The sequence below is a fragment of the Filicampus tigris genome, chromosome 3 (assembly GCF_054856515.1).
Source record: "Filicampus tigris isolate MCC_2025a chromosome 3, RoL_Ftig_1.0, whole genome shotgun sequence".
In the NCBI taxonomy this organism is placed as follows: Eukaryota; Metazoa; Chordata; class Actinopteri; order Syngnathiformes; family Syngnathidae; genus Filicampus; species Filicampus tigris.
The window spans coordinates 28,038,430-28,167,998 of record NC_141219.1 but is presented as its reverse complement, the minus strand read 5'-3'; the positions used below and the strand labels follow the sequence as shown (position 1 = coordinate 28,167,998).

The window sequence follows — 129,569 nt, the reverse complement described above, 5'->3', positions numbered from 1 at the left end:
AGGAACACTGAGAAAAATCATGAAACCAAAAAACAAACAAACAACAAAACAGACAGACTTTGACAGACTTTCCTCTCACAGTGATCTTGCCCCAGAGGTGTACAAAAAAGGAATTCGTATAGTAAATAAAACAACTTTTATGAATAATTACCGCCAATGAAAAGGTCATATATTTTGGCAGTTACTTGCCAATTCATTCATGTTTACGATACCATGCAGAAAGCAGATGCTCATCTTTTTTCTTGGCACTTTGAATGTGACCCAGGAGCTAATTCAAGCTTGATAATGAATAAATCAGCCAACCATAAATGGCGTTTCTATCCAACAACAATGAGTACAGCCAATGAATCTGCACATGACTTGATGCCCTAAAAGACTCCAACGAGGCAAATGAATTCCCCTTCAAAGTCATCATTCCTTAACAGAAGCCAATTATATAAAATTCCCATGACCAATTAATTACTTGCAAATTGTTGAGTTTAATATTTTACAGAAATTAAGACATTTTCTTCAGTACCATTCCTTTTTCTTGTGTTTGTTCAAAGTTGGTTTCTGAATTGGCCTCAAATGACATGTAAATTAAAGCGGAAGTCAAGTAAAAAAAAAATTACAATTTTAAAGTTCCCCAATGTGCCCCCGCTAGTCTAAAGCCAGAATAGTGATTAATATTGAGTTTGTGGATGTTGTTTTCTGAGTTATCACCTGTTTTCTGGGTTTGGTCATGTAACGTTGGCAAGCTGAGCTGTGATTGGTTGTTACCTGGGCCCTGAGCAACTGTGATGTCATTTTCAGTCGACAGCAAGTGGAAAAATGGGTGCCCCTAAAATGGATAAAAGCGGATGGATTTTGCTGCTTTATTCATATTCCACAAATGGGTCATTAATCAGAATGCCGTGTTTAGACTAGTAGGGCTGCATAGAACATATAATCGTTAAGAACATTTTTGACTTGATATCATCTTTAAGAAGAAAAAAAAAATGGTTTCTTTATAACTGGGCACGGTTCTTAAATTATTTTTCAGGGGTCCATCTGCAAAAAAATACAAAGACAGAAAGGAAAAAGTGGTTTTGACGAACACGTTCAATCATCAGTTAACTTTATGCAGTTTGCACTCACAATATTCCACAACCACTTTTAGGGATGATTGATATACTGAAGTTAGAAGGTTTTTCAGGCTGTCTGAGTGGGGCAGCTAAAGTGAAAAAGCATCTGATCTATGGGACATTATCAGTTTTTGTTCAAGGAATAACCATAGAAGTAATATAGCCTCCTGATTTTAAAGCACCCAACACACGATGCTGCCAATGTCCACTCCGTCAGCCCCAATTTTTAGGGCCTCACTCTATGCTCACCTTGCAAACAAAGTGTTATGAAATAGTAACACTAGAGCCCTGTGTTTTGCATTGGTTATTTTGGATGTGACATCAAATTTTTAAAAATAAAAATGAATAGACAATGAGATGGCAGTGTGTGCGCATTGCTTGTGTATTTTCCTCCTTATGGCACATTTATTGAAAAAAATACAACTTGTTTGCTCTGATTACTTCCCAGATATCAACCATGAAGTGGTGGAATTTCATTTAGTTCCTTGGACAAGTAATTTCAAGCTCTTATCAAATGTCATTTGCAACCATATCATTCATTCAGTGTATTAAACAAGCTACAAGAGGTTTGAAATTGAATGGCTCTCAACGTGGTATCATTTCATAAGAAGAGAATGTTTACTATACAATAGGGATGTTCCGATCAGGTTTTATGACACCGATACCGCTACCGATCATGCATGAGTGAGATTGGCCGATACAGATATGATATCGATTCCGATCACATGGAATTTCTGTATATTTTTCCATTTATTTATGGTGACTGCTATTATGCGTCATTATCTGAGAAAAAACAGCCATATTATTGCCGTAATTTTGACAAAAATCTATGTATATTTTCAAAAGCATGAAGAAATACAAAACCGTTGCTGGCACAGTACAATAACTAGCCAGTCACAAAGTTAACTGAAAAACGTAAATTTACCTGCTTTTAGTAACACTTTTTAACAGATCAAAATAATCAGCAGTCTCAAAAGACTTAATTATGCAAAAATTGTGCAAATACATAGCATGCCACCTAAACGTTGCATGGTTCGGAATATAATCAATGTAGAAAAAATAGTCACATGCGGGCTTCACTCGAGTAAACGATTCAATGAGTTCCTAAATTTAAATAAGACTCAGGAACTTGTGCATTCTCTTGTGCATAGACAAACTTAGACAAACTATCTTGTGCATTTGTCAACGAGAAAAAAGTCACTGTTAATCTTTTTGTCAATTATAAAATGATATAGTGGGTCTGTTGCCCACATGTGACCTACAATGCGTCTCCCTGTGGCAATAATGCCATGCGTGCGGGATGGCGCGAGTGATGCTTTTGGAGCGGTGGGACGTCGTCGCGTATTAAACAAATTTATTGCCATTTCGTCTCACGGCAGCCAATCAGCATCGGACATACTACGTCACACACAGCCAAACAGCGTCCTGTTCACTCGGCGGCTTTTTAAAATGTATTTATTTATTTATTTATTTATTTTACAGTTTTTACTGTGGCTCTGTTTGGCTGTGTGTGACACACCGCACACACCGCAGTGTACGGGGGACCTTTGAGCTCTGGTTCTCTTTGACTGTGTGTGACGTAGTATGCCCGATGCTGATTGGATTGTTTTATACGCGACGAATGGGGCGAATGCACAGATTTTCAGTGCTTCACTCCGCGTCCCACAGCTGCAAACGCATCATTCGCACCCCCGGTACGCAACCGCGCCCGCCCGCGCCAACTACATTGACTGAAACAAGCCGCACAATTTAGTAAAAAAAATTTTTTCAGGTACAATATATTTTTTTCAGATACTAAATTATTTCACACGCCTTCAAATTGTTTTCTCTATGAATAGACTTTTTTTTTTTTTTTTTTTTTTTTTTTACCATTTCCTTGTTACAAGTACAAATTTCCTTGGTATAAGTACAAGTTACTTTTGCACCAAATTTACCTCCATAAGGCTCTAGCAAGCCCGCGATCCTTGTGAGGATAAGTGGTTCGGATAATGGATGGAGGGATGTTTTTAATTTACTCTTGTGCTTAGTTATTTATGTTTTTTCATTTGCCCTTCAGTGTAGTGATTTTCGGTTGCGTTTCCACTTCAGGGCCACCGTATTAGTCCGCTTCCCTATGACCCTGAATATGATCAAGTGTTAGAAAAGGATGGCGGCTGCCGTATTATACCTAATGAGCCTCCAGTTATATAGCTACCACTAGGTGGTACTGTACTGTATTTTGTATACTGTATTTTGACTGTAGTATGTAATACTCTTCTGAGACCACAAGATAGCAGTGTAACTTCCCACATATTTGTCCAAAACACCCACAGTTCCACAGTGCACACGCTTGTGGACACAAGAGCTAGAAAGTGCTGTCCACGTATGTGGCCACTAAGCCTTACAGGGTTATATTATTTTGGAATTTGTGTTTCTTTGTGTGTGTTTTTTTTCGTTTTATTTTATTGAATATTAAGAATGGCATAATTGTGGTTGTCTAAGCAAGACCTGAACTTCATATTATTCAGTTTGTCATTTTATTTGAATACACAATGTGTCGGGACAGGAGGATTGTGCTTAGTGAGAGAAACATTCAGGCCGACGAAACATTCAAGAGTCTGCTAACCCTGAAATGAGGGAAACTGACTTTTCCGTTTCAAGAAGGGAGGTAAATCAAACCGGAGAAAGAGGGGTAACTTGAGCTGGTTTCAGAGAGAGAGGTAACTTAAGCTCTCAGTCAGGTAGCGCAGTATGACTCTCTGAACCTAACCTGGTCAGGACCAGGTGTATCTCAATGAACCTCGAGTTTCTCTCTGTCCCCGCCCTCTTTCAGAGCAACACACTCCTTTTCATTTTCTCATTCCTTCAATTCGCGCAGGCGAATTTTGTCGTAGCGTAGTTCTGCCGTCTTTCATTAAAAAAAAGTCAGTATATGAGTCCATAAGGCAATGTATCACTGAAAAAAAGCGGGTGTGAGTACCAGATTGGCCTGCCAGCAGTCCAGACATAGTATATATGCAATATGAAGCACAAAATACGGCAACGGGCACTCCGGGTTGTCGAGCAACTGAACAAGAACAAGAACAACTACACCGTATTGTAAAATTATTTGAGTCCAACAGACGGCCAGAAGTCGCAGCCAACAAGTTACTTACTTATTTTGCACACTTCTCCTTCTTCACGGCCTTCAAAATAAAAACTATGCCAGCAAATCACTATACACAGCAGGTTTTCTACGGCACATTTCTGGAAGTAGGGAAGACGCCACCTTAATGTGCCAGCGTCATCCTTGAGTCAGTGCTGCGTGCAGCTTGAATATACTCGTGGACCCGAGTTATGAAAAAAGTCGGGGGGCGTCGCTTCAAAAAGACAGCGACAACAATGGATATCATGATTGCTACAACCATAAAGGGACCGAGATGACTAGACTATGCATTTAATTTTATTTCCAAACTAGTTTGCTTTGCAGCAGCAACGAGCTGCGTACTGCATTCTTTCCTCCTGCTAACGGAAGAGGTTTATTTAAAGAAAATTAGATGGCTAACTTACTATTCGAACCCGCTGTGGACACGCTTCAAACGTGCCACTTACTCACGTACTTACCCAGCTGCGTGTACAAACTTCCATTGCGAGCCCTGGGGTTGGTTTTGTCGTATTGTATAATTATTTGGGTCCAACAGACCACAAGTCTGCAAGCATTCAACAAGTTACTTATTTTCCACAATTGCCCTCCTTCACACTTCCCGGCCTTCAAAATAAAAGCATGCCAGCAAACCACTACACAGCAGTTTTGCTACGGCGTATTTCCGGAAGTAGGAAAGTGCATGATGTGCCAGCGTAGCTTGATTATACTCCCGGACACAAATTGTTTTGAAAGAAGCCTAAGATCCCAGATTCCTACTTCCCACACATTCAACTCATTCAACCTTAAAAAAGCCACACAAATGTCACTATTCATTTCCAGTGGCCCAGTGTTATTGCCCCTTGGTCTCCCCAGTGCGGCCGCCATCTTGGACTGGGGCATTAGCTAAACTGGGGATACTCACCCCAAGAAATTTCTTAAGCAGAAAATTTTGTAAGTAGAGACGCGTTTTCCATGTAAATGCCCTAACCCGTTCCAAGCCCCCCAAAATTCAGACATAAATGTTTTATAAAGCATAAAAATGCATCCAAACATGTAACAAATAGATGTTACAATTAGATTATTGCACAATAAATGAGAGTTGTGCATAATGTAAAAAATAAACAACAGAGTAAAGAATAAACATGATGGTCGTTTACCTTTTAATTGCTGTCCTCACCGCTTTTTGCCCTCTTTGGTTCATGTTCTCAGAAGTGTTTTTTGCCTGGCGTTTTGTATAGAACTGATTTAATAACGTGGCGACTGTCGATACATTACGGCCATTTTCTTTGACCAGATCAACCAAACGCATCCCTTTTTTATACTTTTCTCGTATCTCTTGCTTTGTTTGTATGGACAAAAAAAAAAAAAACGATTTTCTTCTTTTTTTCTCTTCCTCGTTTATAATTTGCATAAAACTATCGGAACACCTCATGGCCCAAGCGAATGACGAGCACGCTGCATCGACATAGCTTCTACCTGTCTGTCTACACACATAGACACATACGGTAGAGGTCCCTCTTAGCCAACGGGATGCCAGGAAGATGCTAGGTAATGGCCAATGGCAGAGCAGCTATGAGTATGTTGCGTTCAGGAAACTGTAGCTGCAAGTAGCAGCCCATACTGTATTTTTACCTTTCGTATCCTGAAATTTCTTTCGTAACAAGAGGCAATATTTTCCTGTTGAGGCGTTTTGTAACTTGAAAATTTCGTATGAAGAGACGTTCGTAAGTAGAGGTACCACTGTACAGTATATTAAAATAAAGGTAAATGTAATTGACATAGATCAAGTTGACTTTTGTGGACATTTTATTCAGGTTGTGGACAGAATTTGTCCATATTTTGATAATAATACAAGCAAGTTTCTTTTGTAAAACACAACAGTTAGTTATGAAAAGTGCCAGTAACCTAAAGGATGCAGTCCACTAGAAAAAAAAAACCAAACAGAACAGGAATTACTGGTCATAGAGGGATGTTGGCAATAATTCATCGGATCTTAGGTGAGGATGTCATGGGCTTGTTGTTCCACGAGCATGGCCATGTTCTTAACGTCTCCGCACCAGAAGTCCAAACGCTCCTTCATACCTTTGATCTGAATTGGGAAGTAACATGCGAGAGTGAGATAAGTCAATTGAGTCAACCAACAGATATGCAATTCATGGATCTGAACAGCAACATAGTCAATAAAAAAAAAAAAAAACTCTGTGGAGCAATGAGAGTCTCACCTGCTGCAAGTCCAACACTCTTGGCTGCACCCAAGTCATCTGCACCTTCTTGTCCACCTCATCAATGTTGCCTTTAATGAGGCCAACGGACAGAGCCTTCATCACCAGAAGTTCCACCTGCACAGAAATCATACACCACATATTTCAGGAGCTACAATGCTTTCACCTACTAGAAACATTTTCACACTGACAAAACAAATTCTTTAAAACGAGACAAGGAAAAAAAAAACACCAATTCTTTCCACATTTGTTTCAAGTGCTCCACTCATCGAGTGTGAAATTACACAACCAAGTAAAATATAAGCTTACTGTCAAAAATGTATCTTAACAACCTGTTCAAATTGATCTTGATATCTTGGAAGCTACCGGGTCAAACATCTGCCATTTTCGAACATTTTCGTGATTGACACGTTGTCACGAACATAGCAAGAAAAAGAATGGGCTTTGCACACACTCTGCAAACATCCATTTATCACTAATAGTAGAATTAACCACTCACTAGCTGGCTGTCATGGTAACGCTAAGCATGCGTGAGATAGCAGCCCTCCAAAACAGGGCAGTTCTAAAAGTAGGATAAATGTGCTGTAATTCATCAGCCTTGGAGGAAAAATATTATACATTTCCTGCAATACAGTATATAGATATGTGGGCAAATTTCATTTTTCTACTATAACTTGTATAGGATTCATGTTAAACGGTTTTACAGACATTCTTGAAGGATATCTATCATATCATTATCCCACAAACCTCATTAACAGGGATTTTGGCACTCTGAGCAATTTCTGTGAAGCTCAGCTGCCGGTGGTTTGCTGGACGTGTGAAAGTCATCTGCAAATACGAACGAGAAAAGATAGATCATGAGGCGGTCAGTGTGCGTCGAGAGGATTTTTTGGTAATGGAGTAGATTGAAGCATTAACCCACTCACTGCCAGACCTAACGTTTGAAAAAATATGAAAAAAAAAAATAAATTCCTGGGATTGAATGTCTGGACTGTGAAAAGACTAAGATTCTGCTCTGGTCCACAGCTGTTTGAAGTTTTTTTTTTTTTTTTTACCTGATTTTGTAGTGTTAATTGTTGAACTGATCTTTTTCACTCCCCCAACTTCAAAGAATGATTACATTGTTTTCAGTGCCATTGTCTTTTGGTTTCATTAATCTTCTAACCTTCAGGCATCACAATTTTTCTTCAGACAGCTTTTGAGTGTCTGTGTGAGCTGTGGCCGAAACGGTTCCTGCGTGCGTGGACTCTTTCTGTTCATTTGTTTTACTGTTCTCCTGGTGTTCAGTAATTAGCTGCATAGCGCATTGGTGACTGTGACTCTCCTTTTGCGCATACAACCACATTGTAGTAAATGTACCATAAAAATCCTTAAGAACGTTCAGTATAAACTGCAGACTTCCAGGAAAACTCAACATATACCTTAGAGAAAAAAAACCTTTGCTTTGGTGTGAAAGTAAATGACAGGGGAGCACTCTAAGGTAGAACCTCAGTTCAGGTAATTAATTCGTTCTCCGTTCTCCTGTTTGTGTTCCAAATCAAAATTTCTCACTAAAATGAATGGAAATTCAGACTCAAACACCCGGCGCAGCTCAAGGGGAGGGGTGGCCGCGACAAGCCCAGCTCCGACAATGAACAATATTTACGTTGTGTAGAGAATGCATATTGAGCGTTCCGTGGGGATGCTGTGACTGTTGAAGCCTAATGTGTGTCAACTGAAAAATGTGTTTGGAAACCAAAGGAGGCGTTCCACTGTATTTCTCTTTGTCAGAGTACCACAATATGTGATTTGGGACTTGAAGAAGTGACAGTTTGCTTCAAATATCTGTTCAAACATGCTTGATTAAGCACTAAGGCCTTGACTGATTTGTGTTGATTCTGATGCACTTTCACACTTATCCAATTGTGCACTTCCGCTGGAACCTGAAAGTAAGTCCATCTCACCTCCATCACACAGAGAAGCTGGATCTTCTGCATCAGTTTGGCTTCATGTGCTGCAAGGTCCGGCTAAAATCAAGACAGGTGAGAGGGAAACATTCAGATTGATACATCAGATTGTTTCTGCCTTTTTACTAAACTTACCGATAATTGAACGTGCGTTTTACAGACAAGGATCAGATGAAGTTGAAAAAGTTTTTTTATTTTTTTTTATTTACTTACTCTATCAAATGAATAAAAAGGAATATACGACTATTACAGCAGCAGAAATAATTTATGGCATGCATGTTAGTGTAAACCGCAAAATGTAAACATTATTGCCTGAATTGTACAGTACATGACTTTTAGCTTTAACGTACCGGTACAAGTAAACCTTAAAATATAATAGCGATCTCCAAATGTAAACATTACACGTATAGTGCACATGCACATGACATGTTTTTTTACTGAGGTATATGTAAACTTAAATGCAATAACAATCTGAAAACGTAAGTATTACACGTATAGTGCAAATTAACATGACATGTTTTTAACCGAGGTATTAGCACAGTATTAGGAGGTCTCGTTCGTAGCTCCACTCAGTATTGTAAGTAGGTAATTCTGTAGGGATCCATATCATTTATAATGTCTATTTTTGCAAGATATTGGTTTCTGGCTTCACAACCTCATTTATCCTTGTAAATCCCCACCAATTGTTTGCATTTTAATATGTTTTTGAATCGACAAATACACAGCCTTTAATGCAGCTCCCAACATGGCGGACGATGACATCGTGATGACGCGGTACACGGGCCCTGTTGACCAATGTCTCTCTTCCCTTCCCCCCAGACCCCTCCACTCAAGTCTGCCTACCTAGCGAGCGGGTACTACATAAAAGCATTTATTTGTCCACATCTATAATATGCATGATCTGTACATATATTAGTATTACTGGTAACTTTATAGTGCAGCAGGACAAATTGATGTGCATATAACTGACTCATGGAGCATGGACATGCAGCTAAGAAGGGGGTGGTTACTTCTTACGTGTTATGGAACGACGCGTCATTCACTCCACCAAAGCCACTCGGTCACCGACATCATCTTTAGACAGGTGACTTTTTATCTAACCCCACAAAAAACAATCGTCGAGGGTCACCAGTCTTACTTTCTCCATCCCCCTGTTTTTCTGACAACTGTCTGAACCGCCACTCCTCAACCGGACTGTTTTCATCTCGTATACTGTATAATTATACTACTGACTGCCTCTGAAACCTAAACCTGGCTGATCACTGCCACCTGCTGTCCGTTTTTTAATGTTTTATACAGCAGACAAGCAGTGAAAGGTTGCGTCAGCTCCTACTGCACATTATATGTAAAAAACGTACTTGCAGGTCCTGGGGAAACAATGATAGGAAAACCTGTGGCCTGCACTTTTAAAACACTTATATACTAGACACTAACCTGCACTTACAGTATATAAGAAGTAAAGCCTAGCTGAGTTTTTTTTTTTTTTTTTTTTGCAGCCTTTGCGATTCTAAAATTGCATTTAACTACATTGCAAAGTCTGTTTGAATTTGATGAATTGTTCAGCCATTACATAAGCATGCCACAATAATACATTTAGGAGATTTGATCATTGTGGTAACTATCACCTCGTTAAGTTCTTAAAAGTTATCGGCTCTCCGATGTCTTTGTACAGGTGTAAATGTCATAAATGAAACAAACCTGCTGGCCCCATGCAGACTTGAAGCCTTGGAATTTTTCTACATTGCCTCCATTGAATGCATACAGTGTGTCAATGAGCCACTGCTTGTCTGTGTTTCTCAAGGACTCCAGTACAGGGTGCATCAACTGCAACGATAAGCAGCATAACCACTATGCACTGATATTGTTAAAACGACACATGGTAAGGATTTTGAGTGCAACCAACCAGTTCGCCAAAGTTGTACACGCCTTCTCCTAAAAGGCCGGCTAGTCCCAATGTGAATGCTCTTTCCTGCTTCTCTGTCTCTGTGAAGTCAACAGCAATTGTTACTTTGTCATCCAGATTCCAGTTTGTAGTCCCTTCATGCTTTAACTAACCTGGAAGGTCTTTAATGTCCACACAACCAAGGTATCTCAGGGCATCCTTGTAATAGGAGGCATGGTTCCCAATGATGCGATAATATTTGCTTGAGAGGTCATAAAACCTGCCATGCACCGATGTAACACCTGGCAAATTATTCAACATTTCCTCAACCTCCTCAATTAGTTTCTGGAAGAGAGAACAAAAACAGAGGCAATGAAATGCAGGCATTTACATTAGGTTTGGGGGATAAGTAGTGTTTGCAGAATCTTAAAGCGAAAGTCAACTCTAAAATTTCTTGACAAAAATATGTTCTATGAGCCTCCACTGGTCAAAACACGGCATTCCAGTTAATATTGCGTATGTAGAATATAAGTTATGCAGCAAAAATCACCCGTTTTTTGCCATCTCTTGGAGCGGCCATTTTGCCACTTTCTGTCGACTGAAAATGACATCACAGTTGCTCAGGGTTTACAATATTCTGTTTTTGGACATAATAGCATTCACAAAGAAATAGGCTTGGCCAAACATGCACTCCTATTGGCTAAGCAGCGCAAAGTATCATGGTCTATGTAGTTCACAATGCTGTGTTCGACTGAAGCGGGCCGACGGAGATGTTGAAAAATATTTGGTGGTATGACAGATTTATGGGACCTTTTATTGGTTAGAACATAGTTTTGTTCATGTGAACAATAATTTGATTTCTGTTTAATTTGGTTGTGTGTATGCTTTCTGTAGAACACTAAATACAAATACAAATAAACATGAGCAGTTGCATGTAAACATCTCTAAACAATGATAGTTAGCTGCGGTCCTAATTATACAAAGTTCAAATAGTACAGTTAACATGAATCTAAATGTATATAAATGACCATTGACCAAACACCTAATATTGAGGCACTTATTTGCTAATGCACACACGCATTGTGAATTCGATCAGTTTGTGGAAGAACTTAAATGTGTAATGTTCCCCTTCATCTGGCGATTAGCGTGGGTCTTAAACATCCATCCATCCATTATAGGTGGCAAAACATTGCATCAAATTAAACTGCACTAATAAACTAACCACCAGACGGTGCTGGAACTGCACAAATGGAAAACAACTTGAGTTTTTAAACAGATTTTCTGCTATTAATATTGTGACATGAAGACGATGATATCCTGCCAATTTTAATATTGCGATATCACCGATATTGTGACATCCCTACTAATGGCCAATCACAGCGCACCTGTTTTTTGAAGCTGAGCCATGATTGATTTGTTATCTGAGCCCTGAGCAACTGGGATGTCATTTCAGTCAGCATTTTCAGTAAGAAGCAAGTGGCAAAATGGCTGCCCCACGAGATGCACAAAAACAGGTGGATTTTACTGCTTAAGTCATTCCACAAAAGCAATATTAATCAGAATACCGTGTTTTTACTAGTGGGGGCACATATTATTGAAAAGAAAATTTGGGCGTTGACTTCCTGTTTAAGCACATTGCCATATTGGCAGACTTGAGGATTTTAAATATTGAAAAATTACAATCCCAAGTTACTGTAAAAAAAAAAAAAAAGGACAAACAATCTAAGCTTCAATAGAATTTAAATGAAGTGTCAATCAATTGAAAACACATTCTAATCGTTTTGCCTTTTTCTATTATGATTAATATGCTTTAAACCAGCAATGTTTAATCACAGTGAACAGATAAGATGCCACACAACATTTGACAATGAAATTGAAAACAGACTTTTTATCTGCATTAATAGGTAGAGGTGGGCATTCCGTCAGACTGAGGGACCAGTCTTTCAGTCCGTACCTGGAGGATGCCCATTTTTCAGAATTTTTTTTTGGGAGGTGGGACGACTGACGAAGGAGAAAAATGATAGACGGACGAATGACGGACGGCTACTCTGGCCGCTAATGGATGACGAATGACAGTCTAGCAAAATGTCGTAAAATGGCCACTGTTGATAAGGCAGTGAACATAATTAAGTCTAGATAGTTAAAGTGCAAAACAAAAGGAGTACATTTGGCACCAGTCAGTGTCTACTGTGACTGCATTCACAGTATGGAAAGGTTAGAAATGGGTTGTGCTAGGGCTGGGTCGATAATTCGATATCGATATGTATCGCGATTGACACGTGATCGATACCAATAGAAAATGCTTTCGATAAAATGTTCGATAGAAAAAAAAAAGAAAGAAAAACAAACCCGATCGCGCTTCCGCCTCCAAACATGAAGAAGAAGCGTTTAAACCAAAGAAGAAGCATTTAAACCAACAAGAAGAAGCTGTTAACTCAACGGAGCATGCTCGCAGGCCCGGCGGCCGCGCACTATGCTCGCGTACAGCGAGCGAGCGCTGTAACTTTGCTCAAATAAATGACCACTCGACTCAGTATAACTCTTACAATTAAATTATATTATGCATGATAACCCTATCAAAAACCCGTGGATGGGGCCACGGTGTACAAGTAGAGGAGTTCTTGTCTTTGACATGCTAGCAGTAGTTAGCCTTATCCGACACCGGCATCGCACTCAAGGTAAAATCAAGCAAGTAAAATATAAATGGACTATGGCAATAATGAGTCCGCTAAAAAGATAAAGTAGTCCTAAGACGGTTGGTCAACGATGATGGATGCACTGCAAGAGAGTATTCGTTCACTTACATTGGATGAACATTGAATGAAGGCTAATATATGTGTCAACAACTGCTTTGGGGTAGACCTAATGCAAATAAACATTTACAATGCACTGATGGAGGACAAACTGCACATTACACTACATAAAGATGTACAAAAAAACTCTTAACTGTTATTTAAAGAAAAGGTTTCAAACAAAATCAATAATTATCAATATTGACTGATATGAAATACTTAGATTGTGAGAGTTTTTCAAACATTTCTTAGCCCTTCTAAGCACATTATCTTTAAAATTGAGTTTATTTAATCTTTATATCGACCAGTTTATGTCACTCTTTCATAGTTACATTGACCTCTTATTAAAGGTTAAGTATTATGTTAAAATAAAATAACTAAATGTTCAATATTCACCTAAAACCTAAAAATTCAATAATCGATATCGACCAATATGAAACATTTATATCGTGATATACTTTTCAGTCATATCGCCCAGCCCTAGGTTGTGCTACTAATGGTGTCATGCAAGGATAGGAAATAAATATATTTGAAGATCCTCCCACCTTTGTTGCTGGAAGATCATTGATTTCAAGTTTGAGACTGCCGATGGACGTCTTGCACAGAATGACAGCTTCCTCGCTGCTTTTCACCTGGACCGGGATAAACACAGCCAGTTTGTCCAAATTGTGTTGTTGACATATCTAGTCGTAGTTAGTTGTGGTTTTATTCATGAACTACCTTTTCCTTGGTCTTCTCAAGAAAAGTGATGGCATCTTTGGGATCTGGAAACAAGTGTTTTATTAATCATTCATCAAATATAAAAGAAAATATTGTTTTCTACATCACCCTGGTCTTACCTGTCATCTGTCTGGCAACATAGAGAATAATCTCCATGAGGGACAAAGGATTGATCCTGCAAAGGGATAAGAACTATTAACTGAAAGATCGAGAGACAGTCACATGAATACATTAACAGGCTGAAGGACAGTTACTCCTTGGCAGTCTCTTAGTCATTTTTATTGATAACCTGTGTTCGAAGTCACTGATGAAGTTTTCATAAAGCTGCAAAACAAGAACAGGACTGTTAAAATGTAAAGTATAGTAGTTTGTGTGTGTCTATATATATATATATATATATATATATATATATATATATATATATATATATATATATATATAGATCATTCTAAAATCATTTCTAAAATCATTTCTTGTTAGGTAATATTTGGGATTTGTTTCTTCATTTTCTCCAGTTTCATATAAACAGCCACTCATAGCTGCTCTGTATACAACACTTTCTTACTAAGGCATAATGCACAAAAATGCAATGCAAAAAATCAACTAGAGAGGTGTAATGGTACACGTGGGTGTATTAATACGTTTAGGTATGGCATGTTCGGTTCGGTCCACTTGCGTTCGGTTCGGTCCACTTATTAGCGTGAGCTTACGCACGAGCGCTATTGACTGTTGCGTGCAGGAGACGAGAGTGGCGGCACAAAAGTGAGAGCCAGGAAAGAGCCAGAGCTCGAAGGTCCCCCCGTACACTGCGGTCTCCTGTTTGGAAACATTCTGTCTGTCCTGTTAAAATTGCCGATGGGGAAAGTTACGTGGTTAAGTCTGAAAGTTGTGTGCCGACATTGAATGTTTCTTAGACGAGGGAGCTAAAACGCCAAACTTAAACAGTGAGATTTATCATATTGTAGCGTCTTCCAGGAACATGCCGTCAGACGTAGTTTAATTATAACGTTTTTATTCATCCAAGTACAACTGCTCGCGCTTTTCTTTCTCCGCTGCTCCACTCGCTTGCCGTACGATGCATTCATGAACCTTGGAAACATCACAACTCAGCAATACACAAATCCGACCACAACACAGATAACCCAATTCGTTACAATATGCTGTTGAACATTCAAAGATTTCAATGCCTAAAAGGTGTATACAATTTCATAAAGACTTTTTTAAATTACTGTATTTTTTTCATTGTAAAAATAGTTTTGATATAGTTAGCAATAATTGTAACTGTTATTGTATGCATTTTTTTCATCACAAAAACTGTATATATGTACTGTAATGACAACTTGGCTTTCACTTGATTACTTAGATGTGTCATAGGCTGTCAGTGTCTTAATAATTTACAAAATTAAGAGATCTTTATTGTTGTTCTGTATTTTTTATTCTGGTGTAATTTCTTCGAATATCACCCGAATGGTTTGCATTTATCTATCTTTTCGTTAATTTTTTTTTTTTTAATCTGTTTTTTGTACCGAAAATATACCGAAACTAAGTTTCCAAAAAAACGAACCCAACTGTGATTTAGCGTACCGTTACACTCCTAATATCAACCCAGATATTAAATGTCATTATGGTTGTTTTGTTTTCATAATACACAACATTGTGAAATGTTATATGAACAATGTATCCTGCTAATAGATCATTCCAAGTGAAACTCACATATTGGAAAACGAAATCATTTGAACAATAATGAGGACAGAAATGTGTATTAATATGAAGTATTCACCTGTATAAGGCCATCTCCGTTTTTGAAACAAGGGTCTTTAACGAAGTCTGTCAATCTCAGCGTCAGCTGATGCCACAACCTATCAAATGAACCAACACAGTCGCATTTAGTCAACACTCTCAGACACAAGTGGAAAAAATGTGTTTCATTCTCCACGCAAACATGGGCACTTATGTTGTAATTTATTATGACAGTGACTTAAAAGTAAGTCAATCGTTTTCTAGTTTTTAATTTCCCACCATGTGTAACTGTACTATTACACTTTGCATTTTACTTTAAGAGACGCCACAATTAATGGTGTATATACGACAGAGAAAGTACTATTATTAACTTAGTCTTTCTTGTACGGAGACCATTTATTGAGTCGTTCTTTTCGGAGGGAAGTCATGACTTTCTGCTAACAGTGTGAGAGACGATTACTCACAAATTGGGCTAAAGCTAGGTCGGCGCATGACTCAGCGTGCAATTCAATTGAATGAGGTTGCTAACACTAGCGAGAGCTAACTTCAGTTGGCAACATTTTTACCTTTTGTTGTGCAAATCCTCCAGTGTGTGCCACTCAGTCGCCATCTCCGGCGTTGAGCTGTTGCTCTGCTGCTGTTTGAGGTACCCGGTAACATCTCTCATGATGGCGACACAATGAAATTAAACTGAATTCGTGCTGATCTACGTGAATACTTTTCGGCTAACGTCAAGTAGCTTGAAGTGTTGTTGATCTTCAGGGCTAGATGCAAGGAATTCTGGGAAATAATATATATTTTTGCGTTAAGACTTACCTATTTGTATTCACATATTATTAGCATGGTTAAAACTATATTTCAATTGGGGAAGTAAATATATAAATGGTTTATAAAATTATTACAGTTACTGTAATACTGCGTATCAATGACGGTTTTCTACGTCACGTAACACGGACCTTCACGGACAGGTTTAGAATTTCACGTCGCTCGCCGAGGTGTCATACCATGGAGATTTAAGGCTCATTTTGTTTTGTTTCATACCTTGTGTGTGTGTGTCATGGCGTATTCGATGAGCTCCAGATTTGTCTTGTGCCGCCGGTGGTTATCAAGAATAAGCAGAACTGTCCCTGCTAGCGGTCAGTGTACACTAGAAACATGATGTTACGCGATGGATGGTTGACACTACAAACTTTACAGTGCAACGTACTAAAGAGTAAATGTCCTGTTTTATAGACCGTGGTCAAAGAAGTTTGTGTCCGTGTCAAGATGAAACACCTTTTTTTGCGTAGGTAACAACACTACACGCTGACATGCTCGAACATTTGAAATACCAAACGTACCAATACTCGTTTTAACATTCTCAAAGTGGAATTTCAGGGTAACAAAGGTTGCCCGTGAGTTCCTGCTGTTGTTTTTAAGAATGCTGTAGCTTCAGAGTCAATATTTTGTTTTCTGAGGGGAAAATAAATGTTGCTTTGATTTGAGAGCTATTTGAGATTACAGATACTGCACACACACAAAGATACATGTACAGTATTATATACCAATTAGCGCTCAAGGACCACCGTGGATGAGACATTGTGATTTCATTGTGATGTTGTAGAAATGATCATTTGAAACTAACATTTGCTAACAATTGTTAGATTATTGATAATTGTTGTGAAAGTTCCTTAACATGATAGATAAATATAATAATTGCTAACATACAATTAAAGTCAATTGAGCGAATTTATTATTTCAGATGTGTGGATCAAACTGGTAGCACTTTGCGTTTATCAGTTCCCAAGCAGTAGATCTCAGTTTCAAAAAGGTTGGTGACCTCTGGTGTACAGTAAGAGACAATTACACCTTTCGTAACCCAAGTTTAAGATACTCAGGTCCCTCTTTTGGAATAAATGTTAAATAAATAAATCAACACGAGTGTGCCGCGGCACAGAGTTTGAAAAACACTTCTTTAATGCACATTACCGGTAGGTTCAGTTAGGTAGGACCTCATTCTTTTCCTTTCCCCAGACAAACAAACCCTCCTTGGTGGAATGCAACAAAGGGACTATTCTCCCGGGGTGGTGGGTCTGCTGCCGAGCAGCAGACATTGGAAGACATCGCTAAGAATATGCTGGAGCTGAAGTACAAAAGAGTGGTGGTGATGGCAGGGGCAGGGATTAGCACTCCCAGTGGCATCCCTGATTTCAGGTAAAAATGTTCCCCAATGGTTTCTTGTCCACATGTTGTTGTTGTTGTTGTTGTTGTTGTTTTGTACGCAATTCAGCATTTATTGTGGGATCCTTGATGAGTGATCGTTTTCTCTGCAGATCCCCCGGTAGCGGTCTCTATGACAACCTGCAGCAGTATAACCTACCTTATGCTGAGGCTATTTTTGAACTTGCCTTTTTTCATCACAACCCTAAACCATTCTTTGCCCTGTCCAAAGAGTTGTATCCAGGAAATTACCAACCTAATCTTACACACTATTTTGTGCGACTGCTTCACAAGAAGGGTCTTCTTCTCAGAATGTACACACAGAATATTGATGGCCTGGAAAGATGTATGTATTCATTTTCTCAGTTTTTGCTGACTTAATCCTTTTGTAACAAAGTGATTATTTTACAACATGTAGCTGCATTCCCCTTCAGTGGCTGGGATTCCCTCTGATATGCTTGTGGAAGCCCACGGTACGTTTGCTACGGCCACATGTACTGTTTGCCGAAGGAAATATGATGGGGAGGACCTACGTGTGAGTTATAAATCTAAATATTTCGATCTCAGTCAATTTCTTAACTTTTCGTGCAAAATAATTCTTAGAGGAAGTCAACCCAAACATATTTTTTCCAGAATATGTTCTATGCAGGCCCGCTAGTCAAAACACGGCATTGTGATTAATATTGCGTTTGTGGAATATGAGAAATCGACCCTTTTTTAGCTTGCTCAGGGGGCAGCCATTTTATCACTTCTGTCGAGTGAAAATGACATCACAACTACTCAGGGCTCAGGATACGACCAATCACGACCTGTTTTTTTAAGATGAGCCGCAATTGGTATCCGAGCCCTGAGTAGTTGTGATGTAATTTTCAGTCGACAGAAATGACAAAATGGCCACCCCCGGAGTGCATTTAAAAGTGGGTGCATTTTGCTGCTTAACATATATATTCCACAAACACAATATTAATCTGAATTCCGTATTTCAACTAGTGGGCCTACATAGAACATATTCTGGAAAAAAATATGTTTGGGTTGACTTCCACTTTAATGCTGTTCCTTTTCACTAGCCAGACTTGATGAGCGGAGTGATTCCCAAATGCCCAACCTGTAAAGGTGTTGTAAAGCCGGACATAATCTTTTTTGGAGAGGAGCTGCCACTTCACTTCTTCAAGTACCTCACAGACTTTCCCCTTGCAGATCTCCTGATCATCATGGGCACATCACTGGAGGTGAGCTCTGTCTTCCAACTTCAAAATTAAATGCTAACTATTTTGATTTGACGTACAGAAACAAATTCTTTTCATTCATTCTTTTTCACATGAACGTGATTCACAAATTGTCATTCATTTGTGATGATGGTTTATACTCTATGCACCAGGACTAAAAAAAACAAAACAAAAAGAACATTATCATTAGGGATTTCACAATATCAGCAATATTGTGATATTGCGATATTAAAATTGCCACGGTATATTGATGTCATGTCACGATATTAAAGCGACACTTGGGTGAGCTTAACATTGTCACTTATATCATAGGTTTGCATGTAAAAACGACATAAGTACTAAAATGCCCACCTCAAAAGGCTCTGTAGTGATTTAAGGTCTTTTTGTGATTAGGTTTACGCCAAATTTCCATGCCCCAAAAAGGGCTTATGTTATGTTTTCGGTCTCAGCAGGCTAACGCACGCGAGGAAGGCATGCTTGGTAATATTGCTCGCTTTGTCAGTTCTGTTGTCTAAAACGGTGACCGATCGCCACCAAAATGCAAATGTACATTACTACTCTTGTCCACTTCAAACTGTGAAAGTATAAAAGTGTTCTGCACAATAGATTTATTGACAAAACGTGATCTCATTATGATCACCTCCACAAAATCAAAAATACCAGGGCGATTGCTCCTCCACTTTCACAGCTGAAGCGGACAAGAGCATGAATGCGCACACGAATCCCGACTGGTTATATTTCGGACATTTAGCGACGCTAAACTCATGTCTCAGGAGGGAGAGAGACGCGGCTTGCAGCAGCAGCAGGCAGATTGGAGCCCCCCGCTTCCTTCCATGGTTAAAGGTAGCATTGGGACAACGGAAGTTTAGCAACAACTAGCTTCAGGTCGTTAAAACAAAAGGTGTTACTGTCCGCCCAGCGTGTGGAGGTGAAGATGAGCCTGTGTCTTCATGTCGCCTCGCAAGCAGTCGCGCACGGTGTCTCTGCTTTTTGCTTGCAGCCCCCTTCTGCCCTAGTGAAGCGGCTTGAGAGAGACAAAAGTCCTCATCGAACAGCGAACGAAAAGTTCCAGTGGGGCTGACTGCACAGCCGAGAGTGTGGCCGCATTGGAATGTGCCATTTCGGCTGTTACCTTCCAAATTGGACGGTGCGTTGTAAGCCGAAAATCTGGGGCACTCCTCATCCAAATAAATGTGCACGTCTCATTTCCGGGGTTTTTTTTTTTTTTTTTTTAAGCTAAGAAGCAGTGTTTGCGGTTCCAGCCTATGTAGGTCTGCTGACTTCCACATTTCCTCATTCTCATATAAATCAGCCACAGAGAGGTTAATCCTTTTGATATGTTGAAGTGGGCATTGGTAGAGATGTCCACATATATTTTGGTGGCAATTGATCGCCGTTTTTGGACGTTATAAGCAATGAAAGTACAATGATTTCCAATGGAGGGTTTGGAATCGGTCCCTCGCGTGACTCCGGCCGAACAAGGATAGAACAGTAGGGGGCGCGGCCATTCTGCTCATTAACAAGGGGCGTTAATCATAGAGTCACTTATTTCCTAATTTCTCCCAAATGTATTGATAAAATCGAAAATGACAACTCTTTTCATTTTCCTGATCAAAAAATATATAAAATGAACTTGTTAGTGAAAACGTGGCCATCCCGGCCCCACTGTCCTTTAATAGCAGCAAATCTGTTTAAAAACCCAAGTTATTTTTCCTTTTTGCAGTACCAGCACTCTCTGGTGGTTAATTTATTAGTGCCCTTTAATTTTATGTCACCTATGTTCAAGTCCTACGCTAATTGCCAATAGGAGCGCATGACTGGCCAAGCCTATTTCTTTCTGAACGCTGTTATCATGCACAAAAACAGAATATTGTCATGTTTTTTAAAAAATATCGTGAGCTTTTTATATATCGCCAACCTCCCCACAATATCGTGATAATTGTCATACCGTGAGGTTCATATCGTGATTTTATTGTATCGTGACATTTGGATATCGTGACATCCCTAATCATTATACTTCCCAGGTCTTAAAATTAGCTCAATTAAAAATCAAATGGGCAAAAAATAGAATTCCAAAAATAATTCCAAGACACTGAACAGTGTCAGTACAGGAAAATGCAACTCAAAAGTGCTGTCCAATAAAAATGTCCAAAACACATAACACATAACATAACATAAAAGGAAGACCCGTTCCCGCCCTCCCTTCCCAACAAACCTAAAGACATATATCCGCCAGTACATCAGCACTCACACATACACACACACCCACACACGCCCGCACACACACAAAGCACACAACCTGATAAACTGTGTTAAAAAAGACATGACAAGGAACAGAGAAACCATATGAGGAAAGTGTGCCAAAGGGGGGCTCATTGACGCTGAGGGGAATGACAGCCCATGGCCACAGGGAGTGCCACCATCACAAAGACCCCCGGCCCACATTAGCCAGGGAGACCCCACACCTGGTGTAGAAGACCCCGGTCACCTGGACCTAAGGAGCCCCTGCGATGACACCGGACCCCCGCGGGAAGGGCAGCCACCTCTCTCAGTGCGGAGGACCCCATGAGGAAACACTGGAGCCAAGAGCTAACAACAACAGAAAACAACAAAACTAAAAGACAAAACAGTAATATAATCTAGGAACTAAAATCAGCCATTAGCCAAGAGTGTGTTGAAGAAAAATGAGTGCCTAATGCCTATTTGAAGATCGATTGTATTTTCACATGTGGCGTATGCATCGTCGGATGAAAATGGTGGATCTTCGCCTAGCCTAGCTTCCATGTCATGGGCAAAGAAACTCGGCGTGAGGGCTGAAAGTAGCCAAAATCTAATGTCACAATTAGGAAAAATTCAGAACGACTTGCTCACAGAAACATTTTCAGAAGTGCGAACAAAAATGGACTGGTGGTGTAATTTCACACTTGATGAGTGGGCAGGCTCCAGAGAACTATTTGTATATGAACAATCAAAGTCAAACTTTCAAGTCAACTTCATGGTTGACATTATTAGGTGCCCACATCCCATCTTTTCCTGCAAAACCAGCCAGAATCATCACTGCCGTGCTTGCAATTTCATATGAGGTGTCAGAGTTGCTGTACTTGATTTAAATTGCATCACAGCCAAACATCTACTCATCTACATCTACTACTGCAGTGTCCAATTTTTGTTTGTTTGTTTTTTTGAGAGAAGAGGCCCTTTCTGGGTAACGTTAAAAGCCAAGGTGTATTATTCAACTGAATCACAGCTAACCCCCACTATATATGAAATGGGCAAAATTATAGAAACATCTCTCAGAATGATCCCTTATGTGATTAATACCTTTTCTGAGAGTACTAATGAAAACTTAGCAATATCAATATTTGGGCCTAGTCTGAATTCTACATATTGTTGTTCATTCTCCTCCCTGAAGGTGGAGCCCTTTGCCAGTCTGGCTGGAGCTGTGCGAGCCTCTGTTCCCCGGCTGCTCATCAACAGGGACTTAGTGGGTCCATTTGCAATGGGGAACAGTCGACACTGTGACGTTGTGCTGCTGGGTGACGTAGTGAATGGTGTCCAAACTTTGGTCCATACCCTCGGTTGGACTCAGGAGCTAGATGCTCTGATGGCAGCTGCTGCTGAGAAAGTGAGTTCCCATCCGTCTGGCAACTGAAAACACTGATCTCCACTAGGAACAAAGGATCGGCCCTACAAAGAGATAAGAACAATGAATTGGAAGCTCAAGAAGCTTGAGAGCATTAATGAAACATTACCTGGAAAATACTGTACACTAATGTTATATGTCTTTTTTTTCTCTGCAGAGTGCAACAAAGACAAATGAAGAATAATGAGAAAAATATCAATTTGAGGATCAACACATCTCTAGAAGATCGCATGGACCACTTGAATTGATTTCACGTAAATGTAGGTGGCAAAAATAAAAGCCCTTTTACGCTGTCTATTAGAATACAATAGAATTGTGAGAGCTGTAAACTGCACAGCAGAGCTCTGGATCTTTTTAATGGTATACTGGAATTGACTGTTGAAGAACTACACATTGTTGCTGGCAGTCAGACAGCATTACAGATGACAAAAATAAATCACTGAAGATACGGTTGTGACTTGTGAGGAACATTTTTAGCTAAGCCACATGCTTGTGGTCAGAAGTACATACAGTCCACTTGTGATAACACAGTAGTAGACGTTTAGGGTATCTCAACGGGTATTGATTGAGCGTCATAGCATCCAGATTTGGAAAAGCTTAGTGTACCGGTAGTGATAGATAGATAGATAGATAGATAGATAGATAGATAGATAGATAGATAGATAGATAGATAGATAGATAGATAGATGACACAACTGAAAATTAATTGTCCTTCATTTGATTAGGCAGTGTATTACAATAATAGTGCAAATATCAGTGGCATCTGATTGCCTGAAAAAAGTTGAAGTTGATTAAGTATCAAAATAATGGCATACAGTACCCTGCGAAACGCCACCAGTTTTAAGGAAGGCACGTATCGCATGCTGAAAACATTCAAACATGGCAGCTGATAATAATAATAATAATAATGCATCAGATTTATATAGCGCTTTTCTGGACAACCGGCTGTTCTTCAAAAAACAACCCCTTCATAGTCTGAAACTATTGGAATGATCGTTTCAATATTTTTGTGTTTATGAACGTTGTTGAGCTGTTTCCACTTCATATGCGCTCCTATAAGGAAAACATTGTCATCGAATCTATGAAGACTACAACAAGTCGTCACCAGATGTGTGTACACATTAGTGTGAGATTATTAGAATGAAAGTCGCAATATTTTTTATCTTATGGACATCGTCAGCCATTGCCTCTTATGCTTCCGAGAGAAAAAATATTAAAGTCGATTAATGTACGAAAACCATGATCAATTGTCACCAAAATGCTACAATTGCTACAATTTTGTAGCACATCAGGCCCTCGTCAAGCCTATTTATGTAATTAACTATCTGGGTTGATGATCTACCCCCAATTCCAAAATCCTATCTGCAATATCCCCTGCTGTATTTTGCATTTCCTCCTCCTAAAACGTGAAAAATGAACTGTGGCAATTTTGTACTTTTGGCAGACAGTCCTGCGTGTGCCTTGTTTGCCAATCATCTTCCACATCTTTTTACATGAGCAATCAAGTTTGTGCACGTTTTTGCATCCACAAACCTTTAGCAGATCAGGATCAAGACTGGAAATTAATACTACAGAAAAATTACAATTATTTATATTCCGAAAGGGGTGGTCGACTGGTTAGTACGTCCGCCTCACAGTTCAGAGGTCGTGGGTTCGATCCCGGTTCCGGCCTCCCTGTGTGGAGTTTGCATGTTCTCCCCGTGCCTGCGTGGGTTTTCTCCGGCTACTCCGGTTTCCTCCCACATTCCAAAAACATGCATGGCTGGCAACCAGTTCAGGGTGTCCAGCACGCCCCGCGACCCTTGTGAGGAGAAGCGGTATCGATAATGGATGGATGGATATATTCTGAAAACAATATTTAGTACCATGATCTTGGTAACTAATAATCTGGAGCATTCTTATCAATTATGTATTTAGAACATTGGATATGTCTGTCTCAAGAAAGGATCAGAAAAAGTAAGAAAATGGTAAACATTTTCACTGAATATTTATTAATACATTTTAAAGTACTGTCACATTCTTGTGTCGTTTCCATCCTGAATACAGTGGACCAAACCAAGCCAGGCTTGAACGCAACAATATGAACAATTTTGAGCTCAAGTCTACTGTGGATATCAACATGGCAGCATTTGCATTTTCATGGCACAAACTACAACTTCTGGTGTGGGTTGTGTGAAAGTTGTAATGGAAATCACCAGAAATGCTCCAAAATTAACATGTTAAATGCTTCACCAATAGCTTTGCCGGTTTTTGTTGTCTTTAAATCAGCTTCAACATTTTACGTATGGCTCAAAAAGCGACATGGATTAAGGGGATTATGCATTTGATGCAGACTGATCATCTCTTACATCTCTGCGGAAATTCTTAGGAGAGGGAATCGCTTGTTTTCGAGCAGACAAGCAGTATCAGCATTGCTGTAACTTTAAGCTTTTATTTTTTGATCGGGGGACTGCTCCTTGGTGGTCGATTCCAAGATTTCCTATTGGAAAGAGGGATCTCAATACACCAAGCTGGATAACATCTGACATGTCAGCTGTGTGAAAAGTGAGAAACAATCTTGCAAACCGCCGCCAAGCAACCATCTTCAGATCTTGATAAAAAAAAAAAACAAGGGTCTGGGTTGTAGTCCTTGTTCCAGTGGTTTCAGTGGAAACTCCACTGGGAAGTACATGCTGTCAGAAATGGGCAGAGACAAGAGGCCCATGATTATAAAGATTTCCCCGCTTCATTATCTGCAGCCTAACTATCAGGACGACTAGTGGGTGGCTATTTACATCATATAGAGTTCAGGATGGGCACAGAAGTGCTAGGTTAGGCCAAAAAGCATTCAGTTGATTATACAATGTAAATGTTGTGAATAGTAACATCGCCAATCTTAACAGTGGCGGTGAAAATGCAATCTGTATGATTCTTTAGTGACACGAAAGTCAGTGATGAACTGATACTAAAAGTAGACGGGCAATATGTGCAGCTTGGTGTTAGCGTCGCTAATCAATGCTATGATGCTTGGCAGTGGGAAGTCAATCCAAACAAGGCATACTGATTAATATTGCATTTGTGGAATAAGAGTTAATCCACCCGTTTTTAGCCATTTTAGTGGGCAGCCATTTTGTCACTTCTGTTGACTGAAAATGACCTCACAGTTGCTCAGGGCTCAGGTAATGACCAATCATGGCTCAGCTTCAGAAAACAGGTGAATCGTGATTGGTCGTTACCTGAGGCCTGAGCAACTGTGATGTCATTTTCAGTCGACAGCAAGTGGCAAAATGGCCGTCTCTTGTGATGGGCAAAAACAGGTGGATTTTGCTGCTTAGCTCTTATTCCATAAGTGCAATACAGTATTAATCAGAATGCCGTGTTTTGACTAGTGGGCTTGCATTGAACATGTTCTTGAAAATAAACTACAGTATGAGTGGGTTGACTTCCGCTTTAAGTATTCCACTTTGGTGCGTGACATGCGTACAATTCCTTTTACATTTGAGGATTCTTATGGGCTTCGAGATTTGATGTGATGCTCGACACTAACAAGGGCCTTTGGATTGAGGATTCCTGCGAGATATGGCAGGAATGGCAGGTCTACCATTTGGACATTTCAGTTTTTCACCCAGCCAGAACCTTGACCAGGGTTGAGCACAAAAAAGATGCAACATTTTCAATGTTTCCACATAAAATGTGGATGCAGTAAGGAATCAATGAACTTTGAAAGTTAGAGCTCAGTACAGGGATGCTTTCAGAACATAAAAGCATTTTATCCAACACCTTAGTTAATTCTGATATAATGTTTAGTTTTAGAAAATAAAATGATATCCTACAGGCAAAAGGTGAAATGTATTAGTAAAACCAGCTCATACCAAATACAGTACAATGTATTTATATATCGAATAATATCCAATATAAGAACTGTGTCAAACATTTTGCCATTGGAGCTAATGCCCAGCTTGATGGACACTGTCATTGGAACATGAATTTGACCATATGTCCATTGTTGTGTTTGTAGTGGTATAACCTGTAACTGCACTGTATCATGCTGAGAGCTGTGTCTAATATTTTCAACTCTGTCCAATGTTGAGGACCCCACTGTGCTAGTTGGGAACACCACTTAGTTCTGAACCAGGGAAAACTACAACCAGGTTTGAGATTTACCTAAATTGAGATCTACCCATTCCTTGTATATTTGAAAAGCTACATTTTGAGTGACCCCTGATGTGCACACCAGGACTGATCACCAGTCAGTGAAAGGAATGATATGCACATGTAGGCACAATTGTTGGTACCCTATGTTAATAACCAAAAATTGTCACTGAAATAACTTGAAACTTATAAAAGTAAATAGAGAACATACAATTCCACAATAAAGGCCTCATCTGACCAGGGAAATAAATGCTAATCCCACATAAAATGTTGTCACCACACCTTCCTGTTTCAAAGCAGTGCTAATATCGTCCACAGCATCACTGTATACCGACATCCTCATTATTATGCCAAGATGCTCACTGCCACAATCTTGAGAGAAAAACAAGTTTTAAAAAGACGTCTTAGTAATTGAGGACAATTTGTACTTGAATTCATCTTTCTTGGCAGACGTCCCTTTTCATAGTTATCCACAGAAGATAAAATGCTTTCAAACGCCATGCCTTTGATTTGTGAATGTCAAAAACTGATTGTGCTTTCATTCACTGCTCGCAGGGAAAAAAAAAAACATTACCAACTGACAATATTGAGGTACAACAGATTGATGCAGTACTGGATGTAGATAGTTTATGACCACTACACTATCAAAATATATTACCGGGGTAGTCAATCTCAACCGCCCACGTCTAGACCAGTTAATGGAATGTTACAATGCAAACAGTCATAGTGTCAATCAGACCAAGCATGTGCAGCAGCACTTTCTGAAGCATTTCTTGAAAAAATTCTTGAACTCTGTGTTGAAGATGGTGTAGATTATGGGATTGAGGGCACTGTTGACGTAGCCCAGCCAGGTCACCGTGCTTGTCAGACCGGGGGGGATCTCACACCTCAAGCACACAGCTCGAGTGGTATGGACCACAAAGAATGGAGTCCAGCAGAAGAGGAAGCAGCCTGCACGAATGGATGAAAGCGGTATTATTAATAATCATTTATCATCGACTCGTCTGATGATCAATTGACAGAAATGCATGATCAGTACATATGTCATTCAGCCTGTGAAGGTAATGGAAGTAAATATAATGCCACATATTTCGTAGCTTGCCAAACTTATACTGACCAACGTCAGTGCAATTCCATTCATTAGTTCCAGTGAGGACATTAACAATACCTGAGTGGAAAAAGACGAAGAAAAATTATAGAAAGAGTTAAGATCTCCAGAGTGACTGGCCACCCATAGTGTGAAACTAAAACTACATCAACTACATTTTTATCTGCCTAATACTGAAAATATCATGATAGTGAGCAAGCCATTCTGCATAGCGATGGAGCTAATTTACATAATAACCACCCCTGACAGTGAGTTTCCCCACCTTGACCAGGTAGGCTGGATGACGATCCAGAGCCACTTGGCTCTGATGCCATCTGAAACTATATCATACATCCTAATGGGTGCGACACACCTAACAACAATTCAAAGCCAAAAGATAACCAGCATTGAGTTTTGTTGGATGCACTGATTAGCATTAGCTAACAACGCCAGCTTCTGACACTCACCGATGTGAAGAAGCCTCTGTTCTCGCAAAGCGCAGGCTTCAACTTTTGTCGCCATACTAACAAAAGCTAGAATTGCCATTGTACAGCAGTACACAGGGTGGGATGACAGCTGGCTAACTTAGAGACAGAGGGCCCTATTTTCATTCCGGCCGCAGGTCTAGCGCAAAGCGCAGTCTAACTGTGCACATGGCCGGAGTTTTCTTCCGTTTGGTATTTTGATAGACTTTGCCTTGCTGAAATAAGTGTAATGGGGCGTTTGCGCCATTGTGGTATGGAATTTAATGTTTTCTAGTACTTGGGGCATCCTCCATTTGCATCAAAATCAAGGCGGTACGGAGTGCACGCCCGAGTCCGCCGTGCTTGAACATAGACGGAAATATGACTTGCTGGAGTTTGTGCATTATATTGGCCCGTAAACCGCATTATGTCCCATTTGAGGCTGTTTCAAGTGCCGGCACACCTAGACAGGCGCAACACGGCCCCAAACATGCAAGACTAGACTTGCGCCGGCACGAAAATGAAGTTACGCCCGTTTTTACGCCAAGCACACGACCGCCAGTCTACCAAAATAGGGTCTAGAGTCCATTTCAGGAAGACGAGAAACAAGGTGTGTAATGTTTACTGTAATTCTTGATACTTGGAATATTATAATGAAAAAATGTCACAGATATGTTATTAAGACACCTGGAAATTGTCTTGAATTGTGACTGTAATGCACCATATGTCTCCCTTAAATGTCAATTACTTTTGCTGAAGAGATTAGATTTGAAAGAATTTTAGAAAGCTCAACACACCATGGGCCCTATTTCCGTACCCCAGTGCGTGTCTAGCACAAAGCACAGACAAAGGGCCCTATTTTCCTTCCCAGCACAAGTCTAGCGTAAAGCGTAGTCAAACTGCGCATGGGTGGAGTTTTCTTTCTTTTTGGTATTTTGCTAGACTTGGCCCAGGTAGAATTGGACGTATTGGGGCATCTGCACGTTTGTGCGACGTTGTGGGTTGGAAGTAGCCTTTTTCAAGCCAATCCCAGCGGCATCCCTCATTTGCAATAAAATCAAAGTGTAGTATGCCCAATAACCCAATGCAAGAAGAGGAACAAAGGGCGAAAGATAAAGGTATGCAGATATGAATGACGTTAACCTAATTGTCATCATGTAATGATAAAGTGACTTGTAGGCTATATGCTATTTATTGGCCTCCTGCTAATATGTTGCTCCCCCCTACCTAGCCTCAAAACTGTTTTAGTACTTGTAGTTGTAGTTTTTGTTGGTGTTTTTTTTGTCGTTGTTGTTTTTAGCAACTTTTAGGATTTCAGGCATCATGTCAAGGTATGGCGGCACGGTGGTCGACTGGTTAGCACGTCCGCCTCACAGTTTAGAGGTTGTGGGTTCGATCCTGGCCCCGGCCTCCCTGTGTGGAGTTTGCATGTTCTCCCCGTGCCTGCGTGGGTTTTCTCCGGATACTCCGGTTTCCTCCCACATTCCAAAAAAACATGCTTGGTAGGTTGATTGGACTCTCTAAATTGCCCCTAGGTGTGTTTGTTTGTGCGTGCCCTGCGATTGGCTGGCAACCAATTCAGGGTGTCCCCCGCCTACTGCCCGAAGACAGCTGGGATAGGCTCCAGCACGCCCTGCGACCCTTGTGAGGATAAGCGGTATTGATAATGGATGGATGGATGTCAAGGTATTCATTTAATCATTAGACAGCCAGTGCTAGGCAAACCGCCTATGACGGACGCCCATTTTCGATAAATGATAGACAGGAAACTTTAAAAAAAATAGTCAGACAAAGTATAGTCGGAAGCCCCTACGGCATCAATGCAAAGCTCAGTTTCTCTGCTTTCAGAATCCGTTGGAATCGCATTGCTAGCACAAACGATTCATGAGTTACGGTGATATATATATATATATATATATATATATATATATATATAATATTTATATATATAATATATATGTAAGTATGTGTGCGTGTGTTTGCGTGCGTGCGTGCGTGCGTACTTGCATATATATATATATATATATATATATATATATATATATATATATATATATATATATATATATATATATATATATATATATATAGGTCGGAACGGGGCGGGGGCCGACAATGTTTATGAATATGGCCGGGGGGTTGCGGCCGGAAGGGTACGCAGGTCAAGGGTGGAGGGTCACGGCCGGACGGGCAAAAATGGGGCCAAGCGCCCAGCTCTGTATAATTATTTAGGTCCAATAGATGGCCATTCAACAAGTTATTTATTTTCCCACTTCCCTTTGTTCACGGCCTTCAAAATAAAAGCATACCAGCAAACCACTACACACACCAGGTTTGCTATGACATATTTCCGGAAGTAGAAGATGCCAGAAGAAGGGCATGAACCCCACCTTGATGTGGCAGCGTCATCCTTGAGTGCTGGCGCAGCTCCCGAACACAAGTTGTTTTGAAACCGTTAAGTTCCAAGTCGGGGGGGCGTCGCTTCAAAAAGACAGCAACAACAATGGATATCGTACCTGCTACAACCATAAAAGGACCGAAATGACTAGACTATGCATTTAATTTTGTTGCCAAACTAGTTTGCTTTTGCAGTAGCAACGAGCTGCGTGCTGCATCCTCTCTCTCCTCTCCGTGTGGGAAACTGTATGTCATCGCAACATGTAACATAATGGGTCGATCAGAGCAACAACAATTCCTGATGGGCATTGCATCTGCATGTGTTGCAGACCTGTCGCCAATAGCACAACGCGGCGGTCACGTGAATCAATGCGGCAGTTGTCGCTCGCGCCGACGCGGGAGTAGAAAGAATCCTAGAAAGAAGCCTTTCACCGAGTAGGCTGAAATGAAATTTGGCCGCCTTGCGACCATGTGAAACGCATGAGGGCCGATTAGTGGGCCGGACTAAAATCCACTTCCGGCCGTGCTTAGTCCAGCCATTTTTTAAAATTTGTCGCCCACCACCCGCCAGCCACAAAAATGGGCATCCGCAGGGTGGAGGGTGTGACCGGTCCGGCCCAAGGACGGACTGCCCAGCTCTACATATATATATATATATATATATATATATATATATATATACACACACACATATATATATATATATATACACACATATATATACACACATATATATACACACATACATATATATATATACACACATATATATATACACATATATATATATATATACATATATATATATATATATATATATATATATACACACATATATATATACACACATATATATATACACATATATATATATGTGTCATCATGTGTCATCTTCCAAACCACTTATCCTATACAGGGTCGCGGGGAGGTGCTGGAGCCTATCCCAGCCGTCAACGGGCGAAGGCAGACTACATCCCGAACTGGTCGCCAGCTAGTCGCAGGGCACACACAGACACCATCACTGAGCGGGAATCGATCCCACGCTGCCCGCACATAACTCAGGCACTTCACATACAAACAAGAAAATAGCCATAATACAACAAATGAAATCAATAAATTAGCATAAAACACTATATACAATAGACACCGGAAGCCGGTTGTGGTTATATAGTATACTATCTTTATTTTTTTATTATTATTTATCCCAAATTTTCCATCCATTTTCTGTAGCGCTTGTCCTCACTCGGGTCATGGCTAACCAGAGCCTACTGTATGCCAGCTGACTCCGGGCAGTAGGCAGAGTACACCCTGGACTGGTTGCCAGATAATTACAGGGCACATACAGACAAACAACCATTCATACTCACATGATTCCAGATTCAATAATTCTAAATCTAATTGGAGAAAATTTAGCTTCCTCTGATCAACACAGAGCAATTTCAGACCAACGTACCCTGGACTACTTGTGACCTATTCTGGTTTAAGTCTATTCTGGCTAAAATAAAGTAACCTCATTGTTATTAATCTTATCAGCATTGTTGATGTGTCAGAGAAAATAGTGAAGAGCAAATACATTGTTTTCAGTTTTGGTTTACGCTCAGGGCCAGCAAGACTTTCTCTCCTGGCCTAAATACCATCAGAATATATATATATATATATTTTTTTACAAGAAATTGCGGTATCTTGAGATATGACTTTAAATAATTCCGTAACCACGTTCATTACTCAAATCATTTGCATCTCAAATCTTTCCCCACTGAAATGAATGGAAATACCATTAATCTGTTCCAGCCTCCAACCCCTAAACTCAGTTTTTTTTAATGAGGTAATCAACACACTATAATTTTGTATTTTATAATATATATATATATATATATATATATATATATATATATATATATATATATATATATATATATATATATATATATATATATATATATATATTGCATAGTATAGGTTAATTTCGATTTGTTCTTGTGCTTGAGGTGGAGCATCAGTGCTCACATGCATAATGTGATAATAAATGGGAGCACTAATCCCTTTTGGGTGCAGTTGATGGGCAGTTCAAAACATTTTAAGTATTTGTATTGTTGGAAATTTCAGCAGGTCACTCACTCACTGGGATGTAAACTTAATTATTAATTCACAAAAAACAACTAGTTTCCAATGCGTGTTCGTTTAATATTTCAAGAAGGCATCCAAGGCCCCCTCATCCCTCCTTCCTAACGGCCCACCCAGTGGAACGTTCCTGGGACTTAAGGTTCATTGTGTTTTTCGTCGCGTCCTTGATGTTGTCAATTGCTATGGTCCCTTATGTTTCTCACGTTTATATTGATATATGGCCTGATATCTCTCTCACCTGATGTATTTAGGCTTGAGTTGCTTGAGTGACACGTTTTCAGAACGTCAAGCTTTCTTCCATGTCTTCTGCATCCAGCACTGCTCTGTGTTACTTTGTATATAAAGACTCTTTGTTTTTTCACTTTTGTGTCCTGTCTGCTTCTGGGTCCAAATTGTATTCCTCACGAGACAACAATATATAGGTGACGCTGTGCTTGCAGTGAAGAAGACAGCGAGTTTTGCCAAAGATGCTTTCTTTGCAAATTTCACAATGATCTTGCAGCGCTAAACATAAAAAAAATTGCTAAACCATGACCACCTTATCGAAAAATTAGATACATGTATTGTTGAACACCTAATACACACATCACATTTTGTAGATATTTTCATTCTTCATCATCATCCATACACTCCCAGCAATTTCAATGATTTACCACATTTTGAACTAAATATAAAAAATGAGTAATGTCCAGAGAATGCATGTGATGATGATGGCATATATTTGACGTTGATTTAAAAATATCTTTACTTTTTTTTTAGCACCACATTTTTTGAGATATTTATTATTATCTTTTATATTTATTTATATATTATTTATTATTATTATTTTAGATAATAATTATGTTATTTTATTACATTTACCGGTAACATATCATATTTTTGTTGTCACGTGAGTTGAAGAGTATTATTATTATTAATATTATTATGAATCCTTCATGTCCCACAGGAAAAAAATCAGAATCTGTGCAAAAAACAATTTAGGAAAGGTTACTTGCATCTCTAATTTAACAAATGTGTAAAAATGTGTTGAACAGTGTTATTATGCTGTGTATGTATTTATGAATAACCCACCGTCATATTAAAGGAGAACATGATTTCAAATACTTTACAGTGAACAAGGGGTAGGACTCGACAAGTTTTTGACTTCTTCCTACACCCCTTAAACATATCATCTTTACTGAATTAAGATAAGCACTGATCCTTTATTTTGATTTTGTTTTTTTGTTTTTCTTCATGTCTTTCATGTTGTGTTTATATGTTCAATCAATCATTGCTGTAGGCTATAAACAAGATTTTAAAAAAAAGAAGAAAAAAAAAGAAGTGAAAATAGAGAAACTCACCGACTACAACAGGCAACACCCGCATGGCTTTCCTCTCCCTGCTGTTGATTTTGGCTCCTTTCTTGCTGTGCTGTTCTTGGCTGTAGGTCACTGTGGGTATGGAGTTTGCTCCATACTGACAGGCATTAGGAATCTCATGCTTTCTGTAGTCATCCATATTGTCAAGCCGTGACTGAGCTAAGCCTCTTTCAATCATCCTAGGTAGAGGCATCGGCAAAGGCCCGGGGATGGCGCCGGCCAGAGGGGGCAGGGCGCCGGTGATGACCGCATGCTGCAGCTTTCTACAGGCTTCAATGCTACTGCGCAGTTTGGCCTTACGAGCCACCTCCCAGCGCCGCAGGCCGCGAAAGACACCAAAGTAAAGCAGGACCATGATGGGGCATGGAATAAAGAAGGAGCAGACGGAGGAATAAATGACATAGTTATTGTCCTCGAGTTTACAGTTGCTGGGGTCACGGTTAGCTACATTGTTGATTCCAAAGATAACAGGTGAGGCCACAGCTAGGGCGAGGAGCCAGGTGCCTAACAGCAGAATGAGTTGACGATGGTCCACATGCTTGCGGTTATAATTTAGAGGAATGGCAACTGCAATGAACCTGCAAAAGAAAAAGAAGTAATTGTAACTGTTCATATTATGGAGTCCAGGGCATTAGGCTGCGATAGGCTCCGGCTCAAACGCAACTTTAATGAGTTTAAGTTCTATAGAAAATGGATGGAAAATCTCATACGAGTATCAAGTGTTTCTAATGGCGACTGGTCTTTTTACTCACTTACTTTCCCGGAATTAAAATACATTCCGCGAACAAGTGTCCATCCTGTCCTCTCTCCCGTTGACCCTGGCAAATTTCAAATATGAATATTTCAAATATTGGCAAACATCAGCAGTAGGCTTCTCTCTCTTGATGGAAATAAATAATTTATTCGTATAATATTGACAATTACGTCGTTGGTAGCATAGTGGTTCATATGTGTAGCTTCCAGTTAGAACAAGAATCAAATAAAATTGATTAATTCTTTGTCCGCGTTCAGACAAAAACCACACCGTGATTGACAATTCATGAGTTCAACGCGTGCCCTGTATTCTGAATTTCCCCTTTACGGCACTACCAAAGACTTCTGTCCATCCATTTTCTGGAGTGGTTTTCCTCATGAGCTGGAACCTATCCCAGCTGCCTGACAGTCAGTGAAATATGGAAATGTAATACCTGAATATTAAAAAAAAAAAAAAAAAAAAAAGTAAAAAGTAAAGTACTGATGAGAAACTTCAACAACTGCAGCAGGTGTCGCCAAAGACTGATTACGGTAGTCTCTTGCTCCCAGCAACTTCAATGATTAACCATATACTTTTAAAAAATGACTAATGTCGAGTGAATGCATGTATCATTGTTTTCCGCTTGAAGAAGAACAGATATATGGATGATGATGATGTCTATGGTATTTTTTCATGAATCTTTGCAAAATTAATCAAGGAAAATAAAAAGATATTAAGGATTATCAAGACTAGATAACCCCTACAAAAGAAATTATGCACATTTAAAAGAGCACAAGAGTGAGACTGTGCTAAAGCTTCAAAATAAGAGATACAGCCCAACGCTACAAAGCATTGATGACTGAGATTTGCCTGAGATGATTCTCTCTTTGGTGCATGCCACCACCTGCTGTAAATATACAATCAATGCAGTTTAGGTCACGTTTCCGTCGCTTGTCAGCAAAATTGGGGTCCGTCAATGACGGAATGTAAGGTCCGTTCGGACTTGACCAGGTTAGTGATCATTACACAGATGGACGAAAATCCTCTTCCGTCTTTGCTTAGTCCGCATTTTTTTAGTTTCACATCTATCGTCTCATAACGATCAACGAAGTGAGTGAGACGAGAATCGGAATGTGAACTTCTTTATTCAACAGCGGACACTGTTATTATGTCCATGCAGAGGACGTGAAAGAGGTTGGATGAGCGGGGACGCTCAGCCCACGGAGCGCCTCTTTGAACAGGTGCTTTAGGTACACACTATACATCAACGAACAGGGAACTGGGAGGACGGATGGCCCGACCAGCGCGGGTTGTAGTCACGGGCGCGGGTCGAAAGTACTGTATTTCTTCTGCGGTGGGCGTAACTTGCGGCTGAAGTAACCAAGGGGTTTGGTGATGCCATTGAGAGACTGTTCTACGACACCTCCGACAGCGAGGTTGCTGGCATCTGTCGAAAGCGTGAGAGGGGCGCCGGGCCACGGAAACGACAATGTGGTGGCGTTTGTTTGAAGGTAGACTTTGAAGCCAGAGCTCGCGCATCAGGTCGACTTGCTTGCGATTCTTAGTTGATGGTTCAGGCGAGCAAATGCTTGCATTTCATTCCAGATTAGGTGAGCAGTCCTGTCACCAAGCGGCTGAGGCGTGAAACTGAGCAGGCGCTGGGCCCGAGCACTCGGCGTAAGGGCGAATTCCCTCAGCAAATATGATTTCAAGTCATGATATTTTAGCTTGTCCGGTTGCTCATCAAGCCATGCCAAAATCTAAGGGAATATTGACTCAGGAATGGATTCCAGCACGTAATTGGCTTTCGTGCGTTCGTCGGTCTCTTTGCGCAGGCGAAACTTTACTTCGGCGCGGCGGAACCAGGAAATCGGTTCCTGTGCGGAGAACGGCGTAAGCTTCACCGCGACGGCGTGAATCATCACTGCCAGAGGTTGATCCGTCCGTGCCTCTTCGGACATATAGGCGTGTCGTAAGACGATCGGGGTCACCAGTTGTAACAATCGACTAAGTGAGCGAGACAAGAGGAATGTGAACTTATTTATTCAACAGTGGACAAAGTTTTTATGTCCATGCAGACGACGTGAAAGAGGTCAAATGGGCGGGGAAGTCCGGCCCGCAGAGCGCCTTTTTGAACAGCCCCTGGTACTGCTAGTCTAATGTCAGCAAAACGGGCATCCGTCAGTGATGAACAGACGGACCGGTCTGTCGCTCAGATGGAATGCCCACCTCTGGTTGGAACTCTCCCACATAAGCAGACTGCTCGGCACCAGAGCTGGGCACTTGACCCTTTTTTGCCGGTCTGTCCTCCATCCTTATTAATAAAAATTATCGTCCTCCGACCCCATCCTTCCTTGCCCTTCCTATAAAAGCAGTTCCATCCTTACGTCCGCCCCCACCGACCAAAAAAAAAAAAAAAAAAGCGTCTGTGCATGACATGCTGCGGGAGAGATGCTAATGGCAGAGGTTTATTCAAAGCTCATTAGGTGGCTAATTTACTATTCAAACCTGCTGTGGACACGCTTCAAACATGCTTCAAACGCGCCACTAGTATTTACCCAACTGCGCGTACTTACCTACATTGGGAGCCCCGGCGGGAACTCTGTACACTGCACACATTCAATCTGCACGAAGGGGAGTGTCGGCCCCTTGATTGCGATGCCGAAACATTTTTTGGTTTGTTTTGCCAGTCATTGTCTTCTACCAAGCAAAGCTCTCGCTCTCCCATGTGACGGCATTGAGGGTTCAAATTTCCTGCGGTCAAATGCCATCGCTCCTTCTTCTTCTTCATCTCCTTCTTCTTCTCGTTCATTTTTTTCTCCCCTCCATGCAGACCGAACGTGTGCAGTGCACAATGTTTCCGCCGGGGCTCCCAATGCAAGTGAAGCATATGCCTCTGTTGCCAATTGATATTTTAATTTTTGTATATTAATTTTGGGATTGCATATATTATTTTGTATTTACTATTTTTCTAACATGCTGCAATATTGTGTTATACAAAAAAATTATTTATATAGCGGATTTCATAACAGCCAGAGCCGTAATGAGTATATATTTATTTTTATCCTGCTTAAAGAGGAAATCAAACATTTTTTAAGAATATGTTCCCAGCAGGTCCACTAGTTGAAACATGCCACTCTGATTAATATTGCGTTTGTGCAATATGAGAAAAAGAGGAAAGTCAACCTAAACATATTTTTTTCCAGAATATGTTCCCAGCAGGCCCACTAGTTAAAAACACGGCATTCTGATTAATTTTGCATTTGTGGAATATAGGTTAAGCAGCAAAATGCATTCGTTTTTAGCCATCTCTGGGAGCAGCCATTTTGTCTTCTGTCGAATGAAAATGACATCACAACTGCTCACAACGACCAATCACGGCTGACCTGTTTTCTGAATCTGAGCCATGATTGGTCGTGCACAGAAGAAGAGACGACGTCACCCCCGAGTCCTGACGCGTTTGTGGAAGTAAATGTGATCCAGCGTGTCGGGGCATTTCTACAGTGAAGCGATTGGGTAGGAGATAGAAATAAATACAGCAATTGGGAGAAATTATGAGGCGAGGCTTTCATAACTCATTTCATGGAGACATCACTGACGATGACGTCATGTCATAACCGTGCATAAAAAATGAAACGATCAGACGATCGCTACAAATGTCCACTTTACTTCATGTTTCAAGTGGAATTAAATTAAAGTAAAATATAAAGTCAATAGTACTCAAAACAACTTTGCAGATTTGATCCTCTGCTGCCAGCACTTTCCCTCTGCCTGCGCCGAGCGCATTTTGGGCTCTGGATGACGTCAATGTCAGATATGCGACCTGGCTATATATAATGTATATCCAATCTAGGACCACATATGAAAAAAAAAATAAAATCGGAATTGAGCCGTTCAGACTGTCATAAAAAAAATCTGATACAGGTCGCATATGGGCAAAAAAATCCGATCTGGGTCACATTTGCCTGCGGTGTGAGTCACAAAGTCGTGTTTAGACTAGTGGGCCTGTATAGATCATATCATTGAAAACACACATGTTTGTATTGACTTCCACTTTAAGTTTTTGTTTCCACCTGTTCTAGTCAGCCCTGTCCCTTGTATTAACCAACTGGCTCCCTCATCCACTCGTGTCTTGTCCACAGATTTTCCTTGTTGTCTCATCAGTTTACTTGTATTTTTTCCCCCCGTTTCATTCGATCTTGGCCGGTTAATTGCTTGTTGGTGCTGCCTTTGTTCCTGTCAGTTTTCACGTACCCTTGTCATACAGTATTATGTTCACAGTTATGGTGGGTCTACTATTTCCAGTGTTGATTTGATACTTAAAATCTTGTTTTTTCGGACTTACATTACTTGTAATTTTGTGTTGTTGTTGTTTTTTTAAATAATTCCACATACCTTGTTTTGCTTTTTGTTCTTCTCAATATATACAGTATACTGTATTAGATTCCTCATGCTCCCCTGCCTTGCCCCCTTGCTTTACTGCACTCGGATCCATGTTCTACCTTAACATGAACATAAAGGTACTCGACTCATAAGTTTATGGTACCATGGTTGCAAAGGAATTGTTCTTTGTGGAAATCGGTACTGGTAATGAATGGCACACATGTTTTATTTAGTTGTAAGCAATGCATAGAGTACAACATAACTCCATACATGAAGGACTCGCCGTGTTTGTTAATAGAGGCAAACCTTTTACACACAGCTCTTGTATTGGATCTCATCATACACTCTAAGTGTACCCAGTGAAGTGCCTGGTGAATGTATTTCAGCCTGACTCTTGAGAGGGGCACACTCTTACCTGTCCACACTGATGGCACAGAGGTTGAAGATGGAAGCAGTGCACAGCATCACATCCATGGTCATCAGGCCATCACATACAAACATAGTCAACGACCAGACTCCACCCTGGAACTACACACACGTAAGCATGAGCGCGCACACACACACTCATTAACTACTAAAAATCTGAACAGCCACAAAAAAATCTATAATCCTCTTTGCTCTTGCATCACTACAGCTCTCACTTAAGGAAACATTGTTCCTGTAAATCAGTTCCTTTCCCTTCCATTCCTCCAAAATAATAACCTTTCCATTGTTTCAACTGGTAAGCGAATGCTTACAGGCAACAAATATTGATTTTAAGTCATTTTGTTGTTTTTTACATCGCATAGTTTTAGTATGAAAAGTGCTCCATAAAGGTTGCTTGACTGATTGATATTAAAACCGTCTGCCAGGTGCTGGTGTGGTGCACAACAATAACAAGATCACAGTTGCAGCCAATTAAAGAGGAGGTCTCACCAGTGGTCTCTGAGTCATATACGTTTGCAGACAGGTGACTTTTAACACTTAATGAGAGCTGTGACTACATTGCCTTTCAACTTCTGAACACATATGAGTCATACTTTAACTACTCGTCGTCAAATAAACGAGCAGACTATCATTTATTGCGGTTGCGTTAATTGGCAGACTCAATTCACGCTACACATGACATTAATCTCAACGTAGCTTCTTCATATGCAGTACAGTATTATAATTTATGAAAAAGTTATGTTTAATTGAGAATCACCGTCGCTGCGTTCATGTGAAACTGTTGCACGTGTGTATCTATAGATACTTTATAGAACTTGTGGGGTGGAGCCAAGTTGAGTTTTACCTCTGCGTAAACGAAGAGAGGCAGAACAAGAACAGCCAGAAGCAGGTCTGCAAACGCCAAACTGACGATGAAATAGTTTGTTGTAGTTTTTAAAGCTTTCTCCGAGTAAACACTTAGGCACACGAGGACGTTGCCGAAGGTGACGACCAGGATCAGTAAGATCCCAAAAACAAGAGCTGGGAAGCTGTGGACCACCGGAACCACCAATTGCGTAAGGTTGCTAAAATCCGAGCAGTTGTCCAACATGATGCTGACCGCATAAGAAGAACGAGCTTCTCCGGTGTAGTTTTCATTTAGGAGTCGTATCCAGTTGGCATAAGGGGAATTCTGCTGTGCTGATGAAACGACCCGGACCGGCACTGACTGAGTCGGAGAGCGCTGCGCGAGTGCGCGTACAAGACGTGCGAAAGTCACGCCTGAACAGAACCAGAACACCGTTAACCATTGGTTTGGACAAGATGCTGCGAATACTGACGACAACGGGAACTCCGCCAGTGTCTCGTGATTTACGAGTATTTGATCTGCTGGGGCAGCGGACACTTATTTGTTGTTCGTGGAGCGGGAAAACATTATTTTAAAGGAATACGCAACAGCCGTATTTATGGTAGCCTTGTAAAAAAAAAAAAAAAAAAAAAAAATATATATATATATATATATATATATATATATATTTTTTTTTTTTTTTTTTTTTTTTTTTTTTTTTAAGTAAAACATTTATAGGCATTTTCAGCGGTGGAAAATAAACAATCCTCTGTGTAATAGAACTACAAATAGTAGTTACAATTTAGAGCTATATATTTATTTTCTTTTATATCCATCCGTGTGTCACTTTGGTGTGACGTATAGGCGGGCGCACGACAGACAGGGCTGTTCGGTATAAGGACCCAAAGGCAGGGAAGTGCGGCAGGTGTGCACACAAAAATGAATTTAATTTAAAGGGCACAAACAAACAAGGTTCTTGCATTGATCAAAATACTTAAAAGGGGAAGTCAACCCAATATTTTACTTTACAATAATATGTTCTACGCAGGCCCACTAGTCCAAACATGGTATTCTGATGAATAGTGAGTTTGTGGAATGAGTTCAGCATAGAGTGACCACATCCAAACTCACCAGATGTGGGACACGGCTTGTGGGGGACTATGTGGGACGCAGCTGACGCTCGCGACGGACACCAAACATGCATATGACACAGCTTGTCAACTGTTCAGTAACATATGATATCATAAACTGTAACAAAGTAACAATTATAGATGTACAAATAGAAACAGAACACAGAGTTGCAGTTGAAATTATCTGCAGTTGCAAAAATACAACACAAACTGCTAGAAAAAAGGTAAATCTCTGAGACATTAATATCAATAGGACAGGGGCGGAGCCAGAACGTGACTAATGGGTGGGCCTGAAAAATCAGGGTGGGCCTGAATATTTCTCTCACTGAGCACAATCCTCCTATCCCGACGCATCGTACATTCAAATAAAATGACAAACTGAATAATATGAAGTTCAGATCCGCCTTAAACAACCACAATTATGCCATTCTTAATATTCAATTAAAAAAAACACACAGAAACACAAATTCAAAAATAATTTCATAATAATTTACAAAAAATTTAAAAGTGTTTTTTTTTTTTTTTTTCATGAATCTCACTGGGTGGGCAGTCTGTCAATCTGGGTGGGCCTTTGCACATGTACCCAGGCTCACCCATAGCTCTGCCCTTGCAATAGGAGCTCACAATAAAGGCTGAAATTAGTCAGTCTCATCATCTTGAAGTAGATGCACTTTAACAATAGTCACACACACAATGAAACCTTGTCAAATCTCAAGTCAACATGTAGAGCATGAAGTGCAGTAACAATTTACTACAGTGACAAAGACAATCCAAACAAAAACAAATTACTACAACTACTGCAATTCAAATTATTTTCAAATAAAACAGCCACAGCATAAAACGAAAATGAAACAACAAGTATGTCAAAAATAGTCAGGAGATCTGTAACTACAATAAATTCAGTTGTAAAAAAACGTGTCCACCATAGCAGCACTATGCACTTCCAGAACCACGGAAAGCACTGATGAAACGAGACCCGTATGGAGTAAGATAGATGTCAAAAAGGCATATGCGTGATTAACGATTCGTATCCGTAATAGTAATAATTTATGAGTACAAGTTAAAATTGTGAGGGTTTGACTTCTTTTCTTGAGATCACGAATCAAAATTGTGAGGGTTTGACTTATTTTCCTGAGAGCACGAATCAAAATTGTGAGGGCTTGAATTTTTTTCTTGTGACTACAAATCAAAATTGTGAGGGTTTGACTTCTTTTCTTGTGAGTACGAATAAAAACTGTGAGTGCCATTGTTTTGTGAATACAACTCTCGCTTCTACGACTACGAATCTTCATTAGATTGCAATCTAATAATGTGTTTCACTGTTAGCATTAGTACTTGGCTAATGTAGCTCTGTTTTCAAGGTGTCTATGTACCCACAATTTATCACGTCGACAAAAGTGTATTGTATGGATACTGTTAATAGCTCTTGCTAATTTGGTTGCTCCGTTTTTATTGATTAATTAAGTATTCTCATAGAACTAAAAAACTCAAGTAGTGTTTAATGCAAAAGAAAAAATGTTGTGCATAATTTCTTGGATAGTGAAGACATATCACAGAGGGCTATTTGTGTTATACTGAAACAGTTATACTGCGAACTAGTTTTAACTAAAATGTAGTGACACAGGTGAGGTTTATCCGCTTTAACATCTTAACTGAGTGTTGTTGTCCTTACATGTTTTTTGGTACAAATATTACATATTCATAAGTACAGTACACCGTGTTTGTAGACACTGAGATAGTGTGTGTTGTGTATATCTTTATGAGTTGGTAGTGTAATATCTTGGGATATTAATAAATATATGCACACACGTCAGCTTCATCGGAGTTGGCTTTAATGCAGGTGACTTAACATTAATACAGGGCTGACTGGGAGTTAACGCTACGTCTCCTCGGTAAGTGGCATATCATATCCACACCAGCCAGCCATATCCAGTCTTTATTGGTACTAGGGATGTGCGCGACTAGTCGTTTAACCATTTAACCGTCTACAATTTATTAAACGTTTAGTATTTTACTAGTCGGTTAAACGCTGTATTAAGAATCACACATCTTGTTCCTCATGCCTCAGCCTCTGTGAACAAGCTGAGCACCAAGAGACAGAATTGAAATCAAGTTTTCTTGCTTATATACTAGTCGTCAAGTCGCAAATTAAATTTGAGACTACTCGGCGGGCAAATTAGTCGAAATTCGCATCCCTAATTGGTAACTAGTTGTAGAACAGTTGAGTCTCTATATAACATCTATTATGCATAATAAGAGCAAATTATGAATCCCCCCTGTAGGCGGCATAATTGAATCATGTCACGTGGTGTTTTGGTTACTGTGGTAACGGGCTGGTGCTTGGGTCACATGTCGTAAGTGGTGAATGGCGGGTAATTTAAATAGGCGTGCTTACCAACTGTACGGTAGAGAGAGTCGGGCTGGGTAGCCGTATTTTTTGTTGACCGCTTCGCCATATACTTCGCTTGGCTTTGCTACGCTACCCCACGCCACGCTTCGCCATACGCTACACTTTTCTACACGCTACGCTACAGTTTCATTATGCCATATTGTGCTACCATCAAACCATCCAGAGTGTATCCGTGAAAGCCACTGACTGTTTCATTAAAACCAATCAAAGCGCATTCAAGACTCAAGTGTTTCAATTGTCAAGCCACCGTAACAGCAGCGCGTCAGACAAGTACCCAACCCACCCACTTTCTCTCAGAAGCGACAAGGCTGCTTGGAGTCACTACACGCCCCATGGAGCAAACTTGTGATTGTGTATTCCTAGAAAAATATCTGAAATGTCACCGTGTGTTTTATATGCATCAAATTATAGTTTGTCAGAACGTTGAATTTACTCAATTTTATGTTGATAAGTGGTTGCATGATACAAAACCATCTGAATCCTATTAACAATGATCTCTTTTTCTTTTGTAGTTTCTTCATTCTGAGCAAATCAGCCCAGCTGCAGCACTTTGTTAACAACCCCGCAGTCCACTGCAGTATCATCAGCATACCTACCTGTTCAGCATACCCCATTACGTTTTCTCCTGAAATTATTTTAATAGATCTACTGTACATGTTATGGATGTAACGATTTACTCCAGCCCAGATTCAAGTGTCAAATAGGGCTGTCACAAATGATTATTTTGCTCATCGACTATTCACCAACAGGAGTTGCGATGAGTTGAGTAATTGAATGATATGTAAATTGTGGCATAATCGCACCAGCAAGCTACTGTTCTTATATGACTATCAGTAGCTTACAGCTAGAACTCTTTAAGGTATCGTACAAAAGAATAAAGACAAGACGATAGTACATTCAACTTGTACTAAACTGCGCAGGTTGTACCAGTATTCCTGACTTGTTTTTAGTGAAGTACCAGTCATTGAAATTGAATTGTGGCCATAAATATTTTATTGCTGAATATTTAGTGCATTTCAAAATGGAACTAAAAAATAATACACAATGCTGAGTTGCACTAATACTATGCAACTACCTATAAATATTAAAGGATCCGCTCGCCATCTTTGTTTTCTTATCCACCCATGCGCAGGAAGAGGAATTGCGGATCGATTAGCTCCCCTTCAGACCTGCCTGTGTTCTGCGTGACGTCATCCTAATTTGCATGTTGTGCAGATTCGTCCTCTCAAAGTGATTCGTATCCTCAGCTGGCAATTCGTGCGTAGTGAAGATTCGTAGTCATAGAAGCGAGAGTTGTATTCACAAAACAACGGCACTCACAGTTTTTATTCGTACTCACAAGAAAAGAAGTCAAACCCTCACAATTTCAATTTGCACTCACAAATTATTACTATTACGGATATGAATCGTTAATCACGCATATGCCTTTTTGACAGCGATCTTCCATAGACCCGCCCCCATAATAGCCTCCACTGTGTGTTGTCTGCTCTCAGCACACAGGCGTTTAATAAAAAAACAAGATTTTAGACGCACGTTTGAAAATTGGTGCCTGCCAATCAGACATGCGGGACAGCGAGTCAATTTGCGGGACGCATCAAAAATCATTCAAATGTGTCAAATTGGAACATATGGTCACCCTAGTTCAGCAGTAAAATTCACCCGTTTTGAGCCATCTCAGGGGGCGGCCATTTTATCACTTGTGTTGACAGGGCTCAGGTAACGGCCAATCACCGCTCACCTGTTTTCTGAAGCTGAGCCACGATCGGTCGTTATCTGAGCCCTGAGCAACTGTGATGTCATTTGCAGTCGACAGCGAGTGGCAAAATGGCCCCCTGAGATGGCTAAAAACAGGTGATTAACTTATTCCACAAACGTAATTATTAATCAGAATGTCTTGTTTCAAGTAGTGGGCCTGCAAGGAACATTTTCTTGAAAAAAATGTTTGTGTTGAAGTCCACTTTAACAGATGTGTTGGCTCGTCGAGGCAGAATTAGCTTTTGATTGCTAACAGTCACAGTTAGCAGAAGATCAACTACAGTACTTACCATCCATACATGAGGATGAGCTGCGCGCTCGAGTAGGAGTTAGTTCCACGCCGCCACCGGTCAGCCAGTGAGGAGCGCCGTGTTTGCTACAGAGGAGGTCTCGTTGCGGTGAGCGCTCTAATTCTGTCCAAACAGAGATACAGCGGCGTCGCCGTGCGAGTGAGCCGGCCTGTGTGCGTCAATTTCGGATAAATACAAACCCCGGAGGTCGACTTGTCGAAATGTCAAAGTTGGACTTTGAAAGATTTAAGGGCACCGGACTTCCAGCAAGGCCGTCCCTTCAGCCAAGTATGGCCATTTAACGCACCTCATTTTCGGATAGGCGGTGCAGGGGTGGACCTCGGAGAAAAAGTCAGTCAAGATAACGCTTTAAATGTAATCTATAACAACCTATGAGCAATTCAGCTAATGAAAAAGCTTCTTGGATGTGTTTGAGTATCTTTGTGACTTATGTGGTGACCAGGAATTGAGGTATAGCAGCTGTTCGATATTCACATGGTATTTCACAAGGTATTTCACACCTTCCCAGGTTTGTCCCGAATAAACAGAACAAGAGGCTGATACAGTATATAAAAATACAATGTTTTTATTCACAAAAGAATAAAACAATAGGCAAAAGTGCAAGGCAGTGTAACAGTATCACTACCCAAGTAAGTATTTAAAAAAAACAAAATGCAGCCAATGGCTGATTCTAAAATTTACAACAAACAGTTATATAAAAAACTTCAGCAAATCTATGCTCAAAGCCAAATGGGTAATAGATGCAGAGCCCTGTATCGACATGTTGTGGGTTTTTTGGATGGAGATTGCACACTTTGGTTAACAAAATCCCATAAGTTACACATTATCTCTAAATTTTATTAGATAAATTTGTTATATATTACATGCTCATTTGAGCCTTTACACAAAAAAGCTGATTTTAACTCTTCTCATCAACAACTTCACTCAGCAAACAAATGGAGCAAACACAATATACAAAGATCATATTTTAAGTTACAAAACTAGCAATTGAATAAAGATTTAATATTAGTTGACAAGCTAATGTTGGGTCAGCATGCAAGTTGTTCCATATTTTCATATTGTTTATACCTGCATTGATTTTAGATCTACAGTAGAGGTCTCTATTGAGTGACCAACGCAGTGTCAATACAGTATCAACACAGTTCGTTAAATGTGTTGATGCACACTTTGAGGCATCATCATCCCATCACTAGCCTCACCCTCAAAGTAGTAATGGGACGAAATGGGCCGAGGCTCCGAAGCTTGTGTCGAGTAATGGGAGGGGCGTTTCCACGAAGCTTGTATCGAGGCCCGAGTCATTTCGGCAAAACTCGGAAACGATGACATGCGGAGCCTCGCCGGCCGGCTGAATCTCGTCTGAATGTCTGTTGTGTGCAAGGGAACTTGTATACTTGTATACACCTCGTCTATGTTGAGGCATTATCGAGCCTTGCATGAGAGCAAGGAGAGCCATGAAACTGGGCCAAGCTTAGGTAAGCAAAATTACACAGTGTATAGACAATGTTAAGATACACTTTAAATACTGCATTACTAACATAATCTATAATTGATTTCTGATTGCAAGAGAGCAAAGATGTAGATGAAGCCTTGGTCAAGATGGTCATTGAGCACTGTCAGCCCTTCACTATTGTGGAGGACGAAGGGTTCTCCCACAAGGAAGGTATGTATGTGTACACATGAAGTATTTCTTCTCATTTCCCCATAGTGGCAATTCCAATAGTTTTATATTGTTCCTTTTTAGGCTTTGAAAGCTATGGTGGACGACAGGTATAAGATGGCCAAAGAAATGGTGTCAAAGGCTTCTGCAGTTAGCCTTACAGCAGATATGTGGACATCCATGAACACAGACTCATATCTAGCTGTGACCTGCCATTTTATTGATAAACAAACATCATTGCACAGTATTGTTTTGGGGGTAGAACATTTCCCCGAGACTGAAAATCTTGCTCGAGCAAAAACTGCACTCATGTCTGACTGGAGCATCACTGACAAAGTTACCTGCTTTGTAACAGATGGTGCAGCAAACATGGGTGCCTGTGTGAGGGAGCGTCATATGCGACACACAATTTGTGCAGCGCACACTTTGAATCATCTGTGCCTTGTGAAAGAATATTTTCTAAAGCTGGTGAAATATTGTCCCAAAAAAGAAACCGTTTAAAGCCAGCCACTGTGGGAAAGCTATTATTTGTAAATAAAAATGAATAACAAATTATCCTTAGCACCTGTTGTATTTTGTTCACATACTAAATTACTAACACAAGCACATTCATTTCTTTGTCTTAAGCAAATAGCCATTGAATATTTACCACTGTTGACCTCTTGGGCTTCTAGACCACTTGATGGCACCATAGAGTAAATGAAGCACCACGAAACTTAGCTACATGTGCAAACCAATTGGCTGCAAAGCTTCATTGCTTCATGAGGCTTCATTTGGCCATCCCTACCTCAAAGGATTACCAGATGCCTGGAGCTAAAATAAAAACCAAGATTGTTGATAGGATGAATAGAAATCAACTTTGCACAGCAGTACATAAAGTAAAAAGAGTGATTACCGTTTAAAAGGTTGGTGCACTTGTAAAGAATGGTTGGCATCCTGCATGTATATATAGCCAGCACAATTGCACACCTGATTACCAGGTGGAGCAAGAGAGGGAGGGTACCACCCATCACGTTTGGAGAGTTCCCCTTGGTCCCAAAACCCCCCACCTACACTTACGACATAAAACGACGTATTTGACAAGTGCACCTCAGCTGCGTGTAGGCTGCTCATTTTCATTCTTCATTCTTCATTGTGCTTCATTCTTTTTGGTCACACATGGAAAGGCTAATCGTTTTGTTATGTTTTCAGAGGTTGAAGTGGGCCTAAGTAGAGATGTTCACATGTATTGGGGCCAATTGATCCCTGTTATTTTGACATTAGCGATCTTATTGACAATGATTTTGAATGACAACATGTAATCGGTCCCTATCGTGTCGTCACACAAGGCATGGGGGGAGGGGAGGGTGTGTGGTCAAATTGTTCATTAATGGTAGGCATTTCTGAACACGTTAGTTTTGTACTGCTTTCTCCAAAACAAATTGATAAAAGTTAAAATGCAAGCTAATATCATTTTCCTGATAAAAAAAAAATACGTAAATTGAGCTTGTTCTTGAAAAAGACCATGTCGGCTCTCTGATCTCTTTAATGAGTTAAAGCAACACTGGGAAACTTTCAGTTTTCCTTAAGGCGACACCATAAGGACAAAGGTTTTGCCTGAAGTCGACCACATTTCCCATGAGCTCCAGCGACGCAGCAGATAGTGTCATGAAATCCTGAGCTCTTGCTCACCTGCAGTTGGACCGAATTGCATTTTTGTTTCCAGTGGCTGTGTGAAGGATGAATGGTTATGATGTAATGAATCTAGAGTAATTCTGTCTATACAATATAATATAAAAAAATGAACGTTTAACTTTGGTTTTGTACCATGGCGCCGCCTCCTCACACACACACACCACCACCACCTTACTCATCAGCAACTAACGCGCTGCGCATTTACTCGTACCTCTATGCACATTGCACATGGGTTTTCTTTGATTTGATCTGATTTACAGCAAGCAACACACTTTGACTTGTTTTGCAATCACTGTAGGTAGCTCAACAAAAAACATAAGAATCCCGTTTTTCTGTAAAACTATTACATAATCAGCAGAAACTATTGTCATGTACACAAAATGACACAATAATTCCACAATGAGTATACAGGGTTTCACCCAGTGCAATATAAGCCTGGTCGCGGCCCCGCCTTAAGGGAAGCGGCTTCAGCCTTCATGACGCCGGAGCAGCACTTCGACACCGGAGTGTGATGACGAACGAGCCGTGCATTTTCCTCTTTAACTGTGATTTTAACTTTGCTGCTGGATATTATAATCATGGGGATGTAATCGACATTGGATTATAGTATAATGTGACGAGTTTGAGCGACTTTTTACTGCACTTTCAAAATCCTGGACGGGATAGCAGGCCCGGCGTGCAGTATTGTCTGGACTGGCGGCCACCGCAGGCGGTGGAGGCAACGGAAGCAAAAGCGGGGCTGCTAAACAGGATAGGTGGTATGTCATGTCATGTCATCTTCCAAACCGCTTATCCTATATAGGGTCGCGGGGAGTTGCTGGAGCCTATCCCAGCCGTCAATGGGCGAAGGCAGACTACACCCCGAACTGGTCGCCAGCCAGTCGCAGGGCACACATAGACACTGTCACTGAGCGGGAATCGATCCCACGCTGCCCGCACACAACTCAGGCGTGTGTACCACTACACTATCAGCGGACAGGATAGGTGGTATGCATAACATAATTATATAATGACCAATAGTTCTACATTTGTTTAGCATTAATTCTTCCTCTTCTGTTCGTGGTTCTTCCAGCTCACTGATGGAGGTGTAAATGTAACAGTAATTCATTCATAAGTGAATTGCCATCTGGAAGGATAATAAATCCTTCATATCTGGGCACCATCTGGTGGAGCAAATAAAAGTCTCTCAGACAGCTTATATGAAAGTGCTATTTCAATTTGATTGAGGCTCACATTCACAAAACAGTTCTTTAAGAGACATAATTAAAAGTTCCCTACAACTTTTCATCAAAGTCAGCATGTCAGAAGCTAGAGTGGATAGAGCAGACATGTCATCAAGGGAAATAAGTAAAAACAAGACAGCGTTTCACTTTCACTGGCATGTGTTATCTCTTGGATCACATTTTGAGGATAAACATAAAACCACAATTGATGAACTATAAATTAAGAGTTGCTCTTAATTTGTGGCTTGTGAAGCAAATAAATTATGATATGCTCAGTCATACTTTATGTATCTGACAGCAGTGGTGGGTCTGCGATTGATTAGCACATGAGCCTCACAGTTCTGAGGTTATGGGTTGGAATCTGGACTGGAGCCCTTCTGAGTGGAATTTGCATGTTCTCACCATGATGCAAACACTGGTGACCAGTCATGGTGTACCCTACCTTTCTCCCAAAGTCACGATGTATCTAACAGATGCTGTTTTGCACTGTAAAAAATTGTTTGTTAAGTATTTTATAATTTGGGGGATTTGGTTGTTATTTGGTGATTTAAAAAATGTATAAGCGCCCTGTCTGAGGGAACACGTTGAATATGAGTCTATTTGCCCAATAATGTTGGGGAAGCCAGCAACCACATAAAAGTCAATGTTTTGTTTAATTTGCGTGGGAATTGGTTGTATCTTCCCACCTTGTGTAAAATTGAGTTTAAAGCTTGGGACAGCACACCAAAAGAACAGCCCTGGAAGAGGTCAACACCAATTACCACAGTGCGTTGAAATGACCCAGACGCCAGAAAATGCAGTAGAAAGAAGTTTTTGTCCTAAATGGTGTGGCATAACTCCTTCAGTCAGCCCTTAAGGCCTAGATAGTCCAATCCGACGTTGGCCAACTGTGACTGACGCTTACCCCCTGTGGCGTCGAGCCGGCTGTTGGCACTTCACGCTGGCAAAACACACCGTAACGTAGTTGCGTAGAAGTACCTTCTGCGCATGCGTGAGATGTAATACCCTTCCATACCATCGGCGGCAGTAGTCACCATTTCTCATGGTTAGAAAAATCCAACCGGAAAGCTATTGGGCAGGGGCGGATTATAAAAACGTGTACCGACATCGATGTGAAAAGAATATGGCCATGAGAGCTCAGGAACATTTCAGAGAACCATTGATGGGTAACACAGTTCCTGGCTGCATCTTCAAATGCAAGTTAAGACTCTATGATATAAAGCTGAAGTCATATAGCAATTACACTCAGAAATGCTTTTCTGGGCCCGAGCTCATCTGAGATGGGCTGATGCAAAGTGCTCATTTTTGCTATGGTCTCATGAGTCCACAAATAAAATTTGTTTTGGGAAATAATTGGAATGGATCATCAGTACAAAGTTCCAAAATAATCATCTCTGATGCTATGGGGGTGTGGTAGCTGTTGAAGGCACCATTCATACTGAAAAGTACATACAGGTCTTGGAGCAACATATGCTGCCATCCAAGGAACATCCTTTTCAGAGACATCCCTGCTTATTTCAGTAAGTCAATGTCAAGCCACATTCACATGTAACATGCATGTGTTACAACAGTGTAACTTAAGAGTAAAAGAGTGTGAGTACTAGATCAGCCTGCCAGCAGTACAGACCTGTCTCCCATTGAAAATGTCTTGCAAATTATGACGGAGAATCCATTCTGTTACTGAAGATGTACATTAAGCAGGAATGGAAAATAAACTCACAATTCCCAAATGCTTGAGTGTTGTTAAAAGAAAAGGTGTTTGTAACACAGTGGGAAACATGCCGCTGTCCCATTTTTTGGGGGCCCCAAGGAGGACCTCGGACACACTGGAGAGACTGCTGACCTGTGAACGCCTTGGTTGAGGAGAAAGAAGTCTGGGCTTCCCTGTTAAGCTGTCGCTCCCGCGACCCGACCCTAGATAAACAGAAGAAAATGGATGTGTCATGGTTTAGGTGTCTGGCTGAGTTGGGGGCGTGTCCTGCAACGCCGCACCTGTTTTGCCTCACCAATCAAGGACTTTAAAAGACAGCGGCGCCGAAGACCAGTTGTCAGGTTGTCCAGCGTCTCGGCCCTCGATCGCAGTTGAGAGTGAAGCTCAGGGAGATGGCTGACGGAAGTGACGACGGATCAGGAAGTGAGTTAGGAGGAGAGTTTGGTGGCGGCAGGGATGAAAAATGGCAGGAGATGAAAGCAGGAAAAGCTAAACTAAAACGCAGGAAATCAGGGAAGGACAGAACTAGCAATATTTCAGATGACACAGATAAAGATCAAGAAAGAGGGAGTGAAGAAGAATACTAAGTTACTGTTAAACTGGAACAAGAACGGGCGTCGTTTGGTAGGTGGAACCCAGTTCTCTTTACCAAGGGAATAAACAAGCAAATAGGAGAGAAGAGTGCAAAAGTACTGAGAAGTGGAGCATTGTTAGTCGTTTGCAAAGGTAGCGCACAGCTTGGTAAAGCAATCGGGGTGAATAAAATGGAAGGGAAATGGGTTCAGGCAGCCTTAGCCAAGAAAAGGGGACTTGTAGGAGGAGTGATCTCCGGCATTCCGCTGGATGTGTCAGAGGAGCAAATTTTAGAGAATGTGGAGGGAGCTAAAGTGAGGTTGAGGTTGAAAACGACCCACAATGGTCAAAGATGTGAGCGTCTATCAGTAGTGCTAACGTTTGAAGAGGAACGAGTCCCAGACAGAGTGTATATTGGGTATGTAAGCTTTAGTGTTAGGCTTTACGTGCCGCCGCCATCGAGGTGTTACAAGTGCCAGAAGTCTGGACACGCAGCAGCAGTGTGCAAAGGGAAGCAAAGGTGTGGGAGATGTGCGGGAGAGTACGAATATGGGCAATGTGGCAAAGAGCACAAAATGAAGTGTTGCAACTGCGGAGGGGAGCACACAGCGGCATACAGGGGGTGTGAAGTCAGCAGAAAGGTGAGTTAAAAAATGTGGCATCACATACGTAGAAGCAGTCAGAAGGGTGGGGGCATAGCCAAGTGAGAATGGCAGGATGACAGACGAGCAGGGAATAGGCAGAGCTGGGCAGTCCATCCCCTCCGGCCCGGCCGGATGCCCATTTTTGGGTCGGGGGGCGTATGGTGACAAATTTTTAAAAATGGCTGGACTAAGCATGGCCGGAAGTGGATTTTAATCAGGCCCACTAATCGGCCCTCATGCGTTTGACGTGGTCGCGAGGCGGCCAAATTTCATCTCAGCCTACTCAGTGAAAGGCTTCTTTCTAGGCTTCTTTCTACTCCCGCGTCGGCGCGAGCGACAACTGCCGCATTGATTCACATGACCGACGCATTGTGCTGTTGGCGACAGGTCTGCAACACATGCCACGCACCTATCAAGAATTGTTACTGAGCTGATCGGTCCATTATGTCACGCGTTGCGATGACATACAGTTTCCCACACGGAGAGGAGAGCGAGGATGCAGCACGCAGCTCGTTGCTGCTGCAAAGCAAACTAGTTTGGCAATAAAATTAAATACATAGGCTAGTCATCTCGGCCCCTTTATGGTTGTAGCAGGTACGATATCCATTGTTGTCGCTGTCTTTTTGAAGCGACGCCCCCCGACTTGGAACTTAATGGTTTCAAAACAACTTGTATCCGGGAGTGTATTAAGCTGCGCGCAGCACTCAAGTATGATGCTGCCACATCAAGGTAGAGTTCATGCACTTCTGCTGGCGTCTTCTACTTCCGGAAATATGCCGTAGCAAACCTGCTGTGTGTAGTGGTTTGCTGGTATGCTGTTATTTTGAAGGCCGTGAACAAAGGGAAGTGTGGAAAATAAATAACTTGTTGAATGCAACTTCTGGGCGTCTGTTGGACCCAATTATACAATACGACAAAACCAACCTTGCAATGGAAGTAATAACACGCAGTTGGGTAAGTAGTAAAGTACTAGTGGCGCATTTTGAAGCGTGTCCACAGCGGGTTCGAATAGTAAATTAGCCAGCTAATGATCCTTAAAAAGCTTTTGCCGTTAGCATCTCTCCCGCGGCGGCGTCAATCACGGACACTTTATTTTTGGGGGGGGGGGGCGCAGGGCGGAACAATGAGGTGGGAAGAAGTGGAGGATCTCTTGAAAGGAGGGTCACCCATCTCCCAGACACTAGTACAGACATCAGGAGCGGGTTGCCAGCCGCCAATCAAAACTAACTAAGAAGAAGACCAGTGCATTTTCTTTTCAATTGGTGTTTTCATGATCCGTGTGGCAGGTAATTTTGTATTAAGTTCTTCCTTGTCTTGTTTTGCAAGCGTTTTTTGTTATTCTGTTTTTCCTGGTGTGCTGCCAGTGATTTGCGTTGAACTTTGGACGGTAGTAACCTTTTGTAATAAATTTGTTTGTCAACTTTTCGCTGTCTGCATTTGTGAGATCCACCCTTTTCCTGGTTCCAACTTAACGGGATGGATGTTTGCGTCATGATCTGTCTTTGCTGATTTGGTTTTGATTAAGAATTTAGTTTCATGTTTTTCCAGTGTGCCTTGTGTCAATGTCTGTTTTGTTAAATTGTGTCCATCTGTGCTCGTATCCCCCAGATTCCTTGTATTACCCAATCAGCCCCCTCCAAATGTTTGTCTTGTCCAGGTGTTCCACGTCTCGTCAATTTGTATTGAGTTCCCTGCTTTCTTTCAGTCCTTGTTGGTTCATTGTCCTTATACTTATCACGTCTCCTTGCTGTTTGTTTGTCTCAGCCCTTGTCAAGAAAAGTCAAAGTCATTGTGTTCGTAGTGTTTGGTTAGTTACTTTGACCCTTGTTATTTTGGACTTCTGTACTTTGTACTCAAAGTACTTTGTTTACCTTTTTGTTTTTTGGAGTACTTCCTGCCTCTCTGCTTCCCTGTGTTTGGGTCCTCCTCTGCCTACACTCTGACAGTTTGAACATTAAATATCTTCTTTTGTATTCAATTTAGTATACCGGTAGGTTGAAAAGGATTTGCAAATAATTGTATTCTGTTTTTTGAGGTTTTGTACACAAAATGCTAATTTGTGGCATTGACATACTAATTTATGACCACAAAGTAGCTGTTGATCCGTACTTTCCAGTTGGGTATTCAAATCGAGAGCACCAGGGGTCTGTTTCATAAAGCAGGTTCAACAAACTCTGAGTCTAATCCTTAAGTCTGAGTAGATCTACTCTGAGGTAGTGAACTCTGACTTTCCGGTTCCAGAACAGCTGATTTGAATCAGTTTACTCAACTCTGAGTTGCACCACAACTATGTAAAGACAGCATCAATAGAGCCCCGGGTCAACGAGTCATCATGGCAACAGGGAAGAGGCGGTGGAGAACATTGCTGCTTGGGTAAATGCGGAAGTTTGCAATAATAATAATATAACAGAGGAAAACTGCTTAAAGCGGAAGTCAACCCAAGCATATTTTTTTCAAGAATATGTTCCCAGCAGGCCCACTAGTTGAAACACAGCATTCTGATTAATTTTGCTTTTGTTTGCGGAATATAAGTTAAGTAGCAAAATGCACTTGTTTTTAGCCATCTCTGGGGGTGGCCATTTTGTCTTCTGTCGACTGAAAATGACATTACAACTGCTCACAATGACCAATCACAGCTGACCTGTTTTCTGAATCTGAGCCGTGATTGGTCGTTATGAGCAGTTGTGATGTCATTTTCAGTCGACAGAAGACAAAATGGCCACCCCCAGAGATGGCTAAAAACAAGTGGATTAACACTTATTCCACAAACGCAATATTTATCAGAATGCCCTGTTTCAAGTGGGCTTGCATAAAACATCCATCCATCCATTATCTGTACCGCTTCTCCTCACAAGGGTCGCGGGGCGTGCTGGAGCCTATCCCAGCTGTCTTTGGGCAGTAGGCGGGGGACACCCTGAACTGGTTGCCAGCCAATCGCAGGGCACACAGAGACAAACATCCGCACTCACAATCACACCTAGGGGCAATTTAGAGTATCCAATCAACTTACCATGCATGTTTTTGGAATGTGGGAGGAAACCGGAGTGCCCGGAGAAAACCCACGCAGGCACGGGGAGAACATGCAAACTCCACACAGGGAGGCCGGAGCCGGGATCGAACCCACGACCTCTGAACTGTGAGGCGGACGTGCTAACCAGTCGACCACCGTGCCGCCTGCATAAAACATATTTTTGAAAAAAATATTTCTTGGTTGACTTCCGCTTTAAATGGAAGCCTATTAATTTATTTGATTTAGGTGCAATCCCGCGGGGGAGAGGTGTACTTAATAGCTGGTTAAAAATAAAAACATTGTTCAAACAGTTAAGACCTCGGCATAATCTCATGGGGGTACACAGAAAAAAATGATGTTTGAATTTACTCAATTATATTTCATCAAGTTGCACAAAATAAAATCATCTGGACTCGAGAGCTTAAAGATCAACTCTTTTTCTTATTGTTTTTACCCTTTCTTTCTTTTAGGACTTATTTACACATAGCCAGGCTTTTTTTTTTACAACCGAATATCCGTCAGGATCGTCTTTATAGCCTCAGATAATTGGACCAGTAGGTCCAAATATTCATCCACGTTGAGAGGAGCCAGATGAGGTGGCTCGGACATCTGGTTAGGATGCCTCCTGGATGCCTCCTTGGTGAGGTGTTATCCCATATCCCACCTACAGGAGGCAAACGATTTGGGCACTGTGATGTCTTTTCAGTCGACAACAAGTGGCAGTACAAGGCAAAATGGCCACCGCCTGGATAAAAACAGCAGATTTTTTCTGATTAATTCATATTCTACAAACACAGTATTGATCAGAGGTGGGCATTTTACTCAATTTTGCTGGTCCTTCATTCGTCATCTGTCAGTGGCCAGGATATAGGGCTGTGCAATTCATCGAAATTCAACTACGCTTTCGATTATTACACTCCACGATTATAAAATTGGCATAATCGTAAAAAAATGATTAATAATAATAATTTTGAGTTGTTTTGAGGTATGCGCACACGAGTTACTCCGCCGCGCTGCCCTCTCCAAGCTAGCTAGCTAGCTAGCCACCCCACAAGTCACACTGCACACGCTCCTACTCAACGTTTTAACAGAGTAACAGACCTAAAATTGGCACAAGACCCACCACAGGAACGACTTGTAAACAAGCAAGGCAAGGCAAATCGCTTATTTGGTTACATTTTGGATTTGTCGTGGAAGACGACGAGCAAAGACGTATAAATTGCAAGTTGTCTCCGCATCCACCGGCAACACAACGAATCTATTCAACCATCGTTTGGTTTACGATGATGTTATGATACACCAAAGCAAGAAAACACAGTTAGATTTGGCGTCATCCGCAACGCAAATATCAGTCGTTGAATCACTGTATGCATCAACCCCCACCTATCAACATCGGAGGGACACAAAAAGATAACTATCTATTGTCCGGACATGTTTAGGGCACAGACTCCGCTTCGCAATCGGCATGAGGGAATTTATTTTAAACAACATATGTTGTGCAAATATACACTAATTTTGCTAGCACAAAATTAGAAACCAGGCTAAACATTATTACTGTGACTTAAATTTCTTCTATAATATGAAGTCAAATTTTTTTGTGTTCATTTTTGTTTTAAATTGCTTCAAATGCAATTTTCAAACATATTATTGGTCATTATATTGTAATACAGTTTATATATGGCCTACTGTCATTTATAGGTATTGTATAGATTACGTACTAGTATGTAACAGTCAACATTTAAATTAGTTTAAACCCAATCAGCATATTCAATTTATAATTTATCAGAAGCAAATTACTTTAACTTTGTTTACTATATGTAAATATTACTTTAAAAACAAAACAAAAAAGGCTCCAGACAAAGGTCTAAATGTATAGATGAATAGCATGTCTGTTATTTTGTCAAAATTGGCATTTTACTCCAAGCAGCTTACTACTTTGGCAATTCATAAGTGCATAGCAAGTTAACTCGTTTGTTTATACAAAGAAACCATACTTTAATTTATGCATTTGCACTTTAGGTTTTAAAAAAAAAAAAAAAAAAATTCATAAATGTTGTTAGGTCCAAAACGAACTTAAATTATTATATAGTTTCAAAGAATTTTGTCTTAATATTTTTTACATGTTTAAACCTGTTCTTGTTTTGCAGCAAAAAATAAATAATCGTTTGAATAATCGTGATTTCCATTATTACCAAAATAACCGTGATTAATATTTTTTTCATAATCGAGCAGCCCTACAGGATACGCATCCGTCAATCGTCAGTCCACCATTTCTTGTGACGAACAGAATTGTAATCGTCAATCCATCAGTTGGTCAGTCAGTTCGTCATTTAAGTCCGTCAGTTATATATAGTCCGTCAAAAGTCTGTTGGTCCATCAGTCGGTCCCCCCCCAAAAAAGTTCATAAAATCCATAAAAATTCTGTCAGATGTCCGTCAGTCAGGGACTAAAGGTCCGTCTGTCCGTCACTGATGGACGCTGTTAGTGACGAGTACATTGAACATGAACATATGACCAAGAGAAAGAGACATATGACACGACAAAACACGACAAGACAATGAACCGACAAGGACTGAAAGGAAACTGGGAACTAAATACAGACATACTGACGAGACAACGAGGAACAACTGGACGAAGCACAAAGGGTTGGAGGGAGCTGATTGGCTAACACTAGGGACTGGAATGAGCACAGGTGGACACAATAAGCTACTGAGACAGACATAGGAACACAGAGAAAAACATGAAACTTAAGTCCAACCTAAACAATACAGACAGACCATGACAAGGGCATTGTATTGCAACGCAACGCAACGCAACGGTGCAACGCTTACCCAGATGTTCAAGTTTTGTTTCCTAATGAATTAGTTCTTTCATTTATCTTAATACCGAAAATATCTGAAATATCTTATCTAGCTGAGCTGCTTCTCCTTTGGAGACAAACGCTATTGGTCTGGACTTGCAAGTCCAACTTTCTTCAGCAAAAAATAAGGAGGAAAAAAAAATCCATAATTGATTTTACGTTTGGACAGTCTCTGCCATTATTTCCGATTCATATGCATTTTTGTTGCCTTAGAACAGGAGTGTCCAAACCCGGATTGTTATCAGGCTTCTTCAGAGCTTGCTGGTGATTTGATCATTTGAATCAGGCATTAAAAGAAAGCATAAGTCCTTTGTAGAGCACCCAACTGCCGCATATCATCGATTTTATTGAAATGCTTCATTCCATTGGAAAAAAAGACTTTTATTACTTGTTTGAAAAATTACATATAGTATAATGGGTGTGTGTTGATTTATGGCTGGTTTGTGACTAATTACTGATGGAAGATGTCTATGTTCGAGTCGAAAATATTGTGTAATTTAATAAAACTAACAAATGACAGCAACTGCCCCTCAGCGGAGAAAACAAAGATTCAATTCATTTACACAAAGGTCACAGATGAATAAAGCCCATATTTATAATCAAATTGTGACAAAAACCTTTTGAAAATGAGTACTTGCTGATGAATGTTGAAAAGTATTGCTTTTGTCACTCTCCCATTTTTTTCTTGCTGCTTTTTCCCAGAGGGGAATTTTTATTACTTTGTTTTTTCCTGTTGTTCATCATTTTGCTAAATATACTCTGAACATACCAATTTTAATGAATGGTAGTACAGTTCAAAGCTAAAAACCTCATGTATGAATTTACTTTGTAATGTATTCTATATGCATTGTTGGTGATAATATCAGTTGCCAAAGATGGAATTTTGCATTTACTTTACTCACAACAGCACTTTGCAGTTGAAGTTTTAAAGCAGAAATTAACCCAAACATATTTTTTTCAAGAATATTTTCCCAGCAGGCCCACTAGTTGAAACACGGCATTCTGATTAATTTTGCGTTTGTGGAATATAAGTGAAGCAGCAAAATGCACTCGTTTTTAGCCATCTCTGGGGGTGGCCATTGTGTCTTCTGTCGACTGAAAATGACATCACAACTGCTCACAACGACCAATCACGACTGACGTGATTTCTGAATCTGTGCCGTGATTGGTCATTGTGAGCAGTTGTGATGTCATTTTCAGTCGACAGAAGACAAAATGGCCACCCAGAGATGGCTAAAAACAAGTGCATTAACACGTATTCCACAAGCATTTTCAACTAGTGGGCTTGCATAGAACATATTCTTGAAAAAAAAATGTGTTTGCGTTGACTTTCCACTTTAAGATACAGTAACAGACCACCTGTAAGGCCAATGTATTCTTCTGTTTGCCTTTGACTAGTATCATCACTAATACAAATACTCAAAGTTTTTGTTTGAAATGACATATGAGATACATCTCAGTTAAGTCAAAAGCATTTTGTGTTCCAAAGGTTTATTCCATTATTCTATCTTTTCTTACATTCTTATTTTGTCATCAGCTCTGATTTGATAAGCTCTTATTTTCAACGTTCCCATCTCCCGGGTTATTTTTGTTCTTTTCATGTGGGTTTTTTTGTATTTTTTATTATTCAATTAATTTATTTTGCATAGACCAAATTCCAAACCTGAAAACATAGTGTGGTTGAGGCTATCATCTCTCAACCAGAGTGATAGCGGATTTACTGTGAGAGTCATGTTCTTTGACTTCTGCAGTAGTTCCACCACCATCCAACCTTTGTTGAATGAAAAGCTGCCGCAAATGGCTGTTATCCTGAATCACTGACCACATTTTGTAATCCTTTATTGTCCCTGTCTTGCTTTTTCCTTCACCTTGTACACTTCAGGTTTCCAATAAAACTTCATCTTATGCTATCTGCACAAGTCTCTGATGAGTGTCACAACTCACAAGTGAGGTTAAAGCCCGGTTCACACAGCAGGATAATTTACCCGATTTTAACCCAGAATCTCCCCTCCCGACAATCGGAGGTCGGCCCAGATTCTCGTTATGGCTCCAAAAATAATTATTTTAGCAGATAATCCTGCCGTGTATGGTGGGCTCAGACTGATCCCGACCGCTCGGAAGTACATCCGACCTCAAATCGGGGATATTCAACATGTTGGATTGTTTCGGAGGCGGCACGGTGGTCGACTGGTTAGCACGTCCGCCTCACAGTTCAGAGGTCGTGGGTTCGATCCCGGCTCCGGCCTCCCTGTGTGGAGTTTGCATGTTCTCCCCGTGCCTGCGTGGGTTTTCTCCGGGCACTCCGGTTTCCTCCCACATTCCAAAAACATGCATGGTAAGTTGATTGGATACTCTAAATTACCCCTAGGTGTGATTGTGAGTGCGGATGTTTGTCTCTGTGTGCCCTGCGATTGGCTGGCAACCAGTTCAGGGTGTCCCCCGCCTACTGCCCAAAGACAGCTGGGATAGGCTCCAGCACGCCCCGCGACCCTTGTGAGGAGAAGCGGTACAGATAATGGATGGATGGATGGATTGTTTCGGCCCGACTTTGCACCGTGTGCTGTGCCCCGAGGACAAACGAGCACACATCAGGTTGACAGTGATGTGCAGCCAATCAGAAAGCGAGCTGACGGGGTGGTGAAGAAATGCGCTGAGAATCCAAAATCTAAACAGTCATGGCGCAACAGAGCCCAAAATTTTTGCTTTTTGAGTCACTTTTTTCCGCTAAAAATAATCCACAATTTAGCGCCACCGTCAAGACAGGATCTAAGACCCCCTGCTGCCTTTTCGTCCGCCATGTTTATTCACAACTGTAGCGAAGATGTCTTCATGTGCACCACATCTCCAGGGCTGGAGACAAGATTCAGCCAGATGCCATCAAGTCTGCTACAGCCTCACTTGAAAACAATTGAATCACCAGGGGACCCCGGCAATTGAATTTTTCAAAGACATGCGAGGAGTCAAGAAGACACAAACTAGTGATAAGGAGCCACTCACCTGGACCCCCTCTCCAGACAACGGATGTGGATTCGAACGGCCTTAAAACAGACTTTTTGGAGCCTCCTCAACAGGGGGACAGCCCGACAAACATTGACAATGCTGGATGAAGACCTACCCCAAGAGGTCGACATGGGAACTGCAGCATTAAACTTCCCATGCTTTTGATCAATCAAAATTACCTTGAAATGAAACATATTTGAATGTATGTTTGTGTATTGCTTACTGTGTGTATCCTGCTAACTTTGCATTGATGAATCTGCTTCTCTATGGTAATAATCATTTTTCCTGGTCTGGTTTATGAGTGTAGATATAGGCTTAAACTCAGATCGTTGACTCCTAAACTTTGGACACAGTCAGAACGAGATGTTTCCAGCTGAAGTATGAAAATTTATGCCAGGTATGAACTGTGAAATGCACAAAGGTTTTAAACAGGACGATTTAATAGACTCAAATCTAACTTTATTGTCATGAATTGAGGCTCACCTGAAACCTGAGCTGGAGGGGGGGCGGACACCTCACCCCCTCCCCTTTTTCTTAAGGAGATAAAAAGGCCTGGCCTTTGTCTCTCTCGCTCTCTCCAAGAAAACTCTCCCTCCAAGAAAACTCCCTCTCCAAGAAAACTCTCTCTCCAAGAAAACTCTCTCTCAGAGAAAACTTTCTCTCCAAGAAAACTCTCTCTCCAGAAAAGTTCTATCTCCAGAAAAACTCTCAACTTGGCTCTCAACTTCACCCCTCTGACCCTTTCAAAAACACAAGATCCTCCTTTCAAAAGAAAATTCTCAAACTCTCTCTTTCACCTCTCAATTTTTTTGATCATTTTTTTGATCTTTTGGCTGCATTTTTGATTGCGATGCCACGCGCCGAAAATCACCCGCGGTCGATCTGCACAAAGCTGAAAATTGGAGTCCTCCAAACCTCCATCGCCACACACGAGGTAGACGCGCCGAACTCCGGCGGGGCAGCAAACGCTGAAGCAACACGCCAGGGTTGCCCCCTTTTGGAGCCCAGTTGAAAACTGTGTTGTGTTATAGCCCGTCCAATGTGGTCCAAATTTAGTCCAAAAATAGTCGTTGAATCTGAATGAGCTGAATCTCTTTTTCAATAGGTTCGATCAGATGCCTGCCTCCACTCAGTCTCTCCTGCTGGGCGTGTCACCCCCTCCCCTCTTTTCTCCACAGTCTCCAGCTCCCAGCTACACCAGATAGCCACCACTCCTTCCTGTCCAGCCTTGGCCTTCACAACATCTCAGGTGAGGAACCAGCTGAAGAAGATGAAGGCGAGGAAGGCAGCGGGTCCAGATGGCATCAGCCCCCAGCTCCTCAAATCCTGCGCAGACCAGCTGTGTGGAATTGTCCAGCACATGTTCAACCTAAGCCTGAAGCTGGGCAGGGTCCCCCAGCTATGGAAAACATCCTGCCCGGTCCCGGTGCCAAAGACCCCCCACCCGAAGGAGCTCAACAGCTTCAGACCAGTGGCGCTGACGTCTCACCTGATGAAGACCCTGGAGAGACTGGTCCTTGTCCACCTGCGCCCCCTGGTGAGCTCCTCAATGGACCCAGTTCGCATACCAGCCTGGCATCAGTGTGGATGATGCCATCATCTACCTCCTCCACACTTCACTCTCCCACCTGGAGAAGGCGGGGAGCACTGTGAGGATCATGTTCTTTGATTTCTCCAGTGCTTTCAACACCATCCAGCCCACCCTACTGGGACACAAGCTGGAGCAGGCGGGGGTGGCGCACCACCTCACCACATGGATCCAGGACTACCTCACAAACCGGCCACAGTATGTGAGGACACAGGACTGTGTGTCTGACGTGCTCCTCTGCAGCACGGGGGCCCCACAGGGAACTGTCTTGGCTCCCTTCCTGTTCACTCTCTACACCTCGGACTTCAACTACAACACCCCTACCTGTCACCTGCAGAAGTTCTCTGACGACTCTGCGATTGTCGGCCTCATCACAGGCGGAGATGATCGGGAGTACAGAGAACTTACTCAGGGTTTTGTGGACTGGTGCCAGCAGAACCGCCTCCTGATCAATGCGGGGAAATCCAAAGAAATGGTGGTGGATTTCGGTAGGCGCCAGCACTCTTCACCTGCACCAGTGAATATCCGGGGAACAGATGTTGAGAGAGTCTCAACTTACAAGTACCTGGGTGTTCATCTGAACAATAAACTGGACTGGTGCGACAACACAGACGCCCTCTATAGGAAGAGTCAGAGCAGACTCTTCCTACTCAGGAGACTGAGGTCTTTTGGGGTTCAGGGGACACTCCTCAGGAACTTTTATGACTCGGTGGTTGCATCGGTCATCTTCCAGGGAGTGGTCACCTGGGCAGGCGGCGTCTCGGCCCGGGACAAGAAGCGGCTGGACAAACTGGTCAAGAGGGCCGGCTCTGTCCTGGGCTGCTCCCTGGACTCTGTGGACTCGGTGGGGGACAGGAGAGTGTTGGCCAAGCTGTCATCAATGCTGGGCAACCCGGACCACCCCCTCCAGGGCACCCTAACAGCACTCCACAGCACCTTCAGTGACAGACTGTTACACCCTCGCTGTGCAAAGGAGAGATTCCGCCGTTCCTTCTTGCCTGCTGCTGTCAGACTCTTTAACAAGAACATTGTGTAGTCTCTACAAACTGGCGGACATTAGTGCAATTGTGCAGTCCTGCACCTGAGCTCATATCGTGCAATACCCAATATTCCCCACTACTGTAATACCGTGCAATACTCAACATTCCCCACTACTGTTAGTCTAGTTTTATTTTTATCCAATGCTGTTCCTTACATTTCACTACAGCACTGCAGCACTGTCACTTAGAGTATTTTTTCCTCTGTACTATGTACAGGCCGAAATGAGTGTTCCTCATATTTTTTATGTAGATGTAGGTTGGTGTGTATACACATGTGTATATACACATGTTACTGCGTATATCTACATAGGTTTGATTCTAAATGTTTGCCGTCAATGTTATACATTAATGGCCACATTATGCCGCCGCCCCTGTGTGATCTATATCTTTGCTACTGTAACAATGAAAATTTCCCCACTGTGGGATCAATAAAGGCATTCTTATCTTCTTATCTTATCTTATCTTGTTTTTAACGGCCTGAAGCTAGTTGCTGCTATTAGCCGTCCCAATCCTACCTTTAGCCGGGGAGGGAAGCGGGGGGCTCCAATCTGCCTGCTGCTGCTGCAAGCCGCCGTCTCTCTCTCCCTCCTGAGACACGTTTAGGGTCGCTAAATGTCCGAAATATAAGCAGTCAGGGTTCGTGTGCACATTCATGCTCTTTGTCCGCTTCAGCTTGTGAAAGTGGAGGAGCAATTGCCACGGTATTTTTGATTTTGTGGAGGTGATCATGATGATATCACGTTTTATGTGAATAAATCCAAACTATTGTGCAGAACACTTTTATACTTTCACAGGTTATAGTGGACAAGAGTAGTTTTAGACAACAGAACTGTCAAAGCGAGCAATATTACCACGCATGCCTTCCTCGCGTAACGTAGACCGCTGGGACCGAAAACATGACATAAACAAATATGTTTGTTTGCCCCAAAAAGGGGCGTGGAAATTTGTTGTAAATCTAACCACAACACTTTGGTACTGATGTCATTTTTACATGCAAACCTATTATATAAGTGCCAATGTTAAGTCCATCCCAGTGTCTCTTTAATTCATATTCCACAAACGCAATATTAATCAAAATGCTGTTTTTAGACAATAGTGGGGTCTCATAGAACATATTTTTGTAAGAACATTTTTGAGTTGACTTTCACTTTAATGATGGACAGGAGAGGCAGACTACAGAACTGGTGGACAGCACTTTGCATTTGTGTGGCACGAATCAGTTGCTCTCTCAGTACGTGTAAAATGACAGGTGGACTAAATCCCAACATTGAGATGGTGAAGAAGTACTTGAGAGTACTGTTGAGCGATAGACTGGCATGGAGTACATGAAAGGAGGGTATGAGCAGAGCTCACAAGGGCCAAATTGTGGAAAATTCACTTTTTAATTGCTAGTTGGACAAAATTCTGGAGTTTCTGACCACATACCACGTGTGACAATAAATAACAGATTTTTTTTTAATCTGCCTATTTCTTGTTCTGAATTTCCAACCCCGGGTCACTGATGGTGTAGTGGTACGCACGCCTGAGTTGTGTGCGGGCAGCGTGGGATCGGTTCCCGCTCAGTGACGGTGTCTGTGTGTGTGTGCCCTGCACCTGACTGGCGACCAGTTCGGGGTGTAGTCTGCCTTTCGCCCATTGTCAGCTGGGATAGGCTCCAGCACCTCCTCGTGACCCTGTACAGGATAAGCGATTTGGAAGATGACACATGACAATTTCCAACCAACTCTAATGTAACAGTGGTATGAAGCAGCTAATTTGCATCATAACCACCTGCACACCAAGTGTCTCTGCCCATGAGTTGGAAGCTAGGCTGGACGTAGATCCACGTTCAAGCATCATCCAAAGTCCAGCCGCCAGACTTCATTGTCTGAAACACTACATTAATGTTAAAATGTAAGCAGAGACTGTGAGTGTAATTTGTGTGTGTGTGGGTGTGGGTGTGTGCGTGCGTGTGTGTGTGTGTGTGTGTGTGTGGAGGGGGATGCAAGTATGCATGTGCGTGCGTACGTGTGTCTAAATTTTGAGAGAGTTCTTATGAAGTCAAGTCAAGAACAAAAGGAAGTCCAAATTTTGTCAAAAATGAGACTTCAAGATATATTATAATCCAGTTTTGTTGCCGCCCTCTGCTGTTTTTTCTGTTGCAGTTTCCTTGGAGCGTTTCAGTGGGCGGAGTCTCCTGCTGCAAACCTGCTAGTATATCAGCAGGGTATTTAGATGCAGGACATAAGTGTATAATTCCCTAGTTACAGTTGTTTGCTTTCGTTTTCTTTTTCACATTGACCTTTTTTCACCTCACAATTTTGTGCACTTTTTGTTAAATAAACACTGTGAAACTTCTTCCACTTGTTTGAGTTTATTTTTTTAAATCCACCACTTGTGTTTAAGGCACCCGTGACAAGATTCTTCAAAATCCTGAAGAAGGTAGACCTTGGCTACTGGCCCGCAGAGAGTGTTAGTCTGATTCTTGACCTGAACTTGCCGACAAGTCCTTTGATGACTGAAATTGGCTCTGTGACTCTCCCAATGATCCACAAATACCGCAGAACCATCCATAATGAACACTCCCTGGGGATGACGCTTTGCTTGACTGTTGTCCACTTACGGTATATTGCTGCTATAGCTGTGGCAAATGCTCCTTAGTCCACCTTTTCTAAAACAGATCCAACATACAAGCCACACGTTCTGTGCAACGCCTGGCTGTAGAGAGGGCCTATCAGAAGTCGTATAGTCGAATAGTTTCATAGTATGGTGCCACTAAATTCACTTGCCGCGTTTCTGTCCAAGTGAACTCACATCTAAATTTGATGGAAAGTACATAATGAGTGGACAGGTTGGAATATCACAAGTGCACCAGGAGTGCTTTTTCAACGGCAGCAGATGCAACTGGTGAGTCCTTGCGATTGTACACAGAAAGACAAACGAAAGGTTACACAGTTTAGGTTACTGGCCGTGTGGACCTAAAACTGCAGGCCTTTAATCTTTTAAACAAGCGTACTAGCAGGATTAACCAGGCTGCCCTCGGAGATAGGGCAACAGTCTATAGGCACCCCCGCACATGCGCACATGCGCGCACACGCTGGTCCGTGGCCTCCGCTATGGTGGCTGCTACCGGTACGGAGTGGAACGGGTGCCGGCTGGGGCTGGGCGGCGTCTCTCGGAGGGCATAAGAAACCGATGCCGGGAGTCTCGGCCTCGCTGTAGCAGGAGCGTCACGCCGGAGTGACGACTAATGCCGATGTCAGACTAAACGAATGCAGTCCGATTTTGGGCTGACAGACGTGTCGCAGACAAACGTAGAGTCTCGTAGCCGATTTTGAGTTGTCTTGACGCATTGTAGCCCGTGTAGTGTGACGTGCTCGGAGATTGCTCGTTTGGCATCTGGGACGCTTCACGACCACCGAAAGTCTGGCAAGTCAGAATTTTTGTTCGTCTCGCAGCATTAGTGTGACATGTCCTACATCCTTCGATTGGTTCTTCGGCATTGACCAATAGGAAGACAGTGCCTTTCGACTTATGACGAGAGACTGGACGTAGCGCGCACATACAAACCATCAAAATGCCGAAAAAAGGGGGGGAAATGCCAGAAAGTTTACATAGCATTTCAACTCATGCTACGTTTGCTAACTGCAAAGCCATTAGCTGGTTAGCAAATGTGGTGTATGTCATTAAACAAATGTGTTACCTTAAGTTTTTTTGGGAGACTATACAGTTCATTCTGCCCTTTCACTACCATCCAGGAACAGGCCCAGAGTCTCTCTTTTTTTTTTTTTTTTTTTTTTGCCTTTTCAAACTAGAGAACAAACATATATGCACATAATGCCTCCATGGACATGACAAAACAGCTGCTTGTCCCGCTTCCCCGACGGACCCGCTCCGGTGGACAGAATCTTGAACGAAGTACGCAACAATTGGGAGGGGTCAAGTCGGTGACAGAGTTAAATTGGTTCTTCTTTTGGTGTCTTGTAGAATGCTCGCCCCTTCTTTTGATCCCTGTCTACCATTGTCAAAGTGTGGCATTTCCTTAAATTAGTGGCAAGTTTTCTACCCCGCCAAAATGGTCTTGTTTGTATTTGGCGCAGGGCATTGTAGGATGCGTGATGCCAGCGTCCAGAGCGTCCACATTGTGTTTTGTACGTTTTTGTACTTTATTACTTTTGACATATTATTGTGATCTGAAATGACGACTGCAAACTTCGGCCGACTTTCACGAGCAAGTCCTCCTTAACCCAACGCCCCACCCTCCCAACTATTGTTTCAACTAATATTTTTGCGTTGACTTCCTCTTTAAGGTCATAAGCATTGCCAAGAAGCCCTCCAACTTTTCAACAGGCATTATAAGTCTTTTGGAAAGCCTTTCCTTTGACTGAACTTGATTATTTGCAGAGAGGCATGTCATGTCTCTTGTGGAGAGTGCATCCCTTGAAATCAAATTGGATGGAGACTCAGGAAGAGGGGCAGTAATTTTCCTTTTCATTTTGACACTGAAGTGAAGTTTTTGGCCTTTGTAGTTAAAACCAGTGGTAGGCGCGTCAGTAGATTTCACCGGTCCATCATTCATCATTCCCAAGCAGCAGGGATCCGTACTTGGCCCTCTATTGCTTAGCATCTACAAAGTACATGCTTCCGCTTGATATTATTCATAAATATAGCATTGGTTTTCACAATTGTGCTGATGATACCCAATAATATATGACTTTAGAAATAACAAATCTGCGAAATTGCTGTAATCTAGAGGCGTGCTTTGCTGAGATTAAACAACGGATGTCTTTAAATTTTTTGCTTCTCAACCCTGATAAAATCGAGATGTTGATTATTGGTCCCCCTCGCCATCGGCAACTGTTTAAGGACACCACTCTGATTAATGATAAATGTACTATTACCCCAAATGACTCCGCAAAAAGTCTCGGTGTATTATTTGACTCAACCTTCTCGTTTCGATTACACATTAAGAATATTACTAGAACTGTGTTTTTTCACCCCCGCAATATCATTAGGATCAAGAAGAATTGGAAGACGTAGCTGGGGAGAGGGAAGTCTGGGCTTCCCTGCTGAAGCTGCTGCCTCTGCGACCCGACCTCGGATAAGCGGTAGATAATGGATGGATGGGTGGATTTATTGGCAAATTCCAAAAGTCTCAAGTTAATTAAATCACCGACACTGCCCCAACTACATGAGGTAAATTAGGTCAGTAAAAAATCCAAATTTGCTGAATGTCTCTAAACACAAGATTTTCATTACATACCAGAAATGAACTTTTCTGATGCATGGTATGTAGCTTTTATAAAAAAAAATCTTTCTAAACCATTTAATTGGTAGCAACAATGTTAGTGAGACCGAATTCACATTCAAAGTCAAAAAAACATTTCCCCACACCAGCCAGTAGTAGAGAGTGAAAGGTAAATGTGCTTTGAAACAAAAAATAAATACAAAAATGGAGAATCTTATTTTGTCACTGGTGAGCGTCATTTTAACATTTCCACAACCATTTACTCCCACTGATTCTGGACCGTCAGTTCCAGTGTAATGGGGTGAGATTTAATAAACGAACAGTCATAATTGAAACAAGAATTTGTGGAAAATATCATAAAACTATAATAGACAAGGAAGAAACATGTGATGTTTTGGATACTACACACAAAAATAGACACAAATGATAGAAACAAGATCAGTGGGTGAACGAAAAACCCTCCAGCCTTTTAATATGCTAACTGGGGAAGTAGGGGCGCCTCCCAGTGATGACAGAAGAGAGTTAAGATGGGAAGGCTGCACTGATCAAGAAAACACCCTGCTCTCAACTTGATTTTTCTCTCACAAAGCACTGTGTAAGAATAAGGTACAATGTGTCTGGCCTTTCAAAACATTGTAAAATGCTGTTGTTGTGACGTTCATCTTCTTCCCTCAAGGGTTGCCACAGCGAGTCGTTTGTAATTTGCTTGCCACCATTTTTACGAATCCCTTCACGACATAACCCACATGTTTATTAATCCTGGTTTGGGACTGGCCGTGGCTAGTTATTGGAGCACCCACTGGCCAGGTGTGGCCGCCACTATTTAGATGTGTGCACTCCATGCAAGGGTCAAGTGTTAAAAGTAAGATGGAAACAAATCAATGGAAACAAAAGAGAACGTATGCAAGCAGGCCTCTGGACAAGATTACTTTTTTTTTTCTAAGCTTGAAAGATTAGTATAGTTTTGTATATAATCAATTCAACCCATCCACCATCTATAACCTGGAACCAGACCTCGCATGAAGAAACCACTGGTGAGCAAATGCATTGAAACCCTGCTGAGAACTATACCTGCCTTTGAATTGAATTTACAAAGGAAAAACATTGGGCACAAACAGCCCCAGTGCTTTCAAAACCTCCATTTTCTTTAATGCGTATGTCCTCCCTGAAGCCTATCCCACCTGACTTTGGGCGAGACACGAGAGGCACGGTACACCCTTCACTAGTCATCGGCCAATCGCACGGCGGTTTCAAAATATTGTTTTTTGAAAAAAAAAAAAAAAAGGATTGTGGCTTGACAACACTTTGCCAGACCCCGACAGCAGTTCGACAGATTTTTGAACCCTCTACACCATGAGGAAACAAAAAGAAATATTTCCCACTGTTAACATTCCTCTTGATGATTTTCCCTAGAGGGCAGCGGGACCACCATTACAAACAGAGTAGTTCAAACAGATGCAAGTATTTCTGTGGGAGGCTGTGAGGCCTCTGCTGGCAGCCGCTTCATGCGATATGTGCCCATAAGATGAAGTCACAAACATCGCAACTGTAGTTGACTCCCACTCGCCAGGCAGCACAGATGGGGCATTATTTGGCGTACCAGCTGGTACCACGGGCTCCTCATCCTCCTCGCGTCTTCAACTGTTGGCGCCCCACAAATCAGGACATGGATCAAAAATGGAAGCACGAACCTACGATTGTCTTGTTAAGATACATCATCACCCTCTGCTTTTGTACATTTGGGTCCGCTCAAAGACGTAAGTAGTGCTCTTATCTCTACTGAGGACTTCATCTGCTGCTACTGACTGCAGGAGGATGTTGATCGGGCTGCTGAGACAGAGAGTCTGTGTTTTCAGCTTTTGCAGTGCTGCCAATCCTCTTTGGCTTGCAGGCATCTGAAAATTAATTAGCCAAACTACAAAAACAGGAAAACGCAGATTTTGCTCTAACAGAGTATCATTGTATCTGACCTGCATCTCACTAAAATTGGTCAAAAGTCTGAGTTTGATTCTATTGAAAACCAGCAGGAATAAACACATCCTTTGAATGTCTTTCACATGAACTAAAAAAGGTCATCTTGCGCATTTGTAATGGTTACGTAGTCTTAGGTTGTAATGTCAACAGTAAAAACATTATTTTGGAGTCTTACACACTTATTAGAATTTAGAATTGTATTATGTTTCCTTTGTTAAAAACACGAGAAATTTTGAATTGTCCCTTTAACAAGAGCTGCTTACATAATCTCAAGTAAATACTACATAGAAAACATTTGTTGTATTTACCCAAGTGCGAAGTGGGAGGGGCCACAGATCATCGCGGCCGTTGCATGATGGCATTTGTGTATTTCTTGCCTCATTCTGTCTTCATGTGCACCGTGTTATAACTTTGTTTTTTCTCCATCTACCTATCAGTAACTATTTTTGTCCGGGTAGTAATTCAGCCATGAGATTTCTGTCCATTTCTGGTTATTTAAAACAGTCTTGAACAATGTTCTCGGGGGACTGAAAATACTGAGGCCTTTGTCACGTTGTTAGCTAGCTAACGTGTTCATGACTTTGCCCTTCGGTTACTGTTGGAAAAGAGCAAATTGTCAAAGTCAATTGCTCAGAATATGTACATAGGAGCACACATATTAATTGGTTTAATGAACTTGAAAAATGCTTTGTACATTTCGCTTGCTTTGATTTGTAACTCATATTTTGTATATGAACTGCAATTTAGCCAATCAATTGTAAATAGAAAGTACATATAACTTAAAAAGAATCATAAAGATATTTGTTGAAAAGTAAGTAGCATCTACACATAAAAGTGTATTTATAAACTAAAATAAGTAAACTCAAACACTAAAAGAAAAACTCAAGTAAGAAATTTGCAAATTTATATTTTACACATGTGAAAATTTGAAGCAGAAGTCAAACTGATTTTTTTTTCTCAAGAATATGTTCTATGCAGGCCCACTTGAAACACGGCATTCTGATTAATATTGCACTTGTGGAATATGAGTTAAGCAGCAAAATCCACCCATTTTTAGCAATTTCAGGGGGCGGCCATTTTGTCCCTTCTGTCGACTGAAAATGACATCAGAGATGCTCAGGGCTCAGATAACAACCAATCAGCTCAGCTTGAGGAAACAGTTGAGCTGTGATTGGTCGTTGCATTAGTTGTCTTACATCTTCTAAATAGATTGAACTCCAAATTTTTTTCAGTGTGATGTCCAAGTCATAATATTGGTCTTGTCCTTTACGTTAGAAAACACTACATATGGATTTTTTAAAATCATTTGAAAATTTGACAACTTTCTTTGTTATTTGAACTACAGCAGGAGTGTCCAAGTCTGGTCTTCAAGAGCCACAATCCAGCCTGTTTTAGGTGTATCCCTATTCCAACACACCTGATTCAAATGATCAGATCATCAGCACGGTTTATCAGCATTATCAGATCCCTGATACTGATCCTAATGATTTGAATCAGGTGTGTTGCCAAAGGGATACATCTAAAACAGGCTGGATAGGGGATCTCGTGGACCAGACTTGAGCATCCCTCAAGTACAGTATGTTACAAAGCGTTGCACTTGACACCAAAGCAGTTTAGGTCCTAGCTTGTTAAAATATTTTTTAGATCCTTCAGCATACAGTGTATTATTATTATTATTATTATTAGTAGTAGTAGTAGTAGTAGTAGTAGTAGCATTGTTTTTATTATTATCCTAAATTCAATACTAGCTATTGGATTTTAAGCTATTTCCAGAATTATTTGGACAATAAATATATTAGGATAATCGTGCGCTTGAAGTGTAGACTAGGCTCCCAGTTTTAATTACGAGCTTTCACCAAAATATGATATTGACTGTTCAGTTTCATTCGGACAAAGTGACACAAACCATACTTTTTGATTCTTTCTAGTCCTCCATGACTAAGTCTGATTTTTCTCCCAGAAGACGGCTTACCAGGTCTTTCTAATATGGTCACCTTTCCTCTCTGGTTTGCGAGTGTTGCTGCCTTCACGTTTGTCTTTTGAAAAGCATGTTGTATTCGGATGAGGTCAGGGCACTGACTATACTACTGGTAATTAAGGATGTACATTTATTTGCTGTCACAATGTCTTGTTAGTGGCCTATGACCTAAGTCCAATAAATGACACATTTCTTTCACTCTCTTTTTTTTCTTTTTTTTTAGATACTATGATTTACTATGGTAGTTGCAACAATATTAATTTAACTACTGTATATGTTGCAGGACTCACTACTCAAAATTGTAACTATCCGAATTAATAATGGTGTCACCAGGCCTTGATAGGTGCAAGCCTTGTTGCTCTTCTGGACAAAATGTGATTTGTCAAACCTCTCTCAGTTTGCACAGTGCCTGCTGGGCCTGTGCCTATCTCCGAGAACAGCACCGCTGACCTCCAGGTGGTAAAAATAAGCTCTGGTAGTGACGTAACACTGACTGTTGTGGTGAACCCTGAAGAAATGTTTTACCTGAAAGGCAAAGCCCTGATGGTGAAGAAAGAACTGGACTATGAGGTGATTAACTTCCAAAACAAATCTACTGAGGGTCACATTTTACAGTAGCGTACAGATGGGATGTTGTTTTTTGTTGTGTTTGTGTGCGCGTGCGTGTGCATGGGTGTGTTTTGTTAATTAGGCTAATTTAGTATTTCTAAATCCAAGCAACACGCATTCAATTGCACACCAGGGGGACATAATAGTAATTTCAAATGCAATATTTATATTATGTTGTCCAAAATGATTTACTGATAAGTGGCCAAATAACATAATATATATGTATAATAATACTTCCGTCATATTACAATGGATACATTTTTGTCAGGCTTTACCCAACAGAGCAGCTCTGGTGGTGTGGGTGCAATGCAGCAGACCAGGATCCAAATCTGTGAGTACAATATGACCTCATACACATCACTGTCACACATGATAAATTAATCATCATTTTGCTCCATATTAGGTCAATGAGTCAGTCGAAGTATTGGTGGAAAATATAAATGACAACCCACCAAACTTTGCTCAGAATAACTACATTCTGGAAGTAAATGAGGTGAGCTGTGCAGCCATTGGAAAGTCTTGACTTCTTATTCATCCCATGTTGGATGTGATTGTGAATTTTGAACTTTTTACTTCCCAGCTGACTCCTGTCAATTCCAGTGTCGGACTGATAGAAGCCACTGATGCTGATTCGGAACCACTATTTTATCGTTTAGAGTCTGCCATGGTAAGGAATGTAATTAGAAGTAATTAGAATTTTTGTGGTCATAACAAGTGGCGACGGTCATGTTGTACAAATCTCTGTGAAGACATACAAACAGCATAAACTGCACTCCAATGATTTCATATAATAGGTAACTGCTTGTGAGAAGTTTGTTAGTTAGTTAGTTTGTTTGTTTATTTGTTTGTTTGTTTAGAACTATCGAGATGTGTTACAGGCAGCACGGTAGTTTGAGTCGTGTTATTGGCTATTGTCAAAGTCTTTCACAGTGTCCTTTTGGTCATGTTCTTTTCTCTTGTCTGTTAAATTAGGATAAATACTTCCGGCTGGAGAACATCAACACTCCAAAATTACTTGTTAAAAGTGTTATAGACTACGACGTTGTTCAGAAAATCTTGCTGGTTTTACACGTACAGGTACAGCGCAGTATCGCAGCAGACTTCTAGATCAAGTCTGCTTTTCTGTGACTTTTGTTGTCCAAAACCTTACAGGACACATTCAATGGTTCCGCCTCCAATGAGCCCTTCTTCACATCGGTGGCCACCATCACAGTGCATGTAAAGGACGTAGATAACCGGCCGCCCTGGTTTCAGCCTTGTCTGAGGACTAACTTAGGGCTTGCCAAGCTGTGTGTGAGCACTGGTTATAGAGGCAAAGTCAATCTAACGGAGAAGGAGGTGAGTCCACACCATGATGATGCCATAGTGCAGAAGCTTCCAAATATAAAATGTGCAAAGGCGCAGTCACACTTTCACCTATCACCTTGTTTTCACATTCATCTGTTATAAATGATTTTGTACTTACTTTCATTTGATGCAGACCAAGATGTCGGATTTTTAATCAGAGGGCAATTACCGGCAAAACAAATGCTAGCAGTAGAATGAGAGTATGATTTGAATCAACAGGAAGGCCCACTGACGCTGGAACCCGGACCAGTTTTTGCAAAAGATGGAGACAAGAATAGAAGTGAACAGATCAGCTACCGGATTTTAAGAGGTGCTCATTTGCTTCATATTTGTGATTCATTGATGTTTTCTTACATATGGCCACCACTGCCTCCTACTGTTTGGACATGATTCTCGACAAGGGTGTCACAGGTTTTACGGACAGAGGGTGCGCAACATTTCACAAGCAGCTAATGAAGAATGATAATACTGTGTAAAAGTTTAAAGTCAACAGATTAAATTTGGAGTGTTTCAGTATTTCAGTCTGTTTTTAATACAGCACACAAACACAGGAAACATGTTTGGAGCATCAACACACACACCCCAAATAAAAAAAAAAGTATGTACACATTGTTACTGTGTATGCAAAACTGTTTGCAAAAAAGGGTCGCTGTCTTGTTACAAAATAAGCCAAGTCCATCATTTTCAATTGACAAAAAAAAAATGACAGAGAAAAATGTACCTTCTAGGAGTTAATAATGTCATCAAAGTCAAATTAACAGCTTCAATCGGCAGTTAATCGGTGGGCGGAAGCATCAAAGAATGCCGTCAGTTTTGCAAATCGATTGATTACTCTGTTGCGACTGCGTGCATAAAGGCTAACCACATGACTTTGGCTCACAGCACAATAACTGTTTGCTCCAAAATACTTTTGAAGTTGCAGACATTACATTTTGGCGCACATGTGTCTAAATGGTTGAAGAAAAATATTACTCCGTGATGTTATAATTCAGCAACAAAAGTAATATTTGGTTTTATCTCTTGGCTCTCTTAACTTCCTGATAACTACTTTCCTAAATAAAGTTTCAAGTAATACAAGTCTTATACGATGCACCTTGCCTGTAATGTTTCATATTTAATATCCATATTGAGCTGCTTCCTAGACAGTCTGCATCACAAATGACTTCATTCTGTGAAATCCTTTAGACTCACGTTCTGACGTTCTGCTGTTAGGCAGGAACTAATTGTTACTACCAGCATCAGTAAAGACTTACTTTCTTGAAAACCGTCTATACTTCACGCTCTTTTACTCTCTTTCCTGCTTTTAATTTTTCTGTTACCTAATCAGGCGAGCAATAGTGTAGTGACAGTGAGGGCACAAACTTTGGACCGGACTAACAGTGCACGCATACTTGCTGGCAGGGGCGGAGCCAGAAGGTGGCTAATGGGTGGGCCTGGAAAAATCAGGGTCAATATTTCTCTCACTTCGCACAATCCTCCTGTCCCGACACATTGTATATTCACATAAAATGACAAATTGAATAGTATGAAGTTCAGATCTTCCTTAGACAACCACAATTATGCCATTCTTAATATTCAATAAAATAAAAAAAAAACACAATGAAACACAAATTCAAAAATAATTTAATAATCTACTAAAAATGTAAAAGTATATATTTTTTCCTGAATCTCATTAGGTGGGCACTCTGTCTATCTGGGTGGGCCTGTGCACACCCAGGCCCACCCATGGCTCCGCCCCTGCTTGCTGGATGGAGAAGTGAAGCCACCAGCAGCCATCTTAACTTGCCATATACTGTATAAATTTGTGAGTAACTGCTGCAAGCAAGGTCGCTGGGAAATCATGGAGTGGCTTCCAGCCAATTAGGGTGACCATATTTCTATTTCCAAAAAAGAGGAAACTCGACCCAGCCTCGAGATACAGAAATTATTCTCAAAATGCCATACTACTAATCATTTTACAGTGGTGCTGCACTATATTCAAACAACGTGCAGTATGAGATATGGATGTTACATATTGCAATATCAATATTATTGTGATATGTACCTAAAGAAATCTTTATGATCAAATAAAACAATATTTTTTTCATGAGGAAAAATATGAATTTATTCTTATCTAATTAAGTTCTACTGTTAGTAATGCCCTTAGATACTGTTCTCCTGTTGCACAGGTGTCAAACCTAAGGCCCGGGGGCCAGATCTGGTCCGCAACATCGCTTTATGTGGCCCGCCAAAAAGCAAAATATGTGCATCGACTTCATGTTCCATACTAAAATACCAAAATTGCAAATTGTCTTCACTTTTACAAACATTGAGATATTGCACTCATTTTTTTTTTTACCAATGCCCCTTTTAAAGAAATGGCATAATATTTGAACAAAAGGTTTTTACTAGCCTCTGATTTCAAAACTACATTGATAAAAAAGTACTTGATTTTCAGTTCCACATAATTAAAATGTGTTAAACTAATACATATAATGTGTTTATTTTTGAGGAAAACATAGGACACTAATTTTAGTCATGTGCAATCGGTGTACATGTTCGACTTAAGTAAATCCATTTTTTTTTCAGTGTAGGTGTACATCAATTTGTTGTGTTTATTTAATATGAGGCGATCATACATTTATTTAGAATGGCTTTCCAAAGGAAACCATAACTTCGATGTGGCCCGCGACAAAAATGAGTTTGACACCCTTGTCCTATTGGATGGCGATGCGCACACAAGGTTGCATCTGATTGGTCAAAATTAGATTAAAGCATATAATTCCACATGAATTTATTGAACATATTTTGCATTCTGCACTGCATGTGCCTTGATCACAATGAGAATATTTTTTCAATATATTGTGCAGCCCTAATTTGAATTATGCCTCCTCTGTATTGGTAGAAAAAAAACAACACAATAATATCTCGCTTTTGAAGTCTTACTTAAATATGACAATGTTCAAAATAATACCCCTCCAGTAGCAAATCCAGCTTTAACAAAATATTTCTCACTATTTCTTCAGTGTAATAATTTAAATAATAAAGCAGTGTGTGTAAATGTTAAAAGCTGAGTTTAATAATTTAGGTTCGTGTCAGGTAACTACTGTACATAATAGCCTAGATATGTTCTCGTGAGTGATGTCACGATGAACACAAGTTAGTTATTTCGGCTAGTATGCTTACTATTCTAGTGATGAATGTGTATTGTATGTATTGTTTGGCTGTTTAATTGCTTAATACAGTGAATTGCATTGTTAACAAATGGATATGCATTGATGATGTTGCTAGGTTATTCTTTGTCTGTGTTGTTGCAGACCACAATAAATAGACGTGTCAAGTGGAATACGGGCCAGTGTTTTCTGACAGGAGCACCCACATTCATACCTTGCCACTCTAAAATAGTCATCCTCTTCGTTTTACTTCACATTATGTACACTTAATACAATCTTGCAGAGTCAACCAGAAAATTGTTTCCAGTTTGGCAGGAGAAACGCAAACGGAAGTGATGTACGAGCTGCCTTGCAAAAGTAGCAGTAATGTACTTTATTTTAATTTTTATTTCGGAACTACGAAGTAAAAAACACAACTGCCAGGGTGGTGATAAACATAGAAGCAAAGAAATATATTACAGTAATATAAAGTGTGACATCATCAGCAGGCGCGAAGGACCCAATTTAATCTGGACATTTAAAAAAATTTCAATGAACATTCTATCAGTCCGGCCCTCGGCTTGTCGCAAAATTTATTTGGCCCTCCGTCCATTTGACTTTGACACCCCTGCTGTATATCATGTTGCTGATGCTTAATGATATTTCCATGAGTGTGGATTGAATATTTTACAATGTTTTAAATGCTGTGGCCGATGCAGGGAATGAAGGAAATCTCTTCCAGATAGATGAGGATACAGGGAACATCAGCATGACTAAAGCTGCCGATATCGTGGGCCCAATAACACTCATTGTTCTGGTAATGCAACATCGGATTGGACAATGTATTGTTTTGCTTCTTGTTATTCAACTTTTGTTTATTTTCAATTTCAACACTTAGGCATCACAAGTGACCAACCGGGATCAGTTTTCTGTGACGCAGGTGACCTTTGATGTGACGAAGAAGAGCAGAAACCCTCCTCACTTTGAGAAGGAGCGTTATGAGGGCTTTATCTACAGCAACTCTATACCTGAGAGCATGATCCTCAGGGACCGCGCTAGCAACAGACCTTTTCGAGTCCGAGCGCGAGATGAGGACTTTGCCGGTGTAAGTTCTTCATTTCTGACGGAGGAGAGGCTTTCAGGTGGAGAGTTTTGGTTTGAATCCACTACTATTTTCATTCATTTTAACCTATTAGCAGAACATTATCCTGAAAGACTTAATAGGGTACAAAACAATGACTTTGTTGTTGTATAGTGCTGCTGCTTTAATGACATCTGGACCAGCTTGATCTGAGTTGTCATGAAAGGCTTCTCAACCGTGATTCGAACTGAAATCAACCTGTACTGAACAGTTGAAATACACTTATTCAATTTTATTCTACCAGCTGTACATTCAACTTTATATATAAGATATAATACGGCACAAAAAAATAAGGACATTTGTGTTTGGTAGATCATTTCTTTGTTGTAACAGTGTTTCCTGGCAAATCATATACCATTGGAAAGCCCATTTATTACCTTTTTAACCATTGCCACATTTCGACAGTCAAAACACAAATCCTCCTACCTGACAGAGGTGTCAAATCCAGGTCCAGAAAGTAAACCCTGCCACAGTTTGTCTTTAGCCACAGGTGCTTCTATACTCAAGAGCTCCTTTTCCTGCCAGTTGAGTAGAAGCACCTGTGGCTTAAGACAAACTGTGGCAAGCTTTACTTGGTGGACTTGGATTTGACACCCCTGACAGAAAGGAGGATTTGAATTTTGGCTGTTGATTTGTGGGTTGAGCAGCAGAGATGGGTTGTGCCAATGAAAAAATTGCCAAATCTTTTCTCCCCACGCCAAACGCTAGAGCTTATTTTGCTGTTGGGGGATGTCAGTCAGAGGCAGGCCACTAAGTGGGCACCCCAAGAAGAGTGTTTCCTTAGCCTGTCAGCACATTTGCATTCAACACATTAGCAGTAAAGGTTTGCAGTACAATACGGCCGATGACTCTCTGCCCTGCTTGCCCTTAAATAGGAAATATGTCTTTTTTTTTTCAAACTTCAATCATCCAATCCACCAAACAAGAGTCAACAGCAAAATGAAATGTTTGGTGTTGCCATAGATGAGTGAGCAAATTTTTCATGGGCCCAGCCCACATATAATCAGCTCTGCTGCTCCTCCCACAAATAGATGTCCTGACAAACATGGCACTCTTTAAAAGGGTAATTAACAGCAACAGTGGGGTTTGGATCTCTTTGCAAAAATAGCGATCTACAGACTTAAATGGTCTCCTGTATTTCAGGGTGTGAATCCGGATGTAAAATATGAGGTACAGTACAGCAGTTACGTCAATGTGACCTCAGATGGTTTTGTGATTCTGAAGAGAGTTGTCAAAACGGAGTCATTTGCTTTACAGGTGAATATCATGTTTACAAGCACGGCAACAATAAATGCCAAAATATTTTGACATGACTTTTAAGATGTTAATGTGTTTTCCCCCTCTTGGAATCAGCTTAGAGCAGTGGACACAACAACAGGAGAATTTGGTACAGCTGCCCTCTCTGTTCAGGTCATACCTGGTAGGAACATCAGCGTACAGTATACCGCCTATAGTTCACAATCATAACAAAGAACTGGCATAGACTTGAACATGTATTGGCAATGGAGGGGCATAAAATGCTATTAGAAAGTATCCGGACACCCTCGTATATCAAGTTGCCTTTAGCTATCGTGTAAAATACGCTTTTGCTTAGCCATTCAGCACTTGTGGAAAAAAAAAAAAAAAAAAAAATCTTTGGCCATTCCAAAAACATGAAGGAGGTCTAAATACTTTGTGAATACACAGGATGTGTATGCAAACTTCATTTGAACATGCAACTGGCATGATCTCTGCAGCCGATGCCATGCCGTCCCCTTCCAATGTTGGCTACCGTGCGGGTGACATGGCTCTCCTCGGGCTGGTGATGGCGGCTTTGCTGGTCCTCTGTCTCATTGTGATCGGCTTCTTGGTTTCTCGCTTATGGAAGGGCAACTCCAGCGTGGACAAAATATGTCAGGTCAGTAATATACAGTCATGACAACATGCAATTCTATATCATTATTATTTATATTTAGTTCATGTTTCTGTTTGTCCAAGACATTTTTTTTTTTTGTATTTCTTGTTGAAACCTAGTTTGGAAAACGCCGTATCGCTCATGCTCTAGGTACAAGATAGCTTTCCTTGGCCTTCAGAAATTATAGTATTGCCTCGTAAAATGAAACTTCAACCTTTTTTCAAAACTATTTTGCAAAGATTTGTTTTGAAAAACCCATGAAACACATGGATGGTGAAAATGACTGGCAGCAACATAATTCAGGCTCCATGATGGAGAATATGGCTTGCACCATTTTACATCACAGCTTACACTGTAATATGGCGATATAAAGTCTACACACCCCTGTTCAAATGCCATTTTTTTATATTAATAAAACAAAGGGATCAAGACAAATCATTTCTAAACATTTTTTTTAACAGCCACATCCCAGTTATAAGATACAGTGCACACTTTAGAGGGCAAAACTACCACAGACTAACAGCAAATATGTCTCGTCATAACTGAACATTTGGAACATCATTTAATGAGACATCCGGGCCAAAAATAACAGTTACCAGAGATGGGCATTTTAACCTATTTTGCCGGTCTGTCCGCAGTCCGCGAGCTGGGCCCTCTTCCGTCATTGTCCCTTCGTACTTATTCATAAATATAATCGTCCTCTGACCCCGTCCGTGCTCATCCTTTTAAAGCGCTTCCGTCTTTACATTCCGTTAGTCCGCCCCCAACACCCAATACGTACCTTATCCCGGATTACACACACAAGACAGGCTGTTTCTATTAGTCAGGGAAATAGGGATGTGTGGCATAATCCATGGTATTACATGTGTTGGACCACTAGAGCAGTGTTTTTCAAACATTTTTGAGTCAAGGCACATTTATTTTTTTCTGAAATTGTGGAAAAAAAAACGTATTTAAACAAGATAAGTGTTATATTGTTTACATAAGCATTTTTTAACATTGAAGAATGACGTTATGACGTCTTGAATAAGAATTAAACACAAAGACAAAGAAAAAGTATTTTATGTTTCATATTGATTCTTAGTGTGAAAATAGGCCTGTTTGGATAAACATACGTCAGTTATTTGCTTGTCTCTAAACAAAGACAATTGACTACCTGCTGCTGCCACCTGCTGGTATGGAAGAGTACTACAATGTAGTAAAGACATGATTACGCTGCCAGGCGCTAGACTGCACAAGCACACAAATGAGATAATTTCCCACGGCACACAGTTTGAAAAACACTGCACTAGAGGGCAGACTATGCCTGTGCAATGTTACAGCAGGAAACACACATGAAAAGTGTTGTGCAGGCAATTAATGAAGGCGGCTCCGTGGTATCGCAGAAGAGAACAGTGGTCTTGCTTTTTTAAAGAACCCAAGTAAGTCGGTACTTGACCCGGTTTGGGATAATTGCAGGGGTGGACGAAAACCTACTTCCGTCCTTTTTCAAAGACTTCTTGCCCTCCGTCCAGCCGTTCACAAAATGAGCTGGACGGACGGTTCCGTCCCTGGACCAGAATAGCCATCTCTGTTAGTTACTCCTGGAAAACGTTTTACAGGTATTAGTTTACACAGTATGTTCATATTAGAAGGAAGATCACAATCTACTATAAATTGTTTTCATAATAAGCATTTTGTTGACTCTAAAATATCCAAAGTCTTTTCATGGACACAGAAAAGGCAGCAATTGCAAGGAATGACCCGACGACTGGCAAACTGGCAACCATTACAGTCCCATTCGAATGAGGTTTTGGGGGGGATACTATGAGAATAAGGAAACTGTTGTCCAAATGATTGTACGCCTGTTGCTCCTGTATTTATTAATTCTGCCATTGCTGGCCTGATTTGTTTCAGTTTTTCATCCAAACATATTTTGCTAGGCAATTATGAAAATTTTTAGACACGCTGACATTCATTGTGTGTGCCAAAACACAGGAGTCTTCAAGCAGTGACAGTTTACACATCAGGGGAAAAAAAAACTATAGTGACAGTTTACACATCAGGGGGAAAAAAAACTATGTTATTTTCCTTGCAGCTCACGTCCGCTTTGGATGAATATTTATCAAGCCATTCAACACATGATTCTTGATGAAATATGGTCACGTGATGAAACTCTGCAAAACCACCGTATGCGTATAGCAAATGAACAGAGCGTATTTTAGGCCTTAATTGATTACATTTTCATCCCTCCATTGGTTCTAGTGCTTGGACTGTCTGAAGTCTGAGCAGCCCAATCGGGGCCACAGAGACTCCCTGCAGTACAACAACGACGGCTTCCAGAATGAGGCTGACGGAAACCGCGGCCAGTGGAAGAACGCCCTTCCCAGACGGAGCACCTTCCCCGGGGGCCGAGTCATGCCCCTGGGGAGACGCAACCGCCACTGTTCGTCCTGTGGTGTCTTCACTAACCACACCCCCAAAGGAAGTCCCTCGGTAAGACCCTCCAGGAGAGGTAGGGGAGATGGAGATGATTACAGCTCAAGGGCCATCCTGGCCAAACAGAGGAGGAAGGAGGGGCAGAAGACTGTGTGGTTCAAGGAGATCGAGGACTCCTCGGACATTGAGGTGGAGATTATACCGGACACTGTGGGCCGGGTGGAGGAGGAGACGCAGGAGGAGCTGGAAGGGGAATTGGTGATGGAGGGAGTAGTCAAAGACCCTGCTGCCCCACGTACAGAGTCTGATGATGGGCAAGAAAGCCACAGCGCGGAGCCCACAGCTGAACAGGACAATGGTAGTAAAACCTCGGAAAAGGAGGTGGAAGGGCGGGACGGGCGGGACGGCTGACAGGACGTCAGCTCAAGTCGGTGTCACTTTTGGATCCTTCCAATAGTCAAGGTCTGAACAGTTCAGTTCATGGAGACTCAACATTTGGATCTACAAATACCTTAAACTAAAGATTCTAGGGTGTAAAAGTACACATTTACTACTGTGCGTTTCTAAGAATTTTGTGTACGCAATAGATTTTATTAGCAGGAGCTGATAAAATACCCTTATTTCTTATGACGACTACTCAAGACGACACTTTCAAAGCCTACCAGCTCAAAGGCCATTCTTAGTTTAAGTTGAAACATTTTTAACATTTGCCAAGTGAACTAAACTGAACTACATCAGTCACACATGAAAGTGCAAGAAGATAACTAGACAATCAGAACAGTTTTAATTTAAAAAAATAAATTATATATATATATATATATATATATATATATATATATATATATATATATATATATATATATATAAATAAATACATGCAATTTTAGAGAGTAGTTACAGTTGCTGTATTATGATTTTTTTTTAATTTTGAATTATGATTATTATTTGAATAATGATTATTTGATTAGAAAGGATATCATTGTACAAATAGAGTCCGGGCATTAGTTAACAAGCCAAGGAAAGGATATTGAAATATTGCACCGGTATTTGCTAATAAACAGCTCACATTCTATTGAGTGATTGACTCGAATTCACCAACATATTGTAGTGTACATACAGACACACCCCGGAGGACATAACAATGGGTACGGAAAGTATTCAAACCACTTGGGAGTTTTTCACTTTTTGTGTCATTGCAGCCATTTGCCAAAATCAAAAAAGTTCATTTTAATTCTCATTAATGTACACTCAGCACCCCATCTTGACCGAAAAAAAACAGAAACGTAGACATTTTTGAAAATGTATGAAAAAAGAAAAACTGAAAAATCATTAAGTATTCAGACCTCAGCTGCAGGGACAGGATGACTGGTTGCAATTGAAGGAAAGATGAATGCGGCCAACTACAGACATATCCTGGAGGAAAACCTCTTCCGGCTGCTTAGGACCTCTGACTGGGCCAAAGTTCACCTTTCAACAGGACAATGACCTGAAGCACACAGCTAAAATAACAAAGGAGTGTCTTCAGAATAACTCTGTGACCGTTCTTGACTGGCCCAGCCAGAGCCCTGACCTAAACCCAATTGAGCATCTCTGGAGCGACCTTTAAAATGGCTGTCCACCACTGTTCACCATCCAATCTGAAAGAACTGGAGAGGATATGCAAGTAAGAATGGCAGGGATCACCAAATCCAGATGTGAAAAACTTGTTGCCTCATTGCCAAGACGACTCATGGCTGCACGAAAAACGGTGCTTCTACTCAATAAAATGCGTCAAGATCTGAATAGTTATGATCAAATTATATTTCAGTTTTTCTTTAATAAATATGCAAACATTTCTACATTCGTTTTTTTCTGTCAAGTTGGGATGCTGGGTGTACTTTTTTGATTTTGGCAAATGGCTGCAATGACACAAAGTGAAAAATGTCAAGGGGTCTGAATACTTCCCAGGCACACTGTACTGTATGTGTATCTATCAATATTGCATGTTTGTCATATTATTTCATTCACTACGTACTATTAAACGCCCAATAACTTTAAGGTGATGGAAATGGCACCAAAATAAATGCAGCCCCCGCCCCCCCAAAAAATCCAAGACACCTTAAAAGAATATATGTATTCTACTAATCCCAATGCCTCACATTTTGTACTTTTTAATTAACTCTCATGAGTACAGGTTGTCTATTTCTGAGCATATGAATATAAACATGGCTGTGAATACATTGTTGGTTTCGAATAAAATACACTGATGTCTTTTAGACAAAACATTGCCTTGGTCCAAACTGTTTTAGGTCTTGCAATGTTCGGTCAAATCTTTGAAATAACTGAAATTCTGATTTAATAACCAAAATGCTCCAATGAGCTTCAGGAGGACACATTCGGTATTAAACCAATTAATCTTCCCTTTTTACATCCAAAACGTTTTGTTTTTTTTAAATGTTTAACTATTCCACGCAGGTTTGCAGCCCGACAATAAAATGATTTCCATGGAAAGAATTGGACACTCATGACAATTCTAAGTATTTATTTAGGTATTAAGGCCAATCACAATAAGCTACTTCAGTCAGTAGTATAGGGTCACCTTCCTCTAAAATTCCATTAATTAAATAAGATTACAGTTTAAAACAAGTCCCTGATGAAAAAGAAAACCAGCTCAGACACACCCACCCCCTCCAATCAGCATGCAGACATCACCTCTAAAAACAATCCGAAATCTTCAACTTGGTGAGTGGAGTGAATGTCAGCTCTACGCAAAATCTTTTGCTAAATTGTGTTTGATTGCAAAGCAACAAAATCTGTGCAGCACAGACAAATGCCTTTCAAAGTGTGGATTTTTAGCACTGTACCGATGTGTAATATTTGTTATTATTTTGTACTCATTTGGCTTTAGCAAAGCCAACCCTGTTGTTCTCTCGATCAAACACTGTGTAGTACTGGCCGATGAAGACGTCTCCCAGAATCCACAGGGGACCCGCTGGGGGAGGGATGTCCAGACCCATGAAGCCGCTCAAACAAATGGTCTTACCAGCTTGGCTTTCCTGCAATTTAGAAAGTGACAAAGTTAGAGTGTGCTGCTGTTTAGGCATTTCAAACTAAATATGCCAGAATCTAAAAGCTGGCAGAGAGCTTGTAACAGGAACGAGAAAAACAAAACAAGTGTAATCTCTCTGAATAACAAAGCTGCCCCCTCATGACTTGGTCAAATGAAACAAAGGCTGCAACTGTAGTTTTTTTTGGGGTGACGTAATGCTCATTCGCAGGGTTGTATTGTTATTGAGTAGTAGACCCAATCTCTGTGGCCCCCTGCTGGACAAGATAGGCACGTTCTCACCTTGAGTACATACTGGTCTCCAGTCAGCTTGTAGGACTGGCCTCCCACATTGAAAGTGATGACAGGCAGCGAAGGGATCTTATCACAGTTGACCATGTACTGAAACAGAAATGGGAAAGCTTTATATTTTTCATGCACAAACCTGCTTATCTGTGTTAGAATACAGACTAACATTTATTATTACACGTCCTGATTGCATAGTCATACATAGAAATTACTTGGGCTGTTCGATACCACTTTTTTCCCCAGACCGATACCAGTACGAGTACTCAAATCGTGATACCACTAGTACTTTTGATACATAAGTTTTTATCAAGCCAATCACAGATCATTTTAAATAATATATAAAGAACAAATTGCATTTTTACTTCAAACGGCATTAAATGAATGGCAATTTTCTATGAGCTTTTTTCCATTTGTTCATACATATTTTGTATAGCACACACAATAAAAATGATTTAAATACAATTAATCGCCAATGGCGGCACGGTGGTCGACTGGTTAGCACGTCCGCCTCACAGTTCAGAGGTCGTGGGTTGGAGGCTGGCCTGTGTGGAGTTTGCATGTTCTAACCGTGCCTGCGTGGGTTTTCTCCGGGTACTCCGGTTTCCTCCCACATTCCAAAAACATGCATGGTAAGTTGATTGGACTCTCTAAATTGCCCCTAGGTGTGATTGTGAGTGTGTGTGATTGTTTTGTCTTTGTGTTCCCTGCGATTGGCTGGCAACCAATTCAGGGTGTCCCCCGCCTACCGCCCGAAGACAGCTGGGATAGGCTCCAGCACGCCCCGCGACCCTAGTGAGGATAAGTGGTATAGATAATGGATGGATGGATGAATTGCCAATCAAAATATGTGGTTATACCATTTCTTTCCAAGTGCACATTGAAGTGCAAAGAATTACAACACATACAACAGCGCTGCAAGTAACATTTAGGAATACCTTTAACAACTACCGTTTAACCAGCAACACAAGTTTGTCATCGTGGTCTGAAGGCACCGTTTAATTTAATTGCGGTCCCTCAGTTTCAACACTCTGCGCTACCCGCTTAATGACGCACATGACCAAGGAGAAGGAGGCGACGAAGAAGTCTGACGTCAATAGAAAAAGAAATTCAAGACTGATCGCTGAGAATACCACACACCGACCAAACCAGAATGTCCAGCACAGGCCCATTGTGAAACTCTTTGCGGCGATCGGAGGCTTTCATATGCTCTGATCACTACTGCAACAAAGCTAGATGCTAATAATAATGTGAACATTAGTGACCCACTTTCTATCACTTCAGTGAGCAGCAGGCTATTATCTTGTTACAAAAGCACGAGCGCTGGTAACCAACAGCCCAGCTCAGCGGCGTTAGTGGCGACAACTTTGTGACGTCAATGAGCGTGGAACGCGGCACAATTTGCCCGTACGAGCTCTAACGCCACCATGGTCTCTATGGCAGCCCTCTTTGCCTTTGAGTAGTTGGCCACCCCTGGCCACTCAAAGGCAAAGAGACACAATTTTGACTGTGTGAATGCAAAGAGCCACAGCATACAGAAACTGCTCTGTCACGTCCCCTCACTCCCTTTCACGTTTTGACAAACTGGTTTATTGCATACCTTTGTAGCCGATGAGTGCTTCATACATTTGGGGAACAACATGTCTACTTGTTAACAACTTGTGTTTGAGAAGTTCATTCCTGAAGGGAGGGAACTCAAGTGCCGCTGAAGATTTGAAGCCTTGAAAGGTTCTAAAGGCAGAATGGCTTGTCATTGCATTTTGGTAGGCCAACACTAGGCAACTTTTTTTCCCCTCCAAATCATTTGTGTCAACGCGGGTTATGCACGCACTTGTTCCCTTGATAGTCTTTTTTTTTTTTTTTTTTTAAATCGAAAGATTAACATACTGTAGCTCCGAGCGTACATGGCTGGCTGTTGTTTGCATAGCTTGTGGGAGAAAAGTCACGTGCCCCAATCAGCCAATCATCAGTGCATTTCTTCCAACGTGTCACATTATCAAGAGGATGACCCAGCCAATTGGGTGCCTGTATTCGTAACACGAACCCGGAAGTGAGGCGCGGAAATGCCACACTGGTAAGCAAAATTACATCTTGAGAAGAACGCCTCATTATTTTTGCAATGAAACAAGACCAGGACGATAGCAAGAAACTTTTACCGCATCATTCCGTGCTCCCCACCCCTCAACGCATAATACACTATATTATGGGGGGACAATAATGAGGTTGACAGCGCGCGGCGCCCAGCTAAGATCATTTTCAAAAAGGTCTTCAGGAGTCACATGAAACCGGCTCGTGAGCTGTAGATTGGCCAGGCCTGCTCTATGGTAATAAAAAACAGACGGAAAGCATTGTGCAGCGCAATACATTTAATTAATGAAGTTATAAGGATGCTAATCCTTGTGATATATGTTTTGTGTTACTAGTATTTGAAAGTGTCATATTTGTTTTCTTGTATACATTCATACACAAAGCATGAAATGTAAAACTTGACATGGATACATTTTACTGAGTAAAACACCCTGTTAGCCATGCACCCCTTTTAATTCCTGACGGTAAAGCGGCCATAAAAGGGCCAACTTTCATGAGGACCGGTAACTTGAAATGAGGCCGGTATCGGCTCGATACAGATGCCTGGTATCGGTACTCGCCCCTTCCAAGAAATTCAATTTTCCAAGATGACTGGCATTCATCAATTAGTTTTCAGAATAGGAAATGGATGGATTTGGGGGAAAAAAATATAATAAAAATCAAAGGACCAGTGAGATCTGAGGTTCAATCTCACCTCTCCCTGGATGAGTGGAGTGGCTCCAATGGCTTTCTGCAGAGCTCTGACCTCCGCAGCCGGGCCAGTGATCAGAGACGTGCCAGTGTCCACGATGGCTTCGCAGCCGCCTTTGCATAAGCTCAGTTGGGTGCCCACTTGCAACCTGAAACGCAAACATTAGTAAGTAACTTCCAACCATCTTCTATCCCACTTGCAGAACTCACATTCACATCAAGTGACAATTTAGAGCAGCCTGCCTTCACATTTTGCCCGGCCCCTTGAACAATACCAGAGACACATTATGAGTAGGAATCGTCCAAATTCAAACATTGTGCAACCCTAATTTAATAAATAGTTATATTATATATTTATTTTTTTCTGTGAAGAACCCAGAGAAGGTTATATATGGCTATTCATTTCACAAATCGTGTTATTTATTTCCTGACCTTTTTTTTCTGGGAAGAACCCAGACAGGATTATTTGATTTTTATCGATTTCATATATAGTGTAATTTCATTTCACGTATAGTACCGGTATTTATTTCCTGGCTTTTTTCTGTCAAATTTCACAGAAAAAGTTATTGGGTTATTTTTTATTTCATGAATAGTGTTATTTAATTAATAGTGTTATTATTTATTTCCTGCCTTCTTTTCTGTGAAGATCACGGAAAGGGGTAATTAATATTTGGTTATGTGTGGCTTTCTGGAAAAAAATTAATGTTTAAAGCGGAAGTCAACCCAAACATTTTTTTTCAAGAATATGTTCCCAGCAGGCCCACTAGTTGAAACACAGCATTCTGATTAATTTTGCGTTTGGGGAATATAAATTAAGCAGCAAAATGCACTCGTTTTTAGTCAATGGGGGCGGCCATTTTATCTTCTGTCGACTGAAAATGACATCACAACTGCTCACGACGACCAATTATGGCTGACCTGTTTTCTGAATCAGAGCCGCGATTGGTCGTTGTGAGCAGTTGTGATGTCATTTTCAGTCGACAAAAAGACAAAATGGCTACCCCCAGAGATGGCTAAAAACGAGTGGATGAACCCTTATTCCACAAACGCAATATTTATCAGAATGCCCTGTTTCAACTCGTGGGCTTGCATAGAACATATTCTTGAAAAATAAATGTTTGCGTTGACTTCCCATTTAAGTTACGTGACGACTGATTACTAGTTTTCAATGAAGTTAGCATGTGAGCGGAAGCCAGAGTACGGTACCTGGAGCAAACCCACACAAGCATGGGGAGAGCATGCCACAGTGCTACCAAGTAAATGTGTAAATATGAATAATCAAACACTTTCCTCTGTTGAGCGACGTCTGAAAATGTCACAGCAGAGATTAGACTTTACAGTTTTTGTGCGTTAAAACTGCATTGTAATAAGCCATGTAACCTGCTGAAAGCCTTTTTTGTGGTGTTGATAAAACAACGTTTCCCCTCCAACAACTCACGAGTCCATGCGGATCTGCCAGTAGGCTTGGCGGGTGATGTTAACATAGTTGAATTCGCCACTGTAGTATTTAGGGTCCGTTCCTCCCAGTAGCAGCTCGCCACCTGGCTCAGTGTCAGGGTTCCTAAAAAAGAGAAAAATGTACACTATTGTAGATAAACGCTCATTACTTGCTTTTGTAGGCCTCCCAGTCAGTAGGATTATTTAGGTCAACGACTACAACAAGGATTATACCACACAATCAACCACCGTACACGTTAACTCGACGCACTTGATGGCCTTGTGGCTCAGAGACAAGACTTGATCAAGTCGTGGTCAAGAAAATGTACAACCATTGAGGCCACGTTGACATGAAAACAAGATATTTTGAAAAATGCCAAGTTTTGTGTCCATCATACAATCTACGGGTGGCTGCAAAGGGAATTACAGGAGATTTATTACGCAACACTTTCAAACAGTTGCCCGATGTCTTTGACTTGGATTCTTCCTGACACAAAAGATGAATAACTAATTACACAACATTATTTTATGTGCCACATGTACTACTGGACAGAACTTCCTAGTGCTACTCCAGAGATGCTGTGGGCTTCTTGGTACAGTAGGACGTCAGGACAGGTTTTGTCACGGCTCTCATCAGTTAGAGGAGGCTGTTGTTCTATGTTTTCTCTACTTTCCTGTCTGCAGAGTTTCCCAAAACAGTACATCCACAAAGTATTCATTGCGCTTCACTTTTTCCATATTTTGTAATGTTACATCCTAATTCCAAAATGGGATAAATTATTTGTTCCTCAAAGTTCTTAACAACACCCCATAATGACAAAGTGAATAAGGTTTTGAAAACTAAGAAATCACATGTCAGTCACAAGTATTAAAAGCCTTTGCCACCAAGTTCAAAATCGAGCTCATGTGCATCATGTTTCTACCGCTCATCCTTGAGAGGTTCCTACAACGGAATTGTCCACCTGTGGTCAATTCAGTAGACTGGACAGGATTTGGAAAGGCACACACCCGTCCGTCTATATAAGGTCCCACAAGTGACAATTAATGTCAGAGCGCAAACAGACTTCATACATTGTCTCAAGGCACGCATCTGGAAAAGAGTACAGAAAAATCTCTGCTGCTTTGAAGGTTTCAAGGAGCAAAGTGGCCAGCATCATTCCTAAATGGAAGAAGTTCTGAACCACCTGGACTCTTCCTGGTCATCCGTCTAAACTGAACAATAAGGTGAGAAGGGCCTTATTCAAGGTGGTGTCCAACAACATAAATGTTACACTTTCAGAGCTCCAGCGACTTCCCTGGAGAACAACCATCTCTGCAGCACGCCATTAATCAAGCCTGTATGGTTGCCAATGGTTGAAATTTGTTCTTTATGTCAGCAGGTCTTTAATCCTATTTGGATGTTGTGTTAGTTTAAATCGTATAAAGCATGTTAATTGCTTTAAACTTCGCATCACACATTTTTGTTATGAATTAGTGGGACCATTATTATTATTAATATATTCTTTATTTTCATTTTAAACTACAGTAAATTACTAATCAACATTACACTGACGATCAAGTATCCAATCTAATATGCACATAAAATATGTATATGATTGAATATTGCACATGCATAAAGACAATATTCATCATTTTTGTTTTGGGTTTTTACGCAAAATGATCAATTTTCTAAATGTATTTATCTAGCTTGTAAGCTTATGTATAATCACGGACAGAGAGGGGCGCCATAGAAAAATCTTGGACACCAAGTTCCCTTGGACCTGCCCTGGTTTGGTGAGAAATTAGCATTTTTAACATGGGGAAAAGTTCCAAAAAGTTGATTTTGCATGATATGAATTGACAATACACAAAACAAAACTATGAATTTAAAACTAAGGGGCCAAAGAGGATGAGTAAACTACTACTACATTTTGCCTGTCCATCATTCATCAGCGACCTGGGAGCTCGTCCGTCACCGTCAGACCGTCATTATTCCAAGCCGAACCAAACCGTAATCGTCAATCTGTCAAACCGTAATCGTCAATCTGTTATTCTGTCATGTTGTTTTAACTAGTGTTGTTCCGATACCGATACTGGTACCGTTTGTGTTCCCGATACATCGGCTGGTACTAACAACTAAAACGCCGATGACGGTTATCGATACTGGTATCATTATTTGAACGCAGCGCGCATATTTGAGAGCCGCATGCGGAAGGAAAATACGAAGAAAAGCCTTATCAATTATTAGCGTTATTGGTCATCGGTCTACTTATGTCTAGTTTGGTGAAAAAAGTCGCTATAAGGACATACATCGCCACATTTGAGGCAGTTGCTTGGGGGGGGGGCTTTGATGATATCAAGAGGGCTGCAATTACTTTGGGGGCATGTCGGCTGGATCTTTGTCTCATAGCAAAGTATGTTGCTTTTACATCGATCACTAGTTTAATGACGTAAAACGTCTTTCTTGAATTTGTTTGCGTCCAGATAATCTCGTCTGTATGACCCATCGAAGCTTTTCAAGCTCGCCATAGCTTGCTAAATGCTAACAAAGAGACGAGTTTGTTTACAACACATCGCTCAGCAAAATGTTCTATTATGTTCCATCAACGTATATGAAATTTGTATACCTATATAAATCAACAGATTGATGTTGAACAGTAGTGCCAACTAAATCTTGAATGAAAAGTAAAAAGAAAACAATAACTGATATAAAGTCATCAGATCATAACCTTGTATGTTATGATGGTGTTAAGTGGTCACGTTGAAGATTTGACAGCCATTGTGCGCGTCGGCTTTCAAACAACTTAATTTTTGCCTCCGGTTGATTTGAATCACTGCCGGTGTCACAAAAATAAAATCTCTAGTTGACCGATTAGAGCAACCATAAACAGCACAGGTGTTAACCATTTTTAGAAACACATAACGAACTTCTGTTGTTATCTCACTCACTCGACCGCCTGCCCCTCTGGCAGCATACAAATGTGACGTCACGCATTTGGGGCACTGTTAGAATCACTGAATATATTTTAGAAGTACAAATGCTGCACCTTTCTTTCTTACAAATGTACATTCATGCGAATACAGTATGTATCCCATGTCTCACTCTCACAAGCACGAAGAGCTATGAAAATAGGCTGTTTATTAAACATATGTATACGTTACTACAGATACTTTGCAAGTGATTACTTAAATATGAATCATTTTACATCCAAGTGAGTGTGCAATTCTTTAGAAATACAAAAAAAAATGTGCTTATTTTGGATTTTTTTCAAACAGCAAGGCATCAGCACAGTATCGGCATTGGCTGATACTGCACAGCCAGGTAGCGCAATCAGTATCAGGGCCAAAAAGTGGTATCGGAACAACACTAGTTTTAACCACGCTTCCATCATTGCTTCCGTTGTTAAACTTCTCCAGTTCGTCAATCCGTAAAAAACAAAACAAATACAAAAAAACTTTTTTCCAACAGATGAGAAAAATGCAACCTCTACTTACGAACGTCTCTAAATACGAAATTTTCAAGTTACGAAATGCCTCAACAGGAAAATACTGCCCCTTGTTACGAAAAAAATTTCAGGATACGAAAGGTAAAAATACAGAATGGGCTGCCACTCGCAGCTCCGGAGTTTCCTGAACGCAACATACTCATAGCTGCTCTGCGATTGGCAAGCCTAGCATCTTCCTGGCATCCCATTGGCTAAGAGGGACCTCTACCGTATGTGTGTGTGTATGTGGAATGTGTATGTGTACGTGTACGTGTACGTGTACATATATATATGGCCCCTCCGGCCATGAGGTGTTCCGATAGTTTGACGTGAATTAGAAACGAGGAAAGGAAAAGAAAAAAAAAGAAGGGAGAAAATCGTTTTTTTTGTCCATACAAACGAAGCAAGAGATAATAGAAAAGTATCAAAAAGGGATGCGTTTGGTTGATCTCGCCAAAGAATATGACTAATAGAAACAGTTAAACAGTTGAAACACTCGCCACTTTACTAAATCAGTTCTTTAGAAAACGCCAGGCAAAAACCACTTCTGAGAGAACATGAACCAAAGGGGGCAAGAAGCGATGAGGACAGCAATTAAAATGTAAATGGCCATCATGTTTACTCTTTACTGTTGTTTGTTTTTTTACATTATGCACAACTCTCATTTATTGTGTAATAATCTAACTGTGATGCATTATAAAACATTTATGTCTGAATATTGGGGGGCTTGAAACGTATTAGGGTATTTACATGGAAAACACGTCTCTACTTACAAAATTTTCTACTTAAGAAATTTCTTCCAGAACCATTTAATTTCTTAAGTAGCGGTACCACTGTACTTCCAGTTGTTACATCAGAAAAATATGTCATTGTGTTGTGTTCCCTGCAGTTTGAGAAAAACGCAACCATATATTATTATTCACCTGTTCAGGTAGAAAGAGAACACGTTCTGCTCAACCTTCTTCTGCCTCATGATGTTATCAAAGACTGGCGCCACGGAATCCACAGATATGCGTGGAAAGGCCATGCCAAGGATTCCGTCAAACTTAGCCGCAATAAAAACCACCCCGGGCTGCTTTATTGCTTCCCCAAAGAGCTGATTCTCCACAGAGATGTCTCCAATCTAGAAAAGGGAGTGAGCATACAAGATCAAGATTTTTTTTTTTTTCCATTGCATGATCATTTACTTGACGCAGCTGCATGAGTCAAGCTTACGGTGCACGTGTCCTGACTGAGGTAGCCCGACAAACTGCCGCTTCCGTACTGGATTGCAAAGGAAGTGCCATTCTTCACATATGTGCTGGACTTAGCTGAGCTATATTTGTGGTGAAGTACTACAAAAAATAAATCAATAAAAACATTTGAGTTAATGGAGGTGACTTAGAGAAGTGCTATTCATAATACCAACAATGACTTACAGCAAGCGATGTCAAGAAGGGAGCAGTGGATGGAGGGAACCCACAAGTTGGAGGAACCAGTGTCAAAGACCACCGTGAAAGGCTGAGGAGGGGTGCCCAGGCCAATTTCACCATAATACTGGGCCTGGTGACAACATAATAGTCACTAGAATACATCAAAATAATGTTGGAAGCTGGCAATGATGCATGGTGAACAGTCTAAATAGAAATCATTGTCGAGCTATTCAGCGAGAAATGTTCTTTGAAAGATTAGCAACAAATCCAACACTAAATGTAGGTCAGTCTGTTCTATTCTCATCAGTAATATGAGACTCTGCAGAGCTTGGCGTCTACAACTGTGAAGAGGACGCAGGTCAAACAGTCCAAGTTGTGCCCAAGTTGAAAGCGATTTCTCTACAAACTCCTTAGGTGACACAAATATCCATTTCATGTGACGGAAAGACAGTTATTTCAAAATGCCATTGCCAAAATACTGATTCGATGTCAACAGAGGAAAAGTTCCTCTTTCTATATTAATTAGTTCATAGGTTCTAAACTTTGGGGGATGTCTTTGCTTTGTCTCTTTGTGCTGTGATGTCCTTTGTGTCATGACTTAGTACTTGAGACAGAAGAATTTGAAGCTTTCAAAGAGTATCAGCATTTTGCTCAAACCTCAAATCTTGATGCAAGTGGCATTACTGACTCAATTGTGACTGTGCATTCAAGCCATCCTATTTTTAATAACAAGGTTACTGAGGTAAAAGTATTCACCCTAGGTGTGATTGTGGGTGTGTTTGTTTGTCTCTGTGTAGCCTGCGATTGGCTGGCAACCAATTCAGGGTGTACCCCGCCTACTGCCCGAAGACAGCTGGGATAGGCTCCAGCACGCCCGCGACCCTTGCTAGGATAAGCGGTATAGATAATGGATGGATGGAAGAAGAAAAGAGAACAAAAACTACTGTGAGGCAGCTGGCTGTCAAAATGTGACAAATATAAAGCAATCCATTATGTGCGACAACTTCACCCATTTTACAATTTGGCTGTTGTTTTTCAGGAAAAGGAGTCGCCAAAGACATGAACCTTTCATTTGTCGCACCCATGGCTTAATTTTTAGCAGTCAAACACTGCATACAGGAAAAGTGTTTGTGAGAGGGATGCCTACATCAAGGTAGTTCTTTAGTGTCTCCGGAGTGGGTCCACTACTTGAGGGAAAGCCAAAGTTGTACTTGAGGGGGTGCTTGCTGGCCACAAGCTCCTCTGTATTTCTCCCCGAGTCGGTCATCTCACGCCTGATGGAGCGGAATTTCTTTAAGGGAATTCTACATCAGAGGAAAAGAAAACTGTTTATTTTGTAGTTTGGCAGGAAAAGATCTGAAAAGTAAAATGTGAATAAAAATGCATACATTTGTGAAAGCAGGCTCTACAGTAAATTCATCTTTCAATGGTTGCAGTAAAGTTATAACCTACATATCACTTGTTACTTGTTGACACTTATCTCCACACAATATATAACAACAATGCAATACAAGAAGCCCTTGCAGTTTATCACACGATATATAGAGGTTACGAATTGCCTGCGTTAAAAGAATACTGTATCACAAAAGGTCGGACGCCCTATTTTGCAATGTACTGTTTTACATGTATGGTTTAGAAGTGATTCATACACAAATATTGACTGTTAATGTAACTTTACTATTGTGTAATCATAGTTTAGTGATAGACCACGACTTGTTGCGACTTGCTTACTAATTCCCCATCCAGGGGCCACTAGTAACGGGCATTTACTTCGTTACCGGTATTAAATAACATTATGGATAGATTGTACTTACAGATTAGTTTTGGTGGCACATACTTTTTAATTTTGAGTATTTATGTTAAGAATTTTACTGTTGGGGGTTAATTACGCTATTACGTTCTGACGACCAACACCCTCAGTCAGTACATCAATTACAATAAACAGTGCTGACTTGGGGAAAAGGAACGTGGTTACAATATGACGCTTTTCTGTTACCGCGTTTCGACCCAAAAACTGTCGTATACAAATGGTAAGAGCTCTGGAAGACTAGCTAACGCAATCACAGGTTTATTCGTACGTGTTGCGATGATCCCATGCGCGCGCACACACACACTCACAGCAGAACCTTCAGAATCACTGCAGTTAACTAGCCAACGTGAGCTTATTGACCGGAAGAACGGGGCCTCTTTCATTCATACTTCATTTTCATCCATTCTCAACCATCACTCAGGAAGAGCTTAAACAGACACAAAAACAAAACAAAAATCACAGTATAATGTCTGCCAGAACATTTGTCCCTTCCCTTGTGCGTTTTAAAGACACATTGCTCACATGGCTAAACCGAATGACTTTGGATTTACTCTACTTCTAATGTCGACATCGAAAAACTAGATTTTCTTACCTAACAATCGCGTCGCTCGCCAGAGCTAACGCCGATAAAAGAAGCAGATAAAAACTCTTCATTGTAGCGATTGGAAAGTCGCGAAAGCTCCCACACAACAATTACTACTGGACGCTTTGAGACTTTAGTGACAAACAAACGCTTTTTATCAGGTGACCGAGTCATGTGAGGCTCATGCTGCGTTTATGTTGCATGGCACAGTGGGAAAATCCACAACTCAATCACAAAAGTGAACGTCATCTAAAAGATCACAGCGATACAACAGAGTACACTCATCACTGTACTGCACTGTTGAAAAATCGTTGATGCAGTCAGCGATATGAAAGGTTCTCTTAAAGCTTTAATCAATCGCGAGCATGGCGTGAGCAAACTGTTAAGTTACCGCTGTCTAAATGAATGAATGAATGAATGAATGAATGGAGTGATATATTTTTAGCAGGGGCCAAGAAAAAAACACAAATTCTTTGCAAATGTGTCCATCTTTACTTTAATATTTACTAGGGGTTTGTGGGCCACGCAGAATGTAAATTCAACCACCACGTGAAGAGCTCCCATCTTTACATACATCATTTGACATACTCTTTTGTTATGAATGTCACTTCGTGGGGTTTGACAGAAAGGATAGGGCGTCTAAGTCCACTAAACTCCATCCATCCATTATCTGTACCGCTTATCCTCACAAGGGTCGCGGGGCGTGCTGGAGCCTATCCCAGCTGTCTTCGGGCAGTAGGCGGGGGACACCCTGAATTGGTTGCCAGCCAATCGCAGGGCACACAGAGACAAACATCCGCACTCACAATCACACCTAGGGGCAATTTAGAGTATCCACTTACCATGCATGTTTTTGGAATGTGGGAGGAAACCGGAGTACCCGGAGAAAACCCACGCAGGCACGGGGAGAACATGCAAACTCCACACAGGGAGGCCGGAGCCGGGATCGAACCCACGACCTCTGAACTGTGAGGCGGACGTGCTAACCAGTCGACCACCGTGCCGCTTCCACTAAACTCGTATGTTTAAAAAAAAAAAGGAACGTAATTAATGATTGAAAATATATGTGCAGTCTTTTTTTATCATTATAAATAAAGATTTGTTTTCTCTCTCTAAAATAAATATTAAAAGTAAACGCGGTGTGAATATTTTGACGCGACATGAATGACGTAATTCCACTGTCAGTCACCATGTCGGCCATTGTTAACAACCAGATCTCCGTGGCCGTGCCTTTCCGATTTGCAACCACAGTTTTGGAGCGTACTGTTGCTCACAACCCTGGGATAAAACGTATGTAAGGGCGCTTACGTTCAACACGAAAGACTTTGAGTATTACAAAAGCCTGCAAGATTACATCGCTAGCGGTGACTTTCCCACAAATGTGTCCAAAAGGGATCGTGCCGAAATGCGCGGTGCAATGTCAAGGTTTACAATAAAAGGTTGCAATCGAAATGTTGTATTGTGGTCAAGTAGTCTGGCAAGGTTATTTGTTGTTCACTAGTGTTGTACTTTCTAGGTGGCAGGTTATTCTACACTGGACCAAACAAACGATACATGCGGCTTGTTGTACTAAAAGAAGAGGAAAACAACGTGTCCTCGCAGAGTGCCACGATAACCCGGGGACGGGCAATCACTGTGGGATGAGAGCTACTCGAAACCGAGTCATTGCTGGTTACTACTGGGCAACTTTGAATGACGATGTCATTCAGTGGGTAAGCTCTGGTTGGCTGTGTGTGTGGGACCATGGACCGTTCATGTCAGTTTAGTACCTGTTGTTGGAATGATGTACACATACGTGCTGTGGAAACACTGTAACTCAAAACATTATCTCAAATTATCATTCCCAAATTGAAATGAATCATGTGAAAAGCCATTAATTTGGCATGAAAATGTCTCCCTCCCCCCAAAGAGACAAAAGATAACGAGTGTGCTTTTTTTAATTAGCAAAATAGCACTCTATAATATACGTTATCAAACCATACTGTAATTACATAATTGAATAGAATTCAAAATAATTATGAAATGTGTGTGTCTCATTCAATATGATACACATTTGCTCTCATGCCGATGTGTGCGCCTTGGCCACATGGGGGCAGTATAATTTAGACATTCGCGGCACATCACCTTATTCCTACACCCCATGAGCCTTTGCGTGAAACACGGGTGGGACTTCAGGTATAGCAAATCAATCTTCATCAAAATCTTCATCTTTACTTATGTCATCTTCAAACACTGCAAATATTAGAACAATCACCTTAATATTTTTTTATGAGCATAAAATCTTCCTCAACATAGGCGCTTACTGCAGTTTAATGACAAAACCGCTTTATTTTACTGTCCATGAAATCCACAATATTGTGGCGAGTCTGGCGATCCTTCTAATCATTTCAGAGGATGACTAATACTAAAGTGTGGTGTGTCCAACACATACAAATAATACCTGATGTTCCAGTGGCACTTGGCAACGGATCTTATTCGGTGGCTTGTCGCATTTTGCAAGCAGCAAGCGCGTAAAACACAAAGTTCAATGGGCATGTTGTGGGGCCGTGCTCTTTCTCCACGAAATTAAAAGGAGAACAGGCACAACGTTGAGGTGGAGGTCTTTTCAAATGAAGACTCTCAGCCCATTTTTTGCGTCATCCTCATCCCTGGGAAGGCGCTGGAAACTAGCATTTAAAAAACATTCTTTCGTCCTCGTTCTGGGAGTCAGTTGAAAACATTGCTCCCATCACAGATTCAATTTCTTCTGCTCGTTCGGACAACCATCAGCAGCGCAACAAGTTCCCAACGCTTGCAAGATATTTTTCATTGCAATTCGGGCTTATGATCACTTAGAAAAGAGGGTGAAAATGTTTTTAAAATAAACCGCTCCTTGAAATGAAACCCACCTGTAACAAATAGCATTTATTTTTTACCGGAAGTCGCTAACATGCTCATTTCTCCACGAGAGAAACATACTGTGGCCAAATCGCTCGACAGGCACCATCTTGCAGCCCAGCCTGAGTGTCACTCAATCAGATTTTTATCATGAAAATTGCTGTACTATGGACTGGAAGGCAATCTTGCCGCTGGTTTACTTTTTTTTCCTGATTAGAACAAATGGGCGGTTCTGGGAGTCATAAAGAGCCGCGGACGGCGTCATACAGGCAGATGATGGACACCATCACACGTGTTTTTGTATTATTTTATTCGGAAAGACCCAGAGTGAATAGTGAATTTTTTTGAATTGTATTTTTATGAGTGACCCAAAAACAAGACAGCAACGATTTAATTATTTTGTTAATTATATTGATTCAGTCAATAACTTGTAAAAATGATGTTGCGTCAATGTGTAGCCAGCATCGAAGTGCACTAGTCCATTACCTAGCGATGTAGCTAGATTGCAGGCAGACACATCGATAGATTGATTACAATAGATGTATCGTTACAAACCAATCTTATAGCCTTTGCCTTTACCTTTAACGTGCTTGTCTATAATTTTATTTTTAATCTTCTGAGACAACTCTCTCCTTCACTTGCTCTGGTCCATGTTTAGTGTGGGACGTACCATGTCACCAAACATCACAGTGGCTACTTGTCACCGTTTAAAGGCCAACTGACTTGAATTAGAGGGCAGACCTTGGTGGAACATTTCGCTATGGTAAAGTTATTTTCTTTTTATCTTTTCTAGGGGTACCATCATTTTTGTCTAGGCCTGTTTCATTTGGGTTTTTTGTTGTTTTTTTTTCCGTTGAACCACAATTCGAAATCAATGTCATGCTGTTAATTACTTTGCATCTTCCAGTACAACTCAGTGCTGTCTGGTATCATGCAGCACTAAGTGGTACTACAATAAAGTCATGCAACTCTAAATTTGGACTTGCCTGTTTATTGGGGAAGAAAAAGATCGCTTCAAAATCTGGGATATAGTGGGGACACAAACGAGGAACTGCAATATAGCAGGGATTCACTATACTGAAGAGGGGGTCCTCACAGCAGTTCCAGCGTTTGACATTTTGAGGTTACAAAAGGCGCACGCGTTAACTGTGATGGTCTAGAAAGATACTGGTACAAGAAAAAAAAAAAAAAAAACAGGCTCATACTCAATTAGTCTATTACCTATTTTTTTGGACGTCATTGACTCACTGTATGAAACATCCATCCATCCATCCATTATCTGTACCGCTTCTCCTCACAAGGGTCGCGGGGCGTGCTGGAGCCTATCCCAGCTGTCTTTGGGCAGTAGGCGGGGGACACCCTGAATTGGTTGCCAGCCAATCGCAGGGCACACAGAGACAAACATCCGCACTCACAATCACACCTAGGGGCAATTTAGAGAGTGCAATCAACTTACCATGCATGTTTTTGAAATGTGGGAGGAAACCGGAGTACCCGGAGAAAACCCACGCAGGCACGGGGACAATATAACACATATTGTTAAAATAAGCTTTTTTTTTTTCCTCACAATTTCAGCTGCTGGTGTGCCGTGAGATTGAAATAAATGGGCCTTGTGTCAATAAAGTTAGAAAAAACACTGCTCTAATCGTTCCTAACGGGTCAAGTCCCGGCTGACGTGTTGTGTTGGGTTATTTTAAAAAGAAAGACTGCCTTGCTAAGCCTGCACAACACTGGAGTGCTCTTTTTCATGTACGTTCTCTCCCCGCACTGCAGTATTGTTGTCACAGGCATAGTCTGCCCTCTAGTGGATGCCCATTTCACTGACGAGGGAGAAAAAAAACAAAACACTGAAATCTATGACGCGGAAGTGGAAGACGTTCGTTCTCGTCCTAAAATAACATCGCCTTATTTTGCAATAATTGTTTTTATTGCAAAGTAACGCAATAAAAAGTGAAAACGTGCAAAAAAAAAACAATAGTATTGTGTCATTACACAAACTTAAATATTCTCGTGATGTCCCCTGGCTTGCTCTAGTCTGCGTCATCGTCATCATCATCTTCATCATCACATCACGCGGAGGTTGCTGGCAGCTAAAAAGCGGTCGAATTGAACAGTTGTAAACAATTCAATCGATACTCCCAGTCGGTAAGTGTATGTGCATAGGAAATTAGCCCGCTAATGATCTTGAACTAATGTCACGCACAGACTTATTTTTAGGGGCGTCGGCGGGCAGACCGAAGGAATGTAAGGACGGAACCGCTTTAAAAGGACGAGGAGGGACAGGTTCGGAGGACCATACTTTTTATGAATAAGGATGGAGGGATGCGGATAGAAGGGTACCCATGTCGCGGACGCAGCGGCAAGAAAAGGATAAAGTTGATAAACAACATTTTTTAAAAGCATTTCTGCTTTGTTTTTTTGTAACGTAACGATTATGTATTGCCAATCACAGTTTTACTTTTTTTCGTCAGTTCTGATTAACTGTAATAACATTGTCTAGATGTGGGTAAATTGTTAAACAGGTGAAAGCTGAAATGGCAAAAGCAAAACTTTCATTTACTATCGAACCCTGCTTGCTCAGTCCCATTGCGGTGTCGTGTGTTGCAATGCTCTAACAATCACATTAATAACCACATTGATGTATCCGATGTTATTACTGTTTTTAAAATAAACACAAACAAAATCAGGCAGAATTTAAATATTTTATTCACGAACGAATGGCAGTATTTTCAAGTACATTAAACAATAGGAAAAACTAAAAACCATATCCACTGTTGTGCGTGAAAAGGTTGCATGTAAAACATCAAACCAAATACAATTTGAATTCACTGGAGGGATTTTAAAATGTTTATGTGCTCATGCCCCATTAGATAAACTTCATTACTTGCACTCCTCAATACAACCTACATTTGTTCAGACTACAATCCGAAAACCATACAGGGCAAGAAACTTTCAATACATGTTCATTCTTTTGTTGAATAGTATTGAATTAGCAACTAAAAATGTGACCAATCCAGTAAAACTTTGAAAATGTTGATTTAAAAAAAAAAACGAATGGTACAATGAGCCCTGTTGTCTTGCCAAGGAGTGTACAAAACTGTACAAAGACCAATAGACCAATTTCAAGCGTGGCCGAGTCCATCCATCCAGCAGTAGGCACCGAACGCTGCGTTTCACTCTTGGGACTGCGCACACACATGCAGATGGTATTTCCTCAGCATTTCCAGCTGGGCAGTTCGCACCAGGATGTGTGGCCGGACGGAGGTCAATTTCTGACACGCTTCCTCAGGGGTGCAACAGTGAAGCTGTCAACAAACAAGCGCAGCGTCAAAATCAAACAGATGTGCTATTTGAAACTAACAAAGACAACAATTATACTTCAAGAATTGATAACAATTTTCATGTTTTACGAGAAAAAAGTAGTAATTGGGGCCAAAGGCGCTTTAAGGCGAAGAAAAAGTCCTTATGATCCTAAGGGCCCATGACAGACATACAACAGTTTTTTTTCATAATGATTTAGGCTTTGGGATTGAAAGCTCAAAGTTTAAATCAATGATTCTCAATAAGTGTGCCGTGGCACATGAGTGTTCCGTGAGGGATCATCAGGTGTGACGCTGAAAATTATCCAATGTCTTATTTTTTTATTTTCTAATTTATGTTTGCCAACCTCTTACAATAACTGGCAAAACGATGAAATGCTCTTCCACTAGATGACTAAAGGTACACAATTACCGTATTTTCTATAGTATAAGTCGCATTTTTTTAATAGTTTGGGGGTGCAACTTATACTCTGGAGCGACTTATGTGTGAAATTATTAACACATTATTACTGTCATGGCTTGTTAGTGCTGACTTGTATTTATGACTTGTTTGCCTCCCTCTGCAGGCGCTTTAAAGCCTTACAATTACTTCAATATCATTTCACATGTTATTGTAACCAACATAAAGAAACATAAGATACATCCTAAAAGCTATTAAAATGCATGAATAATTCAAACGGTTAAAGTCTAATGTTTTGTTAAATAAGTAATTAATATGGTATGATAAAAAGACAATTTGACTGTTAAGGCCTTGCTAGTCGAGGAAGCCAGCTTATCCAAACAGCTAAACATTCACAAACAAACGCCACAGACTCCAGGTGTGCAGCGAAGTTGCCTGTTTATATTGTGAAACTGCACAAGAAATAGAAAATACTATCAATCTATGCATTACATACACATGTATTTTCATAGACATGAACAAGATGAGCCTTTGCTAACGATTAGCATTAGCAATAGCCATTAGTTTGTTCAGTCAACAACCTACAATCATCCACAATTCAGCTCGTATATAAATGTCATTACACACAATTGTCTAAGTTAGTTTCAGACGATGGTTGAACAAGAATGAACCACAAACAGGCAGACATGCTAACGATTAGCGGTCGCGGTTAGCATTAGCGATAGCAATTAGTATGTTCAGTCAACAACACAGTACAATCATCCACAATTCAGCTCTTATATAAATGTTGCATGCTCATTACAAATAATTGTCTAAGTTACTTACAGACGATGGTTGAACAAGAATGAACCACAAACAGGCAGTTGCCTGCCTCTGGCTGGGGTATTGCATCATGCAGCCACACACGTTAGAAGCCGAGCACAGAGGAGACGAAGACATAATAACGACCGAATACATAAATACCTTTGGAGACTTGGAAACATTCTACATGGTCGGGGATAAATAAAAGACTTATTTAATCGATCTACAACCGTTTTGGTGAGTTTAAAGTTATCTTATAGTAACTTTCTTGTGTGCTACATGTGTGAATGTTAGCTAAATGTTACCATCATAGCTCGGTGGAAATGATGTGTACTAATTGCACAATTTCCTCCCAAAATGCGACTTATACTCCAATGGGACTTATATATGTTTTTTTCTGCTTTATTATGCATTTTATGGCTGCTGCGACTTGTACTCCGGAGCGACTTATAGTCCGGAAAATACAGTAACCTGTACATCCACTTTTTGTGAATAATTTCTCTAAGTGGTGTGCTGTGACATTTTCCCCGATGTGAGATATGTGCCTACCCTCAATAAAGGTTGAGAAACACTGGATTAAGTACCATGAGTACATGGAAACAGTCATTGTTGGGAAGAGGCTACTTTGATCCTGACTACAGTCTGTGTGCTCTTCATCAAGGTTTCAGAAATTAAATCATTTGTTTTACTATTCAATTTTTGATTAAATGTGCAGATGCTATGCGGTTTTCAATTTATTCAATTTTTTATTAAATGTGCAGATGCTATGCGGTTTTCAATTTAGTTCCATTCCCAAGACACAAATATAAACCGAACTTGTACGCAAACTGAAACATACGTAGTCTATCACTAACTTGCTAACATTCTTATTTGTATAAAAAACAGCACAAAATAATCATTCTTTTCAGTGTGCCCCTTATTACCCCTCTGTGAAGCTGAATAGAAAGATGTATGACCATGATAAACTCTTCAATTTGTAAACGAAAATGCAAACAAAAAGATGAAAGCAAACATGTTACTTTCACGTCATTTTCAAATCGAAAAGAAATTCTGAACTGACCCGTATGAGGTATGCAGCAACCAGCGTGGCACTGCGGGAACGTCCAGCCTTGCAGTGGACATAAACGCTGTTTCCCTTCTCTCTGTGTCGCAGAGCAAACTCAACACCTCGTTGCAGATCCTCTAAAGTGGGAACACCAGTGAGGTCCACCGTGCTCAGCCTAAGTTGCTCCACTCCAGCAGCCTGCCACTCCTGCCACACAAATACACATGTACATCTAAAAAAAAAAGACCATGCAAATTATCGTGGAAAAGTTCAATTTTTTACCATCACTTATTTCAGAAAGTGAAACATTCTATAGCTGCTGCTAATACTTTGAAATATTTAACTCTGTGTGTAATAAATCTACACTGTATAGCTAGTTTTCCATTGAGGTCACACCCCTCTGGACACGCCCATGGCCCCCTTGATGAAGGTTGACACATTGTTTTGTTCTGGTGGTCATTGAGTATTTGAAGAGACAAATTTGATAGCAAACGTCAAAACATGGTGTCTTACTGTGAAGTGTTCGGCTAAGACAACACAGGGGGGAAGGATAAAGTCTAATTTTACCATTTATCTGTATCAATTTGGAGTCAGGGAGAGAATACTGAACATTTGTCAAGAAAGCGACTTGAGACTGTGGCTTTGACGAATCAGCATAGCTGACCTCACTCTGGCCAGATACGCAGTCCATACATTCATGTTAGTTCTGAACACTTCAGGGAAGGTAAGCTTTAATGCTTAGCAATGTTACATGCTGTACATATCGGCATTTTCACTGTTTACGCTTAAGCACAGATCTATAAAATGCACATTTTACGTTGGAAAACGATCATTTGTTGCCGTAGGATTACATCAAATGTACACTAGGGCTGTCACTACTGAATCATTGTAGAATCGATTATCCTAACGACTCTTCCATCAAATAATCGAGACGGATGAATGTTCAGTCCGGGTGTCAACCCATCTTTGCACAACATTAGTCTTATTTGCAAAGTAACACAATTGTCATTCTGTCGTCGTTAAGAGTAAGGATTTTAATATAAATTATTTTATCCAAAAAGAGGAGGAAAAGGACAAAGAAAATCCAGCCTGGGAGCAGTGCATCGGCGCGCTTCCCTACCATGCAGGTTGGGCATGGCCCACTGCTGGAACCAAAGACCGTTAGGTTGCGCTGGCATGCCTGTTAATAGCACATCTTGGCAGTTGTGAGTCAGCCCACGACCCGCTGGAACTATGGATGTGCATCAAATAAGCCTACTATGTATTTTTGTTTATCTCTTGTACACATTTTCCTACATCTACTGTAAAATCCTGTGTATAATACATATTTTTTTCACCCAAAAATGATCACAAATTATTATACACGGGTCGACGGCTAGTTTCACACCGCAGGTCTTAATGCTCAATTCAGATTTTTTGAAAAAAAAAAAAAAAAAAAAATCAATTTTTTTGTGTAAGCGTTCATATTACCGGGTACATTATAAATGCAACCTTAGTCTTGTCTGCTGTATGAACACATGCGTTGCCAAAGTGACCCGCATGCGCAGAAGAAGAAACAACGTCACTCCCGACCGACTACGTGTATTCTGAAGTAAAAGTGGTCCAGCATGTCCGGGCATTTATAAAGTGAAACGATTAGGTAGGATTAGGATGTAGGAATAAATAGTAAATAGAAATAATATTTTGGGAAGGCGAGGCTTTAATACCTCATTTCATGGAGACATTACTAACAAAGACGTCAGGGCATAACCGTGAGTAAAAAAAATGAATCGATCTGAACCGTGGCTGAATTACTACTATCACCATAAATGTCCATGTTATGTTTCAAGTGGGATTAAATTACAGGACACTTGGATGATTTTAAAGGTACACATACATTTTGGTGCCAATTGATCACCATTTTTGGACATTATAAGCAATGAAAGTACAATGATTTCCAATGGAGAGTTTGTAATCGGTTCCTCCAGTGACTCCGACCGAACAAGGATAGAACGGTAAGGGGCGCGGCCATTCTCCTCATTAACACGAGCCGTCACACAGTCATAAAATAAAAATCAGATACAGGTCGCATATGGGCAAAAAAAAATCTGATCTGGGTCGCATTTGCCTGCGGTGGGAACCTAAGCCTTATTTAGGGATGTATCGATTCCTCGAAAATTTTGTTAAAATCTATTTCAAGTGCTTAAAATATGCATTGATGTAAAAAAAACAAAAAACAAAAAAAAAATCGATTTGCAACGCCATGTTAACCACAGCCGCTCTCTCATGTCTTTTCGTTAAACAAATTGCATACTCACATGGTGTAAATTACTTGACTTGATACTCTTGCACCAAACGTTCTGTATTGCGTTTGTGGATGGCTGCAGCGCCAAATTAGCACACAGAGACGAGCATGGCAGTGAGTTTAAAAAAATTAAATCGAACAGAATATCGAATCGGGGCTTGAGTGAATCGTTACATCCCTAGTGCTAATGACGGACATCAATGTCTAGGTAAGCATGTATGTTGAAGTTGTTCCTGGCAGCGTAACAGCTGACTTGACTCATTTTCCAGACCCTGAGGCATTGCTGTCACAAACTGTCACTACTAGCTACAGACTTTAATGACATCCCGAATTAATGTTCAATTGCTGATTAAGGGTGCTAAAAAAACAACTTAATTACTCTGACAATGTATTCTCCGGGGCCTATTGTCAGGAATCAGCGCCGGCCGCGCTAGTAGCTAGCAGCACTGGGGAAAGCTCTCTAATTACTTTTCAATGGCATTAATTATTATTATTCGACGTAAATAACTGCACACTTTGATGCTGACAGCCTGACACAGTTGCCGTTCCATATGATAATTTTTTAACAAACCAGGCTTACTCATATATGCTATTTTAGCCGACAAAATCCCTGCTGTGGTTGTGACGTCACTTTGCGAACAAGTAGTGCGAGTACTTAGCTTGGCATGCTCATTACAACAACAAAATAGTGATAGTTTTTTTTCAAACAACATTGATATCAGAACAAGCTAATTGTCTTAATAGAACAAGCTAATTGTCTTAATAGTTAGCAAAACAAAGTGCAAAAGAACAAACTAGTTCTCTTTTCATACCCGACTTTAGCTTTAATCACAGGATTGGGACGGTACAGAATAAAAAGTTCACGGGAGTGGGAGAGTCCATGCGGAAGAGGGCATACCCGACGGCATGGGCGGGCATTAGGGGTCCGTGTCCGCCCTGAGAGCCGGTCGTGCCCGCCCTGGATAATAAGCTTTTCAGAGAGGCAAAGCCAACAGGGAGGGAAGGAGGTCGTTCCACAGATTCATTCATTCAGACATGGTTGTCTGCAAAAATGGGCGAGCGGCAAGAGGTGACGACGGCGTGAATGAGAGCAAGCGGGAAGTATTCGCGCTGCCATCCCTTCCTATAAACACTGATGTCGAGCTACACACTGAAGTAAGCATTCATGCTAGGAGGGTTAGCTATCGCAGCTAGGGACCACAGGAGCAGAACCGGTAGATAGATATGTGGCTAACCCTGCTTTATACTGCTCCTTGTGCTCTTTAGCTTCTGTAGTTACCTCTCCATGCATCAATGTTTTATTTCACTGCTCAGCTTGACGTTAGTGCTCATGATGTTTATCAGTGCATATGTTTATGCTGAAGCATAACTTTTGAGTTGAATAAATGCACAGAACTACACCATTGTTTTTCATTTGTCTTTTAGATTTTAGGATGAACTGAAACTTTTAAGTGACAAATAATATTTCTGAGCACTGTTGCAGTCACACCATCACTGTCCAGCCTGAAGCAAATTCAATTTAAGTTGAAGTGTCAATCAGGTCAAGTACAAACAGACCCCTCATTCCATCACTAACGGACATCCGTTTTGCTAACGACTGAGAAGCACACGCCCCGCCTGTCTCGTGCGTTTGTTAGCAGGGATTTCTTAGAGTTGACTGCACTGACTATGTGTGTGAGAGTGAGTGCTCCTGTTTTCAATAGGATCTCTGCGGGAACTGTGATGGCCAGAACCAGAAGACATCACTTTACTTTGCTATAATAACACACATCTACAATGCTTGTTTGAGTCAATCACGGTTGACCTGTTTTCTAAATCTGAGCCGTGATTGGTCGTTGTGAGCAGTTGTGATGTCATTTTTAGTCGACAGAAGACAAAATGACCGTCCCCAAGATGGCTAAAAAGGAGTGTATTCTGCTGCTTAATTTATATTCCACAAATTCAAAATTAATCAGAATGCTGATTCCTGCTAGGAATATATTCTTGAAAAAAATATGTTTAGGTGGATTTCCACGTTAATGTTTGCAGTTTTCTGTTAAACCTTGGTGAAATTATATTCATGACTGTCTCGTGCTTTTGGTCGCGGGAATGAATACAAGCAGGGTTACTTCCATTAGCTATACTGTATATGGTAACGCTTTGCGCTTGCTGTACAGTAGGTAGCAGTATGCACCAAAGAACTGTAATCCACCCAAGAACAAAGAAGAAAGAGGTAAAGAACAAAAGGAGGAAGGATAAGAAGACGATGGGAAGAGGAGGAGAATTTACAAAAGCAGTTGGAGTGTGCTAATTGGATTGGGTTTCATTTAACTGGCAACTATTTTGTGGTTGACTCGGGTTGCAAGATTGCATGTGAAGTATTTGTTAATAAAACATGTTTTCCCTCCGAATATCCATTAACCACAATCCGATTAGGAAAGCCGTGAAACATTGACTTGTCTTCAGTAGGCACATTACGCACCGAAGGACGATCCGACGAAGTAGCAGTAATGTATTTTATTTTATGTAGTAACCCAGAACATCCAAACACATCAGCCAGTAGGGTGACAAACAGAGGCAAAGAAATATGTTTATATGAAATATGAAATGTACACAGAAATTGTTAAACTTTGGCAGGACCGCCCTTGTGACAACTTCTTACATGTTCTAAAATAAACACTGAACTTTTGAGAGTCCCGTTCTCCAACTTACAAATAAGAACATTCCATGAACTCACCTCAGCCGAGTTACAGAAGTATTTGGTCTCATAGTTCTCATTCATTGTGATAACGCCTCGGACGTTTTGAGTTTCTACCAGCTGAAAGACAAGAAAGATCCGTCTGTCAAACGGCATTTTAAAAAAATAAATGCATATAAAACGATCACAGATGTAAGCACCAAACTTTTTTCAGAAAGCTTTTTGTGCCTTAATGTAACTGCCTCTAAATGTATACACAATATAAATAGCACAAAATCTTAGAATAATTACCAATTATTTTTATATATTAAGTCATTAAGGAGGCATTTTTCCATGAATCTACACAATTTCCAAAGCCCAACATAGCGTTTGTACTCAACGCATTTGACTCAACAGGATGCGGTACATAATTATTTCTGTACATTCAAGCATTTTAAATGTTTAACATGTAAAATATGTGTTTAAAAAAAGTCATTAATACATTCGGATATCAGATGAGCTCCAGAATAATGCTCATTCTATAGCGGGCCAATGCGGAAAAAATGAGGAAAACTTGACAACTAATTCATTTAGAGTAAAAGATAAGGCGAACCTCTTTGGTCATGGATCTGAAGGGCAGCGCTCCGAGCAGGACCGTTTCGTCCACACGGTCAAACCACCTTCGCGACGACATCTTCTCCATGGCGACATTGTAGGCTAATGTAGGGTAGAAGAGCAACCTTGCCAAAACTCCAGACATAATTGAATTACTCAGTACGAATGTGATATTCCTCAACCCAATGTGTCTCCGCAGCTCACGAGCGGTGGGACATTACAGAGTTGCATTCATGTTGTGAAGTTTGTAAAACACGTTTATTGGTTCCCCGCCCACAATTTCCTGTTCCGGTTGTAGCCGGACTTCCAGGTAGTCCCTCCAAAATAAATTACGTTTGCTCTTTTTGTCTATTGTTGTATTAAAATTCTAATGTACCTTTTATGATACTGCGACATCAAAACGAGCCAACTTCGTGTTTTTGAAGTGGACTGTGACATTTTAAAATGGGTTATAACTAGTGTTTAAGTCGCAACGGCTTTTAACAATATTTTGAAAGAAATAAAGTCAGATAAGAGTGTAGTAAGAGTCACTGTTAGTGTAGTGGTACACGCACCCGAGTTGTGTGCGGGTGATCGATTCTCGCTCAGTGATGGTGTCTGTGTGTGTGCCCTGCTGATAGGGTTGCGTCAGGAAGGGCATCCGCCGTAAAAATGCTTTGCCAAGTCAATGATGCGAATCGTGCGTGCACTTGATTTGCTGTGGCGACCCCTGAGGGGTGAAAGCCGAAAGGATAACAACAAAGTCAGATAAGACTGTAAATGGGCATTTAACTGATTGAATTTAACTAAATAGTAGCGCGTAATTACGTCGCTAAATATGAGTGTGTTGTACAGTAGCCTCCAACGCCAAAGCACGTAGGCCATTTTCTAAGTAGTGTAACACAATACAATAGTAAGACCCGTGAACTCCGCCAGAAGCTTAAGCGAAGCGCAGGTATATAAGCATCGGCAGCTGTAAAGGGTTCAAGACACCTCACGTAAACCTTCGTTTTGATAGTGAATTGAATTTGTTATTGGAATTTGTTTCAAAGTAAACTGAACATTTTCCCCCCATTCCCCGCACTTCTTCCCATGTACATATAGCCTAATGAAAAACCTAAAAAACCAATAAGCCTAAATCTTCACGCGATATTTCCAAAACGAAGAATAGAAAATCTAGCTTGGACACTTGTTGTACATACCTTCATGTGTTCATTTAACAAAAAGTGCTCAATGTGGCCAGCACCTGCAGCATGGAAAACATCGGGCCATTGATAGAGCAGAGAATTCCTCCCAAACGCGCAACAGGATGTCACTGCGGTCCACCGTGTTGATTGCAACTGTGATTCCATCTTTCATGTCATCGATATTTGTTGGAAGTTGTGGAACAAACTTTGTCTTTTAACATAACCACCAATTTGAAATTGCCACACATGGCGAAGTCCGAGTAACTGATAGGCCAAGCGGGCAAATGGGGCGGTGCTCCAGCTTATTGAAAAATTAAGTCATTCGAATCTCCTTGCAGTAAGGTGAATAGCCAGTTTTGGAGAATTTCGAGATATGTTTGTCCTGTAACGGTGTTCCCTCAAAGAAAAGGGGATCATAGACCTGTCTTGAGGCACAGCACAGAAAACCTTTTCGGGAGATCTCTGAGGCTCAACTGTTTCATGTGGGGGATCTGTTCCCCAAATGCACAGTGTGGTGATTGACTGTCACAAAAAAACTAGACACGAAAAGAGGGTTTCATCTTCCACCATCTCTATTTACTCACAGAATGTCGTCATTAGTAGGCTAAGTGCTTGGACGAGTTTGTATGGTTTCATACTACGTAGGCTAATAGACTTTTTAACAAGTGCCAGACAGTGGTTTGAGGCATCACAAGCTCACGGCTTGCTCGACATGTAGACCCTAACCTTTAAAATGGAAGTCAGGGGAGAAAAAAAAAAACTTACAGTACTTCTGGTTTATTTATTCACTGAGGCTGAAAAATATTTTATTTTAAGAAGTGACCGGATCCTCTCCGTCAAATCCATCTGACTGACTTAATGCATGTCAAGTTCTCTCCGTCGTGTAATGCTCATATTAAATGCACAAGCTAGTAAAATGAAGAAAATAAGACATATTTGGAAGATTTCTTTGCAATGCGGAAAAGGCCCAGTGAGAATTCACCACAAGTCTATGCCCAGGAGGAAGCCCGCTCTGCGCAATATGCGCAATGCAGACTTCAAAACTGATTCGTCAATGAATGCAAGTGCCTTGAGAGCGTCATCTTGGTGGCGAACCGCATTGCTAAGGCTATAAAGTAATTTCAGCTTTACTCTCATAAATGCCCCCCATCACACACACACACACACACACACACGAATGCCCAAAAACCCGCCCAGAGCCGCGAATGGTACGGACTTGTATGAACCGGTACGTGGCAGAAAAAAGGATGGGGACCACTGCTGTACACAGGCATCCACTCTTTAAAACAGGGGTGCCCCCTATCCAGACTGTTTTGGATGTCTCTCCTCTTCCAACACAACAGATTCCAATGATCAAGATCATTGTAAGGCTTCGCTGAGGTTGCTGACCTGATCATTCGAATCAGATGTGTTGGAAGAGGGAGAAATCTTAAACATCTCTCGATGAGGCAGAACAATGCCAAATTCATTTCTAAAAGCAAGCTGCACCGTGACAATGGCAGTTGTTTTCACAAATTCAAGCACACAAAACGCCTTCTAAGACTTCTAAGGAGTCGCCACTTTGAATTTGACAATCAAATTTGAATAACTCCCCTATCAAATGACCACCGATTCAGTGCATTACAATGCTTTAAAACTGAATAAAGGCGTAATGACTTTGGCTTACTCTTTTTGAATCACCCTGTACATCAGAAACTACAGTAATTGTAAAGTAATTAAAATGAACAGAACTCGACCCCTTCACTCAAGTATCACCTTGTGGTTCCTGATCAAAGATAGCATAGCAAAGTAAAAACAAACCTATGTTTCCAAGTCTTTACAGTGGTAGAAAGAAAGAAAAAAAAAAGTCACACATGAGGAAGTGTTATATTTTGCTTAAAACATTTGCTTAGTGACTGATTAAATACAAGCCTTACACAAAATGCTGTTTGTTAATGTAATGAGAAGTGAGATAGATCTTTTACATTTTGATGAGGATTTTAGAGATCATTATAACCATCCTTTCTTTTACATTTAAAAGCTCTCATACAGGGCACATTAACATCTTAATAGCCTATTAAACTTAAAAAAACATTTGCAGAAAAAGGTAGGTAAAGAAATGACAACATATGTACACACATTGCAAACAGCAAAATTTCAAATGGAAGTGTGTAAAACTACACAATGAACTGGAACATATATTACAAAAAGTGCAAATATTTATATTACATTTACTGTGTAATCTTTCGATTGCAAACTTCAGAAACTTAACTAAAGATTTGCTTGAAAAAAAAATGAGCATAGATTTTTTTTTTTTCCCCTCTTCAACATTTAAAAGACAGGTTAGCGTTACTAGAACTTATGTTTCTCTGTGGACAGTGACAGACTAAGTAAACATCTGTTTAATAGCACTGGTGGAAGCAGCAAAGCTCCTCATTAACCACCGATTTAAAATACTGTATAATTAACTTCATTTACATTTAAATGCAGATAGCACCAAAAGATATCGTGCCATCTATTCAGAAACATACATACAAAAAGAGGAAGGAAAAGGAAAAAAAACGTTTTGCAATTGTGAAGTTGATCTAATAACTAAACAATTGTGGATTTCAATAAAGTGAAATATATAAATATGTATAGTGGAGGCAGTCATGTCCAGAGGTGAGAGGTCAAAGTTTGGTGATGGTAGAGTTCAGGATGTGCTGCTGGATCTGGGGGTTAGAAGCCTTGGACAAGTCTCGCTGTTGAAAAGGAAAAGCAGGATAATATTTAGGACCAAGAAAGAAACAAGTCATTAACAAGCCCTGTTTCCTACCACAAACAACATAATGCAAGAAATGTGCAGTATAGCGCAATCTTAAACTATCCACTTACTCTACTGTATATGAAAATAAAGCTTGATCCTTTTGCTGACTGACTGATAAATTCAAAAGGCAAATGCCTCTGAGGTTGTATGACAGCAATTCTTCCAAACCACTATAATGTATAACAGACAAGGCCTCAGCGTTACACAGCTATTGAGCATCAAAAGGCTTAATTCTGGGCGTGAGTGACATCACAATTATTACACATCAGAAGGACAACTCAACAAGGGGTGCCAAGAAAAGAACAGTACCGGGTAGTCACAAGAACAAACACTGGAGGACAAGTTAAGAAAGTGGACTCATGGTCCAAGAAGTAAAAACTCCCAACTTTGTGTGACATCCTCACTTGCTATGAAATAATCATGTTGATTGTTTTCATGTTTTTACAGTGGATGACATTATTTTACACTTGTGTGGAACTATGTCAAAACATGAGACGTCTTTAGGTGCTTACACACCGGGAGCGCTGTTGTGTCTTTCTACCTTTAAAGCCAGGAGAGCGTATACCGGTACATCATTTAAAATTTTTTTTTAAATCAAATTCTCAGTCTCTTAACCAAAGAAATGCAGCAGAATATACACGTGACGTTGTCGTGTGGGGGGTGGTGGGGGTCAACCATACATCCTGTTCGACTGGTTCCACTTGTTCAAAGTCCACAAGCGCGTTTTCTATGACCCAATTTCAATACCGACCCTTGTGCCCCTCAATTTGCGCATTCCCGTCAAGATTGCGAGTGTGTAGGTGTCCCAATTCTCAGAAATGCTCTGTCGCCTTTTTGCGCCCTTATTCCACACTTCAGATGAGCCCGCATCCACGGCCCCTCAGCTGAAGCGTATTACCCACAATTCATTGCGGATTTGATGGCAAATAGCAGGAAACTGATGACATTCGGTGGAATTCTTGTGCTGAAAAAATTCTGCTCAAGTGTAAATATCGAATTATTACATTGTTTATCATTTGTATATGTTATTAATTTCAATCGATGTTTTTAAAGTCACCTACGCATTTTGTCCTAGTGTAGCTGCTGTACTTAGCGACCAACTGCCCATGCGCCGCAGATCATGCAGGAGGCACAAATAGTCCAAACAATGGAGCCATAGCTCCCCATCGACTGGGAGACCAACCCCAAATGTTTACTTTACTATTTCTTTACTGAAGTTTTAATATAACTTTAACATCAAGATTGCCAAAACAATAACCCGTACTTCCATTGTTGATGATGTCACCTGCGCTAGCCCAATTCTGCAATTTTTGTACACTTGTAACTAGGGATGTCATAACATCGGCAATATCGTGATATCGCAATATCAAAATTGCCACGATATATCGTCGTCGTCATGTCACGATATTAACAGCAGCAAATCTGTTTAAGACCCTAAGTTGTTTTTCATTTGTGCATTCCAGCACCCTCTGGTGATGATCTCATTATGTGTACAGTACACTTCAATGAGGACCTTGTGGGTATTGGGATTGGGCCTATATCACTACCGACAATTATTTCAGAGGTCCCGCAAACGTCTGCAACCGTCATTACTGTTTGAAAAAATTCCGGACATGCTTTGAGGACTCACGACATTTTCACGCATATATTCTGACTGCATTTCATCTGCTAAGAGACCGAGAATTTGAAAAAAATAAAAATAAATAAAAAAAATTAATAAAGAAAAAAGACGTACACACTCTCCTGTCTCTGAAGGTCGAAAGATGCAACAGGGCTCCCTGCACTAGTGGTAGAAACACGGTTATGCGCTCCCGGCCTTAATGGGTTAATTGGAGGTAATGAATTGACCAAGATTTTTCTCAATTGAAAAGCTACACACTTGACACTGTATTTTAACAAAAACATACCATTGAGGTATAGTATACTGTAAGAACTGTATGTCATTTTTAAGGCATGGTATCACTACAGCATGCCAAATGGAATTTTTACACCAAAACAGCATGCTTTAATTGACAGACATGCAATTAACTCAAAGGGATTAATCTGAGTCACTCAAGGATTAAGAAATTAACACACCTTGATTGAACACTTTCAGTATTCACGAGGCCCCTCTAAAAGGCAAATCAAGTTTTGTACACATTACATAAAATAATCATTGCAAGAGGGAAAGCAAAAGGAAAAGGAAGAAAAAACATTAAGACAAAATGGTCCATTACCACAAACTCTGAATATGTGCTGGCAACAGAGTTAAGGCTGGTGTTACACTGCGGACTAGCAGGGGTCAGCAACAAACCACTCATAGGGGTTCCCTTCATCTGAGTCTCATTCTCTTTGTTGTTCACTTTTGGATGGGGAGGTTTACCACCTCCAATCCTTTGTGCGGGACCCTGGAACAGAAGCAATGGGAGAGACTTATAGGAAACACTATCCGAACATAATAGTCAGAATACTGCTAAATTGCTTCAACCCCTTTCTTTGTATTTTTTTTGTTCTTTAAAACAAAGCACATCTGAGGACACTTGTCGGACTAAAATGTAGATTCTCATCCATCTTCAACTGAAACACTGTCACACCACACACCAGAGGTAAAATTAATCCTAAAAAAAAAAAAAAAAAAAAAAAAAAAAAAAAAAAGGTTGGCGTTAGAATTAAGAAAAGTTCAAGAGTAAAATTACCGTAAATAAAGTTAAAGTAAGGTTATGATTAGGAAACACAAAGTTACTGAACTGACATTGCCCTAACGGCCGCAGCTGGAATTGGGAGCCAGTTAATGTGGAAGCCAGTCGAACTGCATCACAGCAGCCTACATGAAGTATACATATTTTAAAATAACCTATTCACGGCCAACCTGCTGTAATCGCAGTAAAATGGCAGATTCACGATAGGTCGAGGATTCCTCGCGCCGGCGATGACCAATCAGAGCCATTTAAGGGAAATTAACGCGATCAGGAGAGTTGCCGATCATGGCAAAATTACCACTGCCTTTTAAAAATTCAGCCTCGGAGCCAGTTTAGTACCACGGCTCAGTACCATCCCTACTTGTGTGTGCAAAAAGAGTTTAGTTGAAACAGAAGCCTCTCTGTTTTTCTAACTAAAATGCACCCGTCACGCTTCCGAAGTCTCTTCATCGAGAACAGTTCACCTTGCTAACGTCTGCTCAGCAGTCTGCAAGTAGCTTAACCAAGCAGCAGCATTACTTTGCAAAAATACTTGTGTCAGGGGAGACCATCAACCCTCAAATGCAATAGCAGCCAATTATTGCACTCTTTCCCTTGACACAGCAGCACAATGTCACCTATAGTTCCAGTCAGGAGAGCATGTGTACCTCATCCATGCTTAAAACTCTTCATGTGTCTATGTATTGTGAAAAAGCATTTGACTGTTGCCACTATCCATTCGTTTTTGCCATAACCTCTATAATTCATTAATCGGTCCATGTTATTCATTTCATGTGTGCACTAGGGCAGTCGGGATTCGGGGGTGATCACTCCATTTTGTTTGCATATGGCCAGACTTTTGGTAGGGAAATTTTTCATTTACCCCTTCCAACTCTCACACCTATGTTAGACCCTTCCTCCTGGCCATCTTGAGGAGTGGTTGTAACAAACTACTCAAAACTACCTTGCCGTGAAGAGATACTTTCCCCCTAAACATGACAACCCAAAGTAAGCCCACCCTCAGCAGCAACAACTGAAATCGAGCGTTTTCTTTTGTTTGATGATATCTTAAAACAGGAGTAGGGAACTCCGGTTGCTTGAGAGGCATATCCTGCTTGTTTTGAATCTCTCCCTACCACAACGCACCTGATTCAAATGATCAGATCATCAGCATGCTCGGTAGGAGTCTGAAACTATATTGATCATTTGAGTCAGGTGTGTTGTAGTACGGAGAGATCCAAAAAGGGCAGGATATGGCTCTCGAGGAACTGGAGTTCCCCACTCCTGCCTTAAACATTAAAATGGGGAAAAGGTGCCCCAAAAAAAAAAAAAAAATTTGATAAGAGGCCAAATACTTTTTCACAACACTGTATTCTAAGGGCTTCCGACTAAGCTTAGTCCGACTATTGTTTCCTGTCTATCGCCTACAAAATGGGCGTTGGTCATAGGCGGATTTGCGGACCAGTCCGTCATATAGGTGGAATGCCCAGCTCTGTACATACACACAGAATAAATTTCTTAAAGACGGCACTGGTCCCAGATTTTTTTAGCAACTGTCATCATGTTGAGACATGTTTGATTTTACTGGTGACCAGTTTGAAATTTGTAATGAAAAATAGGTACCATGGCACAACAAAACTTGTTTTCCTACTTAATCAATACTCTCCTAAATAAAAGCCCAAATAAATAAACATGATATAATGCACACAGACTGACATGTTTGTATAAACTTATAGTGACAAGCGAGCTGTAAGCAACCTCGACGCACCAGCATTGAACAGATACAGACTTGTTAGGTGGGATCAATAAAGGCATTCTTATTCTTATTCTTATTCTTAAATGGATACCTGGTGCTGGTCACCAATCTCTAAGTTCCTGATGGGTGTAACGAATGTCCGCAGAACCATTTGTGCATCCACAAGCAAAAGACTACAAAGAGCATCACAAAGGTTGGCTTTGAGCCAATGCGCATGGTTGCACCCGCTAGCATTAAATGCTACATCATGGCTATTATTAGCCATACCATACACTGCTGCAGCTCATTAACAAATGAGAAAAAGAGTTGCGTGTGCCTATGAAGAATAGATTGGACACATTTAACGGGTTTCGGAAGCCGTTGTTCTGCAAAATTGTCCTACCCCTGTGAAACATCCTGCCAGAGGCTGATTAGACACCTAGATTACCCCTCATCCTAACGCTAAACTCAACCCTAGCCCACCTCACTATCGGCGATGTGAGTATGCGTGTGCAAGCACACTAAGCATCGGTAGGACACCTCGACGGGTAGGAAGGAATTACAGGACACCATTCCACCACAGCGGCAATGGGGCTGGCTGACTGACAGAAGGCAACGAAGCAGCGAGAGTGAATGTTGATGACGTATGTAAACAAACACACATGCAAATGACCATTTATAGACTCCGAAAAAAACATTCCGTCCATTTTTTCCTCATTGAGCGGTAAGTTGGTATAGTAATTATCGTGGCAGGCCTAGGAACAAATAATTTGAATAAATTACCACCAGATGAATGCACAAACTATTGTGAGTTCAAATAAAAATATACTAGACGTGATTCCCGAACAAGCCACATTGTTCGAATGTTACCAACTTTGAGTATCTAAATGTGTTTATTTGTTGTTGTTGTCATCTTTTAGTTTTCCACTACCCGCAATTACATTCCATCCACATTCTTTCCACCAACCTTGTTGGCAGATGACGTTGGCCGTGTTATCGGTGAGCGTGGCACCGGCGAACGACAGACAACTCCACTGTAGGCAGAGGCCGCAGAGCGCATCGTGCTGTTGGATGTGGCCATAGAAATACTGGAGGTAGCATTCTGAGAAAGAGAGGCCAAAATACTATTAGCGCATTAAAGGGCAAAATGACCACTTAGTTAATACCACCATGGAAGCACATAAGGAAACCACACGGTGGGTTTACCATCCTTCGTGATTTATTTGGCGTATGGTTGCCCAGCAATCTGCGCTTGGGGGTTTGTACTGCTGTCCCATACAGCATATCCTCCTCAGTCTGCTTGCTCTTCTTCAGTTGCTGTTCAGCATTTGAAGAGGAACGTCAAGTCATGTATAAGCAAATCAGTTGGGCATAAAGCTAACATCCTTACCCTTTCTAGTTTTTCTCTCTCTTTCTCTGCTTGATGCACCTTCCACTGTTCAGTCACGTACTGAAGAAACTTCTGGCCATTGACCATAAACTCACTGCCCTGCTCACTTTCCCATGCATCAATCTGGGTTTTTAGTTTCTTTTCCAACTTAAAAGAAATATGGTTAATTATTAGGTGTTCAACATTTTAGCAGTGGTATTTCTTACCTTTGGCAGGGTTTTATGCAGCTCAGCCCTCAGTTTCTCCTCTTTGAGAAGATTCCCTCCTCTATTTGTAAATCTCGATGGATCTGATGCTTTTTTCTGAAATGAAAAAAACCCACATTTTTATGTAAATACCAACGCAACTAATCAACTACGATGTTTTTATAACTTGAGTGAAATAAAAAGATTTTTAAACTCAAATGAACTACAGGATATGATTTATCTGCGGTAAGGTGACGCTCAGTGAATGAGTTTTAGCTGGACTGTAGGACAATGCTGTTTGGAAATGGTTGCTGCATTGTTTTTTGTTTATTTATTTTTTTTACTCCCAGCGTGTTATTCAACATTCAAGTGTACTCACATCTAACTCCAGGAAGTGTCTCCAGTTTTCTTCCCACTGGTGAACACCATCAAAAAGCTCTTTGTGATCCTCATAATGCTGCTTCAAACGCTGAATCTCAAAATCATGCACACTGAGTAGCTCCTCAGTGAAATCCTCTAAAGTATCAAAAAAACACTTAGCAAAGACAACAACAAAAAATAACACACACACAAAAAAAACACATGCTCCAAAATACTAATATTATTTTGACTGGGGAAATATAAACTCACCACTAAAATATGGGCAAAACGCCTGCCTTTGCTCAGTGCTCAAGAAGCACTTCTCCCAGAGCACAGCAATCTCAGAGCGGATGGCATCTGTGACATTGCGAATGTTCTGCAGTTTTAGTTCCTCCAGATGTTTTATCCCTGCTTGCAACTGAAAATGGAAAAGCATGGATAAAAACGCCAAAACTAACGCTAGTACTAAGTCGTAGTCGAAAGACAAGAGTATAAATGGGTAGTACATGTCAAGTCAAGTCATCTCACCGCCTTCAGGTTGCGCTTCTTGGACATGACCATGTGTTCATTGAAGGCCTCTCTCTCCTCCCGGGACACCTGCAACCTGTCCCACAGCTGCTGGATCTTCTCTCGAAGAGCCTCACAGGCCGCCTCGTTCTCTGCCTTGTGTTGCTCCAGCTGCAAGCCAGCAGTTACATCAGCTATCACAGAGGTTGTTTTGGGTAGCTAGTAAAAACTAATCTGCTTTGAAATGATGACTATCTAAAAGAAGACTTGTCCACTGACTTTTCCCCAGCTGGCTGTCCTGTGTGTAAGGATAGGAGGTTGTGGACAACCCGCAAACTTGGCGCTTTCTGCGCCAGTATTACAGGCGGAATACTGCAGCACTGCTGCCACCAAGCACTTAAATATCGGACTGCATGAAGTTGCAACAGCGTGAACACGCACTCTGGACAGGGCAATGTCTTGCTTAGGTGATTTCTGTCTGGAAGGGCTTAGCGAATTCTCTGCACCAGTTTGTGATGAAGACGGGGTGAAAGCGGCTTAACATTAACAGGTTGGACTACATTCAGGGAGCTCATTTGCAAAACATTGCGCAAGTTGCAAACTAAATGCAACAGTGCGCTGCCTGTACGGCATCAATTAATAGTCCCATGGGTGAAATGTTCACTGAGAAATTATGCCGAGAAGCCCCTGAATATTGATATACTGTACTCCCATTGATCAGAACAGACTTCAAATGTTTTCTGTGTGGTAGTGCAGTGCCCAAGGTAACAAAGCAATACAGTAAAACAGTAACCATGCGTATTTTGACATTATATGGGCCTATGACGACTGAATCTCATCTCAGTTCGGTATTACCTCACCGAACTGACAACTGATAATGACTAATCATGTCAGGTGTTCTAAATTTGATGAAAGAATTGGATTTGGGATGCTCTTTTGTCCTATTAAGGACAGGAGGGCATAACAGCGTTTCTACCACTAGAGCCGGGGGCGCTGTTGCATCATTTTGTATTTATTACTTAATTCTCGGTCTCTTAACCAATGAAATGCATCAGGATATGCACGTGACGGTGTTGTAAGCCCGCAGAGGATGTTCCAGAATTCTTTCGGTTATAATGGCTGACGCGCAGACGATCGCGGGAGCTCTGAAATGAGTAACGGCAATGATAGAGACGACGCGATTGTGGACTTTGAACCAGTAGAACATTATGTATATATACATACATGTTTGTACACAATGACAATGTCGATGTCTTTGTAACAGAAAAGAGGGTGGTAATTAGCACTCCATTTTTTTTAGTTAAAAGTAATGCTTTCTCTTTGTTATTACCTCTTCAATTGAAATAGTAAAGATAAACTCGCGGCCTGTATGAAAGCCACATGTCTAAGCTCTCAAATTCTTTTGGAATTATGCTTCTGTCTGCTACATGCGCTGAGATATTAATTATTTTGTAGGTGCTGAATTTCTGGGAAAACCAGGTTTTCAAGGGTGATACCAAGGACAACCTCAGGTTTTGGGGAGCTGTTGAGCCATGCGCTTTAGGCCTTAATGGGTTAATTAGATGTGCATTTCATTTTAGGGCTCAGTTTCCAGTACGCACAATTTCAGTGTACTTGTAAATGAAAACCCATCTCACCTGACAAAGGAGGAGTTTGAGTGAGGTAATATTATCATGAGAGAGGCAAAAAGAGTCCTCGTCTTCGCAGACAACATCCTTCTCAAAGCTGGTCTCTGGGATGTGATCCAGATCATTCATGTACAAGATGATTTGCTTCTTGAGGCCCATGAACTCAGCATAGCGATTTGTCTGTCAATAGAGAGGAGGGGCAACCACAGAAGAAATGCCATTTGATTGCGTGTATTAATTTAATTCATTTGCATTCTGGTAGTTTTGGACACTTCATCCGTCCCATCAAGACTGCTCCATTACATGACTGTTATCCTCTCTCACTATACTGTACATATTTAGTCCTTTTTTAGCGTCCCTTTGACCAAGGTCTGCTTTTGAGCAAAGAACTTTACTACGGGAGGATTTTCTGCGAAGCCCGAACAAGTTGATCTTGACTGATAAATTTGTTCAACACAGAAGTACGGTACCTGTGTTTCAATTTTGCCCTGTTCCCGTCTAGTCACCTCGTATCCCTGTCTGCATAAGAGTCTTCCCATATCCATTTTCCTTCGCACTTCTCTCACAGTGCGCTCTCTTACAGACAAGACTGTTCTGCACGACGTGTCTTCAAAAGCTTCAAATATAAAGAATCCCAAACGACGACTTTTTTTCAGACTGTTTTGCTGCCCCGCCTAATGGCTAAAAATTCCACAGCATATTAAAACCTAGTCTTCAACGGGAAGTCAACCCAAAAATGTTCTTTACAATAATATGTTCTATGCAGCCCCACTAGTCTGAACTTGATACTCTAATATTGTGGGTATGGAATATGAATTGGGCAGCAATCCACCTGTTTTTATCCATCCCATTTTGTCACATGCTGTTAACTGAAAATGACACAATCACAGTAGCTTGGGGCTCAGGTAACAGCCAATCACAAACCACCCGTTTCCTGAAGCTGAGCCATGATTGGTCGTTACTTGAGCCCGAAGCAACTTTGTCATTTTCAGTCGACAGCAAGCAACAAAATGGCCAAGACGGACACAAACAGGTGGATTTTGCTTATTAACTTATATTCCACAAACAATTGTAACCAGAATGCCATGTTTAGACAAGCGGGGGGCACATAGAACATATTGCAAAGGAAAGTTTGGGGTTGACATCCCTTTTAATGGTGATTGAAACGGAGAGTATGGCCAAGTTTAAAGTGCACCTACCTTCTCTGCATTCTGGTGAGCAATATGTTGGCGAAAGCTCTCCAGTTGATCCTTCGAGGGAACAGAATCCGGGGAGATATCGAATGGAATGGAGCACAGGATGTCACACAGCTCGTGGTCCTGCTCCAGCAGCGCCTTCAGCTGTTGCATACGGTGAGTCTTCTCCTTTATCAGGCCATTGACCAGCATACGGAGATTCTTCTCCTGCTGAAGCATGCTAAGACCAACCTCATCCTGAATCAACACAGATGAATCAAAATATTCACTGTTTGAAATGTTATTTTTTGTGTGATTCCACAATGCAAGGGTTAAAAAAGGTACAACGTGATTACAACTATAGAACCTGAAATGTAACCAACCGAGTGTGCAATCACGCAATGTATTGGTTTTACATTTGTTAAGTGGTTAAATACTTCTTTCCAAAAAAAAGACATAAAACAATTCCTTTAAAGTCTTTACGATGTTAGCAGTTGGACCCAGGGTGAGATCATTTCCATTAATTTCCCCTCCCGTTTATATTGTTCAAGGTCATCAAGACGACTCCCAGGTCCCACCTTATGAATATCAATCAAACTTTATTTGTACGGCGCTTTTCATACATTACCATGCAACTCAAAGTGCTTCACATTGTTGTGAAGTGCTTTAATTTGAGTACCGAAGGTAGAAAAGCGCTATACAAGTGATTTACCATAAAAAAAAATAAATAAATAAAAAAAAATCATATATATGCACTGTAACTGTCACTGAGCTGTACCCACCCTGCCTGTACTGAAGTCAGGTAGGTTAACCATCAGTAACGTCTTATTAGTTCTTATAAAATTCTAAATCAGAGGTCCAGCATCTTGGAATGGATTGTGTTCAAACTTAGGGTTTGCACTGTTCAACAAATTGCCAGAATTCAAATATTACAGCAATATATAATGGGATTGGTATGCACAGTTTACGGTCTGTAAAACAGTATCAGTATCAGTAAGAAATAGTTGCCATGTTCAATGTTAATAGAAACACATCAGCACTGACAGTTACCTGAAACACAGGAATCTGAAGTTCGAGACAGAGCTTCTCCATTTCAATTTTGCAGTTCTGGATGCTGTTTATAACTCTGCTCCTCAGTGATTCCTCTTCTTTGATCATCATATCAAGTAAGCCCTGGAGAAAACATTTGATTTAATCATTCATGCTGTCTGGCAAAAAAGATACAAAATAAAATTTCACAAATTATGCACTCGGAAACAGTCAGTTCTTCTCTGCTAATGTACCACTGTCAACTATTAAAATGTTCAGAATGCATTTTTAAAAGAATAAACATTCACTAGTGCAGTTCAAAGTTTTCAATTCCAGCTAAATTAATACATATACAATACATAAATAAACAAATATCTCTGAAATCATCATTTAAATGGAACATTATGTAAAGGCAGAGATACTAATTTACTCATCCGTTTGCAGGTGCGCCTCGAGTTTTAGGCGAGTGTTCACAACAGTATACAATGTAACCTTAAATGAAACCCAACGTATACGAGTGTATTTTCGATAAGATTTGCCTCACCTCGATGTGCTTCTTAACAACATTAGTTCTCTGTAGCCTTTGGCCTTCTGGTATGCCGATCTCCTCCCAAATGTCCTTCAGGTGGGACAGGGCTTTGTTGAGGCATGACACAGACTCTGCTGCTAGTACCTCACTGCAAAAATTACAACATTTAAGACGCCATCGTTACCAACAATTAGTCGAATTGTTCTAAACCAGTGAAAGAGGATTTCAACAAATGCTCAGTGTTCGGTGTCTTGGACCAAAAACCGCTGAACGTGTTTCATTCGCCGAACGTTGTTACGGCTTGTTTGATGTCAATACAAACATATTTTGAAATTGAATATCATACCTTCTTCTCATCGTTTAACAGCGTTGCGACCGCCACCGATCGAAGATAACAAATTAAAACGTTTCAGAGAGAGAAACTACTGATCGGCGATCGCCTACTCAAGCACTCGCTCTCAGTTGTCCGTTTGACTCCGTAGTTCAAAACACGCACCGTGCACAGTTCTGCTCTCCGATTGGCTCGTTCAGCGATGGGGCGCGTTTGAGGTCGACGTAGTCAGCCATCGGAACGATGACATTCGTGAGCACTTTTAACCATAGCACCGCCCACCAAACACTTTTCCACTTCAACTAAATTAAAAACAAGCACACACATTTTTTAGGATGGCGAATGTTTCTTTTTTCAACAAACTTTATTGAATCAAACAACATACAATATAACTACATTCCCAAATTAAGAAGAAATCAAATTTATATGATGTAAGACGTTTGGGACGATCACAACAACTCTTCCTAGA

General features: G+C 40.8%; 7 protein-coding genes and 1 long non-coding RNA gene across 13 annotated transcripts; 3 read left to right on the top strand and 5 right to left on the bottom strand.

Moving 5' to 3' along the window:
• Positions 1 to 5,994: 5,994 nt before the first annotated feature.
• On the bottom strand, positions 5,995 to 16,288 carry psmd13 (proteasome 26S subunit, non-ATPase 13). The gene is made up of 13 exons (XM_086025231.1): positions 16,075 to 16,288; positions 15,549 to 15,627; positions 14,058 to 14,092; positions 13,888 to 13,943; positions 13,769 to 13,812; positions 13,594 to 13,680; positions 10,430 to 10,601; positions 10,278 to 10,357; positions 10,073 to 10,198; positions 8,372 to 8,434; positions 7,176 to 7,256; positions 6,429 to 6,545; positions 5,995 to 6,295 (listed from the first exon to the last, which is right to left on the bottom strand). Exons 1-13 carry the CDS (start codon positions 16,173 to 16,175, stop codon positions 6,200 to 6,202), a joined length of 1,137 nt encoding a protein of 378 aa, XP_085881357.1. The 5' UTR covers positions 16,176 to 16,288; the 3' UTR covers positions 5,995 to 6,199.
• A 27-nt stretch (positions 16,289 to 16,315) lies between these two features.
• Positions 16,316 to 35,298, top strand: sirt3 (sirtuin 3). Of its 4 annotated transcripts, XR_015086085.1 has the most exons (9): positions 16,336 to 16,644; positions 16,742 to 16,793; positions 17,522 to 17,701; positions 17,821 to 18,053; positions 18,142 to 18,242; positions 18,775 to 18,936; positions 22,346 to 22,558; positions 22,734 to 22,840; positions 34,325 to 35,298. XR_015086085.1 is itself a non-coding variant. In XM_086025233.1 (8 exons), exons 2-8 carry the CDS (start codon positions 16,775 to 16,777, stop codon positions 22,758 to 22,760), a joined length of 939 nt encoding a protein of 312 aa, XP_085881359.1. In that variant the 5' UTR covers positions 16,325 to 16,644; positions 16,742 to 16,774; the 3' UTR covers positions 22,761 to 23,024. The 4 variants fall into 4 exon arrangements, 3 of the variants coding, with proteins under 3 accessions (XP_085881361.1, XP_085881359.1, XP_085881358.1); XM_086025233.1 differs by lacking the exon at positions 34,325 to 35,298 and having other exon boundaries at positions 16,325 to 16,644; positions 16,742 to 16,797; positions 22,734 to 23,024; XM_086025232.1 differs by lacking the exon at positions 34,325 to 35,298 and having other exon boundaries at positions 16,337 to 16,644; positions 22,734 to 23,024.
• Positions 25,805 to 41,130, bottom strand: drd4b (dopamine receptor D4b). Its single transcript, XM_086025230.1, has 4 exons — positions 40,524 to 41,130; positions 39,669 to 39,781; positions 34,120 to 34,715; positions 25,805 to 27,658 (listed from the first exon to the last, which is right to left on the bottom strand). The coding sequence occupies exons 1-4, from the start codon at positions 40,767 to 40,769 to the stop codon at positions 27,441 to 27,443; spliced, it is 1,173 nt and encodes a 390-aa protein (XP_085881356.1). The 5' UTR covers positions 40,770 to 41,130; the 3' UTR covers positions 25,805 to 27,440.
• Positions 41,131 to 71,921: 30,791 nt separating this feature from the next.
• On the top strand, positions 71,922 to 85,600 carry cdhr5a (cadherin-related family member 5a). The gene is made up of 14 exons (XM_086026934.1): positions 71,922 to 72,075; positions 74,668 to 74,840; positions 75,148 to 75,210; positions 75,283 to 75,372; positions 75,460 to 75,546; positions 75,852 to 75,956; positions 76,032 to 76,217; positions 76,446 to 76,536; positions 80,077 to 80,174; positions 80,256 to 80,462; positions 81,642 to 81,755; positions 81,852 to 81,918; positions 82,235 to 82,395; positions 84,637 to 85,600. Exons 1-14 carry the CDS (start codon positions 71,985 to 71,987, stop codon positions 85,219 to 85,221), a joined length of 2,118 nt encoding a protein of 705 aa, XP_085883060.1. The 5' UTR covers positions 71,922 to 71,984; the 3' UTR covers positions 85,222 to 85,600.
• A 1,716-nt stretch (positions 85,601 to 87,316) lies between these two features.
• Positions 87,317 to 99,803, bottom strand: ctsd (cathepsin D). Its single transcript, XM_086025279.1, has 9 exons — positions 99,635 to 99,803; positions 98,380 to 98,536; positions 97,239 to 97,362; positions 97,036 to 97,154; positions 96,744 to 96,943; positions 92,358 to 92,480; positions 90,924 to 91,068; positions 88,139 to 88,237; positions 87,317 to 87,845 (listed from the first exon to the last, which is right to left on the bottom strand). The coding sequence occupies exons 1-9, from the start codon at positions 99,694 to 99,696 to the stop codon at positions 87,684 to 87,686; spliced, it is 1,191 nt and encodes a 396-aa protein (XP_085881405.1). The 5' UTR covers positions 99,697 to 99,803; the 3' UTR covers positions 87,317 to 87,683.
• Positions 99,804 to 100,813: 1,010 nt separating this feature from the next.
• Positions 100,814 to 111,752, top strand: LOC147150502 (uncharacterized). The gene is made up of 3 exons (XR_015086262.1): positions 100,814 to 100,915; positions 101,142 to 101,337; positions 108,177 to 111,752. It is a non-coding gene; the product is annotated as an uncharacterized LOC147150502 (long non-coding RNA).
• ptpmt1 (protein tyrosine phosphatase mitochondrial 1) lies at positions 105,186 to 113,920 on the bottom strand. The gene is made up of 4 exons (XM_086026420.1): positions 113,622 to 113,920; positions 113,069 to 113,149; positions 108,084 to 108,275; positions 105,186 to 105,807 (listed from the first exon to the last, which is right to left on the bottom strand). The coding sequence occupies exons 1-4, from the start codon at positions 113,766 to 113,768 to the stop codon at positions 105,676 to 105,678; spliced, it is 552 nt and encodes a 183-aa protein (XP_085882546.1). The 5' UTR covers positions 113,769 to 113,920; the 3' UTR covers positions 105,186 to 105,675.
• A 2,716-nt stretch (positions 113,921 to 116,636) lies between these two features.
• On the bottom strand, positions 116,637 to 129,319 carry prc1b (protein regulator of cytokinesis 1b). Of its 3 annotated transcripts, none has more exons than XM_086025451.1 (15): positions 129,116 to 129,319; positions 128,785 to 128,917; positions 128,262 to 128,384; positions 127,236 to 127,469; positions 126,046 to 126,216; positions 124,430 to 124,579; positions 124,172 to 124,319; positions 123,921 to 124,057; positions 123,563 to 123,658; positions 123,357 to 123,503; positions 123,173 to 123,283; positions 122,934 to 123,068; positions 119,791 to 119,961; positions 119,647 to 119,685; positions 116,637 to 117,509 (listed from the first exon to the last, which is right to left on the bottom strand). In XM_086025451.1, exons 1-15 carry the CDS (start codon positions 129,124 to 129,126, stop codon positions 117,438 to 117,440), a joined length of 1,878 nt encoding a protein of 625 aa, XP_085881577.1. In that variant the 5' UTR covers positions 129,127 to 129,319; the 3' UTR covers positions 116,637 to 117,437. The 3 variants fall into 3 exon arrangements, with proteins under 3 accessions (XP_085881577.1, XP_085881575.1, XP_085881576.1); XM_086025449.1 differs by having other exon boundaries at positions 119,651 to 119,685; positions 129,116 to 129,318; XM_086025450.1 differs by lacking the exon at positions 119,647 to 119,685 and having other exon boundaries at positions 129,116 to 129,317.
• Positions 129,320 to 129,569: the final 250 nt, after the last annotated feature.

Bases quoted from the DNA above. Each gene is read 5' to 3' on its own strand.
- psmd13 (XM_086025231.1), bottom strand. From the start codon at position 16,175: ATGAGAGATGTTACCGGGTACCTCAAACAGCAGCAGAGCAACAGCTCA. The intron at 15,628-16,074 runs GTAAAAATGTTG...TTCATTTGATAG, and splicing joins GAGGATTTGCACAACAAAAG to GTTGTGGCATCAGCTGACGC. The intron at 10,199-10,277 runs GTTGGTTGCACT...TTATCGTTGCAG, and splicing joins TGTACAACTTTGGCGAACTG to TTGATGCACCCTGTACTGGA.
- sirt3 (XM_086025232.1), top strand. From the start codon at position 16,566: ATGGCGTATTCGATGAGCTCCAGATTTGTCTTGTGCCGCCGGTGGTTA. The intron at 18,054-18,141 runs GTATGTATTCAT...ATTCCCCTTCAG, and splicing joins TATTGATGGCCTGGAAAGAT to TGGCTGGGATTCCCTCTGAT. The intron at 22,559-22,733 runs GTGAGTTCCCAT...TTTTCTCTGCAG, and splicing joins TGGCAGCTGCTGCTGAGAAA to AGTGCAACAAAGACAAATGA.
- drd4b (XM_086025230.1), bottom strand. From the start codon at position 40,769: ATGTTGGACAACTGCTCGGATTTTAGCAACCTTACGCAATTGGTGGTT. The intron at 34,716-39,668 runs GTAAGAGTGTGC...TTTCTTTTGCAG, and splicing joins TGTGCCATCAGTGTGGACAG to GTTCATTGCAGTTGCCATTC. The intron at 27,659-34,119 runs GTGAGTTTCTCT...CCATTCGTGCAG, and splicing joins GGTGTTGCCTGTTGTAGTCG to GCTGCTTCCTCTTCTGCTGG.
- cdhr5a (XM_086026934.1), top strand. From the start codon at position 71,985: ATGGATCAAAAATGGAAGCACGAACCTACGATTGTCTTGTTAAGATAC. The intron at 81,756-81,851 runs GTGAATATCATG...TCTTGGAATCAG, and splicing joins CGGAGTCATTTGCTTTACAG to CTTAGAGCAGTGGACACAAC. The intron at 82,396-84,636 runs GTCAGTAATATA...CATTGGTTCTAG, and splicing joins GCGTGGACAAAATATGTCAG to TGCTTGGACTGTCTGAAGTC.
- ctsd (XM_086025279.1), bottom strand. From the start codon at position 99,696: ATGAAGAGTTTTTATCTGCTTCTTTTATCGGCGTTAGCTCTGGCGAGC. The intron at 97,363-98,379 runs GTAGGCATCCCT...TGTTGTCACCAG, and splicing joins CACTAAAGAACTACCTTGAT to GCCCAGTATTATGGTGAAAT. The intron at 92,481-96,743 runs GTGAATAATAAT...TCTCTTTTTTAG, and splicing joins TTCTCTTTCTACCTGAACAG to GAACCCTGACACTGAGCCAG.
- ptpmt1 (XM_086026420.1), bottom strand. From the start codon at position 113,768: ATGTCTGGAGTTTTGGCAAGGTTGCTCTTCTACCCTACATTAGCCTAC. The intron at 113,150-113,621 runs GTTCGCCTTATC...CTTGTCTTTCAG, and splicing joins TCAGATCCATGACCAAAGAG to CTGGTAGAAACTCAAAACGT. The intron at 105,808-108,083 runs GTCAGTTCAGAA...GTTTGTTGACAG, and splicing joins TTGCTGCATACCTCATACGG to CTTCACTGTTGCACCCCTGA.
- prc1b (XM_086025451.1), bottom strand. The intron at 127,470-128,261 runs GTAACTGTCAGT...GTGTTGATTCAG, and splicing joins TTCAGATTCCTGTGTTTCAG to GATGAGGTTGGTCTTAGCAT. The intron at 124,058-124,171 runs GTGAGTTTATAT...TTGATACTTTAG, and splicing joins GTTTTGCCCATATTTTAGTG to AGGATTTCACTGAGGAGCTA.